Here is a 144,179-nt window from a genome sequence, read left to right on the forward strand (position 1 = left end):
CACCTGGGTAGATAGGTCGGCCACTTTCAATTGTAAGGGTGATGTAGTGTCTTCCAGATCAGATATCCGATGCTCAGTTTCACTCACTCTTTCCCGGATTTTTTGTAGATCCTGTCTTAAGAGAGAGACGTCCGCCTGGACTTGCCCAATCCTGTCTGTGACCCTTTGCTCAGACGCAAAAATGGCCTGTAGTATTTGCTGGGTAGACTGAACCCGCTCAGTGGGGTCAGGGGCAGCGACCTCAGCCGCAGGCGGGGATGGGTCAGTGTCACCCTGCTTTGCCGAATGAGTTGCCTGTTGCGACCTAGCGAATTTCTCCAGTTTTGCAGCGGCGGCGGCGGCGCTCGCCGCGCTCTGACCTCCTTTCACCATTGCAGCACTGGACGCGAAGTCAGGACTCCAAGGATATTACAGCAAAAAAGTCTCTGAGCAGTATCAGGTCAGCACAGGTGCTGGAGCCGCTCGGATCGGGCAGATATGATAAATAATAATGTAGCAAAGTAGAGCAGGCCTATGAGCACACCGCAAAATAGGTTGTATGCAGAGAATAGGAGACTAGCTGATTCAGCCCAAGAGCAAAACTATGTGGTTATTGCAGGTTTGCAGGGAGCATATAAGGACTGTGCTGTTTCCTTCCTTATTATTGCTCTCTATTCCCCTTCTTCTTCTGTATAATCAGGAACTCCTCAGTGGATGTAGGGGGAGCAATAATTTTGTATTTTATATATATTTTCTTTTTCCCTTCCTCCCCCTTCCGTTTTATTGAGGCACCACACTTTTGGTTATTTATTAAGCCCAGGAGGGAGATATAGAGGAAGCTCCAGCCACAGCTCACTTTACTGTATTCCACCACCAGATGGCGCTGAGAGACCAGTTTTACATGTGCAGACTAGAGAAAAGAAAAGAGGATGGCGGCTTCGCGGGCTTTCCTCCCTGCACTCACCCGCCCGCCGGGTCCTCTGGTAGTCACCGCTACTCCCGGCCGTCAGTCAGGAACTCCTCAGTCTCCGATCCCCAGCTGGGGGATCACTGCAGGGCCGCCGTCAGGAGCGCTGTCGCGTGTCCCACGCGTCTTCTCTCCAGCTCCGGCACGCAGAGAGGCAGGGAGCCGGGCCAGCACACTGGAGGGGTCTGACACAAGGAGCCGCTTCACGCTCCCGGCCAGCGCGGATGACAGCAGGGGCAGCACACCTTCCTATGCCCGCAGGTAGGTCCCAGGAGTCACGGGTTAGGGGAAAAAGGATGTTTTAGCAGGATTATTATGGAGAGCTAGAGTTGCACACTGCTACTCCATTCCGATCCAAGCCACGCCCCCACGGTGATAATGTTTTACCGTCACCTCCTTCCTAGCCTTTATTAAAGTAGGGATTACCTCTTCCGGAATCCCCTTTTTCGCTAGGATTCCGCGTTCAACCGCCATGCCGTCAAACGTAACCGCTGTAAGTCTTGAAATACACAGGGCCCCTGCTGCAACAGGTCTTCCCTCAGAGGAAGAGGCCAGGGATCTCCTGTGAGCATCTCTTGTAGATCCGAGTACCAGGCCCTTCGAGGCCAGTCTGGGACAACGAGTATCGTTCGTACTCTTCTTCGTCTTATGATCCTCAACACTTTTGTGATGAGAGGAAGAGGAGGAAACACGTAGACCGATTTGAACACCCACGGTGTTACCAAAGCGTCCACTGCTATTGCCTGAGGGTCCCGAGACCTGGCGCAGTACCTCTGAAGTTTTTTTTTTTTTTTTTGAGGCGTGACGCCATCATGTCTATTTGAGGAGTTCCCCAAAGACGTGTAACGTCTGCAAAGACTTCTTGATGAAGTCCCCACTCTCCTGGATGGAGATCGTGTCTGCTGAGGAAGTCTGCTTCCCAGTTGTCCACTCCCGGAATGAAGACAGCTGACAGAGCGCTTACATGATTTTCCGCCCAGCGAAGGATCCTTGTGGCTTCCGCCATCGCGACTCTGCTTTTTGTCCCGCCTTGGCGGTTCACATGAGCCACTGCTGTGACATTGTCTGATTGAATCAGAACCGGTAGGTTTCGAAGAAAACTCTCCGCTTGTCGAAGGCCGTTGTAAATGGCCCTGATTTCCAACACATTGATGTGTAGACAGGACTCCTGGTCTGACCAAAGACCCTGAAAATGTTTTCCCTGTGTGACCGCTCCCCATTCTCGGAGGCTCGCGTCCGTGGTAACCAGGATCCAATCCTGAATTCCGAACCTGCGACCCTCCAGGAGGTGAGCACTTTGCAACCACCACAGGAGGGACACTCTGGTCCCTGGGGACAGAGTTATTTTCCGATGTAAGTGCAGATGGGACCCGGACCACTTGTCCAGAAGGTCCCATTGAAAAAGTCCTTGCATGGAACCTGCCGAAGGGAATGGCCTCGTAGGCCGCCACCATTTTCCCCAGAACTCGAGTACATTGGTGAACTGACATCCTTTTCGGTTTTAGCAGGTCTCTGACCATGTTCTGTATGTCTTGAGCTTTCTCTATTGGGAGGAAGACCTTCATTTGTTCCGTATCCAGTATCATACCTAGGAACGGTAGTCGAGTTGTCGGAATCAACTGTGACTTCGGTAGATTTAGAATCCAACCGTGTTGCTGGAGCACTCTCAACGAGAGCGCCACACTGTTCAGCAATTTCTCCCTTGATCTCGCTTTTATCAGGAGATCGTCCAAGTATGGGATAATTGTGACTCCATGCTTGCGCAGGACCACCATCATTTCCGCCATTATCTTGGTGAAAATCCTCGGGGCCGTGGAGAGTCCAAACGGCAACGTCTGAAATTGGTAATGACAATCCTGTACAGCGAATCTCAGGTATTCCTGATAGGGGGCATATATGGGGACACGAAGGTACGCATCCTTTATGTCCAGAGACACCATAAACTCCCCCCCCCCCCTCCATGTTGGCTATTATCGCTCTGAGAGATTCCATTTTGAAGTTGAATCTTCTTATGTACAGGTTTAGGGATTTCAGATTCAAAATAGGTCTGACCGAACCGTACGGTTTTGGGACCACAAATAGGGTTGAATAGTAACCTCTTCCCTGCTGGTGCAGGGGAACCTTGATTATCACTTGCTGTATACACAGCGTTTGAATTGCAGCTAACACTACATCCCTTTCCGATGTGGAAGCTGGTAGGGCCGATTTGAAAAATCGGCGCGGGGGCACCTCCTCGAATTCCAATTTGTAACCCTGGGAAACTATTTCCAACACCCAGGGATTCAGGTCCGAACTGACCCAGGCCTGACTGAAAAGTCGAAGACGTGCCCCCACCGGTGCGGACTCCCTCAGGGGAGCCCCAGCGTCATGCTGTGGGTTTTGGAGCAGCCGGGAAGGACTTTGGTTCCTGGGCACCTGCCGAAGCAGGTGCTCTCTTGCCTCTGCCCTTACCTCTGGCGAGGAAAGAGGATCCCCGACCTCTTTTGGACTTGTGCGACCAAAAGGACTGCATCTGATAGGGTGTTTCTTTCTTTTGCTGTTGGGGTATATAAGGTAAAAAATTTGATTTACCTGCTGTGGCTGTGGAAACCAGGTCCGTCAGCCCATCCCCAAACAATACATCACCCTTGTAGGGTAGTATTTCCATATGTTTCTTGGAATCCGCATCACCCGTCCATTGGCGAGTCCATAAGGATCTTCTCGCTGAGACAGACATGGCATTGGCCCTAGAAGCTAGCAATCCAATGTCCCTTTGAGCATCCCTCATAAATAAGACTGCGTCTTTAATATGGGCTAGAGTTAGGAATATAGTATCCTTATCCATATTATCAAATTGATCTGTCAGCTCATCTGTCCAAGCTGCAATTGCGCTACACACCCATGCCGACGCAATTGACGGTCTTAGCACAGCACCCGTATGAGAATAAATACACTTTAAGGTAGTTTCTTGCCTGCAATCTGCAGGGTCCTTAAGGGCTGCTGTGTAAGGAGACGGTAGCGCCACTTTCTTGGACAAGCGCGTCAGGGCTTTGTCCACAGTGGGGGGTGCTTCCCAAATCTCCCTGTCCTGCTTAGGGAAGGGGTATGCCATATAAATTCTTTTGGGGATCTGCGGTCTCTTATCCGGAGTCTCCCAAGCTTTTCCAAAGAATTCATTTAATTCATGAGATATGGGAAAGTTAATAATCTGTTTCTTTTCCTTAAACATGTGTACCCTTGTGTCGGGGACAGAGGTTTCATCCACAATATGCAACACATCCCTTATTGCCACAATCATACACTGAATGGTTTTAGTCACCCTAGGGTGCAATTTTACTTCGTCATAGTCGACACTAGAATCAGAATCTGTGTCGGTAGTAGTGTCTTGTGTTAAGGGACGCTTTTGAGACCCCGACGGGCCCTGTGAGTCGGTCCAATCTGAGGATTGACCCCCTGATGTCCCCCCTAAATCAGCCTTATCAAGCTTTTTATGTAAAGATGCCACACTTGCATTCAACATATGCCACATGTCCATCCAATCTGGAGTTGGCACAACCGACGGGGACACACCACTCATTTGCTCCACCTCCTCCTTGGAAAATCCTTCCGCTTCAGACATGTCGACACCACGTACCGACACCCCACACACACAGGGATTAACCTATAAGGGGACAAAACCCCAACCAGGCCCTTAGGAGAGACAGAGAGAGAGTATGCCAGCACACACCCAGCGCTTAAGAACACTGGAAAAATATAACCAGATAGCGCTTTTATATATATATAAAATGACCAGATTCCCACTCTCTGCGCTCAAAATGCCCCCCTCCTCTTTTTTCCAGCCTGAATGTTCAGCAGGGGAGAGACCAGGGAGCCAGCGTTTTCCTCATGCAGCTTCTGTGGAGAAAATGGCGCTGGTAAGTGCTGGGGATCAAGCTCCGCCCACCCGACGGCGGGCTTCGGTCCCGGTGATTTTTTTATAGAAAATGGCGGGGGATCGTAAATTACTGCCCAGCAGCCTAATCTACCTTGTCAGTGCCCAAATGTGAGGTTTATTGCTGCCCAGGGCGCCCCCCCCCCCTGCACCCTTCAGTGCTGCTCTGTGTTTGTGAATGGGAGCAATGGCGCGCAGCAGTATGAAGATCTGATGCCTTCTGCCGCCTATGATGTCTTCTGCCTTCTCATACTCATCCGGCTTCTATCTTCGGCATCTGTGAGGACGGCGGCGCGGCTCCGGGACGAACCCCAGGTGAGACCTGTGTTCCGACTCCCTCTGGAGCTAATGGTGTCCAGTAGCCTTAGAAACAGAGCCCAACTTGACAAGCCAGCTCTGCTTCTCTCTCCTCGGTCCCACGATGCAGGGAGCCTGTTGCCAACAGGACTCCCTGAAAATAAAAAACCTAACAAAATTCTTTTTCCACAGAAAACTCTGGAGAGCTCTCTGCAGTGTACCCATTCTCCTCTGGTCACAAGATCTAACTGAGGTCTGGAGGAGGGGCATAGAGGGAGGAGCCAGTGCACACCCATAGTCAAAGTTCTTTTTAGGTGCCCTATCTCCTGCGGAGCCAGTCTATACCCCCATGGTCCTTACGGAGTCCCCAGCATCCTCTAGGACGTAAGAGAAAAGTAAATATTTACTTCAGACAATACCTTTAATACAAGAAATTAATTTATTGATATTTTGATTTATTTAAACCCCTCTGAGGTGTTGCACTGGGGGTTTAGAGTTGTTTTGTACTTTTCCTATAGGATCCAGGAGGAACCCTCTATACTGTACCTTTCAGCAGCACACCTATAGGTAAGAAGAACACTTAAGGGGGGTACACACATCTCAGCAAGTGTACTGGCCTTTAGGAGTAGTCTATAAACCTTCTCTAGTTCAAGCTGATGCACAGTACACTGGACCTTGAAGTGGATGGCCTACAGCAGCAGAAGACCGCACCGGGTTCCACTCACGCCACCTGTGAACATGAATCTAAGGCTACAGTGGGCACGGTGTGACTAAAGCAGGTAAGTTGAAGGTTAGAAAAGTTGCTTGGTCTGACGAAGTTTGTGCTGTGACATGGAGATGGTATGGCCAGAATTCTGCGTAAACAACTTGACCCCATGGCTATATCCTGCTAGGTTACGGAGTCAATGCCATCTTAATGTATAGGCACACTTGGCAGTTGCCCAGGGCCCCACAATTCTAGGGGCCTTCAAGCAGGAGCGGGTGGTGATCACACAGAGCGGCAAGGCACCAGCCTGTAGCCAGACAGTGAATGGTTGTCAGGATGTTGATTGGAGGATGGAGCTATCCACCAGAGTGCAGTATTCACTATATGTATCCTAGCCTGCAGCTGGGCAGTAAATTGCTGTCACTGTCCGATGCTGCCGAGCACTGTGGCACATTACAGATCTATAATATGCTTTACAGATGCCTCTCTCCCTTTTTACCGTATGTACCCAAGCCCTGGGGGCGGGGCTCTCCGGATCAGAACAGGTATAAGTGTCGCTGCTGCTGTAACAGAAGTCACGGAACGTACATATGTAAACTAATGTTTATTTTTCTGTAATTTAACAGTGGAACAATTAACATCATGTACTAAATAAAAGACTACATAAAGTGAAACATGTGCAAATAAATAACATCTCTCAATATAATATTGTAGGACAAACATCTTGATCGGATACGTGTAAACAGTATACATGAATAGCAAGTGAACAAGTGCAAAGTATTGATGGAATTTGGACTCCAAGCAGCATAGCTAGATAGTATTGTAATTACAGGCGTCATACAGATTGTGTTTCATGTGTAAACAGCAAAACCTTATTAACATTGTCAACATACAGGACCGGAAGGGGCAGTGACAATACCAGGTGCCGGTCACCACTGAGCAGCGGGGGCAGCTAATTTGTGGGCTGAAGAACTAACGTTCACGAGAATGCAGCCTACCAATTTACTATGCCAGGGGTGTCGCTACGGTACGAGGCACCTTGTACCTCATGCGTCAGAGACGTGATTGGCTCAAAGTGAACTGATAATCTGCATTATTTTGAATATTTGTTCCGGAATGTCCTGAATAAAAGACGACATCTGACCACCTACCCCGACCGCCATACAGTCAGCTCTGGTCCAGCTTATTTATACTGATGGCTGCATACAGTACACAGTATATATGTAAGGATTATTCAAGACCTGATGCCAGCACAATAATATTAGAATATTAGATAGAATTGCCATCGAATCAGTTACTGTATCATACAGTGAAAAGTACAGCACTGCGGTATATGGCGATCATTTTATTTCTCTATGCAGTTGCCCGCCTTCTAATAACTTCATTTATCAGCTTGTGCACGCCCTCATGCAACAATTACTAATACTCGTCTCCTCTTTAGCGCTTCTGCTTTTCAGCACAGTCTTTATATCATCAGGCAGAACGGTTTAGTAATCAGGAGGTACATTGCTTGGGAAGGAACATATAGTCTGATCAAGAGTATCACAGTAGACTGCAGTCACATTTTTGCAATGTTCTTTTCGATCATGTTGTGTTAATGAAAAGTCATGATATGTAACAAGGCATTGGCAACCAGTGGGGAACTATAGGTCCCAGCAAGCCCTGTCAGGCCCCAGCAGAGTGCTGTTGAACCACAGGCTGCCTAACACTCGCTTCCCCTGTTCGGTGACATTACCTGGATTAATAATATAATTTGTAGAATTTAAATTGTTAAAATGCAGAATTTTGGTTGACTTCAAACAAAGGTTCTAATCCTCACCAGCTCTGACCTGCAGCTTCCGGCCTGAGGTTCAAGTTTGAATCATTTAAATTACTATTACCTACTTATATATTGACTTATAGTATTATATTTTTGATACGTCATGTTTGGAAAGAATGTACATGTATAATGTACAACTAAAATAAAATAAATAATTTATGTTTGTAACACACAGCAGCTCGGACCCAAGAGCCGCAGGGGTAATAGCCCCGGACCGAAAACACTTCACAAAATAGAAATAAATAGATAAATAAGCAGCACAATAATAATAATAATAATAATAATAACAATAATAGATAACACACGTCACAATCTTGAAACATTAGTTACACAACGTAACACAATTAGTCACCCAAATGATACACATGCGGATGTGTTAATTTCCTATTGTTTGATATTTATGATATAATGATGTCATAGTCACATGCCTCTATTAAAAAAAAATAATGACCGTTAAAGGATCCGAGCCACATGCTCGCAGTTTGCGACAGTTCCATGGAGGACAGTGATCGCAACCATCCTGTATGGCCCCCCTCTGGATCCGCCGCTGCCCAAAGTGGAAGCAGCCGTATTGTGGATGCACCCGTTATATTCATGAAAGTGAGTGCAGCCTATCCATTCACCAAGAACACGTAACGTCACAAAAGGGTCTCACACCCCAGGGACGTTCCTAGCGAATGGATAGACGGCAATTTGGTTTAGAACACAAAATGAGTGTTTAGGTGATATATACACTTTAAAACACAGCGATAGGGCTCATTTACTAACACAGTATTTTGGTGAAACGTGCACTGATCCACCAAGTGAAACGTGCACTGATCCACCACTGTCAGACGCTCTCGGTCATTGGCTCACAAGCCCTACACAAATAGAACTTGTTCTGGTTCAGTGCAAATCTCACACCAACGTGCTACATTATTAAATGAGCCGTATGAGCAGGATTAGACCACCTGTCGCTTGCTGGCAACGGATCCTGGTGGCTGCAATTAAACACATTTTTGTATTTTATTTTCTTGCAAGTACTTTGACCGGGGGAACTTATGCAGGCCATACATCCACTCCATGATTCCCTGATCCGCTGATCAGTGGCCATCGATGATTGGCGATCTGTCGGGGAATCAGGGAAATTTTGCATGTTAAAAATCCTTGATTCGACGATCCCAATAATTTTTAGGTTGGAATCAGCAAATCAGGGAAAGCCAACATAATGGATTTCCCATTTCCCCAATCTTTGCAGAACAGGGAACAGGGGCAATACTTTGCTGATGCATGGGCCTCATTAGATTCTACAGGAGGAAAACTGTTCTAGAGCCATATTCTCAGCCCCAGGATAGTAAAGCATGGTAAAGAGGCTTGTGTCCACTGGCAGGATCAACCAGCTGCCGACTTAAAGCAGCCACGGCCTAAACCTAAGCTACAGCTACTGTTTATACAGCCAGAACTTATAATACTCTTTTCCAGCAACAAAGTACTTAGTAGCGTAAAGTACTATACCTCGCACTGTAAGCGGACAGTATTATTCCCGTGCATATTATAACGAGGAAGAGATAACATATTCTATTCCTCAGCAGAGGTTTCGATAACAATCCTCAATAAAGAGCTAACCCATGACAAACCAGGATTATCTAACAACGAAGAAACATTTTGCATAATATTACTCTGAAGACTCTCTATTTCTGGTACCCGATCCCTGTTATAGCTATGTTGGCGGCATTATGGTGACGGGAGAACGCCGACCCGAATGTAATGTGGTTACAGTGTCAGCATTAGAACTTTAAACATGATAAACAATATTAGTTAAAATGCCAACATAGCTACAATGATTTAAATGGGATGTAGTTATGCAACATAACCCACCGCTACATCCCGCCCACCTCTAAATCCCGCCCACTAGCAGGGACTATTTCTACTCTTGAGTGTCCATAGAGTGGGAATAGAGCCTGTCACCACCGACACCACCGAGCCCGCAAAAGGCTTGTTGCGCTCGACCCCCCCCCCCATTCCGCCTCTGGGATCCTGCATTCTGTATGCTGACCGCTGGGATCCCAAGCGGCGGTAATGCGCACCCAGCACGATTTAAATCACATTGGCACTGCCGTGACATTTTGACTGTGGAAAGCATTAATGTGGATATATTGTATGTATCCCCATGGGCAGAATCCTAAGACAGCACCTATCCAATGCACAGAGCGAATGTTCTCCTTCTCATATCACCAACACCCAGTAAACATCCAGACTGCAACTGATTCTGTTTTGATTCCCCTCAATGCTCTTCACATCCCCTACTATAAATCGCCTAGAGTCACAGATACGGAAGCTCAGATAACATGGAAAAAAAATCAATGTCACATGAAAAGATTTAGCATGATGCAAACAACCCCGATATCAATATTACCACAACATAAAGACACACAAATCCAATAAATACTATATATAAGTTACTGACGTTCACAAGGGACAGAACCACCCCAGATATGAAGATCAGGCCATAAAATGACAGTAAAAATAGCATTTGTTTCAGTAATGGATGATAGCGTGTTCTTTGGTATAATATGCTAATGTGACGTCTGTCCTAGATATCAGGATCAGGCCTGAGGATTTCTCCATTGCAGGACTCAGGGGAGGAAACGGTGGAGATATATGTGAGCGAGGCTGCAACATGCGCTTGTGTAGTCTATAAAATGCATGGAAGCGGCCGTCTTTGGTGCAGAGCCTCCACCTATACACAACGGTCAGCCTGCTTCTTACAAGTCCCATCGCCGGCTGTAACACAAACACCTGACATCGAGGACCGGGACTTCACAAAACACCCCGAAGATTTATTTACTAATGATCTCAAAAGGGTTAAAAAGGAACTATATGTTTAAGGTTATAAGGTAACTACGGACATAATTCAATGTAATATACTCATAGGGTCACTATAGGGACTTGTGGAAATTTTAGAACACGGCAGACCCTACTTCTCGTCTCTTGCTAAAATTGCTGGGAAATTGCGTCTAAAGCAGCGCACGTTTACATGCACTTGTATCCATCTTACTAGTGCACGTGTGTGAAAGGGCTCTAAAGCAAAGCTTATGTGCACGCTCAAAGATCAGGTACATTGGCTACAGGATTATAACCATTAATATAAACTAGACTCTTGGAAAGATCATCATCTGCAGAATTTCTCCCAGCAATCCAAATGTTGGAATCTGCATGGGTGCGTTGTGAACAGGGGCCTGCCAGGCACCTCTAGGACATTAGGTCACCCCAAACCCCTTCCTTACTCAATGGCAACTTGTTGGTGCAGCTTCCACTCAGCGCTGCTCTGCTGACAACAGCTCCCAACACTCTACCAACTACCTAGCTGTCTCCCTTCCTTCCCCTCCCCTCCCCTCCAAGCATTGGGACCATTGGAGGTATGGTGGACGAATGCACTTATTATCAGGCTAGAGTTGTTTCCACTCACCAGAAAAGCAGATAGTCATTCAGAGCATTTCTCTTCTATGAAGCTTCAGCTAATTTCCCGCTGGCCACAAACGCCCCATATAGCTGAATTAAAAATCGCCAGACCAGTAAATCTGCTTGTGTGACAATACCAACGCAAAACCCATTGATCACAACCGAGAAGCATCTTTAAAAATAAATGCTGGATGGAAAGAAAACGAAGCACAAAAACCTTGTGGGAAACCATCGTCACTATTCCGTTATCTATGAAGCAGCAACAATTAATGCAGTGTTGTACAATAACTAAAAGTCAGAGGTCAAAATCAAGCCCCATAACAAATGGGGCAAACAGCGTATGCTTTACACAACAGACACTGACCCTCTCTCTATACTCCTCATTGTATATCTGACCTGATAGTTCTAGACCCCAATTCATGTATCAACTATCCATTAGTAAAAGCCACAGATATACGCCTAGGAGAGATAGATATGTATACACCATAGGGTAATGGTTAACACTGGAGAGCATTACTGTACTCCGGCAGGTACACACTCACTGAAAACACAAAAGGAGCCTAAAGGTTTTCTCCAGGAGTAGCAACGCTGATAATGAACACGCCACAGACAGCGGCAGCCACATACAACAATGATAATCTTCACCAACTGTATTATAATACATATATATATATATATATATATATATAAAAACTAAGTGTAATTTTCTGTGCCTTTATTACGTTTGTCTACCAATCAATAAATATATTAACTCTGTGGGTGGTATTCAATTCTTTCCGCCCCCCTTCCACACCCGTTCTGTTTCTGCTGACGGGCGTGGTATCATCATTTCAGCTCGCTACCCTATACGCAGCTAAACCAGATTACTATAGGGCGCGATATGCGCAATAACGGGGATCACTTTAGAAAGGAGATTGGGCATAAGATATCATTTCAATACCGCCCTATACTGTATATCTATATATCGTCTTGTCCAACACACCTACCTTCTCTTGCCTGATTTGTCATGCTGCCACTGCATGTAACGGATACACATGTAAAATACGCATGTCACAATGAATAAGGCGTTATAAATAAGATTCTCTGAGGATTATAAATAGATTATGGGTATTTCCATACGTCACCATTTTGGGCCATTGTGTGCCTTAATTAGATTGAAATCTCCGACTACTTTAAGGTTACGAAGATTTACCTTTTTATCATAATAAATAAGGAGGAATAAAAGGGTCCTGTGTATAGGCACAAAGCATTGAGTGGCCGGATTTGGGGGTCTCGATAAATATCACTTTCCTGCTCCACTGGGTGAGAGCTCTGTCGGGAGACTCTCACTGTCCTGTCACCTTACACCATATGTCAGATCTCAGAGTCAGACTCCAATGCACCATGTACACCTGCTGTGCAGACTCCCTTCTTACCGAATGCTTAACCTGGTGCCAACACATGAATGATCGCCCAATGAAATCCTCACAGCTCAGAAGCCTGGAAGAGGAAAACAAAACAGAGGGCACCTAAGTGACTGGACGAGCGATGGGGGCGCTCTGAACCCCGAAGCCGGGCTAATCTCCCGTTATAAATCCACATGCATGTCCTTGTAAGACTTGTCTACCGTCCACTCCTTCTGCAATTCACCGTCGTCTTTGGCGTACCGAGCCATTTCCTGCAGGAACCAAAGCTGGCGCGTCTTGTTGGGATCCACATTAATCCAATTGTTTGCAATCCATTTAGTGCCCTCTGTCACTAGGCAGCCTCCATGTAACGCAAACTCGTCCAGATCTCCCACCCAGCCTGAGGGAATAGAGGGAAGAGAAAGACTTGTTTATAAAAGGGAATATTACTGGAATACTGCTGAACAGCATCCAGAGGATATATTATATATTCTCAATATAAAAGGTCAAACACAAAATGTAGATTTCTATGTATGAAAAACGGAGACGGACTTTCACACACAGCAGACACCACTTCCCACAACTTCAGGGCACTGTCTTGAGCAGCTCAGACAGAGGCAAAATGCTAAAATTGCAAAGCACAGCATGCCAGTTAGCTTATAGCAACATCTCCTGTATATGAATCTTCCAACCCACATAGAGCAGCACTGCAGTAAGTCGGCAAGTGGGCACCCGCAATTTAGGGAAAACATTTTACAGTAACGGTGTATCAGAGCATGAGTACAATACACAACGGCAAACTATCATGTATGTAGAAAATGTTAATATCACAACACAATCTGGGTAGGACAGATAATAGGGGCAAGGGGAGGGGAACTTCATGAAGCTAGCAGAAACACACAGTGGGGAGTCATGGGTGGTAATCAGTTCTGTACTCCGTAATCCTGCACCCAGAGTCGTTAAAGTGGAGGAGAAAATGGGCACTGGTGACATGGAGGGTGCTATGGAACAACAAGAGGAAGGAGGGCCCTGCCTGTAACATCTTATATGCAATGCATAGTTAACAAACTCCCATAAAAACAAATGTCTTTTTAAATGTAACATGGTTTTCAGGGGTTAACTAGCACAGACAAACAGCCTTACTAAAAAAGGGTCTGTCGTTACCCTCTGTAAACCTTAGTATATTACTGGTTTAAGGGCCTAATTCAGACCTGATCGCAAAAGCAAAATCTTTCTCTAATGGGCAAAACCATGTGCACTGCAGGGGAGGCAGATGTAACATGTGCAGAGAGAGTTAGATTTGGGTGTGTTATATTGTTTCTGTGCAGTGTAAATACTGGCTGCTTTATTTTTACACTGCAATTTAGATTTCAGTTTGAACACACCCCACCCAAATCTCTCTCTGCACATGTTATATCTGCCACACCTGCACTGCACATGGTTTTGCCCATTAGAGAAAAATATTGCTGTTGCGATCAGGTCTGGATTAGGCCCCAAGATTTGATAACCAGTCTATTCCAGGTATACTACTTATACTATACAAACTGTACTAATGCATATCTTATAATATACACCAATGTCAAATGCTTGGCATTTAAATCTAAAACCAAAGTCCTTGGTGTTTTATGTCGTCCTGTGTGAAAGACGCTCTTTCTCCAATAGGACTCAAGGCACTTAACAGACAGAATGAACATAATATAGTACAGGAAATAGGATTTTAATACCTACCGGTAAATCCTTTTCTCTTAGTCCGTAGAGGATGCTGGGGTCACTTCAAGAACCATGGGGTATAGACGGAATCCGCAGGAGACATGGGCACTTTAAGACTTTCAAAGGGTGTGACCTGGCTCCTCCCTCTATGCCCCTCCTCCAGATTCCAGTTTAAGGAAACTGTGCCCAGGGAGACGGACATTTCGAGGAAAAGGATTTATTGTTAAACCACGGTGAGTATCTTACCAGCTCACACCTCAAGCATGCCGCAGAACGTGGCATTCAATAGAACACAAGCCAACGGCATGAAGAATTTTCAGCACTATGCTGACAAAAACCGTTACACAACCTGTGTGTAACCACAACTAATAACTGCAGATACAGTACGCACTGGGACGGGCGCCCAGCATCCTCTACGGACTAAGAGAAAAGGATTTACTGGTAGGTATTTAAATCCTATTTTCTCATACGTCCTAGAGGATGCTGGGGTCACTTCAAGAACCATGGGGTTTATACCAAAGCTCTAGAACGGGCGGGAGAGTGCGGATGACTGCAGCACCGATTGAACAAACTTAAGGTCTTCATCGGTCAAGGTGTCAAACTTGTAGAAATGTGTTTGACCCCGACCAAGTAGCTGCTCGGCAAAGTTGCAATACCGAGACCCCCCGGACAGCCGCCCAGGATGAGCCCACCTTTCTAGTAGAATGGGCTTTCACAGATACCGGTAACGGCAATCCAGCCGTGGAATGAGCGTGCTGAATGGTGTTCCAGATCCAGCATGCAATGATCCGCTTGGAAGCAGGACACCCAACCTTGTTGGGAGCATGCAGGACAAACAGAGCCTCTGTTTTCCTAACCTGAGCCGTTCTGGCGACATAAATCTTCAAAGCTCTGACTACATCCAGAGATTTTGACTGAGCGAAGGCGTCGGTAGCCACAGGCACCACAATAGGTTGGTTGATGTGGAAGAGGAAACCACCTTCGGTAGAAATTGCTGACGTGTCCTCAATTCAGCTCTATCTTCCTGGAAGAACAAATAAGGGCTCTTGTGAGACAAGGCCGCTAACGCAGACACCTGCCTCTCAGATGCCAAGGCCAATAGGATGACCTCTTTCCAAGTGAGGAATTTCAACTCCACCTTCCGGAAAGGTTCAAACCAATGTGATTGAAGGAACTGCAACACCACATTACGATCCCAAGGTGCCCCTGGAGGCACAAATGGTTTCAGAAAGAAAATTGCCAATGCTGAAAACTGGGCCATAAAGGAGTTCAACTGCAGTCTGCATTTCCCCCAGCCTGTAGGAAACGGAGAAAACGCCCTAACTGAAACACTTCCGTTGAAACTTTCTTGGATTCACACCAAGACACATATTTTCTCCAAAAACGGTGGTAATGTTTAGACGTTACTCCTTTCCTGGCCTGAATAAGAGTGGGGATGACTTCCTTGGGAATACCCTTTCGGGGTAGGATTCGGCGCTCAACAGTCATGCCGTCAATTGTAGCCGCGGCAAGTCTAGGTACACGCACGGTACCTACCGTAGTAGGTCCTCGCGAAGAGGAAAAGGCCCAGGATCTTTTAATGAGCAACTCCTGAAGATCTGGGCACCAAGCCCTCCTTGGCCAGTCTGGGGCAGGGAAAATTGCCCGAACCCTTGTTCTTCTTATTATCCCGAGAACATTTGGGATCAGTGGAAGTGGAAGGAATACACTGACCGGGATAGCCACTGGGTCACCAGAGCATCTACTGCTATTGCCGAGGGTCTCTTGACCTGGAACAATTTTTCTGAAGCTTCTCGTTGAGACGAGAAGTAATCCTGTCTACTGGAGGAACTCCCCAAAAACTTGTCACCTCTGTGAAGACTTCTTGGTGGAGGTCCCACTCTCCCGGACGGAGATCGTGTCTGCTGAGGAAGCATGCTTCCCAGTTGTCCACCGGAATGAAATTTGCCGATAGAGCCCTTACATATTTTTCTGCCCAGAGGAGGATCTTCGTCACCTCTGCCATTTCCGCTCTGCTTTTTGTTCTGCCTTGCTGTTACCTTATCCAACTGGATCTGCACGGGGTGATCTTGAAGAAGATGTACCGCCTGTTGAAGGCCGTTGTAAATGGCTCTCAATTCCAGCATATTCATGTGAAGGCAGGCTTCCCGACTTTAGCATTTTCTTGGAAGCTTTTCCCTTGAGTGACATCTCCCCAGCCTCGGAGACTTGCATCCGTGGTTACCGGGACCCAGTCCTGAATCCCGAACCTGCGTCCCTCTAGTAAGTGCGAGGTGTGGAGCCACCACAGGAGCGAAATCCTAGCTTTCGACAACAGGATTATCTTCCAGTGCATGTGTAGGTGGGAACCGGACCCCTCGTCCAACAGGACCCACTAGAAAACCTTGGCAAGGAATCTGCCAACTGAATGGCCTTGTAGGCCGCAACCATCTTTTCTAATGTATTGATGGATTGACACTCCAGCTGGTCTCGGAATTTGTATGACCAGACTCTGGATCTCCAGAGCCTTTTCCACTGGAAGAAAAAACTCTGTAGTATCTAGTATTATTCCCAAAACCGTCAACCGCGTCGATGGGCCATCAGTGATTCTGGCAAGTTCGGGAGCCAACCCTGTTGTTGAAGAACCATTAGGGAGAGTGCAACGGTTTGCACCAACTGGTTTCTTGATCTCGCCGTTATCAGGAGACCATCCCAGTACGGGATAAATGTGACTCCTTACTAGAGAAGGAGAACCATCATTACCGCCATCACCCTGGTAAAATTGGTAATGACCATCCTGAATAGCAAACCTCAGCTAAATCTAATGCGGAGGAAAATGTAAATTAGACCTCCTTTATTCTTTTTTCAGATTGGATCTCACTGCCCTGAAAGATTCCATCTTGGATTTGAATTTCTTTAAAAAGAAATTAAGGGATGTCAGATTTAGGATTGGTCTGACCTAGCCGTCTGGCTTCGGGACCACACGAAGAGGCTTGAATAACAGCCTCCTCCCTATTGTAACAGGGTACACCAGGACCATGACCTGATCCTGACACCTCTTGTGTTGCGTCGCATACTACCTCCCCTCCAGAGGAGAATCGGTAATAATGAAGAATTGGTGAGGGAAAAACGCCTGGAAACTGCAGTATGCACCCTTGGGACACTATTCGTAAAACCCACGGGTCCAAGTCCGTTCCAGGACCGACTGAAACGTTTTAGAAGTGGCCCCACCGGTGTGGGCTCCCGCAAGAGAGTCCCAGCGTCATGCGGTGGATCTGGCAGAAACAGAGGATTTCTGCTCCTGTGACCTTGAAGAGGCTGCTGACCTCTTCCCTTTTCTCCTTCCTCTACCTGCAAAGAAAAAAGGGAATCCGTATCTATTAGGACGACATGACTGCATCCGACAATTATGCGTCATCATCCATTGTGAGGGAACATAGGCCCAGATGGTAGACTTACCAGCGGCATCTGCCAAGATCAAATTAACTAGGCCGTCACCACACCAGGCTTCACCTTCATCGGGAAGAGACTCCATATCTTCTCGGAGTCAGCCTCAGCATTCCATTGGTGAATCCACAACGCCCTCCTAGCCGAGACCGCCATGGAATCGGCCCGCGAACCCAAGAGTCCTCTATCCCTTGCAGTCACACGAAAGCATGCAGCAGTGTCCTTGATATGACCCAACGTAAGGAGTATCCCATCTCTCCCAAGGGTATCTATAACGGATGACCAGGCAACCGACCATTTTTGAATACTACTACTTCCCCATGCGCATGTAACGGCAGGTCTAACTGACGTATGCGTGGACACATAACTAGAACATAACGTAGCTTCCTACATATGATCCGCTGGCTTTGTGACAGGGGGCCCCGTGCAGATAGATAGAATAAAGTGACACCCACTTTATTCTATCCGCGGCGGGAAAAGAATAAACAATCGGAATACTCTTGAGGATTTGAAATCATCTCGTCAGGGCTGACCCAGACCTTCACAAACAGAGCGTTCAGCACATAAGAATGAAGAATGTTACTTCAGCAGTATTATATATATATATATATATATATAGATATAGATATAGATATAGATATAGAGAGAGAGAGAGAGAGAGAGAGAGAGAGAGAGAGAGAGAGAGAGAGCGCGCGCAATATATTCGGCACTCCAGATTAAATTGTAAATCACGCCTGATGCCTTCTTAAAGCAATGTCACTCGCAAACCATATCCTATATCAAAGAAGCGGCACTCCCAGGACTTCATGAATCAAAATCAGGACATCACTCTGTAATAAGCAACGTTTCTGTATTTATTTCAACCGTCTTCAGGCTCATACAAATACAAAAAGAATCATCTTACCTTTATCTTACAACGCCATGTGCAAACAGGTCCCAGGGTGTTACCTACACACAACATCCTCTGACATCATAACCAATGGACCAGAAACGTGAAAACCCTTAACCCTTCACCAACACTATTTCTACTTGGAGAAAAGGAGATCATGTCACATTTACAATATATATCAACTGTCAAGACACACTATTACTTTTCATTATAAACCAAGAAAACCTCATGTATCAATATAACTAAATAATTATAGCAGCCTAAGTAAATCATTTGAAACATAGTCAGTGCATCAGATGAAATCTTAAAGAAAACTGGCAAAGGATAAACATTCGTTAAGCCCATATGGTGCGATGGTATTTAAATCATAAATCCATCTTGTCTCGCACTGAAGTAGATGCTTATTTCTATCGCCCCCTCTTTTATTATCTAGGATACGGTCTATCATCTTACAGCGCAGACTCGATAAACTATGCCCACAGGTTTTGAAGTGTTTTGCAACGGGTTGCTCAACTTTTTTACCTTCAAGTGCTGCTTTTATTGCACTGCGATGTTGTGCCATACGCTCACGCAAAGTACAAATGGTCTTGCTATATACAAGTAACTGCAAGGGCACTTAATATAGTGTATCACGTATCTAGATGTACACGTTAAGCAGTGATTAATTTGATAGGTTTGCCCGTGTGAGGATGGCAAAAAGTATCCCCCGTCTCCAAATAAATACATGTGGAAAATATATCTATGAACAAAACATCCATAGATATTTCTGTGTCTATTACACCGATTTATTCAACCTTACTATATATATATATATATATATATATATATATATATATATATATATATATATATATATATATATATATGTATATATGTATGTGTGTATGTGTGTATGTGTGTATGTGTGTATGTATGTATGTATGTATGTATATATATATAGCACAGATTGGTGGGCGGCACTCCAAGGATTTGTAAAAGAAGCAGCTACACAAGCTAAATAACTTCAACGTTTCAGACGCCTTTTATTTTATTAAAGGCGCAAATAAAAGGCGTCTGAAACGTTGAAGTTATTTAGCTTGTGTAGCTGCTTTTTTTACAAATCCTTGGAGTGCCGCCCACCAATCTGTGCTGTCTGCTGGGCCTTGTAGTGCCACGGGAGGGCACCCAGGTATCTATATACATTTTAGTTGGAGTGCCGGTCATACGCATATATATATATATATATATATATATATATATATATATATATATATATATATATTACAAAACAAAAAATCAACCCTAATATCTTGCGCTATACCTCTAGTCTCAAACCAACAAGAAATACCCTCTGTCAGATAAGGTATTAAAAGTAGATTACAAATAGAAATGGATTCTCGTGGGAGCCAATATGCCTTTTGTATGACAATAATTAAAAGTTTTTATTGTACAGAAACAAACGATATTTATCCTAAGCGTTCGTTATTGACACAACCTTCTAAAAATTCATATAAAACAATATTACAATCTTATACATAAATTACAGTTGGATGTGAGGATTTTACAGCCAGGTGATCACAGTCAGAACTCGAAATGGATGTATCTCCAACCAGATGTTTGTGATAAGGACTTTGTTAACCAGACGTTCTGACTGTGATCACCTGGCTGTAAAATCCTCACATCCAACTGTAATTTATGTATAAGATTGTAATATTGTTTTATATGAATTTTTAGAAGGTTGTGTCAATAACGAACGCTTAGGATAAATATCGTTTGTTTCTGTACAATAAAAACTTTTAATTATTGTCATACAAAAGGCATATTGGCTCCCACGAGAATCCATTTCTATTTGTAATATATATATATATATATATATATATATATATATATATATACACGGCATTTCCTAGCATGCAGTGGCACTCAGAGACATGTCTCTGAGTGCCACTGCATGCTAGGAAATGCCGTATGTGTAACAGTTTCCAGAAGGCACCGGGGCTCCATTTACAGGGAAGGGTGAGTGCCTATCCGATGTTGAATATATATATATATATATATATATATATATATATATATATATATATATATATACACACATACATACACACACACACACACACACACACACACATACATATACATACATAGCCCTCTCAGATATGCATCACATTAACGTGCAATTCTCTTACCCAGTCATATATTGGTGGTGCCGACAGGGCCGCCCGCCCACGTCTGTGTCCCTAATATAGTTTTCACTTGGGAAAGACATTCATCCACCTACATGTTGACACACATGTACCAAGTGCCATCAGGAATCGGCGGTGCCAACAATGTCACTCCCACAGCCGTTTGTGGGAAGCACTCCGCCTCAGACATGCCGACACACGTGTACCAAACATGTCAGAGAGACAGAGATAGTTTGCCAGCTCATAACCCAGCGCTTAATCAACAGTTCTGAACACTATAGAATGCCCCAAACCTGCAGCGCTTTTATATTCAACATATGTTGCACCATTTTTACTGTGCTCCCCCCCCCCCCATTTTGCACCCTGATACTTCAGCAGTGTGAGGAAGGACCAGCGTCTCTGTGAGAGAAAATGGCGCTGGCTGCGTGAGCTGTGAGGGCTAAGCCCCGCCCCCGTAATGGCGCGCTTCAGTCCCGCTATTTTTGTTATAATATATATTTATACTGGCGGGGGTTAGGGCAGTGCCCCAGCACCTATGTACCGCACAGCGATCGCATGCTGCGCGCCATGCTCCCACACACAGAGGCACTACAGGGTGCAGGGCGCGGGGGCGCCCTGGGCAGCATATATACCTCAATATTAGACTGGCAACAGGAGACATAGGTACTGAAGTCTTCTTTGCTTCTTCTACTCACCTGTCTTCTGACTTCTGGCTCTGCAAGGGGGGTGACGGCCGGCTCTGGGAATGAGCCCCTAGGCGTACCTAGTGATCAAACCCTCAGGAGCTAATGGTGTCCTGTAGCCAAAGAAGTAGAGCCTTGAAACTCACAGAAGTAGGTCTGACTTCTCTCCCCTAAGTCCCACGAAGCAGGGAGACTGAAAATAAAAAACCTAACATAAGTCTTTTCAGAGAAACTCAGTAGAGCTCCCCTGTAGTGCATCCAGTCTGCCTGGGCACAGATTCTAAACTGGAGTCTGGAGGAGGGGCATAGAGGGAGGAGCCAGGTCACACCCTTTGAAAGTCTTAAAGTGCCCATGTCTCCTGCGGATCCAGTCTATACCCCATGGTTCTTGAAGTGACCCCAACATCCTCTAAAACGTATGAGAAACAATAAAGTACAGAAAAGCTTTTCAGAAAATACAGAGCATGGAGATACTAAAGGGACATTACGGAAACGCTGAGCAAACAGTCTTCAGTCCGTTTTGAAGGATTGTAGAGAGGGGGATTGTAGAGAGGGGGCCTCTCGCACCGTGGGGGGGAAGCGAGTTCCACTGAGTCGGAGGCGCATGGCTAAAAGCTCCACCCCCAGATGGATTCCGGAAGATTCTAGGTACCGCTTCAACTACAGATTGCGGTAATTGAGTCGGGCAGTATGGAACCAGAAGCGGTCTCAGGGACCTTGGTCAAGTAGGTGAAATGATAGCTCGGTTAGCGGAGACATTATGTCAGTCTATGTATATAATTAATTTATTCACTTTCAAATGGCATTAGACGTTAAAGACGTTATACACCACTATATAACCCCTGCTAGATGGGTACAACCACTACTATACAGCCCACGGTCGGCCTCCACTCCTCCGTGGTCCTAATCATTATCCGCACTGCAGGGTCGGCTGGCTCCCAGCACAGACAGCCAGACAGCACGGTCAGTGCTAGTAGTGATGTTCAGAATGCAGCTTATTCAATAAACGCAGCTCTTACTCGTACTATCAATTCAGGAGCCGCATTCACAACTCATCTCCTGTCCTGCTACGTACACAGCTAGGACGCGTTTGAGCCAACAGTCCCCACCCCCCTCTTATGGCGGTCTGAGCTACAGGACCCTGAGCAGTGGAGACCTCCCGCAGTAATCGGTGCACAGGGTAGGGGGCTGTATCAGACTGGCAGGAGCTGCACAAGGGTAGAAAACTCCCTTAGGGAAAGACGATACTATATTTCATAGACTGGGTGAATGATGGGAATTAGGACTAGTGTTACAAGACAAGCGAGGCCATAAAAAAAACAAACGCGTTGGGTATATATGACCCTGGCCGCCAGAATGCCAGCAGGGGGGCAAGCGGAACATAAGCCCCTTGCGGGCTCGCTACACTCGGGTGGGAATAGCCCTTGATCCCCTGCCGGCATTCTGTCGGCCGGGATCCCGACCGCCAGGATAAGACTACATCCCAAGGAAACAGATATTGGTGGTCATTCCGAGTTGATCGCTAGTTGCATTTGTTCGTAGCGCAGCGATCAGGCTAAAAATCGGCAATTCGGCGCAATGCGCACGCGCGACGTACGAGCACAACGAATGATGCAGTTTTGCACAAGGTCTAGCGATGCATTTCAGTCGCACTGATGGCCACAGAGTGATTGACAGGAAGAGGGCGTTTCTGGGTGGCAACTGACCGTTTTCAGGGAGTGTTCAAAAAAACGCAGGCGTGCCAGGGAAAACGCAGGCGAACGCTGGGCGAGTGTGTGATGTCAAATCCGGAACTGAATAGTCTGAAGTGATCGCAAGCGCAGAGTAGGTTTTGAGCTACTCTGAAACTACACAAAAAAACTTTGTAGCCGCTCTGCGATACAACCGTTCGCACTTCTGCTAAGCCAAAATACACTCCCAGTGGGCGGCGGCATAGCATTTGCACGGCTGCTAAAAACTGCTAGCGAGCGATCAACTCGGAATGACCCTTGCGGGCTCGCTACGCTCGGGTGGGAATAGACCTTCCCGAGGAAACAGATATTGTATTCAAAGTAAGTCTTCTGTTGTCACTTAAGAGGTTGTACACCTAAGTACACCGAGCAGATACCGCCACCGACCAGCTGTGCAGCTTCGCTAGACTCTTGAGACCCAAGCAAACGTAACATCTTGTGCTCCTGTGACTGATGGATGTAACATAACTCCTGTATACCTTTGCCATCAGACAGGTAATTGTACCAGAAGACAGCCGTTCCTTGCCGTGGCTTAATTCTCAAGTTCCCCTTGTCACAATGCTTCCTGGTGTCTCTCAGATCAATGTCATTCTGGATTAAGGACTGAAAAAGAGGCACACAAACCACGAAGAAAGAAAAGGACAGCTTCATTATACATAATCTTATATACAAAACATAACAACATTTTATTGTACAGTGAGAACATTTTAACTAAGCAGAAGTGATCGCTACCAAGGAGTGTAGAGGTTATAAAGGTTTTTCTGCGGTAACCAGATGATAGATCGACAATGATGGATGACATGTTTTTTTTGTTGTTGTTATTTTGTCACCAAATTTAGGATCTGCTTTATTTACTATCCACGTGAACATCTATTGGGAATAGTACCATAACCAAAGAGTGCCCGCGAGTAATGGTGATCAGATAACTGGAAAGATACACCATCCTTGGCAATAAGATCGGTGTTCATCCTTCAGAATCTGGGAAGAATAAGCTCTGTAATTGCTTGTAAATGTCTGTTCTTTACAGGCTATTCTGTATATCAGGCTGGCGACACGTATACAAATCTCGTCTGGAAGTTTGGTAGATTGACAGACACTGCACATTGGTACTAATTCAGACCTGATCGCAGCAGGAAATTCGTTCTCTCATGGGCAAAACCAGGTGCACTGCAGGGGGGGGGGGCGGCAGGAATTTCATGCGCAGAGAGAGTTAGATTTGGGTGGGTTATATTGTTTCTATGCAGGGTGAATTCTGTCTGATTTATTTTTACGCTGCAATTTAGATTTCAGTTTGAATACACCCCACCAAAATCTAACTCTCTCTGCACATGTTACATCTGCTCCACCTGCAGTGCACATGGGCCCTCATTCCGAGTTGTTCGCTCGCTAGCCGCTTTTAGCAGCTTTGCACACGCTAAGCCGCCGCCCTCTGGGAGTGAATCTTAGCAGAATTGCGAACGAAGTATTCGCAATATTGCGAAAAGATTTTTCTTAGCAGTTTCTGAGTAGCTCCAGACTTACTCTGCCAGTGCGATCAGTTCAGTGCTTGTCGTTCCTGGTTTGACGTCACAAACACACCCAGCGTTCGGCCAGACACTCCTCCGTTTCTCCAGCCACTCCCGCGTTTTTCCCAGAAACGGCAGCGTTTTTTCACACACTCCCATAAACTGGTCAGTTTCCGCCCTGAAACACCCACTTCCTGTCAATCACATTACGATCACCAGAACGAAGAAAAAACCTCGTAATGCAGTGAATAAAATACCTAACTGCATAGCAAATTTACTTGGCGCAGCTGCAGTGCGAACATTGCGCATGCGCAGTTAGCGGAAAATCGCACCGATGCGAAGGAAAAGAACGAGCGAACAACTCGGAATGAGGGCCATGGTGTTGCCCATTAGAGAACACTTTTGCTGCTGCGATCAGGTCTGAATTAGGCTCATTGTTTGGTCCCTCAATCTGTCTGAACACTGGGATCTGATTTGGCAGGTTTGGAAAGCAGCTCAGCCAAGGACTCCGATTGGTGCAAATCTGTAGTCACAGCAGACTAGGAAATGTACAACCTGTATTTTGCAATCTGGTTGGCCAACCCATCATCTGCACAACCAGATCTCTGCAATTCAGACATAACCTTGCTAGACCATACAGGGTTTGCACCACAATCTAGTAAATGTGTAACAATGTGAAGTCTGCTAACATTGCTTGTGGACAGGAACAGTTGATGCACAGGACTCACCATCTCCTCATACGTGCGGTTGTCAGCGATTGGAAACGTGGTCTCTCCACCCTCAGTAACATTGTTCAGGTAAAACAGGACAGTGACGTACCTGGAATGCAAACCAGTCGCATGGACACAGAAGCCTGGTCAGTAATCAGATCTCACATTTTACAGGCGCACAGCGTTATTACCTGCACATTCTAGATCGCACAGTTTAAATAACAGAAAGGCTGTTCCCTTTTATTACGAGAGATCTACTGATACGGTTGTGATGAATCCTTCACAAGTTATCAGCACGTTTGTGAACACTTGTCATTCTACAGCCTGCATTCGACATTCAGACCCTGACAACATACTGACTTCATACTGGTGTCAATGTCTCTGCAGATTTAGGCCCTAATTCAGACCTGTTCGTAGATGTGTGAAAAAAACGCACATCTACGATCAAAATCTTTGACGTGCAGGAGGACGCAGCCTAACAGCAAAGGCAGACGGCTACCTGCCATGATTTTGGTTGCAGCGGCTGCGTGTAACATCACGTAGCCGCCACAACCCGCCCTAGCAACAGTCTGGACACGCCTCCGTTGTCCGGACCGCGCCCCCCACCCCCAATGCTGCCGACACGCCCCCAACCGCCTCTGCCTGTCAATCAGACAGAGGAAATTGAACAAGTGAGATGCCGTCGCATCTCACTGTGTGCACACGCGCAGTGCGGCTTCTGCGCGTACGAACACTTCACCGGCTTTCAGCCGCGACCGCTGCAGCGTCCGGGTCTGAATTAGGCCCTTAGTTATCTACCAATCGCTTTCTGCGGACAGCAACAGTGACTTCTGGAGGTTCAACTATATCATCTTCAAAACATAACCTTGCTATGTGATATCCTGCATCTGCCATGTTGTGTTATTATCACTGTATAGATTGTGACGTTACAGCTGCCCACATCCTCACTGTCTGGTACTGGAACCAGTACTTACTTCGTGGCAACTAGAACGCAAATACTTTGCGTACGACCACCCTGTTTACTTTACTTTGTTCTGTGCCAGGAACAATGACAAATGGTCAGGGATAAGGTGTAAAACCGGAACAGTTTATAAAGAGGTAAAAACACGGAGAACAATGATAAGACTTTAACAAGGATGAAATAAAAAACGAACACCTTAAAGAGGAACCGTACAGAAAATGATTCGCACCTGAGGAGCGTGAGGCTCGTTCACATCTGTAGCACGGAAACACGGCACCCGGGGCCAAACCAAAATCTGGAGCCTCCTCAGCCGACTTTGGTGTCAATAATAATTAAAATGTCAGAAAGTAAAGCGGGTAAATGCACAGAGCAGGGGTGCTCACAGCTGTATCGGTTTGATATACCGCCGCACGGGATGCCAAAGGTCAGTATACCGACATCGGCATCCCGAGCGGTGGAATGCCGGCAGGGGGGGCGAGTGCAGTGAAGCGCTGCGGGCTCAGTGGCGAGCTATACCCACCATGGGTTCTATTCTCCCTCTATGGGTGTCGTGGACACCCATAGAGGGGAAATCACCTAGCTCGCTGGTATACCGGCGGCGGTATGGTGCCCCAGTCGGGATCCCTGCGTCAGTATTGTGACAGCCAGGATCCCGATGAGCGTTATGCTGTCCGCATACCCTCACAGCAAGTGCCCCCCATAGTGCTAGCACAGAAAGCTTTATTCCCGGACTGCTTACACGCTTTCCCGCACTCTTTACTGCTAGTACGCCAGTTGTAACAGCATGTCCAATGCACAGGCAGCTCAGCTCAGACTTTAATTACAAGTATAAAGTGACTTTGTCCTCAATATATACTATTCCAGTTTTTATTTGCAGGATTATACCCGTATGGACTTTTAAATAGTATGCCCTATATACTTCTGGCATATGGTGATTCACATATACATCAGCATATAAAGGTTTCTAGGATTTTAATTAATATGTGACTTTTTATTGTATTTCATTACAGTGCTTTATTGTATTTAACAAATAAGCATACAGATGTGTCCTCGTACATCTTTGCTGCAGTCACATCAAACAGCCCCTCTTGGCACGCCAGGTCCTGGGAGACCCCTCTTGCGTTGGGCATCTATGTTGCCGAAAATGCTTCTGAGACGACTGTGCTGATTAATGTGATATATGACACTTGTACATCGGTGTGCGACTGAGTCTCTGACTCTGTACACCAAGTGCTACAATGTAGCAACCGCAGCTTTTTTCCAGTACAAGTTCTGTTTCTGCTCCGTATACAGACTCAAGGGTCTATTCACGAAGCAGTGAAAAGTGTGGAGAAGTGAGCCAGTGGAGAAGTTGCCCATGGCAACCAGTCAGCATTGAAGTAACATTTATAATTTGCATACTATATAATTGTACGGAGCAGTTGATTGGTTGCCATGGGCAACTTCACCACACGCTCACTTCTCCACTCTTATCACTGCTTCATGAATAGACCCCTCAGTCACACACAATATACAAGTGTCATATATCACATTAATCAGCACAGTCTCCCCGTGTACCTTAGCGGCATTGCGTTGTGACGAAGACGCATTTTCGGCAAAATAAAAAAAGACTCCCAAAGCTAGCAGAGTTGCATTGCGAGGCATATTGAGGTTAGATGTATGAGGACGCATCTGTTATTTAACGCATTAATGTCACTGCACCTTGATCTACACATTCACATACATAATAAACCTAAATATACTGCGCCAGGAATCTTGGACTTGTAAATTAGATAGTGGAATTGTGACCCGAACAAGAAAAGCACAAAGTATTAAATGTTGCATGTTACGGACATAAGGGGTCATTCCGAGTTGTTCGCTCGCTAGCAGATTTTAGCAGCATTGCACACGCTAGGACGCCGCCCTCTGGGAGTGTATCTTAGCTTAGCAGAATTGCGAACGAAAGATTAGCAGAATTGCGAATAGAAAATTCTTAGCAGTTTCTGAGTAGCTCCAGACTTACTCCTACACTGCGATCAGCTCAGGCCGTTTCGTTCCTGGTTTGACGTCACAAACACGCCCTGCGTTCGGCCAGCCACTCCCCCGTTTCTCCAGACACTCCCGCGTTTTATATTGGCACGCCTGCGTTTTTTTCGCACACTCCCAGAAAACGGTCAGTTTCCGCCCAGAAACACCCATTTCCTGTCAATCACACTCCGATCACTTTAACGATGAAAATTCTTTGTTCGGGCGTGAGTAAATCTACTAAGTTTTGTGCTAAAATACTTAGCGCATGCGCACTGCGTACCATGCGCATTTTTGTCTTAATCGCTCCATTGCGAAAATCGGCAACGAGCGAACAACTCGGAATGACCCCCATAGTTATCAACCTACTGTAGGGACAGCCATGTTACCACAGTAGTAGTGGCCCCTGGTGGTGGCACAGGGTCATTAAACCAGATAAAAATGTCAGAGCCTATGCTCTCAACTGATGTTATAATGGTGATGCCCACAACTGTCCTCAATGCCCCTCATGCGGGTACAGGGTCATTGCACCAGATGACTAGTGCCCATAATGAATACTGTCACACACAATGAACCCTGTCACAGTGCCATCCTATTACACAGGAGCTGACGATCTTTTTTACCAATACACGTGCAATGTTATCTGCAGCTTATACGTGTAGTAACTTTTTTTTTTATATATAGGAATTTATGGGATCATTATTACAGTTTTCGTGGGTACTACAGTGAAAGACTTGTCCTTTGCCTAATATCACCCTTTTATAACGATACTTAGCAGCGGTAAATATGTTGGGACGCCATAGACCACCATATTATATGGCAACTGCTAGAGGTGGCTACAGATCTCTAGAATTACCAATATACTAATCAATGCTCCGCTTATACAGACTCAAGTAACAGAGGATCTTCTCCTTACCGACAGGAGGTTTCAAAAGCAGCCGTTTCATTGGTTGTAAGCTTGGTGTGGGCACAGGCTGTCTCGGGAAACACTGGGCCACTGTCCATGTGGGCATGGTAATGCCCCCCAGTGTTGTACCTCACCACCTGTAGAGGCTCGCTGTTCTCCACCACATCTGGGGGCAGATGGGTCAACTTGATGACTCTGGGGAAGGAGGATATTTATTACACTTGGCTCATTTTATTTATTTATTACTAATTATTTATATAGCGCACACATATTCCGCAGTGCTTTACTTTACATTTGCCCATTCACATCAGTCCCTGCCCCAGTGGAGCTTTCTAATGGTAGCCATACATCAGGAAGATATCGTTCCAACCAGCCAACTAGTTGGCTGGTTGGAACGATAATCTGGCAGTGTGTGGGAGGAAACGATTATCAGCCGTTGGCTCCCACACGCTAAAAAACATCCAGAAACGGTCTGTCCAACTAGTTGGGAAAATCAAACTTGTTTGATTTTCCCAACTAATCGTTCATGTGTAGGGGGGAACATTCCTCCCAACTGAACGATAAGTAGGAGGACACAGGCTGACAGTGTCCACCTACTTCTGTCACCATCTTTGTGCCCATGACTGCCGGGGCTGTCCCTGTCACCACAGGACCCCTGTTGGTGGTAGCGGTGGTAATACGGGATCCCTGTCGGCGGCAGTAATGCAGAACCACTATCGGCGGTGGTAATGTGGGACTCCTGCGACAGCGGCGGTAATGCGGGACCCTGCGGCAGTGGTGGTAATTCGGGAACCTTGGTGGCGGTAACGCAGGAGCCAGGAGAATATGATTTGTGACCCCCAGCAGTGGTGGCGCAGCGGGAGGAGAACCAGGGGCAGCGTCGGCAGTACTCCCCTGCTGCCCGGCTGCTCCTGTGACATCGGGACCCCATCAGTGGCGGCGCAGTGGGAGAACCAGGGGCAGCAGCAGCAGTACTCCCCTGCTGCTCCTGTGACATAGGGACCCCATCAGTGGCGGCGCAGTGGGAGAACCAGGGGCAGCAGCAGCAGTACTCCCCTGCTGCTCCTGTGACATAGGGACCCCATCAGTGGCGGCGCAGTGGGAGAACCAGGGGCAGCGTCGGCAGTACTCCCCTGCTGCTCCTGTGACATCGGGACCCCATCAGTGGCGGCGCAGTGGGAGAACCAGGGGCAGCAGCGGTAGTACTCCCCTGCTGCCCGGCTGCTCCTGTGACATCGGGACCCCATCAGTGGCGGCGCAGCGGGAGAACCAGGGGCAGCGTCGGCAGTACTCCTCTGCTGCCCGGCTGCTCCTGTGACATCGGGACCCCATTAGTGGCGGCGCAGTGGGAGAACCAGGGGCAGCAGCGGCAGTACTCCCCTGCTGCCTGGCTGCCCCTGTTAACTGGGTCAGAAGGTAACAAGTTTCCTTTAATGGGAATAAATTAACAAATGTTTGCTTCATCTTCCTCTGGATTTGCAAAAAAAATACTATTTATGAATATCTGATTATGATTTTTTTATTTTCAAAATTACTAGTTGTATACAGATTGTTCCCAGGACTTGGTGGCACAAACTGATATCATGGAGCTGGTACAATCTGGCGAGTGTTGAATGGGTTGGTGGCACAATTGGCAAATGGTGGTCTCTATTACCATAAGGGGCTCAGATACATGGTGGTGGCTGACTCACCTTTACATCTTCCTTATGTGGCACAAGTGGGGCGAGGGAAGGCACAAACATATAAACGGGTACAGTGTGGGAAAAGGGGCACAGGCTGGGCTGATGTATCTGAGGCACACGCTGATACATTATTGTGGAGGCACAAGAACATAATATTTGATAGGCTAGATTTAATGTGATCATTGGCAATAGCTTATATAATAGTGATGGCCACAGACTGATGAATGTGTTGGTCACAAGCTGTTATATCATATTGAGCATATACTGGTTTATTGTGAAGAGTGTGGGCTGCTGTAAAATGTGGGCAGAGTGAAGCACAGGACTTGACAGGCATAATAGGGTAGAGATTTATTATTATTTACCAGTTATTTATATAGGACACACATATTCCACAGCGCTTTACAGAGAATATTTGGCCATTCACATCAGTCCCTGCCCCAGTGGAGCTTACAATCTATATTCCCTGCCACATGTACACGCGCACACATTCACGCTAGGGTTTTTTTTGTTGTTGTTGGGATCCAGTTAACCTACCAGTATATTTTTGGATTGTGGGAGGAAACCGGAGTACCCGGAGGAAACCCATGCAAGTACGGGGAGAATATACAAACTCCACACAGTTAGGACCATAGTGGGAATTGAACCCATGACCTCAGTGCTGTGAGGCAGTAATGCTAACCATTACACCATCCGTACTGCCCTAAAGAGATAGCAGCATGCATTTTGCTTTTTAGTATAAATATTTAGTCAAGGTGGCACCAGTTACTACAGGACCGTTCCTCACGAGGCAAGGTGGCATCAGTTACTACAGGACCGTTCCTCATGAGGCAAGGTGGCACCAGTTACTACAGGACCGTTCTTCACGAGGCAAAGTGGCACCAGTTACTACAGGACCGTTCTTCACGAGGCAAGGTGGCACCAGTTACTACAGGACCATTCCTCACGAGGCAAGGTGGCACCAGTTACTACAGCACCGTTCCTTTGTGTTAATTAATTTGCCCTCATTGCATGTGGCAAGAGCTGCATACATGGCTGCGGATACTTTCCTCGCTTGAATAATACTGTATGTATGCGCTAAATAGAACAGCCATGTTTAATAGCTGCCTAGATTTTCAATTACATTGTGTAGTCTGGACATATCTGTTACATTGTATTCACAGGCAAAGGAAACTACGAAACAAATTACTACTTTTTAACAAAGCCTATTGAATCAGAGTTAAATATCTGCTCTAAAGAACTATGGGGCCGATTTAGCATCAGTCGATATTGTGCTGAAATCGCTATGAAGCAATTTCAGCACATGTGCGCATGCACGTACACCGTTGCAGTGATGTGGTGTCAACATCGCGTTTGTGGGTGTCGATGCACCGTTTGGGGGGCGCATGCCGGACAAATATTTATGCAAAACATGCAGGAGTAGGCAGACACTGTCCGCCTACGTCAGTGACATCACAAGTTGGACAGAAGTAGTCATGATGGCTGGTCTGATAAAAAGTTGGTTAGATGTGTGGAGCAGTGGTAAAAAGTTGGTTTGATGTGTGGAATACTGTTTTAGTTGGACAGACAAGTTGGACGGTTGGAAGTTTGGCGTGTTGGAGGAAAGTTGGTCTGAAGTTGGTCTAATGTATGGCTAGCATAACAATGGGGCAGATGTATTAACCTGGAGAAGGCATAAGGAAGTGATAAACCAGTGATATGTGCAAGGTGATAAAGGCACCAGCCAATCAGATCCTAACTGTTAATTTACATATTGGAGCTGATTGGCTGGTGCCTTAATCACCTTAATTAACCTGCCTTCTCCAGGTTAATACATCTGCCCCTATATACCCTACCACATGTACACGCGCACACATTCACGCTAGGGTTAATTTAGTTGGGATCCAATTAACCTACCAGTATATTTTTGTATTGTGGGAGGAAACCGGAGTACCCGGAGGAAACCCACGCAAGTACGGGGAGAATATACAAACTCCACACAGTTAGGGCCATGGTGGGAATCGAACCCATGACCTCAGTGCTGTGAGGCGGTAATGCTAACCATTACACCATCCGTGCTGCTCATTTTGTTAATACCCAACATAAAATACATGTGCAAAACAAATGTAAACACGTAACACTTAATTTTGGGGCAGCAGATGAGAAATGTCTAATGTCAAAAACTTGATAAGAATAAAAGATTTACCCAGTAAATAAAGGAAAAAGCAGTTTCTCAGCCGTAGCAAAGGGAGAGGGGTCACTATAAATCACTTTAAGCACTGAAAGAATGGTGCAAGCACACTGCATTATATTAATCAGGCCGGACTAAGTGAAAATAAACAAAGGGGCCGCAGTGTTTGCCGATCTGAATGAAGTTTGCTAATAATTACAGACAGCCTTGATACTCGTTTCCTCTGTGTCACCCAATTAACACTATATTAGACACTGTAAATAAGCACGGTGTGGAGGGGCTTAGTGAGATAAGGCTTTTCCCAGCAGGTCACAATAATACCATTTTATTACAATCAGCTATCACACAGTCATGAAAGGTCATTTCGAAAAGTGCAAAGGCTCAGAGCCCATTTCAGTGAATGAATGCAACTAATTCTTATTATTAGCCGCTATTTATGTAGTACTGATATATTACGCGCAGTGTTTAATCGCTTGACATCAGTCCATGACCTATGGAGCTCACAGTCTGTGGGGGTCATTCAGATCTGATCGCGGCTGTGCATTTTCACACAGCGGGCGATCAGGTCCAAACTGCGCATGCGTATGTACCGAAATGCGCAGGCGCGTCGGACAGCAACAGAGGGCATCGATGGTCAGCGACGGGATGGTCCGAAAAATCCATTCGCAAGGTGATTGAGAGGAAGAAGCCGTTTGTGGGTGGTAGTGGACTGTTTACTGGGAGTGTTCGGGAAAACGCAGGCGGGCCCAGGTGTTTTCAGGGAGGGTGTCTGACGTCAGCCTGATGCGATCGCACTGTAGGAGTAAGTCCTGGGCTGCGCAGAGACTGCACAAAGTGGATTTTAGCAGCTCAGCGTACACAAAGGATCGCACACTTGCACGGCAAACTTACACTCCCCCTGTAGGTGGCGACTGTCTGATTGCAGGACAGCAAAAAACACAGCCCAGCGATCAGACCTGAATGACCCCCCTAAAATCAGGCCTGGCCAACCTGTGGCTCTCCAGCTGTTGTGAAACTACAAGTCCCAGCATGCCCTGCCGCAGCTTTGCTACTAAGGAATGCTAAAACTGTGATGGGGCATGCTGGGATATGTAGTTTTATAACAGCTGGAGAGCCATAGGCTGGCCAGGCCTAGTCCAAATGATCTACTACACAAACAATAAGGCCAATTGCATAATAAGATAGTTACCCTAACGGCCTGGTTTTAGAGGGTGTGGGAATGAGCAACTGGGGAACCTACAGAAACACAGGGAGAACATATCAACCATACACAGATAGGGCTATTCTACGACCACACCAGGACCATCAGCAATCATTCAAACCTTGTTTTAGCATAAGGACGGCATAAGTAGGTGCATTCATGATGTCAGACTTTGCACCCCTGTTGACGCTAACATTTTAGCCTGAAAGTGTCACCTATAAAACCTGGTGCACTCGTGTAATAATACCCCTGCAAACTGGGGTGTGACGGGTGTAACTGGGAGAGAGCAGGGTGTGAGTTTGGAACAATCTATGTTGCCTCCTTTTTAAACCCAAATTGAAATCGATTGGCTGCCTACCCGGCAGCTCCCATGTCTGGTGGCTTCTGCTGCTTCTAATCGGGTCTGTCATGGGCTCCAGCTTTCCACCTGGAGATTACTGTGCGAGTCGGTTTATACAGGAGCCTGTTTGGTGTAAATCTGGTGCTCCGGAGACAGTGCAGAGGTTCTATTTCTCAGGAGTGGAGGAGAAACTTCCCTATCCAGTATTATATACAGTCTTATCCTCACACCAGGAGGCAGCAGAGTTTCATTTACACTTTCCAGATGGGTTGGGTTCAATGTGCCGGTGGTCAGAATACCGACCGCGGCATCCCGATGTTCGGAATCCCAACAGGGGAGGCAAATATACTTACCTTATCCCCCATGGCCCCCTAACCCTAAACCACGCTTAGCCGCAGCCTAAATCTAACCCTCCCTCCCCACAGCCTAACCCTCACCCTCCCAGGGGAGTGCCTAACCATAACCCCCCTCCCCGCTGCCTAAACCTAAACCCCCCTTTCCTGCTGCCTAACTCCACCCCTCCCCCACCCCACCCTGCAGCCTAACCCTAACCCTCCCTGAGTAGGGCCTAACCCCCCCCCCCCCCCCCACTGCAGCCTAACCCTCCCTAGGGAGTGCCTAAACCTAACCCCCCTCCACGCAGCCTAAACCTAACCCCCCCCTCCCCCTGCAGTCTAACCCTAACCCCCTCTCCTCGCACGGCTTACCTCTCCAGCAGATTGGGGTCTTCTTGTTCGGCATTCCGGTCTCACGATCGTGAACCTATTCGGGATGCCGGTGTCGGCATTCAGAATAGTGTCAAGATTCCGGCGTCGGATTTCTGACTGCCGGGATCCTGACCGGATCCCTTTCCAGATATCAGTTTTATGGAAAACCTACAGAATGTAACAGTGTAATACAGCAAACAGCAGCCACCAAATGGGTTTCACACCACCCAATATTAATAAACAATCTGCCATCCTGAAAGGAGATTAAACTCTTAATTTAATGATACCAGATAAACTGAAATTACTATTCATACGATCACCTAATTATGGGGGTCATTCCGAGTTGATCGCTAGCTGCCGTTGTTCGCAGCGTAGCGATCAGGCAAAAAAATGGCTTTTCTGCGCATGCGTATGGGCCGCCGTGCGCATGCGCGAAGTACTTTTACACAAAACTATGCAGTTTCACACAAGGTCTAGCGACGCTTTTCAGTCGCACTGCTGATCGGTGAGTGATTGACAGTAAGTGGGTGTTTCTGGGTGGAAACTGACAGTTTTCCGGGAGTGTGCTAAAGAACGCAGGCGTGTCAGCAGATAACGCAGGCGTGCCTGGGGAAACGGGGGAGTGGCTGGCCGAACGCAGGGCGTGTTTGTGACGTCAAAACAGGAACTAAACTGTCTGCAGTGATCGCAAGGTAGGAGTAGGTCTGGAGATACTCTGAAACTGCATGAAAATATTTTCTAGCAGAACTGCTAACCTTTCGGTCGCACTTCTGCTAAGCTAAGATACACTCCCAGAGGGCGGCGGCTTAGCGTTTGCACTGCTGCTAAAAACAGCTAGCGAACGATCAACTCGGAATGAGGGCCTATGTGCCCAGGTAGCCAGTGGTGTAAGTTCGTCACAGTCGCCCGGAGGCAAGATAAATATTGGTGCCCCCCTATTTCCTATATTAAAATAAATGTATGTATGTATGTATGTATGTATGTATGTATGTATGTATGTATGTATGTATGTATGTACGTACGTACGTACGTACGTGTATGGAGTGTTCTGAAAAAAAATTATATACTGTATTTATACATTTAATTGTCTTTTATTTTAAATCACACATTTCTTAGCAGTCATACCCAGGATTTGAAGCCATGACCCGTTACACTAACAGCAGACACTTTACTGATGGAGTTATTTGTTCCTGTAGAGGAAGCATGATAATTCTAACTATATGAAGTTACGTGTAATTGTCATAGAAGTATCTTCATATACTGTAGTTAAAATTCTCATATTTCCTTAACAGGAGCAAATAGCTCTATCAGTAAGGTGTCTGCTTCCAGTGTAATAGGCTGTGGTTTCTAATCCTGGGTATGACACTTGTAAAAATAAGAATTTACCTACCGATAATTCTATTTCTCATAGTCCGTAGTGGATGCTGGGGACTCCGTAAGGACCATAGGGAATAGCGGCTCCGCAGGAGACTGGGCACAAAAGTAAAAGCTTTAGGACTACCTGGTGTGCACTGGCTCCTCCCCCTATGACCCTCCTCCAAGCCTCAGTTAGGATACTGTGCCCGGACGAGCGTACACAATAAGGAAGGATATTGAATCCCGGGTAAGACTCATACCAGCCACACCAATCACACCGTACAACCTGTGATCTGAACCCAGTTAACAGCATGATAACAGAGGAGCCTCTGAAAAGATGGCTCACAACAATAATAACCCGATTTTTGTAACAATAACTATGTACAAGTATTGCAGACAATCCGCACTTGGGATGGGCGCCCAGCATCCACTACGGACTATGAGAAATAGAATTATCGGTAAGTAAATTCTTATTTTCTCTAACGTCCTAAGTGGATGCTGGGGACTCCGTAAGGACCATGGGGATTATACCAAAGCTCCCAAACGGGCGGGAGAGTGCGGATGACTCTGCAGCACCGAATGAGAGAACTCAAGGTCCTCCTCAGCCAGGGTATCAAATTTGTAGAATTTAGCAAACGTGTTTGCCCCTGACCAAGTAGCTGCTCGGCAAAGTTGTAAAGCCGAGACCCCTCGGGCAGCCGCCCAAGATGAGCCCACCTTCCTTGTGGAATGGGCATTTACAGATTTTGGCTGTGGCAGGCCTGCCACAGAATGTGCAAGCTGAATTGTACTACAAATCCAGCGAGCAATAGTCTGCTTAGAAGCAGGAGCACCCAGCTTGTTGGGTGCATACAGGATAAATAGCGAGTCAGATTTTCTGACTCCAGCCGTCCTGGAAACATATATTTTCAGGGCCCTGACTACGTCCAGCAACTTGGAGTCCTCCAAGTCCCTAGTAGCCGCAGGCACCACAATAGGCTGGTTCAAGTGAAATGCTGAAACCACCTTAGGGAGAAATTGAGGACGAGTCCTCAATTCTGCCCTGTCCGTATGAAAAATTAGGTAAGGGCTTTTATAGGATAAAGCCGCCAATTCTGAGACACGCCTGGCTGAAGCCAGGGCTAACAGCATTACCACCTTCCATGTGAGATATTTTAAGTCCACAGTGGAAAGTGGTTCAAACCAATGTGATTTTAGGAATCCCAAAACTACATTTAGATCCCAAGGTGCCACTGGAGGCACAAAAGGAGGTTGTATATGCAGTACCCCCTTGACAAACGTCTGTACTTCAGGAACTGAAGCCAGTTCTTTTTGGAAGAAAATCGACAGGGCCGAAATCTGAACCTTAATGGACCCTAATTTTAGGCCCATAGACAGTCCTGTTTGTAGGAAATGCAGGAAACGACCCAGTTGAAATTCCTCTGTAGGGGCCTTCCTGGCCTCGCACCACGCAACATATTTACGCCAAATACGGTGATAATGTTGTACGGTTACATCCTTCCTGGCTTTGATCAGGGTAGGGATGACTTCATCCGGAATGCCTTTTTCCTTCAGGATCCGGCGTTCAACCGCCATGCCGTCAAACGCAGCCGCGGTAAGTCTTGGAAGAGACAGGGTCCCTGCTGGAGCAGGTCCTTTCTTAGAGGTAGAGGCCACGGGTCCTCTGTGAGCATCTCTTGAAGTTCCGGGTACCAAGTCCTTCTTGGCCAATCCGGAGCCACGAGTATAGTCCTTACTCCTCTCCTTCTTATGATCCTCAGTACCTTGGGTATGAGAGGCAGAGGAGGGAACACATACACTGACTGGTACACCCATGGTGTTACCAGAGCGTCCACAGCTATTGCCTGAGGGTCCCTTGACCTGGCGCAATATCTGTCTAGTTTTTTGTTGAGGCGGGACGCCATCATGTCCACCTTTGGTTTTTCCCAACGGTTCACAATCATGTGGAAGACTTCTGGGTGAAGTCCCCACTCCCCCGGGTGGAGGTCGTGTCTGCTGAGGAAGTCTGCTTCCCAGTTGTCCACACCCGGAATGAACACTGCTGACAGTGCTATCACATGATTTTCTGCCCAGCGAAGAATCCTTGCAACTTCTGTCATTGCCCTCCTGCTTCTTGTGCCGCCCTGTCTGTTTACGTGGGCGACTGCCGTGATATTGTCCGACTGGATCAGCACCGGCTGACCTTGAAGCAGAGGTCTTGCTAGGCTCAGAGCATTGTAGATGGCTCTTAGCTCCAGGATATTTATGTGAAGTGATGTCTCCAGGCTTGACCACAAGCCCTGGAAATTTCTTCCCTGTGTGACTGCTCCCCAGCCTCTCAGGCTGGCATCCGTGGTCACCAGGACCCAGTCCTGAATGCCGAATCTGCGGCCCTCTAGAAGATGAGCACTCTGCAACCACCACAGGAGAGACACCCTTGTCCTTGGAGACAGGGTTATCCGCTGATGCATCTGAAGATGCGATCCGGACCATTTGTCCAGCAGATCCCACTGAAAAGTTCTTGCGTGGAATCTGCCGAATGGAATCGCTTCGTAAGAAGCCACCATTTTTCCCAGGACCCTTGTGCATTGATGCACTGACACTTGGCCTGGTTTTAGGAGGTTCCTGACTAGCTCGGATAACTCCCTGGCTTTCTCCTCCGGGAGAAACACCTTTTTCTGGACTGTGTCCAGAATCATCCCTAGGAACAGCAGACGTGTCGTCGGAATCAGCTGCGATTTTGGAATATTTAGAATCCACCCGTGCTGTCGTAGCACTACTTGAGATAGTGCTACTCCGACCTCTAACTGTTCCCTGGACCTTGCCCTTATCAGGAGATCGTCCAAGTAAGGGATAATTAAGACGCCTTTTCTTCGAAGAAGAATCATCATTTCGGCCATTACCTTGGTAAAGACCCGGGGTGCCGTGGACAATCCAAACGGCAGCGTCTGAAACTGATAGTGACAGTTCTGTACCACAAACCTGAGGTACCCTTGGTGAGAAGGGCAAATTGGGACATGGAGGTAAGCATCCTTGATGTCCAGAGACACCATATAGTCCCCTTCTTCCAGGTTCGCTATCACTGCTCTGAGTGACTCCATCTTGAATTTCAACCTTTGTATGTAAGTGTTCAAGGATTTCAGATTTAAAATAGGTCTCACCGAGCCGTCCGGCTTCGGTACCACAAACAGCGTGGAATAATACCCCTTTCCCTGTTGTAGGAGGGGTACCTTGATTATCACCTGCTGGGAATACAGCTTGTGAATGGCTTCCAATACCGCCTCCCTGTCGGAGGGAGACGTTGGTAAAGCAGACTTCAGGAACCGGCGAGGGGGAGACGTCTCGAATTCCAATTTGTACCCCTGAGATACTACCTGCAGGATCCAGGGGTCCACTTGCGAGTGAGCCCACTGCGCGCTGAAATTCTTGAGACGACCCCCCACCGTACCTGAGTCCGCTTGTAAGGCCCCAGCGTCATGCTGAGGACTTGGCAGAAGCGGGGGAGGGCTTCTGTTCCTGGGAAGAGGCTGCCTGCTGCAGTCTTTTTCCCCTTCCTCTGCCCCGGGGCAGATATGAGTGGCCTTTTGCCCGCTTGCCCTTATGGGGACGAAAGGATTGAGCCTAAAAAGACGGTGTCTTTTTCTGCTGAGAGGTGACCTGGGGTAAAAAGGTGGATTTCCCAGCCGTTGCCGTGGCCACCAGGTCCGATAGACCGACCCCAAATAACTCCTCCCCTTTATACGGCAATACTTCCATATGCAGTTTGGAATCCGCATCACCTGACCACTGTCGCGTCCATAACCCTCTTCTGGCAGAAATGGACAGCGCACTTACTCTTGATGCCAGAGTGCAAATATCCCTCTGTGCATCTTGCATATATAGAAATGCATCCTTTAAATGCTCTATAGTCAATAATATACTGTCCCTGTCCAGGGTATCAATATTTTTAGTCAGGGAATCCGACCAAGCCACCCCAGCACTGCACATACAGGCTGAGGCGATTGCTGGTCTCAGTATAACACCAGTATGTGTGTATATACTTTTTAGGATATTTTCCAGCTTCCTATCAGCTGGCTCCTTGAGGGCGGCCGTATCCGGAGACGGTAACGCCACTTGTTTTGATAAGCGTGTGAGCGCCTTATCTACCCTAGGGGGTGTTTCCCAACGCGCCCTAACCTCTGGCGGGAAAGGGTATAATGCCAATAATTTTTTAGAAATTAGCAGTTTTTTATCGGGGGAAACCCACGCTTCATCACACACCTCATTTAATTCATCTGATTCAGGAAAAACTACGGGTAGTTTTTTCACACCCCACATAATACCCTTTTTTGTGGTACTTGTAGTATCAGAAATGTTCAAAACCTCCTTCATTGCCGTGATCATGTAACGTGTGGCCCTACTGGAAAATACGTTTGTTTCCTCACCGTCGACACTGGAGTCAGTGTCCGTGTCTGGGTCTGTGTCGACCATCTGAGGTAACGGGCGCTTTAGAGCCCCTGACGGTGTTTGAAACGCCTGGACAGGTATTAGCTGTTTTTCCGGCTGTCTCATGTCGTCAACAGTCTTTTGTAAAGTGCTGACGCTATCACGTAATTCCTTCCATACGACCATCCAGTCAGGTGTCGACTCCCTAGGGGGTGACATCACTATTACAGGCAATTGCTCCGCCTCCATACCATTTTCCTCCTCATACATGTCGACAACGTACCGACACACAGCACACACACAGGGAATGCTCTGATAGAGGACAAGACCCCACTAGCCCTTTGGGGAGACAGAGGGAGAGTTTGCCAGCACACACCAGAGCGCTATATATATACAGGGATAACCTTATATAAGTGTTTTTCCCTTATATAGCTGCTGTATTATTAATCTGCCAAATTTAGTGCCCCCCCTCTCTTGTTTTACCCTGTTTCTGTAGTGCAGGACTGCAGGGGAGAGCCAGGGAGCTTCCCTCCAACGGAGCTGTGAGGGAAAATGGCGCTTGTGTGCTGAGGAGATAGGCTCCGCCCCCTTCTCGGCGGCCTTTCTCCCTTTTTAAGGAAAAACTGTCAGGGGTTAAATGCATCCATATAGCCCAGGAGCTATATGTGATGTATTTTTAGCCATCTAAGGTGTTTTTATTGCGTCTCAGGGCGCCCCCCCCCAGCGCCCTGCACCCTCAGTGACCGGAGTGTGAAGTGTGCTGAGAGCAATGGCGCACAGCTGCGGTGCTGTGCGCTACCTTATTGAAGACAGGACGTCTTCTGCCGCCGATTTTCCGGACCTCTTCAGTCTTCTGGCTCTGTAAGGGGGCCGGCGGCGCGGCTCTGGGACCCATCCATGGCTGGGCCTGTGATCGTCCCTCTGGAGCTAATGTCCAGTAGCCTAAGAAGCCCAATCCACTCTGCACGCAGGTGAGTTCGCTTCTTCTCCCCTTAGTCCCTCGGTGCAGTGAGCCTGTTGCCAGCAGGTCTCACTGAAAATAAAAAACCTAAAACTAAACTTTTCACTAAGCAGCTCAGGAGAGCCACCTAGTGTGCACCCTTCTCGTTCGGGCACAAAAATCTAACTGAGGCTTGGAGGAGGGTCATAGGGGGAGGAGCCAGTGCACACCAGGTAGTCCTAAAGCTTTTACTTTTGTGCCCAGTCTCCTGCGGAGCCGCTATTCCCTATGGTCCTTACGGAGTCCCCAGCATCCACTTAAGACGTTAGAGAAATGAGTATATTCCGTATAATAAAGAGGGTGTGATTTGTAAGGTGCAGGGAGCAGTGAGGAAGTCGGCAACTGAAAAGACAGCAACAGCTATCAATTAACTTAATTCAGTGGTGTCACAGAATGGGAGGAGAGGTGCCCCCCTTCAGAGCAGGAGCCCGGCGGCAGATGACTCCGTTGCCTCCCAGAGTTCTGCCTCTGCAGGTAGCGCAGTGTATTGGCTGAGAGACCTACACAATGGGATTTCTGACTGTGGGAATAATTAGACTGAAAACACACAAATATAAATCACTAACGTCCGCTCTGCAATCACACTGCGTAGGACAAGCGTTTCCTGTTAGGCACCATATAACCTGTAGTCATTATAGCACTATCTATATAGGACTGTGTCCTTGCAAGAAACATACAGGGAGAATGGAAGGTTAACGTAAAAAGGACACTTTATAACCCTGAAAAAGAACACAGAAGAGGACTATACAAAGCAATCAGTCTTTACATTTTAAGACAAAACACAGGAGTAACCCCAAGGGTCATTTTGTGTGGGGATACATTTGGTACCATTAAAATGGAGTAATCACATTAAACAAATGGCTAAACGAGAATACGATGGGGTAGGACAGATTGTATGGCACCAAACGATGGTAAAATATGAACAGAGTTTAGTCATACGTTCAGAGTTAGGATTCTCGCTCCACTGTCTGTTCCGTGTTATCATAGGTGAATATTCTGTCTATGAAACATAGAATTTGACAGTAGATAAGAACTATGTGACCCATCCAGTCTGACCTTTTCGGGTTAAGTTATTAGGGCTGTGTTGGCTATTAGGAAGTAGAAAAATCTAGTTTGCTTGAGTCCCATAAAGGTGGAAGAAACCGTGAAGGTTTTCCTGCCGTAATAATAGGATTTTAAATTACCTACCGGTAAATCCTTTTCTCGTAGTACGTAGAGGATGCTGGGGTCCATATTAGTACCATGGGGTACAGACGGGTCCACTAGGAGCCACTGGCACTTTAATAGTTTGAGAGTGTGGGCTGGTTCCTCTCTCTATGCCCCTCCTACCCGACTCAGTCTAGAAACTGTGCCCGAGGAGACGGACAACTTCGAGAGAAGGATTTAACACAGATAGTGGCGAGATTCACACCAGCAAACACAAACAAGGCAAACCGAGCTAACTAGCTTGAAAACTCGGCAACAGCTGAATAACATTACTGAACCAAGTAATAACGCAGTACTTAACTAAGAACAAAGCAGTACCGACCAAGTAACCACTGCAGGATAACAAAGCGCTGGGTGGGCGCCCAGCATCCTCTACGGACTACGAGAAAAGGATTTACCGGCAGGTAATTAAAATCCTTTTTTCTCTTACGTCCTAGAGGGGTCCATATTAGTACTATGGGGATGTACCAAAGCTCCTAGAACGGGAGGGAGGAGTGAGGCTTCTGCAGGACTGATTGACCAAATTTTTGGTCCTCAGAGGCCAAGATATCGAACCTGTCGAACTTAGCAAACGTGTTCGACCCAGACCAAGTAGACGCTCGGCAAAGCTGTAAAGCTGAGACACCCCGGGCAGCCGCCCAGGAAGAACCCACTTTACGAGTAGAGTGGGCCTTAACAGATCTTGGACATGGTAATCCTGCAGTAGAATACGCATGCTGGATAGTGAACCTGATCCAGCGAGAGATCGTCTGCTTAGAAGCAGGAAACCCAATTTTCTTGGGATCATACAGGAAAAACAGAGAGTCCGATTTTCTGTGAAGAGAAGTCCTCTTCACATAGATCTTCAGGGCAAAACCCCTTTCAAAAAAGTCTGAACCTCAGGGAGGGCAGACAATTGTTTCTGGAAGAAAATGGATAAGGCCGAAATCTGGAACTTTACGGATCCCAGCCTCAGGCCCATATCCACACCTGCTTGCAGGAAGAGGAGAAACCGTCCCAGTTGAAACTCCACCGTAGGAAACTTCTTGGATTCACACCAAGATACATACTTTTTCCAAATACGATGGTAATGTTTAGACTTTACTCCTTTCCTAGCCTGTATCAGGGTAGGAATGACTTTGTTCGGAATGCCCTTCCGAGATAATATCTGGCGTTCAACCTCCACGCCGTCAAACGTAGCCGCGGTAAGTCTTGATAAACGAACAGCCCCTGTTGTAACAGGTCCTCCCGAAGAGGAAGATGCTTCGGATCTTCCAGCAGTAGATCCAGAAGATCCACGTACAAAGCCCTTCTAGGCCAGTCCGGAGCAATGAGGATTGCCTGAACTCTTGTTATCCTTACGAGCTTTAGAATCCTTGGGATGAGTGGAAGTGGAGGAAACACGTACACCGACTAGAACACCCATGGAGACACCAGAGCATCCACCGCCACTGCCTGTGGGTCTCTCGACCTGGAACAATACCTCCGAAGCTTCTTGTTGAGGCGGGAGCCCATCATGTCTATTTGAGGAGCCCCCCAAAGATTTGTCACCTCCGTGAACACCTCTAGATGGAGGCCCCACTCTCCTGGATGGAGATCGTGCCTGCTGAGGAAGTCCGCTTCCCAGTTGTCAACTCCCGGAATGAAAATTGCTGACAGCGCCAACGCAAGTTTTTCTGCCCAGAGGATGATTCTTGTTATCTCTGACATTGCAGCTCTGCTCTTCGTTCCGCCCTGTCGGTTTATGTAGGCCACCGTCATTACATTGACCGACTGCACATGAATGGCTCGATCTCGCAGAAGATGTGCCGCTTGGAGAAGACCATTGTACACGGCTCTTAGTTCCAAAATGTTCATGGGAAGACCGGATTCCAGACTTGAACACCTTCCTTGGAAGGTTTCCCCTTGAGTGACTGCGCCCCATCCCCGGAGGCTTGCATCCGTGGTTAGAAGGACTCAGTCCTGAATCCCGAACCTGCGGCCCTCCAGAAGGTGAGACATCTGCAGCCACCAGAGGAGTGAAATCCTTGCTTTCGGCGACAGACGAATCCTCAGGTGCATATGCAGATGAGACCCCGACCACTTGTCCAGGAGATCCAGTTGGAAGGATCGAGCATGAAATCTTCCGTACTGTAGAGCCTTGTAGGAGGCAACCATCTTCCCCAGAAGGCGAATGCATGGATGAACCGATACCTGGGCTGGCTTCAGGACATCCCGGACCATTGTTTGAATCACCAACACTTTCTCCACTGGTAGAAACACCCTCTGCACTTCCGTGTCGAGGATCATCCCCAGGAGAGACAATCTCCTTGTCGGCTCCAAATGTGACTTTGGAAGGTTCAGGATACAACCATGGTCCCTGAGCAGACGATCGTGAGAGCAATAGACTGCAACAACTTTTCCCTGGTCGATGCCTTTATCAGCAGATCGTCCAGATATGGAATTATGTTCACCCCCTGTCTGCGGAGAACCATCATCTCTGCCATCACCTTGGTGAACACCCTCTGTGCCGTGGAGAGGCTGAATGGCAGTGCCTGGAACTGATAGTGACAGTCCACAGTGCAAATCTGAGATAAGCCTGGTGTGGCGGCCAAATCGGAATGTGGAGGTACGCATCCTTGATATCCAGGGATACCAGAAACTCTCCCTCCTCCAGACCTGAGATCACTGCTCTGAGACTCCATTTTGAATTTGAACTCCCTCAGATAATGGTTTAACGATTTCAAGTTCAAAATCGGTCTGACCGAATCATCCGGTTTCAGTACCACAAAAAGGCTTGAATAATAATCCCTGGTTTGCATATGAGGCTGAACTGGGAAAATGACCTGTGACTTTTCCAATTTTTGGATGGCTTCCTGTAGGATAGCCCTGTCTGCCAGCTTTGCTGGCAAGGCTGATTTGAAGAATCGGTGAGGCGGAAGTTCTTGAAACTCCAGTCTGTACCCCTGGGACACAATATCCAGTACCCAGGGATCCAGGCCAGACGACACCCAGACGTGGCTGAAATGTCTGAGCCTCGCACCCACCAGGCCATCTTCCAGGCTTCGCGGTCCACTGTCATGCTGAGGATTTTGAGGAACCAGAAGCAGGTTTCTGGTCCTGGGAGCCTGCGTGAGCAGGCTTTTTGGATTTTTCACAACCACCTCTAAAGAAGGTGGTAGGAGGCTTGGACTTTTTAGTCTTAGCGGTCCGAAAGGACTGCAATGCAGATGAAAAGGGTTTCTTCGTAGAAGGCGCAGCTGAGGGAAGAAAAGGTGACTTACCCGCGGTTGCCGTGGAAATCCACGCATCCAATGCTTCCCCAAATAGAGCCTGACCTGTGTAGGGTAGGTTCTCCACACTTCTCCTGGATTCCGTGTCTGCAGACCATTGGCGTAGCCAAAGACCCCTGCGAGCTGAGACAGACATGGAAGAAATCCTTGCAGTCAGCGTACCCATGTCCTTAATGGATTCCACCATGAACCCCACAGAATCCTGTATGTTACGTAAAAATAATTTAATGTCACTTCTATCCAATTGTATCCAAATCCTCTAGTAATGTGCCTGACCACTTTACTAGATCTTTAGAAATCCATGCACCGGCAATAGTGGGCCTCAACGCCACCCCTGAAGCAGTGTATATGGATTTGAGCATAGTGTCAATCTTACGATCAGCCGGTTCTTTTAACGCGGTAGATCCAGGGACAGGTAACACCACCTTTTTTGACAGTCTGGAAACAGATGCGTCAGCTATGGGTGGGTTTTCCCATTTTTTCCTATCCTCCTCAGGGAAGGGAAAAGCAACCAGAACCCTTTTTGGGATCTGGAATTTTTTCTCTGAGTTTTCCCAGGATTTTTCAAATAGAGCGTTTAATTCTTTAGACGCAGGGCTTTTTTATTGTCAGTGAAGTAAGCCTCCTCAACCTGCTCAGGTGGTGTATCAGTAATGTTTAACACATCTCTAATGGCCTCAATCATGAGCTGCACCCCCTTTGCAAGGGATGCTGTCCCCATCACCGTCTGCTGTATCAGAGTCGGCATCCGTGTCATCTTGCATAATCTGGGCAAGTGCACGTTTCTGTGGGAACATGCTAGGGGATTTTGAAGGAATAGAAACAGAACCTGACCAAACTGATAGAGATTTCTTTAACACCTGAGTTTCAGTCTCAGTATGAGCTACCCTAGTAGAGATCTGAGAGATCATTCCCTTAATAGAGGTCAACCACTCCGGCTCAGTAATAGGGATCTGAGACAAGACATTACAATCCTGTGTACACAGAACGGATTCCTCCTGAGAGGAATTGTCCTCTGCAGCATAAGACACAGAGTCCCTAGACATAGCAAGGGGGGTCATTCCGAGTTGTTCGCTCGCAAGCTGCCGCCCTCTGGGAGTGAATCTTAGCTTCTTAAAATTGCGAACGAAAGGTTCTCAAAATTGCGATTACACACCTCTTAGCAGTTTCTGAGTAGCTTCAAACTTACTCGGCATCTGCGATCAGTTCAGTGCTTGTCGTTCCTGGTTTGACGTCACAAACACACCCAGCGTTCGCCCAGACACTCCCCCGTTTCTCCAGCCACTCCCGCGTTTTTCCCGGAAACGGTAGCGTTTTTTCGCACACTCCCATAAAACGGCCTGTTTCCGCCCAGAAACACCCACTTCCTGTCAATCACATTACGATCACCAGAACGAAGAAAAAACCTTGTAATGCCGTGAGTAAAATTCCTAACTGCATAGCAAATTTACTTGGCGCAGTTGCACTGCGGACATTGCGCATTAGCGACTAATCGCTCCGTTGCGAGAAAAAAATACAGGGCGAACAACTCGGAATGACCCCCAATGTGAGAATACAGACACCCACACACACAGGAAAATGTAAGACACAGTCGTCGTCCCCCAAGTATGCCACAGAGAAACACAGAGCTTGGAGCCAGCACACACACAGCGCTTCCCTAGGTAGATGCAGTACAACTACGTAGCGCTGACTGTGTACTTTAATAGACTACACAGTAAATCCACAGTCCCCCCGCCCATCCTTCTACAACCCCCTGGTACCGCACAGGATAGCTGGAGTTGCGTGAAGGGACAGCTCTCCCTGTCAGCGTCTCTCTGCAGGCAGGAAAATGGCGCTGAACGCTGCTGGGTCCGCTCTGAGGAGAAGCTCCGCCCCATGAACATGGCGCTGCTTCCCGCACTTTGCTTCTTTATACTGGCCTGAGAAATGTTGCTGGCAGCATTACCGAGGTCCAGTGTAGGGTATAGGCGCTGGCTCAGGGCGCCCCTCACAGTGCCGCACTATGTACCGCTGAGCCTCCGGAGCGCAGTTACTACTGCGCTCCCACCCTGTTGCCGCCATCTTCACACTGGCTCCCCGCTTGCTGATGGAGCCGGTGACTCACTCGCCACCGGAATGTTCTGGCTCTGTTATGGGGTGGCGGCATGCTGCGGGCGTGAGCGGTCGCCCGGGGGCGGCTAACGATCATCACCCTCAGGAGCTCAGTGTCCTGTCAGCGGAGATAGCGGCTCAAACCCCTCAGGGCAGACACTACTCCCCCCCTAAGCCCCACAAAGCAGGGAGGCTGTTGCCAGCAGCCTCCCTGTGCCTAACTCTAAGAACAACAATAAAACTAGAAAAACTCCTATGGAGCTCCCCTAGCTGTGACCGGCTCCTCCGGGCACATTTTCTAAACTGAGTCTGGTAGGAGGGGCATAGAGGGAGGAGCCAGCCCACACTATTAAACTCTTAAAGTGCCAGTGGCCCCTAGTGGACCCGTCTATACCTCATGGTACTAGTATGGACCTCAGCATCCTCTAGGACGTAAGAGAAAACTGGAAATCATTTTCATTGCCTTTTGTTAGGTTTTCAGGTTTTTGTGTTCCCAGGGATAATTCCAGGGCTGGTTCAGTGGTGGGATTAGCGTGCAAGAAACTTGTAATGTGGCTTCTACACGTGAGGGGAGAACCTCATCTCCTCCCAGTTTCCTATCCCCTGGCGTCTCTTTGCCACCATCAACTCCCTTATCTGCCCGATGCAACCTTAACTCCCCCACACACACGCACTCTTTGCCCTTGACTTTGCCACCAATTTCATATCCAAAATGTACTCCATACATCAGGTCATCACATCCCAATAGACCTTCAGCAACCTGCCCCCTTCTTTCCCTGACCACCCCTCCCCCATATCCCTCTTACCATCTCTCATGTCTTTTTCCCCTGTATCTGGAGAGGAAGTCATGGCCCTCATCCGGTCCTCCACCCCCTCCATCTCCCCACTTGACCCTATACCTTCTGCTACCTCTCTCCTTCTGCCTGTCCCCATCTTGCCCACCTCAGTCTCTCAATCTCATTAGACACTGCCCCATCTGCCTTCAAACATGCCCTTAGCTCACTTATTCATAAAAAATCTACCTTTGATCCTAACAATCTCTCCAACTACTGCCCCATCTCTCTCCTCCCTTTTGCTTCCAAACTCCTACAACCGCCTTACTGCCTTTCTTTCCTCCCACTCCATGCTTGACCCACTTCAGTATGGCTTCCGTCCTCTCCATGCCACTGAAAGTGCACTCATGAAAGTCTGCAATGACCTCCATGCTGCCAAATCTAAGGGCCACTACTCTTTGCTTATTCTCCTTGACCTCTCTTCTGCTTTTGACACTAAGGACCACCCTCTTATCCTGCAAATCCTCCACTACCTTGGTCTGCGTGATACTGCCCTCTCCTGGCTGTCCTCCTACCTCTATGACTGTTCCTTCTCTGTCTCCTCATATGACTCCACCCTCCCCACCCCCTTTCCACTAGCAGTAGGAGTCCCCCAAGGCTCTGTTCTTGAATCTCTCCTTTTCTCTCTCTATACAGCCTCTCTAGGAGAACTCATTAGCTCTTTTGACTTACATTATCATCTCTATGCTGATGATACTCAAATCTACCTTTCCTCCCCTGACCTCTCCCCTGCTCTCCTCACTCATATCTATAGCTGCCTCTCTGCTATATCTTCCTGGATGTCCCAGCGCTTTCTTAACCTTAACATGTCTAAGACTGAGCAGATCATCTTCCCTCCCTCCCGCATAACCTCACCTCCTACAATCTCATTATTTGTTAATGGCACTACTATCTCCTCTAGCCCCCAAGTGCGCTGTCTTGAAGTCATCCTTGACTCCTCCCTCTCCTTCAAACCACACATTCAGCACCTCTCACAGTCCTGCCGCTGCCATCTCAAAAATATTTCCGGGATCAGAACCTCTCTCACCCTGGATGCTACCAAGACCCTCTATATTGTGACTGTAACAAGATTCTACTGTAACAGATAGAATATATTAAGAGAACATGTTTTTTGTTTTATTAATTCTACTTTACATTTTTTATGTAGGTTAGAGATTGACCAAGACTAAAAAAAAACCCCCCAGAAACAAAAATATATATATATATATATGAAAACACATTCTCCATATGAATATATTAATTTGCACATGTAAATGTATCACAATGTATTGGTACTGTGCTGCTGATATGATTTCTAGTTATTTTACCGATTACTTGGAACATTTGTAATTCCATCACACATTCCGGGAATCAGCAAATGCCGTATATGTGTCCATTAGCTGTAGATCACAGAGAAACTAGGGGCACATCTCTCCTGCTTGCTGGTAGGTCCTTCCCACTGGAACTGTATACAGCTGCCTGCGGGACTTCTGCGCTGGCCATCACTATATCACTGTCTGGTAATCAGGATAACTCTCACACTGCATACCCAGTGTGACCTAGGTACAGGGGTGAACAACCAGCTGCTTTACAAATGTTTCATCACTCCAAAACAGAGCAGGTTCTCCCAGGATTTTACTGACCGGTCTACATTACTGGCACAATTATCTGGCAGGCCACCCACTACCATAAGACGCTGCTGTGCAAACCACTGGGGTATGATGATATTTATACTGACAACTGTGGTAGAAGTTTACACCCTCCAATAAACAGGTAGCGACCGCAGCTACGGAACACATTATAGGCCTGTCTTTGCCCAAAGCTACCGGTAGGCAATCCTGTAATTAAGACAACTGTGTGGTGGACAGACCTGGCATTGGAATGAACCTTTGGCTTCTAGACTGACTGATAACAGACAGAGGGGTATATTCAATTGAGGTCGGATCCATTCCGACATGCATTTGTCGGAATGGATCCGACAAGTGTTATTCAATGCCCATCTCAGTTAGACTTTAAAAAAGTCGAATTGAGATGAAGGACCGGAGACGGGGGAGAGCCGCGGGCAGATGGGGGACAGCAGCGCTGCAGGAGGATGTGGCACAGCCGCCAGACCTCACGGCAGCGTCCACCCGGCTCCAGCAAGCGGGACCTCACTTGCTGGAGCCGGGTGGACGCTGCTGTGAGCGGCGGCTATGACACATCCTCCTGCAGCGCTGTGCTGTAGCGCGGCTGTCCCCCGTCCGCCGCCGGCTCTCCGCCCTCTCCCCCTCTCAGGTCCCACATCTCAGTCCGACTTTTTTTTTTTAAGTCGAACTGAGATGGTCAGAAACGGGGCCAAAACCTGTCGAGTTTGGCACCGTTTCCCTCAGAAATATGCGAATCGGCAGCTATGCCGCCAATTCACGTACTACTCGGCAAGTCCAATTTCCAGACTTGTCGAATAAAAATGCCGGGGACTGAAAAGGTCGGAACCCCTTCCGACCTGAAAAGACTCGGGGTCACTGGTCAACCTATTAGGAAGACTCCTCTGGCTAAGAGAGCAAACAGAACTCTATTGGACACCTACCTTTGACGTATAGAGCGCAGAACCTGGTGAGCGCCCTCTCCCTGGTACAGCCAGGTGTGCTGACTGTTCCTCACCAAATCGTTCATGGTGATTTCTTGGTTGCCCAGGTATTTGTGAAAGTCCCTGAGGTTTAGCTTCTTGAATTCATCCAAACTGAGAACACCTAGAAAACAAGCAGCGGATAGAGCGATGATAGCATTCACCTCCACCAGGTCACTAGCTAACATTCAGAGGCAGCGGCGGAAGCTCCTGTACTGACACAGCGGCATTTGATATTTCAGGATCTGCTTTAGCTATGAAGCAGCGTCTGGCTGGAGACAGTATCACATATCTGGTATATGAGCTCAAATGGGATTAATGCCACACAACACTGAAGTATGCAAATACAGCACTGTGCAAAAATACAGAGTCATTTATAAAATACAATTAGCATCTCTGAAAACAACCTCTATAATCTGCTGCAGTACCCAGAATACAGAAAAGAAATATGTCGGGTTTTTTATAGGCAAGTTTGACTCGTATCCATTTCTCTTCTGTTGCCCCTTTGTGTATGACAGGTTTTGAAGGGAGATGTGGTGGGCAGTAACCGCCTGTAGCCATTCAGACCATAAGATGCTTACAGTAGCACAGAGTATTACAGGACATGAGAGCACAGGTCTTACGGCGGATAAGAAGCTGAATATTTGTGTGATTATGTTAGTGAGGACAGGTTTATGTGTCAGGGGCAGTGGCATAATGGGAGGTGGGGAATGGAGGTGGCAGGAAGTGACAGGCTGAGTGTTATATAGTGGGAGGAGCAGGGTCTCCCAGCAGCACAGAGTATATCAGGGGATGAGTGATGTGTCAGTGAGGACAGAGCTGCATGTGACAGGGACAGTGACATGATGTGAGGAGGGGAATGGAGGCAGCAGGAAGCCACAGACTGAGAGTTATATAGTGGGAGGAGCAGGGTGCTCCAGCAGCACAGAGTATATCAGGGGATGAGTGATGTGTCAGTGAGGACGGGGCTGCATGTGACAGGGGCAGTGACATGATGTGAGGAGGGGAATGGAGGCAGCAGGAAGCCACAGACTGAGAGTTATATAGTGGGAGGAGCAGGGTGCTCCAGCAGCACAGAGTATATCAGGGGATGAGTGATGTGTCAGTGAGGACGGGGCTGCATGTGACAGGGGCAGTGACATGATGCGAGGAGGCGAATGGAGGCAGCAGGAAACCACAGACTGAGAGTTAATAAGATTTTACTTACCGATAAATCTATTTCTCGTAGTCTGTAGTGGATGCTGGGACTCCGTAAGGACCATGGGGAATAGCGGCTCCGCAGGAGACAGGGCACAAGAATAAAAGCTTTAGGATCAGGTGGTGTGCACTGGCTCCTCCCCCTATGACCCTCCTCCAAGCCTCAGTTAGGATACTGTGCCCGGACGAGCGTACATAATCAGGAAGGATATTGAATCCCGGGTAAGACTCATACCAGCCACACCAATCACACCGTACAACTTGTGATCTAAACCCAGTTAACAGTATGATAACAACGAAGGAGCCTCTGAAAAGATGGCTCACAACAACAATAACCCGATTTAGTTAACAATAACTATGTACAAGTATTGCAGACAATCCGCACTTGGGATGGGCGCCCAGCATCCACTACGGACTACGAGAAATAGATTTATCGGTAAGTAAAATCTTATTTTCTCTGACGTCCTAGTGGATGCTGGGACTCCGTAAGGACCATGGGGATTATACCAAAGCTCCCAAACGGGCGGGAGAGTGCGGATGACTCTGCAGCACCGAATGAGAGAACTCCAGGTCCTCCTCAGCCAGGGTATCAAATTTGTAGAATTTAGCAAACGTGTTTGCCCCTGACCAAGTAGCTGCTCGGCAAAGTTGTAAAGCCGAGACCCCTCGGGCAGCCGCCCAAGATGAGCCCACTTTCCTTGTGGAATGGGCTTTTACAGATTTTGGCTGTGGCAGGCCTGCCACAGAATGTGCAAGCTGAATTGTACTACAAATCCAACGAGCAATAGTCTGCTTAGAAGCAGGAGCACCCAGCTTGTTGGGTGCATACAGGATAAACAGCGAGTCAGACTTTCTGACTCCAGCCGTCCTGGAAACATATATTTTCAGGGCCCTGACAACGTCAAGTAACTTGGAGTCCTCCAAGTCCCTAGTAGCCGCAGGCACCACAATAGGTTGGTTCATGTGAAAAGCAGAAACCACCTTAGGGAGAAATTGAGGACGAGTCCTCAATTCTGCCCTGTCAGAATGAAAAATTAAGTAAGGGCTTTTATATGATAAAGCCGCCAATTCTGACACACGCCTGGCTGAAGCCAGGGCTAACAGCATCGTCACCTTCCATGTGAGATATTTTAAGTCCACAGTGGTGAGTGGTTCAAACCAATGTGACTTAAGGAACCTCAAAACAACATTGAGATCCCAAGGTGCCACTGGAGGCACAAAAGGAGGTTGTATATGCAGTACCCCTTTTACAAATGTCTGAACTTCAGGTACTGAAGCCAGTTCTTTCTGGAAGAAAATCGACAGGGCCGAAATTTGAACCTTAATGGACCCTAATTTTAGGCCCATAGACAGTCCTGTTTGCAGGAAATGGAGGAAACGACCCAGTTGAAATTCCTCTGTAGGGGCCTTCTTGGCCTCACACCACGCAACATATTTTCGCCAAATGCGGTGATAATGTTTTGCGGTTACATCCTTCCTGGCTTTGACCAGGGTAGGGATGACTTCATCTGGAATGCCTTTTTCCTTCAGGATCCGGCGTTCAACCGCCATGCCGTCAAACGCAGCCGCGGTAAGTCTTGGAACAGACAAGGCCCCTGCTGGAGCAGGTCCTTTCTTAGAGGTAGCGGCCACGGGTCTTCCGTGAGCATCTCTTGAAGTTCCGGGTACCAAGTCCTTCTTGGCCAATCCGGAACCACGAGTATCGTTCTTACTCCTCTCCTTCTTATGATTCTCAGTACTTTTGGTATGAGAGGCAGAGGAGGGAACACATACACTGACTGGTACACCCACGGTGTCACCAGAGCGTCCACCGCTATTGCCTGAGGGTCCCTTGACCTGGCGCAATATCTGTCTAGTTTTTTGTTTAGACGTGACGCCATCATGTCCACCTTTGGTTTTTCCCAACGGTTTACAATCAGGTGGAAGACTTCTGGGTGAAGTCCCCACTCTCCCGGGTGAAGGTCGTGTCTGCTGAGGAAGTCTGCTTCCCAGTTGTCCACTCCCGGAATGAACACTGCTGACAGAGCTATCACATGATTTTCCGCCCAGCGAAGAATCCTTGCAGCTTCTGCCATTGCCCTCCTGCTTCTCGTGCCGCCCTGTCGGTTTACGTGGGCGACTGACGTGATGTTGTCCGATTGGATCAATACCGCCTGACCCTGAAGCAGGGGTTTCGCTTGACTTAGGGCATTGTAAATGGCCCTTAGTTCCAGAATGTTTATATGAAGAGATGTTTCCATGCTTGACCACAAGCCCTGGAAATTTTTTCCCTGTGTGACTGCCCCCCAGCCTCTCAGGCTGGCGTCCGTGGTCACCAGGACCCAATCCTGAATGCCAAATCTGCGGCCCTCTAGTAGATGAGCACTCTGCAGCCACCACAGAAGAGACACCCTTGTCCTTGTCGACAGGGTTATCCACTGATGCATCTGAAGATGCGATCCGGACCATTTGTCCAGTAGATCCCACTGAAACGTTCTTGCATGGAATCTTCCGAATGGAATTGCTTCGTAAGAAGCCACCATTTTTCCCAGGACCCTCGTGCACTGATGCACTGACACCTGGCCTGGTTTTAGGAGGTTCCTGACTAGCTCGGATAACTCCCTGGCCTTCTCCTCCGGGAGAAACACCTTTTTCTGGACTGTGTCCAGAATCATTCCTAGGAACAGTAGACGTGTCGTTGGAATCAGCTGCGATTTTGGAATATTTAGGATCCACCCGTGCTGACGTAACACCACCTGAGGTAGTGCTACTCCGACTTCTAACTGTTCCCTGGACCTTGCCCTTATCAGGAGATCGTCCAAGTAAGGGATAATTAAGATGCCTTTTCTTCGAAGAAGAATCATCATTTCGGCCATTACCTTGGTAAAGACCCGAGGTGCCGTGGACAACCCAAACGGCAGCGTCTGAAACTGATAATGACAGTTTTGTACTACAAACCTGAGGTACCCTTGGTGAGACGGGTAGATTTGGACGTGGAGATAAGCATCCTTGATGTCCAGAGACACCATATAGTCCCCTTCTTCCAGGTTTGCTATCACCGCTCTGAGTGATTCCATCTTGAATTTGAACCTCTTTATGTAAGTGTTCAGGGATTTCAGATTTAAAATTGGTCTCACCGAGCCGTCCGGCTTCGGTACCACAAACAGCGTGGAATAATACCCCTTTCCCTGTTGTAGGAGGGGTACCTTGATTATCACCTGCTGGGAATACAGCTTGTGAATGGCTTCCAAAACTGCCTCCCTGTCGGAGGGAGACTTTGGTAGAGCAGACTTCAGGAACCGGCGAGGGGGAAACGCCTCGAATTCCAGTTTGTACCCCTGCGATACCACCTGTAGAATCCAGGGGTCCACTTGCGAGTGAGCCCACTGCGCGTTGAAATTCTTGAGACGGGCCCCCACCATGTCTGAGTCTTTTTCTGCTGATGTGAAGTGACCTGGGGTAAAAAGGTGGATTTTCCAGCCGTTGCCGTGGCCACCAGGTCCGATAGACCAGCCCCAAATAACTCCTCCCCTTTATACGGCAATACTTCCATATGTCGTTTGGAATCCGCATCTCCTGACCACTGTCGCATCCATAACGCTCTTCTGGCAGAAATGGACATAGCACTTACTCTTGATGCCAGGGTGCAAATATCCCTCTGTGCATCACGCATATATAGTAATGCATCCTTCAAATGCTCTATAGTTAACAGTACATTGTCCCTATCCAGGGTATCAATATTTTCAGTCAGGGAATCCGACCACGCGACGCCAGCACTGCACATCCAGGCTGAAGCGATTGCTGGTCGCAGTATAACACCAGTATGTGTGTATATACTTTTAAGAATATTTTCCAGCCTTCTATCTGCTGGTTCTTTGAGGGTGGCCGTATCAGGAGACGGTAACGCTACTTGTTTTGATAAACGTGTGGGCGCCTTATCTACCCTAGGGGGTGTTTCCCAACGTGTCCTAACCTCTAACGGGAAAGGATATAGTGCCAATAATTTTTTAGAAATTAGCAGTTTTTTTGTCGGGGGAAACCCACGCTTTATCACACACCTCATTTAACTCATCTGACAAAGGGAAAACTATTGGTAGTTTTTTCACACCCCACATAATACCCTTCTTTGTGGTACTTGTAGTGTCAGAAATGTTCAATGCTTCCTTCATTGCCGTGATCATGTAACGTGTGGCCCTACTGGACATTACGTTTGTCTCCTCACCGTCGACACTAGACTCAGTATCTGTGTCTGGGTCTGTGTCGACCCACTGAGGTAACGGGCGTTTTAGGGCCCCTGACGGTGTCTGAGACGCCTGGACAGGCACTAATTGATTTGCCGGCTGTCTCATGTCATCAACCGTTCTTTGCAAAGTGCTGACATTATCACTTAATTCTTTAAATACGATCATCCAGTCAGGTGTCGACTCCCTAGGAGGTGACATCACTAACCCAGGCAATTGCTCCGCCTCCACATCATTTTCCTCCTCATACATGTCGACACACACGTACCGACACACAGCACACACACCGGGAATGCTCTGATAGAGGACAGGACCCCACAAGCCCTTTGGAGAGACAGAGGGAGAGTCTGCCAGCACACACCAAGCGCTATATATATATACAGGGATAACCTTATATAAGTGTTATTCCCTTATAGCTGCTGTATAGTTTTTAGCTGCCAATAGTGCCCCCCCTTCTCTTTTTTACCCTGATTCAGTAGCAAGTCTGCAGGGGAGAGTCAGGGAGCCGTCCTTCCAGCGGAGCTGTGAGGGAAAATGGCGCTTGTGTGCTGAGGAGATAGGCTCCGCCCCTTCACGACGTCCTTATCTCCCGCTTTTTCTGTAAAAAATGGCAGGGGTTAAAATACATCCATATAGCCCAAGAGCTATATGTGATGTATTCTTTTGCCAACCTAAGGTATTATCTGTTATATTGCGTCTCAGGGCGCTCCCCCCCCAGCGCCCTGCACCCTCAGTGACCGGAGTGTGAAGTGTGCTGAGAGCAATGGCGCACAGCTGCGGTGCTGTGCGCTACCTTAGTCTGAAGACAGGATCGTCTTCTGCCGCCGATTTCACCGGACCTCTTCGCTCTTCTGGCTCTGTAAGGGGGCCGGCGGCGCGGCTCCGGGACCCATCCAGGCTGAACCTGTGATCGTCCCTCTGGAGCTAATGTCCAGTAGCCTAAGAAACCCGATCCACTCTGCACGCAGGTGAGTCCGTTTCTTCTCCCCTTAGTCCCACGATGCAGTGAGCCTGTTGCCAGCAGGACTCACTGAAAATAAAAAAACCTAAAATATACTTTTATTCTAAGCAGCTCAGGAGAGCCACCTAGCCTGCACCCTTCTCGTTCGGGCACAAAAATCTAACTGAGGCTTGGAGGAGGGTCATAGGGGGAGGAGCCAGTGCACACCACCTGATCCTAAAGCTTTTATTCTTGTGCCCTGTCTCCTGCGGAGCCGCTATTCCCCATGGTCCTTACGGAGTCCCAGCATCCACTAGGACGTCAGAGAAATATAGTGAAGGAGCAGGGTCCCCAGCAGCACAGAGTATATCAGGAGATGAGTGATGTGTCAGTGAGGACAGGGTTGCATGTGACAGGGGCAGTGACATGATATGAGGGGGGGAATGGAGGCAGCAGGAAGCCACAGACTGAGAGTTATATAGTGGAAGGATCAGGGTCTCTCAGCAGCACAGAGTATATCAGGAGATGAGTGATGTGTTAGTGATGACAGGGTTGCATGTGACAGGGGCAGTGACATGATGTGAGGAGGGGAATGGAGGCAGCAGGAAGCCACAGACTAAGAGTTACAGTACATAGTAAGAGGAGCAGGGTCTCCCAGCAGCACAGAGTGTATCAGGAGTTGAATGATGTGTTAGTGACGTCAGGGCTGCATGTGAGGTTGGATACAGCAGTGACAAAAATACCTCATTATGAAATTATGTACAGACTTCCCACTTGTGGATTTTATGACTTTGATGAGAAAATCATTCTGATAACAGACAAGATTACCCTTTTGTCTGAGATTCCAATATAGAAATAATAAGAATTTACTTACCGATAATTCTATTTCTCGTAGTCCGTAGTGGATGCTGGGGACTCCGTAAGGACCATGGGGAATAGCGGCTCCGCAGGAGACTGGGCACAAAAGTAAAGCTTTAGAACCACCTGGTGTGCACTGGCTCCTCCCCCTATGACCCTCCTCCAAGCCTCAGTTAGGATACTGTGCCCGGACGAGCGTACACAATAAGGAAGGATTTTGAATCCCGGGTAAGACTCATACCAGCCACACCAATCACACCGTACAACTTATGATCTAAACCCAGTTAACAGCATGATAACAGAGGAGCCTCTAGAAAAGATGGCTCACTACAGCAATAACCCGATTTTTTTTTTTGGTAACAATAACTATGTACCAGTATTTCAGACAATCCGCACTTGGGATGGGCGCCCAGCATCCACTACGGACTACGAGAAATAGAATTATCGGTAAGTAAATTCTTATTTTCTCTAAAGTCCCTAGTAGCCGCAGGCACCACAATAGGTTGGTTCAGGTGAAACGCTGAAACCACCTTAGGGAGAAACTGAGGACAAGTCCTCAATTCCGCCCTGTCCGAATGGAAAATCAGATAAGGGCTTTTACAGGATAAAGCCGCCAATTCTGACACGCGCCTGGCCCAGGCCAGGGCCAACAGCATGACCACTTTCCATGTGAGATATTTTAACTCCACAGATTTAAGTGGTTCAAACCAAATGTGACTTTTGGAACCCAAAAACTACATTGAGATCTCAAGGTGCCACTGGAGGCACAAAAGGAGGCTGTATATGCAGTACCCCTTTTACAACGTCTGAACTTCAGGGACTGAAGCTAGATCTTTTTTGGAAGAAAATTGACAGGGCCGAAATTTGAACCTTAATGGACCCCAATTTCAGGCCCATAGACACTCCTGTTTGCAGGAAATGTAGGAATCGACCCAGTTGAATTTCCTCCGTCGGGCCTTACTGGCCTCGCACCACGCAACATATTTTCGCCAAATGCGGTGATAATGTTTTGGGGTTACATCCTTCCTGGCTTTGATCAGGATAGGGATGACTTCATCCGGAATGCCTTTTTTCCTTCAGGATCCGGCGTTCAACCGCCCTGCCGTCAAACGCAGCCGCGGTAAGTCTTGGAACAGACAGGGTCCTTGCTGGAGCAGGTCCCTTCTTAGAGGTAGAGGCCACGGATCCTCCGTGAGCATCTCTTGAAGTTCCGGTTACCAAGTCCTTCTTGGCCAATCCGGAGCCACGAATATAGTGCTTACTCCTCTCCATCTTATCAATCTCAGTACCTTGGGTATGAGAGGCAGATGAGGGAACACATACACTGGACTGGTACACCCACGGTGTTACCAGAGCGTCTACAGCTATTGCCTGAGGGTTCCTTGACCTGGCGCAATACCTGTCGAGTTTTTCCCAACGGTTTATAATCATGTGGAAGACTTCTGGGTGAAGTCCCCACTCTCCCGGGTGGAGGTCGTTGTCCACTCCCGGAATTGCTGACAGTGCTATCACATGATTTTCCGCCCAGCGAAGAATCCTTGCAGCTTCTGCCATTGCCCTCCTGCTTCTTGTGCCACCCTGTCTGTTTACGTGGGTGACTTCCGTGATGTTGTCCGACTGGATCAACACCGGCTGACCTTGAAGCAGAGGTCTTGCTAAGCTTAGAGCATTGTAAATGGCCCTTAGCTTCAGGATATTTATGTGAAGTGATGTCTCCAGGCTTGACCATAAGCCCTGGAAATTCCTTCCCTGTGTGACTGCTCCCCAGCCTCGCAGGCTGGCATCAGTGGTCACCAGGACCCAGTCCTGAATGCCGAATCTGCGGCCCTCTAGAAGATGAGCACTCTGCAACCAACACAGGAGGGACACCCTTGTTCTTGGTGACAGGGTTATCCGCTGATTCATCTGAAGATGCGACCCGGACCATTTGTCCAGCAGGTCCCACTGGAAAGTTCTTGCGTGGAATCTGCCGAATGGGATTGCTTCGTAGGAAGCCACCATTTTACCCAGAACCCTTGTGCATTGATGCACTGAGACTTGGCTCGGTTTTAGGAGGTTCCTGACTAGCTCGGATAACTCCCTGGCTTTCTTCTCCGGGAGAAACACCTTTTTCTGGACTGTGTCCAGGATCATCCCTAGGAACAGAAGACGAGTCGTCGGAACCAGCTGCGATTTTGGAATATTGAGAATCCAATCGTGCTGCTGCAACACTTACCTGAGATAGTGCTACACCGACCTCCAACTGTTCCCTGGATCTTACCCTTATCAGGGAATCGTCCAAGTAAGGGATAACTAAAATTCCCTTCCTTCGAAGGAATATCATCATTTCGGCCATTACCTTGGTAAAGACCCGGGGTGCCGTGGACCATCCATACGGCAGCGTCTGAACTGATAGTGACAGTTCTGTACCATAAACCTGAGGTACCCTTGGTGAGAAGGGTAAATTTGGACATGAAGGTAAGCATCCTCGATGTCCCGAGACATCATGTAGTCCCCTTCTTCCAGGTTCGCAATCACTGCTCTGAGTGACTCAATCTTGAATTTGAACCTCTGTATGTAAGTGTTCAAAGATTTTAGATTTAGAATCGGTCTCACCGAGCCGTCCGGCTTCGGTACCACAACAGTGTGGAATAATACCCCGTTCCCTGTTGCAGGAGGGGTACCTTGATTATCACCTGCTGGGAATACAGCTTGTGAATGGCTTCCAAAACTGTCTCCCTGTCAGAAGGAGACATCGGTAAAGCCGACTTTAGGAAACGGCGAGGGGGAGACGTCTCGAATTCCAATTTGTACCCCTGAGATATCACCTGAAGGATCCAGGGGTCTACTTGCGAGTGAGCCCACTGCGCGCTGAAATTCATTGAGACGGGCCCCCCACCGTGCCTGATTCTGCTTGTAAAGCCCCAGCGTCATACTGAGGGCTTGGCAGAGGCGGGAGAGGGTTTCTGTTCCTGGGAACTGGCTGGTTTCTGCAGCCTTTTTCCTCTCCCTCTGTCACGGGGCAGAAATAAGGAACCTTTTGCCCGCTTGTCCACGAAAAGACTGCGCCTGATAATACGGCGTCTTCTCATGTTGAGAGGCGACCTGGGGTACAAACGTGGATTTCCCAGCTGTTGCCGTGGCCACCAGGTCTGAAAGACCGACCCCAAATAACTCCTCCCTTTAATAAGGCAATACTTCCAAATGCCGTTTGGAATACGCATCACCTGACCACTGACGTGTCCATAACCTTCTACTGGTAGAAATGGACAACGCACTTAGACTTGATGCCAGTCGGCAAATATTCCGCTGTGCATCACGCATATATAGAAATGCATCTTTTAAATGCTCTATAGGCAAAAATATACTGTCCCTATCTAGGGTATCAATATTTTTAGTCAGGGAATCCGACCACGCCAACCCAGCACTGCCCATCCAGGCTGAGGCGATTGCTGGTCGCAGTATAACACCAGTATGTGTGTAAATACATTTTAGGATACCCTCCTGCTTTCTATCAGCAGGATCCTTAAGGGCGGCCATCTCAGGAGAGGGTAGAGCCCTTACAAGCGTGTGAGCGCTTTATCCACCCTAGGGGGTGTTTCCCAACGCACCCTAACCTCTGGCGGGAAAGGATATAATGCCAATAACATTTTAGAAATTATCAGTTGTTATCAGGGGAAAACCACGCATCATCACACACCTCATTTAATTTCTCAGATTCAGGAAAACTACAGGTAGTTTTTCCTCACCGAACATAATACCCCTTTTTGGTGGTACTCGTATTATCAGAAATGTGTAAAACATTTTTCATTGCCTCAATCATGTAACGTGTGGCCCTACTGGAAGTCACATTTGTCTCTTCACCGTCGACACTGGAGTCAGTATCCGTGTCGGCGTCTATATCTGCCATCTGAGGTAACGGGCGCTTTAGAGCCCCTGACGGCCTATGAGACGTCTGGACAGGCCAAAGCTGAGTAGCCGGCTGTCTCATGTCAACCACTGTCTTTTATACAGAGCTGACACTGTCACGTAATTCCTTCCAACAGTTCATCCACTCAGGTGTCGACCCCCTAGGGGGTGACATCACTATTACAGGCAATCTGCTCCGTCTCCACATTTCTCCTCATACATGTCGACACAAACGTACCGACATACAGCACACACACAGGGAATGCTCTGATAGAGGACAGGACCCCACTAGCCCTTTGGGGAGACAGAGGGAGAGTTTGCCAGCACACACCAGAGCGCTATATATATATATATATATACAGGGATAACCTTATATAAGTGTTTTTCCCCCTATAGCTGCTGTATCTTTAATACTGCGCGTAATTAGTGCCCCCCCTCTCTTTTTTAACCCTTTCTGTAGTGTAGTGACTGCAGGGGAGAGACAGGGAGCTTCCCTCCAACGGAGCTGTGAGGGAAAATGGCGCCAGTGTGCTGAGGAGATAGGCTCCGCCCCCTTATCGGCGGCCTTATCTCCCGTTTTTCTATGTATTCTGGCAGGGGTTAAATGCATCCATATAGCCCAGGAGCTATATGTGACGCATTTTTTGCCATCCAAGGTGTTTTTTATTGCGTCTCAGGGCGCCCCCCCCCCCCAGCGCCCTGCACCCTCAGTGACCGGAGTGTGAAGTGTGCTGAGAGCAATGGCGCACAGCTGCAGTGCTGTGCGCTACCTTGTTGAAGACAGGACGTCTGCTGCCGCCGATTTTCCGGACCTCTTCTGCCTTCTGGCTCTGTAAGGGGGCCGGCGGCGCGGCTCTGGGACCCATCCAGGCTGGGCCTGTGATCGTCCCTCTGGAGCTAATGTCCAGTAGCCTAAGAAGCCCAATCCACTCTGCACGCAGGTGAGTTCGCTTCTTCCCTTAGTCCCTCGATGCAGTGAGCCTGTTGCCAGCAGGTCTCACTGAAAATAAAAAACCTAAAACTAAACTTTTCACTAAGCAGCTCAGGAGAGCGTGCACCCCTGAGTGTGCACCCTTCTAGAACCACCTTCTAGAACCCTTCTCGTTTGGGCACAAAATCTTAACTGAGGCTTGGAGGAGGGTCATAGGGGGAGGAGCCAGTGCACACCAGGTGGTTCTAAAGCTTTACTTTTGTGCCCAGTCTCCTGCGGAGCCGCTATTCCCCATGGTCCTTACGGAGTCCCCAGCATCCACTTAGGACGTTAGAGAAACAGTATTGCATGAAGATAAATGTATCCGATATATCCTGTACATAAATCTACCAAGTAAAATCAGGGTTTCTGCTAGAGTATAAATGTAAGGCTTCATATACAGAAGGGATCGGTATGGGATGCTGTCAGTATACCGACATCGGCATCCTGTACGCCAGAATGCCGGCAGGGGGGAGAGCGCAACGAAGCCCCTTGCGGGCTCGGTGGTGAGCTTCACTTGCTATAGGTTCTATTCTCCATCTATGGGTGTTGTGGACACCCACAGAGGGGGAATCACCTACTTCGCTGGCGGCGGTATATTACCCGTCGGGATCCCGGTGTCGATATTGAGACAGCCGGGATCCCAACAGGCAGTATTTTCACCGCATACCATACAGAAAGCGTGGAACCACACAACATGCTGATAATAATATGTGCCTGTATAGTGATAATAATTCAGAGCTCTTTACCATACAGTCTACTTCCCCACACATCTATTGCTGTCACCCTCACCATTTCCATCCGGGTCAGCTTTTACAGCAGTGTACATCTCCCGAATATTCTCCGGTGTCATCCACCTGCCGTTCCCAAGCCGGGAATGGGTTAACACCTGTAAATGAGCAAATAATGTAAAATAAAATGATATAAAAATAAAAAATGAGAAAGGAGGTTGCCCTTCACCCTATGGGCCTAATTCAGGGTTCATCGCAAAAGCAAAGTCTTTCTCTAATGGGCAAAACCATGTGCACTGCAGGTGGGGCAGATGTAACGTGCAGAGAGAGTTAGATTTGGCTGGGTTATATTGTTTCTGTGCAGGGTAAATACTGGCTGCTTTATTTTTACACTGCAATTTAGATTTCAGTGCTAACACACCCCACCCAAATCTAACTCTCTCTGCACATGTTACATCTGCCACACCTGCAGTGCAGTATGGTTCTGCCCATTACAAAAAGTTTTGCTGTTGCGATCAACCCTGAATTAGGCCTTTTGTTCTGAATATCTGGGTGAAAATGCAGATTTATGCTTCAAACAATGCATTCTACAAAGACTGGCGTTGCAAAGTTGCAGGCTAATCATTACTGCTCTAACGGGGTGATTCAGACCTGATCAATTTAGCTACGATCACTTTCCCAGACATGCGGGGGGGACGTCCAGCACAGCAAGTCCGCCAGCATGTCTGGCGCTGCCCTGCCGCACAGGTACAAAAACATTGCACGGTGGCGATGCTTTTGTACCTGAAGATTAGCTCTCTCCAAGCGCAGCTCCTGCGCGCTGGCAGGGAGCTACCCGTCGTTCTGCGGGTCACATCGGCTGTGTGTAACGTCACGCAGCCGCTGCGGCCCACCCCAGCACACGGTCCGGGCACGCCTGCGTTGCCCGGACCGCGCCCCCAAAACAGCGGCCCAACGCCGCCAGCCAGCCCCGCGGACGCCTCTGCCTGTCAATCAGGAAGAGGCGATCGCTGGGCCGAGATGCCGATCGCATCTCTGGCACGCGTTGGCGCACTGCGGTACCTGTGCATGCGCAGTTCAGACCTGAATGCCCGCTGTGCGACAAAGCACAGCAGCGATCAGCTCTGAATTAGCCCGAGACCAATATATATTTTCATAAGTGGCTTTGATAAACGGCGATCCGTGATACAACAATAGATATTACGGCCACAGACTGTGTAGCGGGCAGTTTTTTTGCGTCTTGTGTTCTACCCACCTCTACTCACCTCTTTTACCTGCAGTTGTCCGTCTTGATTGTGGTCCAGCAGGTTAAAGATGTCAGCCTTACTGATCTCTAGGTTCTCCATGGCTTCCTTGTAGCCGTCGATGGGCAAAATCTGACTGGCCTGTAGTCCTTTTAGCTGGGCCAAGTGGATGAGGAGCTTGCACTCTTCTCCTGTCAGAAAGTTAGGAATCTCTAGAGGGAAAGACCCGAGAAGGTGACAGTCAACCAGCAGATGTTAATAATAAACTGAAATGAGATGGACAAATCTTTCTTAACCCATGTAACTAAAGATATAGGGGTACATTTACTAAGGTGGCAGTTTTTTTTAGAACTGATGTTGCTCATAGCAACCAGATTCTACTTAACATTTATCTAGCTGCTTCTAGAAGATATTATAATCTGAGTTGTTGCTATAGGCAATATCACTAGTTCTTGAAAAAAACTTTTTAAACTTCTCCATGAACAACACTAGTAATTCCAGCACATAGAACAGTATGCAAATGTTTATTGTTGCTAGAGGTAACAGTACGCAGATAAAAAGACAAGGCACACAGGAGGTCATTCCGAGTTGATCGCTCGCTAGCTGTTTTTAGCAGCCGTGCAAACGCTAAGCCGCCTCCCACTGGGAGTGTATCTTAGCAGAAGTGCGAACGAAAGGATCGCAGAGCGGCTACAAAAACAAAATTGTGTCGTTTTAGAGTAGCTCCAGATCTACTCAGTGCTTGCGATCACTTCAGAGTGTTTAGTTCCGGATTTGACGTCACAAACACGCCCTGTGTTCTCCCAGCCACGCCTGCATTTTTCCTGGCACGCCTGCGTTTTTTCGAACACTCCCTGAAAACGTTTAGTTGACACCCAGAAACACCCACTTCATGTCAATTACTTTGCGGCGGCCATTGCGACTGAAAAGCCTCGCTAGACCTTGTTTAAAAATACATTGGCCGTTGTGAAAGTACGTCGCGCGTGCGCATTGCGCCGCATACGCATAAGTGCTGTTTTTTGGAATCATTGCTGCGCAGCGAACAATTTCAGCTAGCGATCAACTCGGAATGACCACCACAGAGCGTTACCTTTTAATGGAAACATTATCTTCACAAATGTCTAAAGTTACAGTAAAAACGACAACAACCTATAAAAGTACGAGAGCTAAAGTAACCACTAAATTTGCATCTAAGATATCTAAAAATAAAAATGTGCCGATTTGGTAAGTACTATTACTTCCATAACACAGTTTTTGTGACTTTTGTCAAAGTTTCAAACTTTTTTAAATGTGCAGACGGAGCTTTTTGTTTTCTTTTCCCTAAAACGAGCTGCTACACCAAGGCCGTTCAGATTAATCCCCAGGTAAATACGTCGAACTGTAAATGGATGTTAAGCAGGACACATTGTTTTAAAAGGAAAACATTTAAGGAAAACAGTGTCAAGTCATTGATTTGCTTGAGAATTCCAGAGGCCAGATAAACAGGGCTTACTTATCCCCCGTCAGTAAATGATTACTTCAGCCTCACTAAAAAAAAAGTCATACGTAGAATCTGACGTCATAGTTAATGACCACAAGTCGGAGAAAGGGGGAGGGGCTGGGTTGACAAATGGCTTCCAGCGGAGATCCAATCATAAGTACGATAATGGGCCAAGATAATACTATGTACAACCTCCTCGCCTGCCCTCATTACAACACCTGCTGGTTTAAGCAGGCCCCCTGCAAGACTAAACAATCAGGCCTATTGGCAAACACCAACTGAGGTATTGTCTTGTCCAGTGGTGCTGGACCTTAATGAGAAAGGATTAGCAGGAAAGTGGCTCTAGCACTATAAAAAACCCATTAGCCAAACCTAAGAGAATCTCAGTTGTGCTTAGGAGGAAGAGACAATGAGTGCCCAGCAACCCCAACGCCTGGGACCCCGGAGATCTGTGTGGCTGCTACTCTTCTTGGTGTCTTTCTTGACTTGTGGTTCTCGAGCAATGTACGTGGACTTTGTGAGCAGTTCCTCTAGATGCATGGCCATTCCAAGGCATATGCCTCTCTGCCATGGCATTGGATATTCTGAGATGAGAATCCCCAACTTGCTGGGGCATGAGACGATGGCAGAGGTGATCCAGCAGTCCTCCAGTTGGCTGCCTCTGCTTGCGCGAGAGTGCCACCCGGATGCCAGGATATTCCTGTGCTCGTTGTTCGCACCGATTTGCTTGGAAGGGTAAGCTACCCTAAACATATTCCCCTGCTAACACATATGGGGGAGACTTATCAAAGCTTGGAGAGAGAGATAAAGTAACAACCAATCAACTCCTAACTGCCATATTACAGGCTGTTTGAAAATGGACAGCTGGGAGCTGATTGGTTGGTACCTTATCTCTCTCCGTTTTCTCTCTCTCTCTCCAAGTTTTGCTAAATCTTCCCTTGAAAGTCTTTTTGTTTTCTGTTGCCTGAAAGCTATTGGCTACTGCTTCTAAAGCTGGAACTGGATAAATTGGTCATTAATACCGAACTGTAACCTCAGGGGAGACATCATTATATATAGTACAAGGAAATATCACCCTTACGTGCGTCATTTCCACAGCAATTACCAGCCATGTTTTCCCATTAGTGGGTTTATTGTACGGATGTCTCTTTGAATTACACATGGCTGACCGTCACGTGCGTCACTCGGTGTCTTTGGTCAGCACGTAGTCTCCTGTCCTTTGTTTTATTGAAATATAGAAGTTGACAACAGAATTAGGGCAACCTACCTACTCACCGTCACATCCCAGCAGTAGCTGGTTACAGATTATTACAGCCAGTACCTGCAGACACGCCTGGACACAGACGGACGGACACGGACACACACACACACACACACACACACACACACACACACACACGTGTCTTTAAACTGCTTAGCAGAAAATAATGTACACAGTTGTAAGCAGACTGGTAACAAGTCTCTTAGAGGAAAAGAACAGTACACCTTCAGTAGGGAGAAAATGCTGCTATGGTAGGACATGACAAGGATTTAAATCCTTTATTTCTTCCCGGAATCCACTACCAGAACAATTTATTTAAATCCATTTTAATATCCCAGCATGTTTTATTTCAGCTGGCTCACTACAGCGTTATACCACCGTGACCGGACCTTAGGGGAAGAAGACGGGGTACTTTGTGGATTATAATGGAGGGTCACGCTCAGGTGGTTAGTTAGGACTGACAAGGAGATTTTCATAGTAAATAAATGCTCATTTCTTTAGTGACAGGATCATAAAGCCGTGTCGCAGCCTGTGTGAGGCGGTGAGGAACAGCTGCGCCCCTATCATGGCGTGCTACGGTTACCCGTGGCCGGAGATACTGAAATGTGACCACTTCCCTATGGATCACGGGATGTGCATCTCACGGATTACTAACGGCACAAGCGCCAATCGCAGAAGTAAGTAACTGAGTTACCCGACATATAGAGATGGATGTATGTATGTATGTATGGATGGATGTATGGATGGATGGATGTATGTATGTATGTATGTATGTATGGATGTATGTATGCATGTGTCATCTGTGCTACTATTTTGAACCAGGTGTGGTATGTTCGATAGACAAGACTTAGGTCGACCACTATTGGTCGACAGTAAGTAGGTCGCCATGGTTTCTAGGTTGACATGTACTAGGTCGACATGAAAAAAGGACAACATGGTTTGTTTGTTTTTTGAGGTGGGGGCATCGTTTACTTCGTAGAGTGACCGGGAACCCCAATTAGTGCACCGTGTCCCCTCGCATGGCTCGCTTTGCTCGCCATGCTTCAGGCAAGGAACCTCGCTCAGCTAGCGCTGTGCTCAGCACAGGTTACTGTTCCCAATTGTAGTCCACGTGGATCGTAAAGTATGAAAAAGTTTAAAAAAATGGGGGGGAAAAAAAAAGTGAAAACCTCATGTCAACCTTTTGTCATATCGACCTACTTACTGTCGACCAATAGTGGTCGACCTAGAGACCGGATCCCTTTTGAACCAAGCACCTGTTTTGGAGAGAGAGAGAGAGAGAGAGAGAGAGAGAGAGAGAGAGAGAGAGAGAGAGAGAGAGAGAGAGAATATATATATATATATATATATATATATATATATATATATATATATATATATATATATATATATATATATATAGCCAGAATACTACAGCTCCTGTCCTTTGTTACAGCAGTGCCCCGAGCCAGCTGCAGGGACTGTGAACTGGACGAGGCCAGCTCTGCCAAGGAGATCCTGGATACTTTCTGCGCTAATGATTTCAGTAAGTACTCGGCCTGGCACACCTCGCCACTCACAGCTGTCTACGGGAAGAATTACCACTTATCGGGCTTATGTAACGTTAAAGGGGAAGGGCGGCTTATTGGGGAGTAAATACAGAATTGTGTAACTAAAGACGGAATCATCTGAAAGCAATATAGATATTTAGAACATTTGGACATTTTGGTGGTGATTGTCAGAGGGGGGAGATGTATCAAGCCTTACAATGTATGGAGAAGTTGCACATTGTGACCAATCTAGCTAGCATTTAGCAAGTACACTCGATAAAATGATAGGAAGTAGCTGATTGGTTGCTAGGGGCAACTTCTTGTCCACTCTTTAGAACAGGGGTGGGGAACCTTTTTTCTACCAAGGGCCATTTGAATATTTATAAAATCCTTCGGGGGCCATACAAAAATTCTCAACTTAAAACATTACCCTGCCCCCCAGTAGGTCTGCCCCTTAGAGGTACTGTGTGCGCGCACAAAAAAAATGGGACGTGATCCATATATGCTCCACAATTGCCCCCACAGTGCCAGATCCACAAATGCCCCCACAGTGCCAGATCCACAAATGCCCCCACAGTGCCAGGTATACAAAAGCCCCCACAGTGCCAGATCCACAAATGCCTCCACAGTACCCCCCCCCCCCCCCCACACACACTGTGCTGCTCACCGCTGCTCCATCCGGCGGCGTGTCCCGGGTGTTAGGACAGCGTGGCTATGTCGGGCGGCGGTGGCGTGTAAGACCTCAAACCAGCCACAGGTTCGTGAGCCAATCAGAGCTCACGGACCGGCAGCGGCGGCTCCTGATTGGCTCACGAACTGGCGGTTGGTTTGAGATCTTACCTGCCGCCGGACATAGTAGCTGCGCTCTTCTCCATGCCCTGACAGCGGAGACACGCCGCCGGACTGAGCGGCGGCGTGTCTCACTGACCCAAGCGGGTGGGCCGGAAAAAACAAACGGCTTTGCGGATCTTATACGGCCCGCGGGCCGGAGGTTCCCCACCCCTGCTTTAGAAGGTTCCATTGCTCTCCATTAGAGAATCTATCAGGAACACAATGTAGTCGGGCCCATGGGGCATGAGACCAGCTTGCAGGGTGCAATCTTTTTGTAGCCCTGCCCTTAGCCATGAAAAGCACGTTCTTAATGTATTTTTAAATGATATGCACACCCTTAGAATGCAGCAGCAAACCTCCCCCTACCAGCTAGCAGAGTGTCCGTGTGTTCCCTGAGATGCCAGCTCCACTACCTCCTCTGTAACAGGTCACGCTGCAGGTCGCAGAGGGTGTTTCCTCCCAACATGGCAGATTGATCAGTTACAGAGGTACCAGGTATGTATCTCGGATGTCAGACCTAGCTAGTTGGGGAAGGGCCTGTGTAATTCATTATTTAAAATAGGTGGACAGTTCCCGTAACAGCACTGCCGGTAATTAGTCATTTTCTCATCCAGTCTCAGGTGCAATGTAGGACATTTATAGAGACTAGCATTAGGGAAAAGGGACACTGAGGCGGGATTTCAATAGTTTTTTTTGGGTGCCTGACAGAGGAATTCAATTGTTCTGCCAAATCGGGTGCGAGTGCCAGTGATTTCTGCTCTCACCCTTCTGAGGTGGCGAGCAGAAATCCACAAACGTAGTGTGCCCAGCACTTTAGACGAGAATTTGGACATGACATACACATAAAGAACTACTGTAACAATTGAATAACGCCCCGTCTAAAGTGATGAGAGATCGGGTGCAAGAGTGGGTGAAAGAAAATAACTGAATTGCCACCTAAATAGGGATGGCCATCAATGGTTAATAGCCATCGATGGAGATGGCTCTCCACTATCGATGGTAGAGAAGGTGGCAATTTTCTTCTTCTTGAAGGGACCGGGGAGTGGAGTTTAGCTGTGCTACTGGTGCCGCTCAGACCAACCCCCTTCTATATTTGGCCCGCTAAGCCCTATTCAGTCCTGCAATGGACCAATGGGGACCCCCTTTGCTGGCCATCTCTAACATCAACAAATTCTTAAAATCAGAACCGTCCCTGACCAATATGGTGCCCTAGGCAAGATTTTAGCTGGTGCCCCAAGTTCACATGAATATGCCCCAAATTTAAGCCCCCATATCCTCACTGGTGGCTGTACCGACGTGGTCATGATGCAGGGAGAGGCCCCGTGGTCTGCTGGCAGCTCCTACATCCTTCTCATTACTGGCACATTGTAGTGGAGGCACACGCAAAGGCACCGCCAGCAAACGTGACCTCTCCCAGCAGTGGCAAGACTATCGGTGCTTTTTTTGGCATTGTAACTGCAGCGAAAATGCTGAGAGATCAGGTCTGCCATTGAGCTTGGCGCTGACCTGGAGCTATGGCGCCCTAAGCATTTGCCTATATGGCCTATGCCTAGGGACGACTCCGCTTAAAATTCTGCACCTACAAAAACCCTTCGTTATTAGCGCGACTCTAGGGTTCTTCACGTTTCCTTATTAAGCTTTTACCTTAAACAGAAAGGAGCAAAGGATAGCATTTACATTCCGCTACTGTTAGTATACACAGTACAGTACTGCTGACTGTGAGAGAGGTCAGTATTAACACATATAAGGTATACACAGTTATATACACATCTCAGTAACACATAAAATGAGGCTGAGGCATCCTGTGGAGCCAGGCAGTCAATGTGCCTAAATAGGCCACAGCTGGAACCTATCTTTTAGGAGCCATTTTTATAGATGTCATCAGCTTCTGGCTTTTAGCTTGTTTCTCTAAGCCTGGGCTATGATAAGTTGTTAAAGGCCTGTTCTACTTCAATAACAAACCAGGGGTCATCCGTCATTCTATAAATAATCACCAAAGACCAGGATATCTGGGTCACTTTCTTTTAGATTAGCTCTGAGTATTTGCCTGGCATGTCCCAGTAATGATTGAAAGCAAATAAAGACACACAACACAATGAGTGTCCGATGCTCTTTTTTTTTTAAAACACCAAGTACCCCCCAGCATTCTAAATAATGAAACACTCCGGGTAAGGCTGTTTCTCGTCACATCTGAGTGTGGCAAGCTGACAGCAGAACCACTTTGGTGCGACAAGGGGAACGGCACACTCCTGCAAACCATGATACCCGACTAATTATTATTTTTAGGATTTTTTTTAATACAAGCATCAAACAGCATTTAAAAATCTTTAAGAACTCATTAAACACTCAAAATGATTATATGTATGCAAGGACTGAATTTGTTGCATCTTGCTTTTCCGGGGGGGGGGGGTAATGGCCCTCATTCAGAGTTGATCGCTCGCTAGCTACTTTTAGCAGCCGTGCAAACACATAGCCGCCGCCCACGGGGGAGTGTATTTCCACATTGCAAGTGTGCGGATGCGTGTGCAGCCGAGCGGGATGAAAAAGTTTTTTGCAGTTTCTGAGTATCTCTGGACTTGCTCAGCCCTTGCGATCACTTCAGTCTTTTTGGTCCCGGAACAGACGTCAGACACCCGCCCTGCAAACGCTTGGACACGCCTGCGTTTTTCCAAACACTCCCTGAAAACGATCAGTTGCCACCCACAAACGCCCTCTTCCTGTTGTGAATCTCCTTGCGATCGGCTGTGCGAATGGATTCTTCGTTAAATCCATCGCTCAGCAGCGATCCGCTTTGTAGAAGTACGACGTGCCTGTGCATTGCGGTTCATACGCATGCGCAGTAGTTACCTGGACGCTGCGCTGCGAAAAGCGGCAGCGAGCAATCAACTTGGAATGACCCCTAATGTCAATTTATTTAATGGAGGAGGGATTGTTCACAAACTTTCAATAGCCATATTTTGACGCAAAATACTTTAAAAAACAAACCTGTACTTAACATTTTGATGCTATCATGTTTGAGAGACGCTTTTGGTCACAAGTTACAGCACATTTTTCATCATGAATTGCGCAGTGGGTGGCACCGTTTTATCACAGAATACAGGTGATTTTATTATAAGTGGGTGATCTTATGTTACATCTCGCTCACACTATTAAACATACCAATAATCAACATTGTAAGATCATAACTTACGTTGTACCAAGCATAACAAAAACTAAGTAAGTATGTAAGAGCCTGTGGATTAAACGTAGCTCCCTTGGAAATTGTTTTTGATAAAACAATTGCACTACCCTGGTCTCTGACATGTTTAGATCCTTCGTTAACAGGCACTTAGCCATTCTGGTTTCTTTCACATTACTTGACGCATCTACAATCTGAAGAGCAGGTGAACTGATCTCAAAACATTTCGGAGATGTTTAAAATGAACTTTTTTTTAAAAGTGTTTGCTTAAATTAGCTCCATAAAAGGTATGGCGAGCTGGGGATTCACTTGCGTGGGACAGACGCGAGAAGCAAAAGCATGAAAATAGCTAGGAGAAATATTTATCATATAATAGATAGACGTTTCAAGTAGCTTGACAAAGGGCATATAGCTGCCCGAAACGTTACTGCATTATATATTCTGTTTGCCTATATGAGCACTTTTGATGTTCAGAATCAGATCCTGGAGTAATGTTTGCTTCACGTGAACCGATACACATATCACACACACAGATTACATACATATATATATATATATATATATATATATATATATATATATATATATATATATATATATATATATATAAAATGTTTTTATAGATCAGTGCGCTTATTCACCATTCGGAATTCCCCTCTAAGGGTCAGTAAATAACAGTCTTACAAGAATGTCTTAGAACGTCACAGTCCTCAGTGGACTCATCAAGACCCTACTAGGTCTAATGGGCACACTCCAAAATTCCTGGCGGCAGCTCAGTTCTTCAGAAAATGACGTTGGGTATATTCAGTCATGGAATTTCTACGAGAGTAGGGGAGAAGAACAAGCGCCTTATGGTGCAGTAATTTAGTCAATAATGTATTGCAGACACGAAAAATGGAAAATTCCGTACCGGATATAAGCTTGTGTCAGGGCCTATCAATTTCTTGTCCAATAGATGCTCTCCACCTATATATCAGGAGACATAGATCATCGCCGTATAGTGTAGTATCTTAGTACATCCACTGGGGATCCCTCCCCTATAAATCATGCGTACCACAAAAAAGCTTTAACCATACGTATCGGATAAGCCTCTATCCAATTGAACCAAGCCGGTCCCGTATAAAGCAGTCAGTCGGTCTCAACGCGTTTCACCCTTCAGGCTTCCTCCTGAGGAAGCCTGAAGAGCGAAATGCATTGAGACTGACTGCCTGACCTACCTACCTGTCTACATACCTACTACCTGTATCATTAAGCTAAGCCTTTTTTATGTTTATTTTTATTTATGTATATTAAAATTACTTTTATCTTCTGATACAAGGTAGACTGATAGTGCTTTATACGGGACCGGCTTGGTTCAATTATATATACACACACATACGTCCATACATATGTACACACACACAGTGGTGGACAAAACTGCAGACACTTTTTGAAATTTGCATGTTTTTCAACTTTGGATGCTTAAAAAAACTGTTTCACTTCACGCAGTGCAATGATTCATATTTCAAATGAAAGGAAATTTAATGCAGAATTCAACACACATATATAGATTGTGTTTCCTGATAGCGTAAACAAAACTTCCGTACTCCTGATGTTGTCACATTCCCACCAACTTCTCTTGCAATTGCTGCATACGTAAGACCACAATCCTGGATTTCTTCCTGGGTGACCAGTCACCACTTTGCCTGGACGACATTGTAGTATTTATTTTTTACACTGTCAATAGCACTAAACAATACACACAAACATCCAACCAACCAACCAACCGTAATTGCCTTCTTTGTCTGACTGAAAGTAGCGTAACTTCCCTTGTAATGCAAATATTTTACCTCTGTTAATCGTGTTGAATTCAGCATTAAATTTCCTTACATTTGATATATGAATCAATGCACTGCATGAAGTGTAACAGTTTTTATAAGCATTCGAAGTTGAAAAACATAAAAATTTCAAAAAGTGTCCACCATATTGGCCACGTGTGTGTATATGTATGTATATATATATATATATATATATATATATATATATATATATATATATATATATTTATTATATATGTATTTATTCTCGCCTGGAGGAAAAAAAAACCAATAACTAACCAGTTTTCATAAAAATACATGGATTGGGGAACTCGCATAAAAAAAAAAAAATGGGCCGCAATTGAATTGCGAGATTCCACCATTGGCCAATAAATTGTGGTGAAGTCCAGTTTATTTCGCAGGAGACTTTACCACATTAAACTGAATTCCCCCCCACATTCTGTTCTACAAGAAAGTTACAAGCCACAGAAACAAGTTTAGCATATAAACAGAGAAGTCTGGAACAGGCTGTTTATCTAGGTCAGGCTTTTCCAATCTGTAATTCTCCAGATTCTGTAGAACTACAAGTGCAAGCATGCCCACTGCTAGCTAGCATGGTCCTTGTAGAGCCACGGATCACCTAATCCTGAATGACAGCCATGGAAGCCTACAGGACACGCCAGTTGCACGAGTGGATACCGTACTGACCATATAATGGGTTAGTGCTGGCTGGCCTTAGGACTGTACATAAAGGCAGTACAAGGAATACAGTAGTAACTGTGCTTTTATTTTATTTCTGTAGTTGCCAAGGTTCGGATCACAAAGAAAAACACGACGTCATCTTCCGTTTCGGACTTTGACATGGATTCCAAGGTGGATGTCTTAAAACACGGCCCGCTGCCCAAGCTGGACATCTTCCCCCGGCTTCAGCAGTGGCTGGACTTGGACGCCACGTGTGTGCAGAACATCATGCGTGGCACCCGCACTGGCACTTACGTCATTAGCGGAGACGTGCGAGAAGACAAGATGGTGGTGAATAATGCCTATGCCTGGCAGAAAAGGAACAAGAACCTGCACTTTGCTGTGAAGAAATGGAAGCATTACAGATGCAGATCATAGATTCCCCCAGATCTCCGGTCTATGGAACAGAAAGAACCATCTAAGCCTGCATTAGGGCCTCTAGGAAGACTGTATATAGTACTGTATATATGGGGGATGACTTACTGTAATAGGATAGCAAGCCATATATGACTGTTAGAAAATCTTGAGAACTGTCCACTACTCAGGTTGGCCTATAGAGGGCGCAGTTAGCACAGCCGGACAGTGACCACATGTACTGTAGGATCCGATGCCATCATTATCCAGTTAGATTTACCAACAGCCCAGGAACAGAATATCAGCCGGATATATTATTGACATGTTGCAATTTGCGGCAAAGTAGTCTTAAAACCACCTAATTGGCTAGTAAAATGCGTGCCACATTGGAAATGTCATTGTCCGGTCACACAACGTATTTTCAGTTTTACAACACTGGATACATTTGCAATTACACTACGCACACACCCAACTTATGAATGATCGCTTCATGCATACAACGGTTACTAGATCTGAGAGGCGAGGTGGGTGTGGCCGCCTCTACATGCGCCGTTGTGCTAACCTGCGCTAATATTCGGCTTTCTGTGGTTAAAACAAATCTATTATCAAACCTATTGCTTGCCAAACTATATTGTACCAAAGAATTATATTTAAGGCACGTTACAAAAAAAAAACTAAAAAATGCATTATTTTAATATTTTATTTTGCATCGTCTCCACTTATTTACTTTTTGCTAATTAGTGTCTTATACAATAACGACCTACATTGACAGGAAAAGCCAAGGTGCGCAAAATACTATGCTCGGAGACGTATAAAGAACCGACCAATCAGCTCCTAGAAGTCATGTTACACAGTGGTAAACGCAGGATTTTTATGGGAGGGGAGGAGGGGGTTCCCATGTGTGCTCGTACGTATATTATACACACACACATTGATACATATACAGATGTAGACAGGCTCATCCATCCTGTGATGTGTACGCGTCACAGCATGAGGGCGCGACTAGTGTGCCCGCGGACGGTCGGATGGCGTGCAGCGACTAGCCGCAACCTGGTGTATAATGCAGCTTGTCGCTATGCATCGCTGCAACAATGAACGTGAATACATCTGTATACACAGATGCACACATACAGTACATGTCACACATACATGCAAACATACACACATTATAGTATTATATATATATATATATATATATATATATATATATATATATATATATATATATATATATATACTAAGACAAATAGCAGCGTCACTCCGGGACTTTGAAAAAATTTTTTTTGTGTATTAAATGAATCACTATTCCAACGTTTCGGGGTCCGTAACCCCTTTGTCAAGGTGTGAATGAGTGCAAGTGACAAACCTCTTACCTTTAAAGCTGTGCTCCACCACGTGTCAGGCAGATTCCTCCCCGCGCTGCTCATCCGCTCCGGGACCTGAGGGTTTCCGGCGCTGGGCTGGTGACGCCACGTCCGCGCCGTCTCACCGCTTCCGGTCTCCCGTTGCTATGGCATTGCGTCTGGCTCCTGGCTCGGTTACCTAGGCGACCCTGCCGTTTACCATTGCGCTACTGCGCCGGGGCCTACAAGGTGCAAAATAGTGACAATAGTGACTGTTACTTAGTTACATGCCTACATGGTACTGGCAATAGGAATGACCCTCAAGGAAATAAAACATTCGTCATAGTATACCTTTACATCTAAGCTATGTCATGATGGGCTGTGGGATTAACTGTGTCGACTATATCCACCACCTCTAGTACGAATGTTATTATGGAATTAAATTAATTATACTGAATCATGGGAGGTTGTTAGTTGCCCTGTCACCCTTTACTCCTAATCACCCGTGAATCTATACAATGTAGTTGAGTCAAATAACGAGACGGAGATTGTCCATGACTTCTCTTGGTTCCTCATTTCCCCAGCGTGTTCCAGAGGATTTGATCATTGAGGCCCTTCGGTCTGATTGTCTCTAGTTTAAAGATCCATCTTGCCTCCAGCTTCAGCAACTTGCCATGTCTATCTCCCCCTCTTATACTACTGGGCACGTGATCGATCACCATCTGTTTTAATGAGCTGAGAGGGTGTTGTTTATCTACAAAGTGCTGAGCGCCAGGTTGCTCCGATTTCCCACTCTTAATTGCCGCTGTAATGGCAGAGCGATGTAGTGCCATTCGTTGGCGTAGATCTCTGATGGTTTTGCCCACGTAGCCTAGTCCACATGGGCACATGATAAGATATATGATGTGTGTGGTAGTACAGGTCACCACCTGGCTGATTTTAAAGTCCCGATTTTTGCTAGGGTGTTTGAACGTGTTTCCTACCATCATGTACTTGCATGTGGTACATCCCAAGCATTTGTAACATCCCGGTGCTTTACTCAGGAAATTCCTTGGTGCTTCAGTACCGAAGCCAGTGATGTCAGCATGCACCACGTTATCTTTGATGCTTTTTCCCTTAGTGAAGCAACACATGGGCCTTTTAGATTTGAAGCAACTAAGTTTATCGTCACTTGCCACTATGGGCCATACGAATGGCACTACATCGCTCTGCCATTACAGCGGCAATTAAGAGTGGGAAATCGGAGCAACCTGTCGCTCAGCACTTTGTAGATAAACAACACCCTCTCAGCTCATTAAAACAGATGGTGATCGATCACGTGCCCAGTAGTATAAGAGGGGGAGATAGACATGGCAAGTTGCTGAAGCTGGAGGCAAGATGGATCTTTAAACTAGAGACAATCAGACCGAAGGGCCTCAATGATCAAATCCTCTGGAACACGCTGGGGAAATGAGGAACCAAGAGAAGTCATGGACAATCTCCGTCTCGTTATTTGACTCAACTACATTGTATAGATTCACGGGTGATTAGGAGTAAAGGGTGACAGGGCAACTAACAACCTCCCATGATTCAGTATAATTAATTTAATTCCATAATAACATTCGTACTAGAGGTGGTGGATATAGTCGACACAGTTAATCCCACAGCCCATCATGACATAGCTTAGATGTAAAGGTATACTATGACGAATGTTTTATTTCCTTGAGGGTCATTCCTATTGCCAGTACCATGTAGGCATGTAACTAAGTAACAGTCACTATTGTCACTATTTTGCACCTTGTAGGCCCCGGCGCAGTAGCGCAATGGTAAACGGCAGGGTCGCCTAGGTAACCGAGCCAGGAGCCAGACGCAATGCCATAGCAACGGGAGACCGGAAGCGGTGAGACGGCGCGGACGTGGCGTCACCAGCCCAGCGCCGGAAACCCTCAGGTCCCGGAGCGGATGAGCAGCGCGGGGAGGAATCTGCCTGACACGTGGTGGAGCACAGCTTTAAAGGTAAGAGGTTTGTCACTTGCACTCATTCACACCTTGACAAAGGGGTTACGGACCCCGAAACGTTGGAATAGTGATTCATTAAATACACAAAAAAAATGTTTTTTCAAAGTCCTGGAGTGACGCTGCTATTTGTCTTAGTGTTACCTGATTTGGAGCGGAGGGCACCCAGGCAATTGCCGCCAAGGACCAGGAGTGCCGGGCACCAAAAACCATTATATATATATATATATATATATATATATATATATATATATATATACACACACACACACACACACACACACACATACGCATGCATACATACACACACGTATATGTCACGCACTAAACACATACACACACTTACTTTGCAGCAGCTGCAGCCTGGGTCATAGATGTATGTAGGACAGGGCACCCGGTCAATAGGCCCCTCCCCCTAGCGGTGCCCCATTGACAATTCTAAAGGAATTGCATAACATTGGCTCTGCCCCCTTCCCATCAACCCGCGCCGTTTTGCCACGACGGGTGGGGTTTAAAAAATGTTAAGCTCATTCTGGTGTCAGTCGGGAGGGGGGGGGGGGGGGGGGGGTTGTGTTTCGGGGTACTCCCCATCCCCCCCCACATGCGCCACTGCTACAGGCAGTGTTTAAAAAATGACAGTTAGGAGCGGATTGGTTGGTACTTTGTCTCTCTCCGAGCTTTGATACATCTTGCCCTAAATCACACGCTTGCCATGGAAGCTGTATTCTGGGAAACCAATTTTTCTTAATATCCAAATAAATATTTAACTACTACAGCTGCAGTGTTCCTTCTTGCACAGTGACTGTAAGGACATGAATAGGATCTGCAATGGTGCAATGACCACATATGGAGGCAGAGTGACTTTAGTAAAGGGCTGTATCACTCTTGCAGTGCCCTGGGGTTGTCTGGCTGGGTGGCTTTGGGGTGTCCTGCCCCCTGGACCTGAACCCCTGCAGTTAGTGTTCGGGACTTACCCAAGGAGAGGCTACCTGGGCGCGGTGGGTTAGCTCATAGCCCTGGCCAGGATTATGCCAAATGCCTCTGGTTATTACAGGTTGAGCTAGTTTGAGACAGTGCACCTGCACCTTTTTCCCTCTGTAAAGGGCTGTTCTGGAAAGCACAAGATTAAGGCTGATCTGGTTTCTAAATGTGATTATACAGCGTCTGGTTTTCTGCCCAATTATATCAGTCCACCCTTGCGACGTCCCACTTTAATAAAAGTGCAGAGGCTGACTGAGGCATTAAGACGATTAACTTCCCTAACGCAGGCATTCTAAAAATGAAAAGCCGCTGGTACGGCGAGCAAATCTCTTACCAAACAGAAGAGGCTTTAGGCTGAGAGTCTTCATATCGTGCATTTTATTGTGAACCAGCTCTACCTTCTGTCTGTGCCCGACCTGAAAGAAGGAAATAGGAGTATACAGTACATGGGTGTGGTACATTGTATACAGTGTGAACGCCGGGATCCCGGCAGGCGGTATATTGACCGCATACAGAACACATACCAGCATTTAAGTGCACAGTTGTATTACGGACTGACATGCGGATTCAGAAACAATCTTTGGATATGGCAGGCTCTTATCGCACTCCTTTTCACGCCTACTGTTTATTTCTGAAATGGTCCGTTCAGCTCTGTGCCACCCTTGTAATAAAGCAACTTTGGTGGGATATACAGACTGATGCTGTTATAAGTATGACAAAAATATATCTAAAAATAAGAACTAGCTGTAGCGCTCCAGTTTTGTCGTATGGTAAAATGAACCAATGTGGTCCTAAGGGCACTGTGACAGATTGTACTGTGGAGTCATAGAAGGTTAAGCCACATTCCGCCTCCGTGCAGAAACCGGAGATTAAGGCAAGATCAGAGTAAGGGTGTAAATTGTGTGCAAGTCAGACTAACACACTTAACAATTCAGCATGTGATGACTTAACGAGGAGAGTTTCAGCTCAGAACACACGGATCTGTCAGGCTGCAGGAAAGTCACATTTTTACCACTTGTTCAGAACGACTAAAAAAGGTAAAAAGAAAACATGAACTTTAATTATTAATTTAAAAAGTGGGGCCATGGCACACTATGCAGGCTGCTGTGATCACTGGAGAATGAGCCCATAACTCGGGTATATTACTCAGACTATGCTGGAACCTGGTGCATCACGGTATGACAAACCACTAATGAGAGAATGCACCACGGAAACCGTTCATACATAATTAGTTGCAGGGTAAAAAGGTGCACAACAGATCCAAACACACAGATTGTGACGTACAGGAAAAAACATAGGGAAATAATGTAAATAATCCTGTCCATAAGCAAAACAAACAAAAAAGGTTATAAAATATATAAAATACATAAAATAGAAAAGGGGGCAGGGTCACCTCAGTCTGGCCCCGCCCCCTCTGTCCATTGCCTCCACCCCCCTTGGTATTGGGGCTAATTCAGACTTGATCGTAGCCGCGCGCTACGGTCAGCCACCCTGACATGCGGGGGGATGCCCAGCACAGGGCTAGTCCGCCCCGCATGTCTGGCCCTCCCCCCGCTGCACAGGTACAAAAGCATTGCACGGCGGCGATGCTTTTGTACCTGAAGAGTAGCTCCCTACCAGCGCAGCTCCTGCGCAGTGGCAGGGAGCTACCCGACGCTCTCCGGGTCGCAGCGGCTGCGTGTGACGTCACACGCAGCCGCTGCGGCCTCGCCTGCGTTCCCCCGGACTGCGCCCCAAAAATGGAGACTCAACGCCGCCGGCACACCCCATCCTGCCCAGCGAACGCCACTGCCAGTCAATCAGGCAGAGGCGACCGCTGGGCAGAGATGCCGATCGCACAACAGCTATCAGGTCTGAATTAACCCCTATGTGCCTCTAGTGGTGAGTGAGAGCTGGGTATATGGATCAAACTGCTTCCAATAGTAAGGGGTATAAGAGTATGTTGCAGAATCTGCCTTTAGTGGTAAGGGGTAACTGGGTATTCGGTGGAGCTTGCCTCCAGTAGTCCATGATATCTGGGTATTAAGCTGAGCCTGCCTCCAGTAGTCAGTGGTATGGGTATGTGGATTAGCCTGTCTCCAGTAGTAAGGGGGTACCAGGGTATTTGTGGGAAAATGCCACCACTAGTAAGGGGTATCTGGGTATTTGGAGGATCTTGCCTCCAGTAGTCAGTGGCACCCAGGTTTGTGGATGAGTTGGCCCTTAGTGGTAAGTGGAATCTGGGGATGTGAAGGAGCCTGCCTTTGGTGGTAAGGTGTACCAGGGTTATGTTATGAAAGTAGCTACTGCCGCAGTGGTAAGGGGTACCTGGAGAATACGTGTCTAATGGTAAGATGTACTGGAGTATGTAGATAAACCTGTCTCTACGGCTGAGTGGTATCCGGGTTAGTGGAAGAACCTGCCTCCAGGGGAAAGGGGCCCCTGGGTATGTTGAGGAGCCTGTCTACAGCAGTAAGTGGCACTGAGTACATGTAGGAGCCTGTCAACAGGTACCTGGGTATGTGTAGGAGCCTGCTTCCAGTGGTAAGGGCACCTAGGTATGTGGATAAGCATCTAGTGGTAAGTAGCAGCTGGGCAGATGGTAAGGGGTACTGTTAACTGTGATGACAAGGATATGGGTATGTGGATGAGCCTGCATCTATAAATGCGTTTGAGGCTGATCCACATACCCATAGAGACATGCTCATGTCCATCTCCAGTAGTATGAAATATATGGGTATGTGGAGCATCTAGTGGTAAAGGGTACCTGGGTATGTTTATGTGCCAGCCTCTAGAGGAGAGGGGTACTTTAGTATATGGATGAGCTGTAGCAGTAAGGGGCACCTGAGTATGTGTAGGAGCCTGCCTCCAGTGGTGAGGGATACCAGGGAATGTGTAGGAGCCTGTCTTTAGTGGTAAGTGGCCTCTAGGTATGTCAAAGAGCATGAAGTGGTAAGGGACACCTGGATATGTGGATGCGCCTGTGTCTAGTATATGGATATGTGGATGAGCCTGCATCTAATGGTAAGGGGTAACTAGGTATGTTGATGGCCCGGTGGGCCAGTCAGACCCTGCATGTGGATGAGGGGTATGTGGAGAAACCTGCCTACGGTGGTAAGGTGAGTTATGATGTAGAGCCTGCTGCTCCCAGTACTAAGGCTACAAGGTATATGAACGTGCCTACTGCCTCAGTGGTAAGGTGTACCTGGTTTATGATGTAGAGCCTGCTGCTCCCAATACTAAGGCTACAAGGTATATGAACGTGCCTACTGCCTCAGTGGTAAGGTGTACCTGGTTTATTATGTAGAGCCTGCTGCTCCCAATACTAAGGCTACAAGGTATATGAACGTGCCTACTGCCTCAGTGGTAAGGTGTACCTGGTTTATGATGTAGAGCCTGCTGCTCCCAATACTAAGGCTACAAGGTATATGAACGTGCCTACTGCCTCAGTGGTAAGGTGTACCTGGCTTATGATGTAGAGCCTGCTGCTCCCAATACTAAGGCTACAAGGTATATGAACGTGCCTACTGCCTCAGTGGTAAGGTGTACCTGGGTTATGAGGCAGACTGAGCCTGCTACCCCCCGTGCTAAGGCTACAAGGTATATGGATGTGCCTACTGCTTTAGTGGTAAGGTGTACCTGAGCTATAGCATAGTAGTAAAGGCTACTGGGGTAATGGATGTGTCTCATACCTCAACGGTAAGTGACACCTGGGTACGTTGCTGAGCTTGCTGCCTCAATGTTAAGGGACACCTGGGTACATTGTAGGGGATCCGGTCTGAAGATCGACAGTATCTAGGTTGACAATGTTTAGGTCGACCACTATAGGTCGACAGTCACTAGGTCGACATGGATGGAAGGTCGACAGGGTTTCTAGGTCGACATGTGCTAGGTCGACAGGTCTAAAGGTCGACATGAGTTTTTCACATTTTTTTTCTTTTTTTGAATTTTTTCATACTTAACGATCCACGTGGACTACGATTGGAACGGGTGTGGTATTGAAAGTCGACAGTAACTAGGTCGACAATGTCTAGGTCGACCACTATTGGTCGACAGTAACTAGGTCGACAGGGTGTCTAGGTCGACAAGGTCTTTAGGTCGACATGTTCTAGGTCGACAGGTCAAAAGGTCGACAGGAGTTTTTAATGTTATTTTGGTGTCGTTTTCTTCGTAGAGTGACCGGGAACCCCAATTAGTGCACCGCGTCCCCTCGCTTCGCTCGCCATGCTTCGGGCATGGTGCCTTCGCTCCGCTACCGCTTCGCTCGGCACAGATTACCGTTCCAACTGTAGTCCACGTGGATCGTTAAGTATGAAAAGGTTCAAAAAAAGAAAAAATTGTGAAAAACTCATGTCGACCTTTTGACCTGTCGACCTAGAACATGTCGACCTAAAGACCCTGTCGACCTAGACACCCTGTCGACCTAGTTACTGTCGACCAATAGTGGTCGACCTAGACATTGTCGACCTAGTTACTGTCGACTTTCAGTCCGGATCCCGATTGGAACGGTAAAGTGTGCCGAGCGAAGCGGTAGCTGAGCGAAGGCACCATGCCCGAAGCATGGCGAGCGAAGCGAGGGGACGCGGTGCACTAATTTGGGATCCTGGTCACTCTACGAAGAAAACGACACAAAAACAAAAAACCTCATGTCGACCTTTAGACCTGTCGACCTAGCACATGTCGACCTTCCATCCATGTCGACCTAGTGACTGTCGACCTATAGTGGTCGACCTAAACATTGTCGACCTAGATACTGTCGATTTGATGAACCACACCCACATTGTAGAGCCAGCTGCCTCAATGGTAAGGGACACCTGGGTACTTTGCTGAGCCTGCTGCCTCAGTGGTAAGGGACACCTGGGTACTTTGCTGAGCCTGCTGCCTCAGTGGTAAGAGATACATGGGTACGTTACTGAGCCTGATGCCTCAATGGTAAGGGTCACCTGGGTACGTTGCTGAGCCTGCTGCCTCAGTGGCAGGCCCGCGCTACCCGCTCAGCGAAGGGATGCAAGGCAGGGAGGCGCTCTCCCTGCTCTGCATCCCTGGCCTGCTGCGCCGCCTGTCTGTCTCGCCTGTCACAGGCAGCGGCGCCGGCAGCTTGTAGCCTCCTCATCTCCCTCCCCTGTGACAACGGCAGTGTCACTGTTCAGCCAAAAACGGAGGCGGGGCTACATGGGACCTCAGGGGGCGGGGCTACATGGGACCTCAGGGGGCGGGGCTACACGGGACCTCAGGGGTCGGGGCTACACGGGACCAGACTGCTACATATTCATCCTGCCTGCCAGCCAGCTAGACAGTAAATGGATGGAAACAGTGCGGCGGAGGGAATGGGGCTGCAAGTGCCTGGGGTAACACAGACTCTGGGATTTCATTGATAGTGCAGACATATGGAAGTCTCGCTATACTCCCCCGTGTTCTGTCACTGTGTCACCCCCCTTCTGTGTTCTGTCACTGTGTCATTCCCCCCTCTGTGTTCTGTCACCGTGTCACCCCTCCCTGTGTTCTGTCACTGTGTCACCACCCCCCTCCTCGTGTTATGTCATTGTGCCACATCCAGTGCCGGCGCTAGCCGCTCAGCAACGTCTACAAAGCAGGGAGGCACTGGGTTCAACATGCGCTCTCCCCGCTCTGCTACTGTACCTTGCTGATGCGCTGAGCTGCTACGGGGTTGTTTTCTGGGATTTGGGTTCGCCTGCTTGAGGCAGGTAAAACAAAATCCCTGATAAACCATGTCTCGGATGCAGTTTGCCGTAGCTAGTCGCAAGCGTGATGCGACTGTGCGTGGGTAGGATCAGAGCGGGCACATCTGTATTTGTAGGAGGGCGCAAAACTTCGAGTTGTTAGGAGGGCACCGAACACCCTAGCACCGGCCCTGCCAAGTGGTATTGGACACCTGGGTACGTTGCTGAGCCTGCTGCCTCAGTGGTCAGGGACACCTGGGTATGTTGTTGCCTCAGTGGTAAGGGACACCTGGGTACGTTGCTGAGCCTGCTGCCTCAGTGGTCAGGGAAACCTGGGTACGTTGCTGAGCCTGCCTATACAGTGATCCTCCCTCCTCTGTGTCTGCAGCATGGAGGAATCCCTGTGTGTCACATGGGCATTGTCATACCAGCTGTTGTAGAACCACAAGTCCAAGCATGCCCTGGCTATATGGCCCACAGCAGGTGCATGCTAAGTGCTGGGCACGAGGACCTTGGTGTCCTACAGTCCCCATCATATTTCTCTTACATCCACACAGTGATGGGGAACCTTTGGCACGCCAGCTGTTGTTGAAGTACACATCCCAGCATGCCCTGCTACAGTTTTGCTATTTGGCCATGCTAAAACTGTAGCAGGGCATGCTGGGATTTGTAGTTCCACAACAGCTGGGCTGCCAAATATTCCCCATCACTGCATCATTTACATGGTGCATATTTATTCATAAAACGTAGGGAATGACAGTAGGGAGCATAGAGTCATACACTAGTGCGATTTTGCCCGATTCCGATGTTCCGTACATGGGCATGTTACTGAGCCTGCTGCCTCAGTGGTAAGGGACACCTGGGTATGTTGCTGCCTCAGTGGCAAGGGACACCTGGGTATGTTGCTGCCTCAGTGGCAAGGGACACCTGGGTATGTTGCTGCCTCAGTGGCAAGGGACACCTGGGTATGTTGCTACCTCAGTGGTAAGGGACACCTGGGTATGTTGCTGCCTCAGTGGTAAGGGACACTTGGGTATGTTGCTGCCTCAGTGGTAAGGGACACCTGGGTACATTGCTGAGCCTGCTGCCTTAGTGGTAAGGGACACCTGGGTATGTTGCGGCCTCAGTGGTAAGGGACACCTGGGTATGTTGCTGCCTCAGTGGTAAGGGACACCTGGGTATGTTGCTGCCTCAGTGGTAAGGGACACCTGGGTATGTTGCTGCCTCAGTGGTACCGGTGTATGTGAGGATGAGGGGCATTGGGGTAGGGGGAGGAGCATGCCTGTGCTGGGAAGGGGTAAGCGTAGAAGCACTTGCCTTGATGCCCTCCAGCCGGGGCAGGTAGGTGTAGGGTCCGGCGCTGTCATCGTGCCTGAGCCTCGGCCGGTGCTGCAGGGCCGGTGCAGGGGCCGGGCCGGCGGGGGTGTCCGCCTCGGGCTGGCCGCCGTTGGTGTAGTAGACGTAGAGCAGCAGCGCGATGACATTCAGGATGTAGACATGCACGAACACCATCACCACCACGAAGTACGAGCGGGAGCACACGCTGTTCCCTTTCTGTATACCGGCCAGCCGGTCCCGCACTGGCGGGGGCTCCTCCTGGTGCGGCGGGGTGTCCCTCCCGGTCAACGAGCCTGCGCTCCCCCGGGCCTCCATCCCATCCCCGGCCTGACAGGAGACGGTTACCCGGGAGACGGCTGCTACCTGCGGCTGCCGGCGGCACCTGGGGGCGGGGGCATGACGTCACGGGGGGCAGGGGGACCGGGCGCAGGCAGCTGGGCGGTTACTAGGAAACCGGGGCTGCTGCAGCCTCTGAGCATGCTGCTTATATATTACTGTACAGCGATGCTACCTCCCTCCTCTGTGTCTGCAGCATGGAGGAATCCCTATGTGTCACATGGGCATTGTCATGCCAGCTGTTGTAGAACCACAAGTCCAAGCATGCCCTGGTTATATGGCCCACAGCAGGTGCATAGCCACAAGCTGCCTACCTCAGGTGCATGCAAAGTGCTGGGCGCGAGGACCTTGGTGTCCTACAGTCCCCATCATATTTCTCTTACATCCACACAGTGAAGGGGAACAGCATGCCCTGCTACAGTTTTGCTATTTGGCCATGCTAAAACTGTAGCAGGGCATGCTGGGATTTGTAGTTCTACAACAGCTGGAGTGCCAAATGTTCCCCATCACTGCATCATTTACATGGTGCATATTTATTCATAAAGCGCAGGGAATGCCAGTAGGCATAGCCAGATTAAGGGGGGGTCGCAGGGGATACGGTACCCCGGGCCCCTCTCTGTCAGGGGGCCCGCCGCCCAGAGCAGTGTTATCACAGCTCTCTTGATTCCAGTCCCAGTGTGTAAGTAGTACAGAGGCTGCTGCTATTCTTGCATGTGACAAGATAGATCATACAGCAGATTTTATTTTTCTATGTGTATTTTAAGGTTGTTTTAGTTGTCTGTGTTCCACTACAAGAAAACATTATAAAATAGATCTCTCAATTAGGTGGAGCTATAAACAGTACCCAGGCATTATTAAACTATTAGTTTAAATGTAATATACTCCTCCCTACGTGACCCTTTCCAGGAGGGATAAAATGCTCTCTACCTGGACTTCCCTTTTAATTTATGATTGCAATCACCTGTGTTGAAATTCCTTTATTAAAAAACAGTTCAACACCAATCATATATTAAGAGGGAAGTCCAGGTAGAGAGCATTTTGTCCCACCTAGAATGGGAAATTTTGGGAGGTATGCACAATCGACTATACAACCCTCCCTTTACCCGGGCCCCCTGACTTAAGTGCCCTGGGCCCCCGCAAACCTTTAACCGGCCCTGACAGTAGGGAGCATAGAGTCATACACTAGTGCGATTTTGCCCGATTCCGATGTTCCGGGACGGTAAATCGGATGAAAACTGGCAAATCACATGTGTTTAACTCCAATCTGATCCGATGCGCGTTCCCGTAAACATTGAATCGGAGCCCCTAGATTGGAAGTACTGCACTATAGATATATCGTACGGGCAGCCTTGGCTGGGGTCACATACGATACATTGTATGCAAAAGGACCGCATATGATGTATCATATGAGATCCTTCCACCGGGCTGTTCAAGGGTGATCGTATGTGACTTCTAGCCTCCAAGAAGCAGCATAAGTGTATGGCCAGCTTAGCTGCATATGAACAGTACTGTGCAGATTTATTTTTTTTCGTTGCGGTGCGATCAGTTTTGACCTGATCGCACCGCAACGAAAAAAACCTAGCGTGCGATCAGGTCGGACTGACCCCCATAGACGCATAAAATGGAATGCAAAATATAAGAGATTATATGGAGCAAATTATATGAACTAGAAATGGCCTTTGCTTTGATATCATAACTGCCCCAGGGGGTAAATTTACTAAAGCTTCTAAAACAGAGAATTGGTGATGTTGCCCATAGCAACCAATCATATGCTGTCTATAATTTTCTAAAAGGCAACTTCCACTACCACCAGCACAATTTTTGGCAAGTGGAAGGGGCCAATATTGTTTTAAAACAGGCTGATCATCCAATTATTGGTGAAGCTGGCCAATGATTGTATAGTGTGTTCCTTACGGTATCCGGTCTCTAGGTCGACCACTATTGGTTGACAGTAATTAGGTCGACATGTTCTAGATCAACAGGTCGACATGAGTTTTTCACATTTGTTCTTTTTTTGAACTTTTTCATACTTTACGATCCACGTGGACTATGATTGGGAATGGTAACCTGTGCCGAGCGCAGCACCTTGCCCGAAAGCGAGCCATGCAAGGGGACGCGGTGAACTAATTGGGGTTCCCGGTCACTGTACAGCGAAAACGACACCAAAAAAGATTAAAAAAGTAATGTCGACCTTTTGACCTGTCGACCTAGACCCTGTCGACCTAGAATCCTGGTCGACCTAGTTACTGTCGACCTTCAATACCACACCCTTTCCTTACAACTCAATGGTAATTTAAATGAATACATTTGATCAATGAAAGTGACACCCATCTATAATGAGATATCAGCAGGCCTTTATTACATACTATAACAAACAGGACATTCAAGCAGGAAGGATGCTGGGGGTTGCAAGTGGGGGGCCTCCTGTTGCCCATCACTGCTTTATACTATCAGTTTTCCTCCTGAGCAAGCAGCTCCTGACACTGCTCAGGAAAAGGTAAGTATGGAAGGTGAATTAGGTAGAGTAATATTATGCCACAGTATCAAGACAGCTCGTGGAAATTGTCCCAGGAGAGACCTACATGAGAGACCTACACGTTCTCTCTAAATATAACTGCAATCTTGGAATTATCAAAACAAAGTTGAGAGCCAACATGTCTAAGGACCAGACACATTCCCTCCGAGATAACAGCCACGAGAGCTGGTCTTTGTCAAATCTCACACCGCTTTTTTGTAATACGTGCACACTCTGTTTATACACAGGGTGGCCGTAATAAAACTTCCCCTACTCAGAGTCCTCTCTAGCCTGACTGAACACCCAGAATATCGTATGCACATCAAGGTACACCATAACTTCTTAGTAGGGTGCTAAAACTGGCCATGCTCAAACTGTTGCAGGGCATGCTGGGATGTGTAGTTCAACAACAGCTGGAGGGCCGAAGGTTCCCCATCCCTGGTTTAGTGCATCTGACCCTTATACACTTATCACATATTATAATGTTTAAAACGGTCACACACCCAGATGAAGGGGTAGTGCCTGAGCAACATTTTTCTTCTCTACGAGTGATCGTTTAACCTAAAGTAGACAGAGGTGTAGCAAGGTGTCATGGTGCCTGGAGCAAGGTATGTTTCGGCGCCCCCCTCCCCTGTACTGAATTGGGGGCATGGCCACCTGGGCCGGTTCTAGACCTTGTGGCACTCAGAGAGTTTCCTTTGCCCCCCACACCCGTAGGCGAAACATAGTGCGCAGCAACAAAAAAAAAGGAGGGTGGCTTCATAGGGAAGGGGCATGGCTACAGTTATGCCGCCTGTAGTTATGGACCCAGTAGCTGAGCCCGGAGTAGTTGTGCCCCCTGTAGCTGTGCCAGCTGTAGATTTGCCCCCGTAGATTTGCTCCCAGTAGTTGTGCCCCTGTAGCTGAGCCCCCTGTAGATTTGCCCCCAGTAGTTGTGCCCCCGTAGATTTGGCCCCAGTAGTTGAGCCCCCTGTAGATTTGCCGACAGTAGCTGTGCCCCCTGTAGCTGTACCCTCAGTAGTTTTGCCCCCAGTAGCTGTGCCCCCTGTAGATTTGCCCCCAGTAGTTGTGCCCCCTGGTTTGTGCCGCTTACACACACAAAAGAAAAAAACAATACTCACCTGCCCAGCTCCTGCTGCTCCGTCTCCGCAGTCCTGTGCAGTCTGGCTATGGCGCGTCTCCACCCATCTGACATCAGACGCCCGTGCATCACGTAGCACGGAGGGGTGGGAGGGAGGGAGAGAGCTGACGCTGCTCCGGCTCGCAGCTGTCAGTGACTGACAGCTGTGAGCTCCGTGCGGTGCGGCCAGGCGGAGGTTCCGGCGGAGTCGAGCTGCGGCACCCTGTACTGTCTTGGGCGCCTGGAGCTCGAGCTCCACCGGAACCGCCCTCCCTACGCCCCTGAAAGTAGGTGTCTGGACATCCCTCAGCCTAGGCTGTTCCTAGTGGGAATAGTCCCTGTTGGTCGCCATGCTGACCGGTGGGCTATTCAGTGTTCGGGATCCCGGCAGGTTACAAAACCACATCCCGACTCTGGGCCTGATTCATGTTTGTAAGTAAAGCAAAAAAAGCAAGCAGATGGACAAATCCATGCTGCACTGCAGGTAGGGGCAGACGTAACATGTGCAGAGAGAGTAGATTTGGGTAAGTTATATTGTTTCTGTTTTGATGGACTGTGTTCAAACTGATATTTATTGCAGTGTAAAAATAAAGCTGTGTAACATTTTATGGGATACATGCAGTAGCAGCCAGTATTTATCCTGCACAGAAACAAAATAATTGTGTTAGCTCCCCTTGCATGGCAACATGGGTTGCACCTGGGCATCACCCTTGGAGGGGGTGACATAAAAATGCCGGCTCCTCTGCAGTGACAGGAGCTGGGTGCTGCAGTGTGACAGTCTCCTGCAGCACCCGGCTCCCGTCATAGAGGAGCAGCCAGGGTTGCCTGGCCCACAGAGGTACAGGGGAAACCACCCCCTCCTCCTCTAGGGATCAGGTTCCAGACTATGCTGTTACTAATCTAGTACATTATCATGCATGCACTACTGTTTACTATTTACTGCAGTGGCGGATTTAGGGGGGGGGGCACCAAGGCACGTGCCCCCCCTGTCATTTTTAGTGCAGACTGACATGCGGACGAGCGTCCGCATGTCAGTCTGCGGTCTCGTTTCCTCCCCTGCTGTTAGGAGGGACACGGAGGGCACAGTGCGCGCCTCTCCTGTGTCCCTCCTGGGTCTCCGGCGGCCGCTGGTCTCATAAAGGAAGTGCCGTTCGTGAGCACTTCCTTTATTACAGTGACCCGCGGCCGCCGGAGACACAGGAGGGACACAGGGAGGCGTGCACTGTGCCCTCCGTGTCCCTCCTAACAGCAGGGGAGCGGGGGGAGCAGCGGCGGCGGCGGAGGAAGGGGGGGGGGACGCACTGGGGGGGAATATCTGGCACTGGGGGCATATTTGGCAGGGAGGGGGGGAGAATATCTGGCACTGGGGACATATATGGCACTGGGGAGGGAATATCTGGCACTGGGGGCATATTTGGCATGGAGGGGGGGGGGGAGAATATCTGGCACTGGGGACATATATGGCACTGGGGGGAATATCTGGCACTGGGGGCATATATGGCACTGGGGGGGGGGGGAATATCTGGCACTGGGGGCATATGTGGCACTGGGGGCATATGTGGCACTGGGGGGGGAATATCTGGCACTGGGGCATATGTGGCACTGGGGGCATATATAGCACTGGGGGGGGCGATATCTGGCACTGGGGGCATATGTGGCACTGTCGGGGAATATCTGGCACTGGGGGTATATGTGTACCTGGCACATGGGAGGGGGCTATATTTGACACTGGGGGCATGTGAGTACCTGGCACCGTGGGGGAATATCTGGCACTGGGGACATATGTGGCACTGGGAGCACAGCCCTAGCAACAAGGACTACCTCCTAGCAACGAGCATGACACCCAGTGCATGAAACCCCTGGCAACGAGCATGACACCCAGTGCATGAAACCCCTGGCAACGAGCATGACACCCAGTGCATGAAACCCCTGGCAACGAGCATGACACCCTGAGCATGAAAACCCCTGGCACCGTGCATGGAACCAAGAGCATGTAACCCCTGGCAACGAGCATGACACCCAGTGCATGAAACCCCTGACAACGAGCAGGTATTTGAAAAGTAATTAGAAGCCTTACTGTAGGACTTAATGTGTAATGGGCATTACGGTGTGTGGCATAATGTATCACGGACATTGCGGTGTGTGTCATAATGTGTCACAGGCATTACGGTGTATGGTATACTATATCGCTGGCATTGTGATATGTGGTATAATGTCTCAGGGTCATTGCAGTGTGTGGCATAATGTATCACGGACATTGCGGTGTGTGTCATAATGTGTCAGGCATTACGGTGTGTGGTATACTATATCACGGGCATTGTGGTATGTGGTATAATGTCTCAGGGTCATTGCAGTGTGGCATAATATATAACGGGCATTGCGGTGTGTGGCATAGGGTATAACGGGCATTGCGGTATGTGTCACAGGCATTACGGTGTATGGTATACTATATCACGGGCATTGTGGTATAATGTCTCAAGGTCATTGCAGTGTGTGGCATAATGTGTCACAGACATTGTATGTGCTATAATGTATCAGGGGCAGTGCAGTGTGTAGCATAATGTATAACGGGCATTGCGATTCCTGTCATAATGTGTCACAGGCATTACGGTGTGTGGCATAATGTGTCTGGGGCATTACAGTGTGTGCATATTGTGTCATGTGCATTATTGTGTGTGGAATAATGTCTAAGGGCCATTGCAGTATGTGGAATAATGTATACTGGGCATTACTATAAGGAGGAAAAATGACAAATAATGTAAGGGGCATGAATCAGGATTATTTTTCTTTCCTGTGGTGGCCAACGTCTGGGCGTGCAGGTTGCAAAACTGGGGTATAAGGTAGTCTTTTCCTGCAATACCACGCCCATTCCAACGAAGCCACGCCCATTCCAATGAAGCCACGCCCCTTATGGTGCACCCCTGTAATTTTTTTCTGGATCCGCCCCTGATTTACTGTATATATTTATCTAGGGGACCAACACTTGCAAAATGGTTAGGCAAACCAATGTTGTGGCTGGGCACACCCCCTCTAGAGACTGGCCACACCCCCTAAACATGGGCCCCTATCACAACATTTTCCCGGTGGACCCTACATGCCCCAGTCCGACACTGGGAGCAGCCAACAGTGCAGGCAGGCTGTCTCTGGAGATGCTGGGTACGGCTCTGGAGTGATGTCATTAGGATCCCAAATGAGACCACACCCCTTATATAAGGCCACTCCCCCTTTTGGCACATGGGAGGATCCAGAGCGTGCACCAGGTGTCATCAGACCCAGTGATTTCTCTGGTTCCAGACACAAAGTTACGTGCTTTTCTGCTTTACTTATAAACATGAATCAAACTTTGCTTACAGTTCATAAGGGGCCTGGTTTGGAATATATTTCTGTAAAAGTCACTGACTTGCATCAACCGTACTGAACTGAAAGCGTTGCCACAGTCACCGGTGTAATGGTATTCTGGGATGTGTAGTTCCACAGCATCTGGAGGGCTGCATGTTGAATATTTCTGGTGTAGTGGTTAGCATTACTGCCATACAGTACTGGGGTCTTGGGTTCCATTCCTATCACAGCCCAGTGTGGCATTTGTATATTCTACCAATGCTTGCACGGTTTCCTCCTACAATCCTCATGTAGCGTAACTGGCTCACAACAAAAATTACATTTATTGCCTGCATGTGGTAGGGAATATAGATTGTAAACTCCTCTGGTTCAGGGACGGATGTGAATGGCCAAATATTCTCTGTACAACACTGCAGAATATGTATGCACTATATACATTTTAAATACCATGCATTGCAAATTACTTTGTATGACTGTGCATGAACTGACCAGACACGGAAATGTAAACATTGAAAAAATAAGAATTTACTCACCGGTAATTCTATTTCTCGTAGTCCGTAGTGGATGCTGGGAACTCCGTAAGGACCATGGGGAATAGACGGGCTCCGCAGGAGACTGGGCACTCTAAAAGAAAGATTAGGTACTATCTGGTGTGCACTGGCTCCTCCCTCTATGCCCCTCCTCCAGACCTCAGTTAAGGAAACTGTGCCCGGAAGAGCTGACACAACAAGGAAAGGATTTGGAATCCAGGGTAAGACTCATACCAGCCACACCAATCACACCGTACAACTCGTGATGACTATACCCAGTTAACAGTATGAACAACAACTGAGCCTCAGTAACAGATGGCTCATAACAATAACCCTTTATTTAAGCAATAACTATATACATGTATTGCAGAGAGTCCGCACTTGGGACGGGCGCCCAGCATCCACTACGGACTACGAGAAATAGAATTACCGGTGAGTCAATTCTTATTTTCTCTGACGTCCTAGTGGATGCTGGGAACTCCGTAAGGACCATAGGGATTATACCAAAGCTCCTAAACGGGCGGGAGAGTGCGGATGACTCTGCAGCACCGAATGAGCAAAGGCAAGGTCCTCCTCAGCCAGGGTATCAAACTTGTAGAACTTAGCAAATGTGTTTGAACCCGACCAAGTAGCAGCTCGGCAAAGCTGTAAAGCCGAGACCCCTCGGGCAGCCGCCCAAGACGAGCACACCTTCCTTGTGGAATGGGCTTTCACTGATTTAGGATGCGGCAATCCTGCCGCAGAATGAGCTTGCTGAATCGTGTTACAGATCCAGCGCGCAATAGTTTGCTTTGAAGCAGGAGCACCCAGCTTGTTGGGTGCATGCAGGATAAACAGCGAGTCAGTTTTCCTGACTCCAGCCGTCCTGGCTACATAGATTTTCAAAGCCCTGACTACATCTAGTAACTTGGAGTCCTCCAAGTCCCGAGTAGCCGCAGGCACCACAATAGGTTGGTTAAAATGAAACGCTGATACCACCTTAGGGAGAAATTGGGGACGAGTCCTCAATTCTGCCCTGTCCATATGGAAGATCAGATAAGGGCTTTTACAAGACAAAGCCGCCAATTCTGACACACGCCTAGCCGAAGCTAAGGCCAATAGCATGACCACTTTCCACGTGAGATATTTTAGTTCCACGGTCTAAAGTGGCTCAAACCAGTGGGATTTCTGGAAACCCAACAAAACGTTAAGATCCCAAGGTGCCACTGGAGGCACAAAAGGGGGCTGAATATGCAGCACTCCCTTAACAAACGTCTGAACTTCAGGCAGTGAAGCCAGTTCTTTTTGAAAGAAAATAGATAGGGCCGAAATCTGGACCTTTATGGATCTAATTTTAGGCCCATAGTCGCTCCTGACTGTAGGAAGTGCAGGAATCGACCCAGCTGGAATTCCTCTGTAGGGGCCTTCCTGGCCTCACACCAAGCAACATATTTTCGCCATATACGGTGATAATGTTGTGCTGTCACGTCTTTCCTAGCCTTTATCAGCGTAGGAATCACTTCATCTGGAATGCCCTTTTCCGTTAGGATCCGGCGGTCAACCGCCATGCCGTCAAACGCAGCCGCGGTAAGTCTTGGAACAGACAGGGCCCCTGCTGTAACAGGTCCTGTCTGAGAGGCAGAGGCCATGGGTCCTCTGAGATCATTTCTTGTAGTTCTGGGTACCAAGTTCTTCTTGGCCAATCCGGAACGATGAGTATAGTTCTTACTCCTCTCTTTCTTACTATCCTCAGTACCTTGGGTATGAGAGGAAGAGGAGGGAACACATAAACCGACTGGTACACCCACGGTGTCACTAGTGCGTCCACAGCTATCGCCTGAGGGTCTCTTGACCTGGCGCAATATTTTTTTAGCTTTTTGTTGAGGCGGGACGCCATCATGTGCACCTGTGGCCGTTCCCAACGGTTTACAATCTGCGTGAAGACTTCTGGATGAAGTCCCCACTCTCCCGGGTGGAGGTCGTGCCTGCTGAGGAAGTCTGCTTCCCAGTTGTCCACTCCCGGAATGAACACTGCTGACAGTGCTAGTACGTGATTTTCCGCCCATCGGAAAATCCTTGTGGCTTCTGCCATCGCCATCCTGCTTCTTGTGCCGCCCTGGCGGTTTACATGGGCGACCGCCGTGATGTTGTCCGATTGAATCAGCACTGGCTGGTTTTGAAGCAGGGGCTCGGCTTGACTCAGGGCGTTGTAAATGGCCCTTAGTTCCAGGATATTTATGTGTAGTGAAGTCTCCTGACTTGACCACTGTCCTTGGAAGTTCCTTCCCTGAGTGACTGCCCCCCATCCTCGGAGGCTTGCATCCGTGTTCACCAGGACCCAGTCCTGTATGCCGAATCTGCGGCCCTCGAGAAGATGAGCACTCTGCAGCCACCACAGCAGAGACACCCTGGCCCTTGGGGACAGGGTGATCAACCGATGCATCTGAAGATGCGATCCGGACCATTTGTCTAACAGATCCCACTGAAAGATCCTTGCATGGAACCTGCCGAAGGGAATTGCTTCGTAAGAAGCCACCATCTTTCCCAGGACTCGCGTGCAGTGATGCACCGACACCTGTTTTGGTTTCAGGAGGTCCCTGACCAGAGATGACAATTCCTGGGCCTTCTCCACCGGGAGAAACACCTTCTTCTGTTCTGTGTCCAGAATCATGCCCAGGAAGAGCAGACGCGTCGCAGGAATCAGCTGCGACTTTGGGATATTCAGAATCCAGCCGTGCTGTTGCAACACTTCCCGAGAAAGTGCTACGCTGACTAACAACTGCTCCCTGGACCTCGCCTTTATAAGGAGATCGTCCAAGTACGGGATAATTATAACTCCCTTCTTTCGAAGGAGTATCATCATTTCGGCCATTACCTTGGTAAATACTCTCGGTGCCGTGGACAGACCAAACGGCAACGTCTGGAATTGGTAATGACAATCCTGTACCACAAACCTGAGGTACTCCTGGTGAGGTGGGTAAACGGGGACATGCAAGTAAGCATCTTTGATGTCCAGCGACACCATAAAATCCCCCTCTTCCAGGCTTGCAATAATCGCCTGAGCGATTCCATTTTGAACTTGAACTTCCTTATATAAGTGTTCAAGGATTTTAAATTCAGAATGGGTCACACCGAACCATCTGGTTTCGGTACCACAAACATTGTGGAATAGTAACCCCGTCCCTGTTGAAGGAGGGGAACCTTGATTATCACCTGCTGGAGGTACAGCTTGTGAATTGCTGCCAGTACTACCTCCCTTTCCCTGGGAGCAGCTGGCAAGGCTGATTTGAGGTAACGGCGAGGGGGAGTCGCCTCGAACTCCAGCTTGTATCCCTGAGATACAATTTGTACAGCCCAGAGATCCACTTGTGAGCGAACCCACTGGTTGCTGAAGTTTAGGAGACGCGCCCTCACCGCACCCGGCTCCGCCTGTGGAGCCCCAGCGTCATGCGGTGGACTTAGAGGAAGCGGGGGAGGATTTTTGTTCCTGGGAACTGGCTGCCTGGTGCAGCTTCTTTCCTCTACCCCTGCCTCTGGGCAGAAAGGATGCGCCTCTGATCCGCTTGCCTTTCTGAGGCCGAAAGGACTGTACATGATAATACGGTGCTTTCTTAGGCTGTGAGGGAACCTGAGGTAAAAAGTTGACTTCCTGGCTGTTGCCGTGGATACGAGGTCCGAGAGACCGTCCCCAAACAATTCCTCACCCTTATGAGGCAAAACCTCCATGTCTTTTAGAATCAGCATCACCTGTCCACTGTCGAGTCCATAATACTCTCCTGGCAGAAATGGACATTGCATTAATTCTAGATGCCAGCAGGCAAATGTCCCTCTGTGCATCCCGCATATATAAGACGACGTCTTTTATATGTTCTATGGTTAGCAAAATAGTATCCCTGTCGAGGGAATCAATGTTGTCTGACAGGGTATCAGACCATGCGGCTGCAGCACTACACATCCATGCTGAAGCAATAGCAGGTCTCAGTATAGTACCTGAGTGTGTATACACAGACTTCAGGATAGCTTCCTGCTTTCTATCCGCAGGCTCCTTTAAGGCGGCCGTATCCTGAGACGGCAGTGCCACCTTTTTTTATAAGCGTGTGAGCGCCTTGTCCACCCTAGGGGATGTTTCCCAACGTAACCTATCCGTTGGCGGGAAAGGGTACGCCATCAGTAACCTCTTAGAAATCACTAGTTTCTTATCGGGGGAAATCCACGCTTCCTCACACAATTCATTTAATTCATCAGATGGGGGAAAAGTCACTGGCTGCTTTTTCTCCCCAAACATAATACCCTTCTTGGTAGTAACCGGGTTAATATCAGAAAATAAGAATTTACTTACCGATAATTCTATTTCTCATAGTCCGTAGTGGATGCTGGGGACTCCGTAAGGACCATGGGGAATAGCGGCTCCGCAGGAGACTGGGCACAAAGTAAAAGCTTTAGGACTAGCTGGTGTGCACTGGCTCCTCCCCCTATGACCCTCCTCCAAGCCTCAGTTAGGATACTGTGCCCGGACGAGCGTACACAATAAGGAAGGATTTTGAATCCCGGGTAAGACTCATACCAGCCACACCAATCACACCGTATAACCTGTGATCTGAACCCAGTTAACAGCATGATAACAGAGGAGCCTCTGAAAGATGGCTCACAACAATAATAACCCGATTTTTGTAACAATAACTATGTACAAGTATTGCAGACAATCCGCACTTGGGATGGGCGCCCAGCATCCACTACGGACTATGAGAAATAGAATTATCGGTAAGTAAATTCTTATTTTCTCTAACGTCCTAAGTGGATGCTGGGGACTCCGTAAGGACCATGGGGATTATACCAAAGCTCCCAAACGGGCGGGAGAGTGCGGATGACTCTGCAGCACCAAATGAGAGAACTCCAGGTCCTCCTCAGCCAGGATATCAATTTTGTAGAATTTTACAAACGTATTTGCCCCTGACCAAGTAGCTGCTCGGCAAAGTTGTAAAGCCGAGACTCCTCGGGCAGCCGCCCAAGATGAGCCCACCTTCCTTGTGGAGTGGGCATTTACAGATTTTTGGCTGTGGCAGGCCTGCCACAAAATGTGCAAGCTGAATTGTACTACAACTCCAACGAGCAATAGTCTGCTTAGAAGCAGGAGCACCCAGCTTGTTGGGTGCATACAGGATAAACAGCGAGTCAGATTTTCTGACTCCAGCCTTCCTGGAAACATATATTTTCAGGGCCCTGGCTACGTCCAGCAACTTGGAATCCTCCAAGTCCCTAGTAGCCGCAGGCACCACAAATAGGTTGGTTCAGGTGAAACGCTGAAACCACCTTGGGGAGAAACTGAGGACGAGTCCTCAATTCCGCCCTGTCCGAATGGAAAATCAGATAAGGGCTTTTTCAGGATAAAGCCGCCAATACTGACACGCGCCTGGCCCAGGCCAGGGCCAACAGCATGACCACTTTTCATGTGAGATATTTTAACTCCACAGATTTAAGTGGTTCCAACCAATGTGACTTTTGGAACCCAAAACTACATTGAGATCCCAAAGTGCCACTGGAGGCACAAAAGGAGGCTGTATATGCAGTACCCCTTTTACAACGTCTGAACTTCAGGGACTGAAGCTAGTTCATTTTGGAAGAAAATTGACAGGGCCGAAATTTGAACCTTAATGGACCCCAATTTCAGGCCCATAGACACTCCTGTTTGCAGGAAATGTAGGAATCGACCCAGTTGAATTTCCTCCGTCGGGCCTTACTGGCCTCGCACCACGCAACATATTTTCGCCAATTGCGGTGATAATGTTTTTGCGGTTACATCCTTCCTGGCTTTGATCAGGATAGGGATGACTTCATCCGGAATGCCTTTTTTCCTTCAGGATCCGGCGTTCAACCGCCATGCCGTCAAACGCAGCCGCGGTAAGTCTTGGAACAGACAGGGTCCTTGCTGGAGCAGGTCCCTTCTTAGAGGTAGAGGCCACGGATCCTCCGTGAGCATCTCTTGAAGTTCCGGTTACCAAGTCCTTCTTGGCCAATCCGGAACCACGAATATAGTGCTTACTCCTCTCCATCTTATCAATCTCAGTACCTTGGGTATGAGAGGCAGAGGAGGGAACACATACCCTGACTGGTACACCCACGGTGTTACCAGAGCGTCTACAGCTTATTGCCTGAGGGTCCCTGGACCTGGCGCAATACCTGTCGAGTTTTTAATCATGTGGAAGACTTCTGGGTGAAGTCCCCACTCTCCCGGGTGGAGGTCGTGCTGAGGAAGTCTGCTTCCCAGTTGTCCACTCCCGGAATGAATACTGCTGACAGTGCTATCACATGATTTTCCGCCCAGCGAAGAATCCTTGCAGCTTCTGCCATTGCCCTCCTGCTTCTTGTGCCACCCTGTCTGTTTACGTGGGTGACTGCCGTGATGTTGTCCGACTGGATCAACACCGGCTGACCTTGAAGCAGAGGTCTTGCTAAGCTTAGAGCATTGTAAATGTCCCTTAGCTTCAGGATATTTATGTGAAGTGATGTCTCCAGGCTTGACCATAAGCCCTGGATATTCCTTCCCTGTGTGACTGCTCCCCAGCCTCGCAGGCTGGCATTCGTGGTCACCAGGACCCAGTCCTGAATGCCTAATCTGCGGCCCTCTAGAAGATGAGCACTCTGCAACCACCACAGGAGGGACACCCTTGTCCTTGGTGACAGGGTTATCCGCTGATGCATCTGAAGATGCGACCCGGACCATTTGTCCAGCAGGTCCCACTGGAAAGTTCTTGCGTGGAATCTGCCGAATGGGATTGCTTCGTAGGAAGCCACCATTTTACCCAGAACCCTTGTGCATTGATGCACTGAGACTTGGCTCGGTTTTAGGAGGTTCCTGACTAGCTCGGATAACTCCCTAGCTTTCTCCTCCGGGAGAAACACCTTTTTCTGGACTGTGTCCAGGATCATCCCTAGGAACAGAAGACACGTCGTCGGAACCAGGTGCGATTTTGGAATATTGAGAATCCAATCGTGCTGCCGCAACACTACCTGAGATAGTGCTACACCGACCTCCAACTGTTCCCTGGATCTTACCCTTATCAGGGAATTGTCCAAGTAAGGGATAACTAAAATTCCCTTCCTTCGAAGGAATATCATCATTTCGGCCATTACCTTGGTAAAGACCCGGGGTGCCGTGGACCATCCATACGGCAGCGTCTGAACTGATAGTGACAGTTCTGTACCATAAACCTGAGGTACCCTTGGTGAGAAGGGTAAATTTTTACATGAAGGTAAGCATCCTTGATGTCCCGAGACATCATGTAGTCCCCTTCTTCCAGGTTCGCAATCACTGCTCTGAGTGACTCAATCTTGAATTTGAACCTCTGTATGTAAGTGTTCAAAGATTTTAGATTTAGAATCGGTCTCACCGAGCCGTCCGGCTTCGGTACCACAACAGTGTGGAATAATACCCCGTTCCCTGTTGCAGGAGGGGTATCTTGATTATCACCTACTGGGAATACAGCTTGTGAATGGCTTCCAAAACTGTCTCCCTGTCAGAAGGAGACATCGGTAAAGCCGACTTTAGGAAACGGCGAGGGGGAGACGTCTCGAATTCTAATTTGTACCCCTGAGATATCACCTGAAGGATCCAGGGGTCTACTTGCGAGTGAGCCCACTGCGCGCTGAAATTCATTGAGACGGGCCCCCTACCGTGCCTGATTCTGCTTGTAAAGCCCCAGCGTATACTGAGGGCTTGGCAGAGGCGGGAGAGGGTTTCTGTTCCTGGGAACTGGCTGATTTCTGCAGCCTTTTTCCTCTCCCTCTGTCACGGGGCAGAAATGAGGAACCTTTTGCCCGCTTGTCCACGAAAAGACTGCGCCTGATAATACGGCGTCTTCTCATGTTGAGAGGCGACCTGGGGTACAAACGTGGAATTCCCAGCTGTTGCCGTGGCCACCAGGTCTGAAAGACCGACCCCAAATAACTCCTTAATAAAGCAATACTTCCAAATGCCGTTTGGAATACGCATCACCTGACCACTGACGTGTCCATAACCCTCTACTGGTAGAAATGGACAACGCACTTAGACTTGATGCCAGTCGGCAAATATTCCGCTGTGCATCACGCATATATAGAAATGCATCTTTTAAATGCTCTGTAGGCAAAAATATACTGTCCCTATCTAGGGTATCAATATTTTCAGTCAGGGAATCCGACCACGCCAACCCAGCACTGCACATCCAGGCTGAGGCGATTGCTGGTCGCAGTATAACACCAGTATGTGTGTAAATACCTTTTAGGATACCCTCCTGCTTTCTATCAGCAGGATCCTTAAGGGCGGCCATCTCAGGCGAAGGTAGAGCCCTTACAAGCGTGTGAGCGCTTTATCCACCCTAGGGGGTGTTTCCCAACGCACTCTAACCTCTGGCGGGAAAGGATATACTGCCAATAACATTTTAGAAATTATCAGTTGTTATCGGGGGAAACCCACGCATCATCACACACCTCATTTAATTTCTCAGATTCAGGAAAACTACAGGTAGTTTTTCCTCACCGAACATAATACCCCTTTTTGGTGGTACTCGTATTATCAGAAATGTGTAAAACATTTTTCATTGCCTCAATCATGTAACGTGTGGCCCTACTGGAAGTCACATTCGTCTCTTCACCGTCGACACTGGAGTCAGTATCCGTGTCGGCGTCTATATCTGCCATCTGAGGTAACGGGCGCTTTAGAGCCCCTGACGGCCTATGAGACGTCTGGACAGGCACAAGCTGAGTAGCCGGCTGTCTCATGTCAACCACTGTCTTTTATACAGAGCTGACACTGTCACGTAATTCCTTCCAACAGTTCATCCACTCAGGTGTCGACCTCCTATGGGGTGACATCACTATTACAGGCAATCTGCTCCGTCTCCACATCATTTTCCTCCTCATACATGTCGACACAAAAGTACCGACATACAGCACACACACAGGGAATGCTCTGATAGAGGACAGGACCCCACTAGCCCTTTGGGGAGACAGAGGGAGAGTTTGCCAGCACACACCAGAGCGCTATATATATACAGGGATAACCTTATATAAGTGTTTTTCCCCTTATAGCTGCTGTATAGTTAATACTGCGCCTAATTAGTGCCCCCCTCTCTTTTTTAACCCTTTCTGTAGTGTAGTGACTGCAGGGGAGAGCCAGGGAGCTTCCCTCCAACGGAGCTGTGAGGGAAAATGGCGCTTGTGTGCTGAGGAGATAGGCTCCGCCCCCTTCACGGCGGCCTTTTCTCCCGCTTTTTTTAGGAAAACTGGCAGGGGTTAAATGCATCCATATAGCCCAGGAGCTATATGTGATGCATTTCTTTAGCCATATAAGGTTTAAAACGTGTTTTATTGCGTCTCAGGGCGCTCCCCCCCAGCGCCCTGCACCCTCAGTGACCGGAGTGTGAAGTGTGCTGAGAGCAATGGCGCACAGCTGCGGTGCTGTGCGCTACCTTATTTGAAGACAGGAACGTCTTCTGCCGCCGATTTTTCCGGACCTCTTCGCTCTTCTGGCTCTGTAAGGGGGCCGGCGGCGCGGCTCCGGGACCCATCCAGGCTGAACCTGTGATCGTCCCTCTGGAGCTAATGTCCAGTAGCCTAAGAAGCCCAATCCACTCTGCACGCAGGTGAGTTCGCTTCTTCTCCCCTTAGTCCTTCGATGCAGTGAGCCTGTTGCCAGCAGGTCTCACTGAAAATAAAAAAATAAGAATTTACTTACCGATAATTCTATTTCTCGGAGTCCGTAGTGGATGCTGGGGTTCCTGAAAGGACCATGGGGAATAGCGGCTCCGCAGGAGACAGGGCACAAAAAGTAAAGCTTTTCCAGATCAGGTGGTGTGCACTGGCTCCTCCCCCTATGACCCTCCTCCAGACTCCAGTTAGGTACTGTGCCCGGACGAGCGTACACAATAAGGGAGGATTTTGAATCCCGGGTAAGACTCATACCAGCCACACCAATCACACCGTACAACTTGTGATCTAAACCCAGTTAACAGTATGATAACAAAAGGAGCCTCTGAAAGACGGCTTCCTACAACAATAACCCGATTTTTGTAACAATAACTATGTACAAGTATTGCAGAATAATCCGCACTTGGGATGGGCGCCCAGCATCCACTACGGACTCCGAGAAATAGAATTATCGGTAAGTAAATTCTTATTTTCTCTATCGTCCTAGTGGATGCTGGGGTTCCTGAAAGGACCATGGGGATTATACCAAAGCTCCCAAACGGGCGGGAGAGTGCGGATGACTCTGCAGCACCGAATGAGAGAACTCCAGGTCCTCTTTTGCCAGGGTATCAAATTTGTAAAATTTTACAAACGTGTTCTCCCCCGACCACGTAGCTGCTCGGCAGAGTTGTAATGCCGAGACCCCTCGGGCAGCCGCCCAAGATGAGCCCACCTTCCTTGTGGAATGGGCATTTACATATTTTTTGCTGTGGCAAGCCTGCCACAGAATGTGCAAGCTGAATTGTACTACAAATCCAACGAGCAATAGTCTGCTTAGAAGCAGGAGCACCCAGCTTGTTGGGTGCATACAGGATAAACAGCAAGTCAGATTTCCTGACTCCAGCCGACCTGGAAACTATATTTTCAGGGCCCTGACAACATCCAGCAACTTGGAGTCCTCCAAGTCCCCAGTAGCCGCAGGCACCACAATAAGCTGGTTCAGGTGAAACGCTGACACCACCTTAGGGAGAAACTGGGGACGAGTCCACAGCTTTGCTCTGTCCGAATGGACAATCAGATATGGCTTTGTGAGATAAAGCCGCCAATTCTGACACTCGCCTGGCCGAGGCCAGGACCAACAGCATGGTCACTTTCCATGTGAGATATATCAAATCCACAGATTTTAGTTGTTTAAAACAATGTGATTTTAGGAATCCCAAACTACGTTGAGATCGCCCAGTGCCACTGGAGACATCAAAAAGGGGTTGTATATGCAGTACTCCCTTAACAACTTCTGGACTTCAGGAACTGAAGCCAATTTCTTTCTGGAAGAAAATCGACCGGTCGAAATTTGAACCTTAATGGACCCCAATTTGAGACCCATATACACTCCTGCTTGCAGGAAATGTAGGAATTAACCTAGTTGAAATTCTTCCGTGGAGCCTTCCTGGCCTCACACCATGGAACATATTTTCACCTAAGCGGTGATAATGTTGTGCGGTCACCTCCTTCCTGGCTCTGACCAGGGTAGGGATGACCTCTTCCAGAATGCCTTTTTCCCTTAGGATCCGGCGTTCACCCGCCCTGGCGTCAACGCAGCTGCGGTAAGTCATGGAACAGACATGATTCTTGCTGAATCAAGATCCTTTCTAGTATCTCTTGAAGTTCCGGGTACCAAGTTCTTCTTGGCCCAAACCGGAACCACGAGTATAGTTCTTACTCCTCTCCTTCCTATCATTCTCCATACACTGGGTATGAAAGGCAGAGGAGGGAACACATACACCGACTGGTACACCCACGGTGTTACCAGAGCGTCCCAGCTATTGCCTGAGGGTCTCTAGACCTGGCGCTTCATGTGGGACGCCATCATAACCACCTTTGGTCTTTCCCAACGGTTTACAAACATGTGGAAACTTCCAGATGAAGTTCCCACTTTTCCGGGTGGAATTCATTTATGCTGAGGAAATCTTCCTAGTTGTCCACTCCCGGAATGAACACTGCTGACAGTGTTATCACATGATCTTTCGCCCAGCGAAGAATCCTTGCTGTCATTGTCCTCCTGCTTCTTGTGCCGCCCCGTCTGTTTACGTGGGCGACTGCCATGATGATGTCCTACTGGATCAGCACCGGTTGACTTTGAAGCAGAGGTCTTCCTAGGCTCAGAGCATCGTAAATTGCCCTTAGCTCCAGTATATTCATGTGGAGAGAAATCTCCAGACTTGACCACACTTCCTTGGAAATTTCTTCCTTGTGTGACTGTTTCCCAGCCTCTCAGGCTGGCATCCGTGGTCACCAGAACACAGTCCTGAATGCTGAATGTGCTGCCCTCTAGAAGATGAGCACTCTGCAGCCCCCACAGAAGAGACACCCTTGTCCTTGGAGACAGGGTTATCCGCTGATGCATCTGAAGATGCGATCCGGACCATTCGTCCAGCAAATCCCCCTGAAAAGTTTTTGCGTGAGATCTGCCGAATGGAATCGCTTCGTAAGAAGCCACCATTTTTCCCAGGACTCCTGTGCATTGATGCACTGATACTTGGCCTGGATTTAGGAGGTTTCTGACTAGGTCGGATAACTCCCTGGCTTTCCCCTCCAGGAGAAATACCTCTTTCTGGACTATGCCCAGAATCATTCCTAGGAACAGCAGACGTATCATCGGAAAACAGCTGCGATTTTTGGAATATTTAGAATCCACTCGTGCTGTCGTAGAACTACTTTAGATAGTTCTTTTCCGACCTCCAACTGTTCTCTGGAAACTTGTCCCTTTCAGGATATCGTCCAAGTAAGGGATAATTTAGATGCCTTTCTTCTTTTAAGAATCATCTTTTCGGCCATTACCTTGGTAAAGGCCCGGGGTGCCGTGGATAATTCAACGGCAGCGTCTGAAACTGATATTGACAGTTCTGTATCACGAACCAGAGGTACCCTTGTTGAGAAGGGCAAATTTGGACATGGAGGTAATCCTTGATGTCCAGGGACACCATATAGTCCCCTTTTTTCCGGTTCTCTATCACTGCTCTGAGTGACTCCATCTTGATTTGAACCTTTTTATGTAAGTGTTCAAAGATTTCAGATTTAGATTATGTCTCACCAAGCCGTCTGGCTTCAGTACCACAATATAGTGTGGAGGACTAATACCCTTTTCCTTGTTGTAGGAGGGGTACTTTGATTATCACCTGCTGGAAATACAGCTTGTGAATTTTTTCCCAATACTGCCTCCTTGTCGGAGGGAGCCGTTGGTAAAGCAGGCTTCAGGAACCTGCGAGGAAAAAATGTCTCGACTCTCCAATCTGTACCCCTGGGATAATACTTGTATGATCTAGGGGTCAACTTGCGAGTGATCCCACTGCGCGCTGAGACTCTTGAGACTACCCCCCCACTGGTGGAGGGCTTCTTTTCCTGGGAAGGGGCTGCCTGCTGCAGTCTACTTCCCTTTCCTCTATGTCTGGGCAGATATGACTGGCCTTTTGCCCGCTTGCCCACATGGGAACGGAAGGATTGAGGCTGAAAAGACAGTGTCTTTTTCTGCTGAGATGTAACTTGGGGTAAAAAGGTTGGATTTCCCAGCTGTGGCCGTGGCCCCCAGGTCCGACGGACCGACCCCAAATAACTCCTTCCCTTAATACGGCAATACTTCCATGTGCCGTATGGGATCTGTATCACCTGACCACTGTCGTGTCCATGACATCTTCTGGGAGATATGGACAACGCACTTATCTTGATGCCAGAGTGCAAATATCCCTCTGTGCATCTCGCATACATATATATAGAATGCATCCTATTAAATGCTCTATATCAATAAAATATTTTTAGTCAGGGAATTCGACCAAGCCAACCCAGCACTGCATCTCCAGGCTGATGGCGATCGCTGGTCGCAGTATAGCCACCGTCTGTGTGTATATACTTTTTAGGATATTTTTCCAGCTGCCTATCAGCTGGCTCCTTGAGGGCGGCCGTATTTGGAGACGGTAACGCCACTTGATAAGCGTGTGAGCGCCTTATCCACCCTAAGGGGTGTTTCCCAACGCGCCCTAACTTCTGGCGGGAAAGGGTATAACGCCAATATTTGCTATCGGGGTAAACCCACGCATCGTCACACACTTCATTTTATTTTATCTGATTCAGGAAAAACTACAGGTAGTTTTTTCACTTCCACATAATACCCTTTTTTGTGGTACTTGTAGTATCAGAAATATGTAACAGCTCCTTCATTGCCCTTAACGTGTGGCCCTAATGAGGAATACGTTTGTTTATTCACCGTCGACACTGGATTCAGTGTCCGTGTCTGTGTCGACCGACTGAGGTAAATGGGCGTTTTTTATAAAAAAACCCTGACGGTGTTTCTGAGACGCCTGGACCGTTACTAATTGTTTGTCGGCCGTCTCATGTCGTCAACCGACCTTGCAGCGTGTTGACATTCTCACGTAATTCCCTAAATAAGCCATCCATTCCGGTGTCGACTCCCTAGAGAGTGACATCACCATTACAGGCAATTTCTCCGCCTCCTCCAGCATCGTCCTCATACATGTCGACACACACGTACCGACACACAGCACACACACCTGGAATGCTCTGACAGAGGACAGGACCCCACTAGCCCTTTGGAGAGACAGAGGGAGAGTTTGCCAGCACACACCAAAAAACGCTATAATTACATAGGGACAACCTTATATAAGTGTTTCTCCCTAATAGCATCTTTATATATATATTTATATCGCCAATTTGTGCCCCCCCCTCTCTGTTTAAACCCTGTTTCTGTAGTGCAGTGCAGGGGAGAGCCTGGGAGCCTTCTCTCCAGCCTTTCTGTGAGAGAAAAAATGGCGCTGTGTGCTGAGGAGATAGGCCCCGCCCCTTTTACGGCGGGCTCGTCTCCCGCTCTTTAGTGAAGTTTGGCAGGGGTTAAATATCTCCATATAGCCTCTGGGGGCTATATGTGAGGTATTTTTAGCCAGTATATAGGTTTACATTTGCCTCCCAGGGCGCCCCCCCCCAGCGCCCTGCACCCTCAGTGACAGCGTGTGAAGTGTGCTGAGAGGAAAATGGCGCACAGCTGCAGTGCTGTGCGCTACCTTTAGAAGACTGTCAGTCTTCAGCCGCCGATTCTGGACCTCTTCTAACTTCAGCATCTGCAAGGGGGCCGGCGGCGCGGCTCCGGTGACCATCCAGGCTGTACCTGTGATCGTCCCTCTGGAGCTAATGTCCAGTAGCCAAGAAGCCAATCCATCCTGCACGCAGGTGAGTTCACTTCTTCTCCCCTCAGTCCCTCGTTGCAGTGATCCTGTTGCCAGCAGGACTCACTGTAAAATAAAAAACCTAAGCTAAACTTTCTCTAAGCAGCTCTTTAGGAGAGCCACCTAGATTGCACCCTTCTCGGCCGGGCACAAAAATCTAACTGGAGTCTGGAGGAGGGTCATAGGGGGAGGAGCCAGTGCACACCACCTGATCTGGAAAAGCTTTACTTTTTGTGCCCTGTCTCCTGCGGAGCCGCTATTCCCCATGGTCCTTTCAGGAACCCCAGCATCCACTAGGACGATAGAGAAAACCTATTTAAACTTTTACTCTAAGCAGCTCAGGAGAGCCACCTAGATTGCACCCTTCTCGTTCGGGCACAAAATCTTAACTGAGGCTTGGAGGAGGGTCATAGGCGGAGGAGCCAGTGCACACCAGCTAGTCCTAAAGCTTTTACTTTGTGCCCAGTCTCCTGCGGAGCCGCTATTCCCCATGGTCCTTACGGAGTCCCCAGCATCCACTTAGGACGTTAGAGAAATGTGCAATACATTTTTCATTGCAGTAATCATGCATCAGATGGCTTTAGTAGTCTGTGCATTTGTCTCATCCTCATCTACACTGGAGTCAGACTCCGTGTCGACATCTGTGTCTACCATCTGAGCTAGCGGGCGTTTATGAGCCCCCGATGGTCTCTGAGACGCCTGGGCAGGCGCGGGCTGAGATCCCGGCTGTCCCAAGGCTGCTGCGTCATCGAACCTTTTATGTAAGGAGTTGACACTGTCTGTTAAGACCTTCCACATATCCATCCAATCCGGTGTCGGCCCCGTCGGGGGCGACACCACACTTATATGCCCTTGCTCTGCCTCCACGTAACCCTCCTCCTCAAACATGTCGACACAGCCGTACCGACACACTGCACACACACAGGGAATGCTCTGACTGAGGACAGGACCCCACAAAGTCCTTTGGGGAGACAGAGAGAGAGTATGCCAGCACACACCACAGCGCTATATAACACAGGGATTTACACTATAATGAGTGATTTTTCCCAATAGCTGCTTAATATATATTATTTGCGCCTAAATTTATGTGCCCCCCCTCTCTTTTTACCCTTCTTGTATCAGGAATACTGCAGGGGAGAGCCTGGGGAGCTGCTTCCAGCGGAACTGTGAAGGAAAAATGGCGCTGGTGTGCTGAGGAAGAAGGCCCCGCCCCGTCAGCGGCGGGCTTCTCCCTGCAGTTTCTGACTGAAAAATGGCGGGGGTTTTACACATATACAGTCACAGACTGTATTATGTGTATTTTTATGCCAAAAGGTATTTTATTGCTGCCCAGGGCGCCCCCCCCCCCCCCAGCGCCCTGCACCCTACAGTGACCGGAGTGTGTGGTGTGCAGTGGGAGCAATGGCGCACAGCTGCAGTGCTGTGCGCTACCTTAATGAAGACCGGAGTCTTCTGCCGCCGATTTCATCTCCTTCTCTTCTGTCTTCTGGCTCTGCAAGGGGGACGGCGGCGCGGCTCCGGGAACGGACGATCGAGGTCAGGCCCTGTGTTCGAACCCTCTGGAGCTAATGGTGTCCAGTAGCCTAAGAAGCACAAGCTAGCTGCACGCAGGTAGGTTTGCTTCTCTCCCCTCAGTCCCTCGTAGCAGTGAGTCTGTTGCCAGCAGATCTAGCAAGCTCAGGAGAGCCCACTAGGAGCACCCAGCTCTGGCCGGGCACAGATTCTAACTGAGGTCTGGAGGAGGGGCATAGAGGGAGGAGCCAGTGCACACCAGATAGTACCTAATCTTTCTTTTAGAGTGCCCAGTCTCCTGCGGAGTTCGTCTATTCCCCATGGTCCTTACGGAGTTCCCAGCATCCACTAGGACGTCAGAGAAATATGAGTTGGTTATGTGTCTGCTTATTCCAGGGGTATTTAGCAGAATCGATTGCCCCATATTTGTGAAGTGTGTCGGCCCCTTTTGTGTGATAAAAGGTGGTTAGAAGACCACATTAACTTCAATGTTTTAATAGAGAAATGTTTGCAAACATGGGTTCAGTATCATATCCCGGTGGTCGTGATGTGACCAACACTGAAGATCCCAACCTTGGAGTGGGTATTTTAACCCCCCCACGGGCCTAACCTGATCCCCAATACTTACATTCTGGATGTCAGTGTTTCGACGCATTTCTCCTGAGTGGTGTCAGGATTTCCGGCGTCGGTCACAAGACCACCAGCATCCCATCAAACACAAACCAAACAACTTTAAATGTGAATATCAGCATAAAATATACTGCAATATCAGTGACCTCTGGCTTTGGAAGCAGAATTGCACAAAGCTGCACTGAAATAAACTTCTACCAACATGTCATTTGCCGGATACGGTAACCGACTTCACCGTTGTGGATATGGTAACAGACTACTTTAATGCTACCAGTACCAATTAACGGACTCATCTAGATATATTAACATCTCCAGCTCAGGTCATATTTTACAGATATATTTGTGTGTTGTGCTTTAAATTGTTTATAATACTGTTACTATAATTAAACCTTATTTGTACTCATATTGTTAAATTAGTTATTTGAGAATACCATTATACAGATGGAGCCCTGCTCATCTATCCCTATAATAGGATTAAGTGAGCCAGGGCTGTCGGACTTAATCCCCTGCTGTAATGACTTAATCCCCTGCTGTATTGTTCTCTCTGTATTGTATTGCAACTGAGAACAATAGATGAAAAATTTATGCTGATAAACCTTGGTGCACCTAGGCGCAACAGAGAAGGCTATGATGACTTTTAACCATGTTTTATGCAGTTCCCGACATGGGCAGCATACCGGCGAGGTAGGTGATTTCCCCTCTATGGGTGTCCACGACACCTACAGAGGGAGAATAGAACCTGTGGTGAGCGTAGCTCGCCACTGAGCCCGCAAGGAGCTTTTTTTGCGCTCACCCCCCTACCGGCATTCCACCGCTCAGGATACCGATGTCGGGAACGTGACAGTCAGCATCCGGGGCGGCAGTAAATCATACCGATCCAGTTTACTTTATAGTGTCAACATAATTACTTATTAATGTAGAGTTGTCCACAACATGATGTAACACGGAGGTAGTGGCTAGCATTATTATTATTTCTCTAACGTCCTAGTGGATGCTGGGGACTCCGAAAGGACCATGGGGAATAGCGGCTCCGCAGGAGACTGGGCACAAAAGTAAAAAGCTTTAGGACTACCTGGTGTGCACTGGCTCCTCCCCCTATGACCCTCCTCCAAGCCTCAGTTAGATTTTTGTGCCCGAACGAGAAGGGTGCATGCTAGGTGGCTCTCCTGAGCTGCTTAGAGTAAAAGTTTAAATAGGTTTTTTTATTTTCAGTGAGTACTGCTGGCAACAGGCTCACTGCATCGTGGGACTAAGGGGAGAAGAAGCGAACTCACCTGCGTGCAGAGTGGATTGGGCTTCTTGGCTACTGGACATTAGCTCCAGAGGGACGATCACAGGTTCAGCCTGGATGGGTCCCGGAGCCGCGCCGCCAGCCCCCTTACAGAGCCAGAAGAGCGAAGAGGTCCGGAAAAATCGGCAGCAGAAGACGTTCCTGTCTTCAAATAAGGTAGCGCACAGCACCGCAGCTGTGCGCCATTGCTCTCAGCACACTTCACACTCCGGTCACTGAGGGTGCAGGGCGCTGGGGGGGAGCGCCCTGAGACGCAATAAAACACGGTTTAAACCTTATATGGCTAAAGAAATGCATCACATATAGCTCCTGGGCTATATGGATGCATTTAACCCCTGCCAGTTTTCCTAAAAAAAGCGTGAGAAAAGGCCGCCGTGAAGGGGGCGGAGCCTATCTCCTCAGCACACAAGCGCCATTTTCCCTCACAGCTCCGCTGGAAGGACGGCTCCCTGACTCTCCCCTGCAGTCCTGCACTACAGAAACAGGGTAAAACAAGAGAGGGGGGGGGCACTATTTGGCAGTTAATATAAATACAGCAGCTATAAAAGGGAGAAACACTTATATAAGGTTATCCCTATACAGATATAGCGCTCTGGTGTGTGCTGGCAAACTCTCCCTCTGTCTCCCCAAAGGGCTCGTGGGGTCCTGTCCTCTATCAGAGCATTCCCTGTGTGTGTGCTGGGTGTCGGTACGATTGTGTCGACATGTATGAGGAGGAAAATGATGTGGAAGCGGAGCAATTGCCTGTTTTAGTGATGTCATCCCCTAGGGAGTCGACACCTGACTGGATGGTCGTATTTAAGGAATTACGTGACAATGTCAGCACTTTGCAAAAAAACTGTTGACGACATGAGACAGCCGGCGAATCAGTTAGTGCCTGTCCAGGCGTCTCAAACACCGTCAGGGGCTCTAAAGCGCCCGTTACCTCAGATGGTCGACACAGACCCAGACACGGATACTGACTCCAGTGTCGACGGTGAGGAGACAAACGTAATGTCCAGTAGGGCCACACGTTACATGATCACGGCAATGAAGGAGGCGTTGAACATTTCTGACACTACAAGTACCACAAAAAAGGGTATTATGTGGGGTGTGAAAAAACTACCCGTAGTTTTTCCTGAATCAGATGAATTGAATGAGGTGTGTGATAAAGCGTGGGTTTCCCCCGATAAAAAACTGCTGATTTCTAATAAATTATTGGCACTATACCCTTTCCCGCCAGAGGTTAGGGCGCGTTGGGAAACACCCCCTAGGGTAGATAAGGCGCTCACACGCTTATCAAAACAAGTGGCGTTACCGTCTCCTGATACGGCCGCCCTCAAGGAACCAGCTGATAGAAGGCTGGAAAATATCCTAAAAGGTATATACACACATACTGGTGTTATACTGCGACCAGCAATCGCCTCAGCCTGGATGTGCAGCGCTGGAGTGGCTTGGTCGGATTCCCTGACTGAAAATATTGATACCCTGGATAGGGACAGTATATTATTAACTATAGAGCATTTAAAGGATGCATTACTATATATGCGAGATGCACAGAGGGATATTTGCACCCTGGCATCAAGAGTAAGTGCGATGTCCATTTCTGCCAGAAGAGGGTTATGGACGCGACAGTGGTCAGGTGATGCGGATTCCAAACGACATATGGAAGTATTGCCGTATAAAGGGGAGGAGTTATTTGGGGTCGGTCTATCGGACCTGGTGGCCACGGCAACGGCTGGAAAATCCACCTTTTTACCCCAGGTCACCTCTCAGCAGAAAAAGACACCGTCTTTTCAAACTCAGTCCTTTCGTCCCCATAAGGGCAAGCGGGCAAAAGGCCACTCATTTCTGCCCCGGGGCAGAGGAAGGGGAAAAAGACTGCACCAGGCAGCCTCTTCCCAGGAGCAGAAGCCCTCCCCCGCTTCTGCCAAGTCTTCAGCATGACGCTGGGGCTTTACAAGCGGACTCAGGCACGGTGGGGGCCCGTCTCAAAAATTTCAACGCGCAGTGGGCTCACTCGCAAGTGGACCCCTGGATCCTGCAGGTAGTATCACAGGGGTACAAATTGGAATTCGAGACGTCTCCCCCTCGCCGGTTCCTGAAGTCTGCTCTACCAACATCTCCCTCCGACAGGGAGGCAGTATTGGAAGCTATTCACAAGCTGTATTCCCAGCAGGTGATAATCAAGGTACCCCTCCTACAACAGGGAAAGGGGTATTATTCCACGCTGTTTGTGGTACCGAAGCCGGACGGCTCGGTGAGACCAATTTTAAATCTAAAATCCTTGAACACTTACATAAAAAGGTTCAAATTCAAGATGGAGTCACTCAGAGCAGTGATAGCGAACCTGGAAGAAGGGGACTATATGGTATCTCTGGACATCAAAGATGCTTATCTCCATGTCCCAATCTACCCTTCTCACCAAGGATACCTCAGGTTTGTGGTACAAAACGGTCATTATCAGTTTCAGACGCTGCCATTTGGATTGTCCACGGCACCCCGGGTCTTTACCAAGGTAATGGCCGAAATGATGATTCTTCTTCGAAGAAAAGGCGTCTTAATTATCCCTTACTTGGACGATCTCCTGATAAGGGCAAGGTCCAGGGAACAGTTAGAGGTCGAAGTAGCACTATCTCAGGTAGTGCTACGTCAGCACGGGTGGATTCTAAATATTCCAAAATCGCAGCTGATTCCAACAACACGTCTACTGTTCCTAGGGATGATTCTGGACACAGTCCAGAAAAAATAAGAATTTACTTACCGATAATTCTATTTCTCATAGTCCGTAGTGGATGCTGGGGACTCCGTAAGGACCATGGGGAATAGCGGCTCCGCAGGAGACTGGGCACATCTAAAGAAAGCTTTAGGACTAACTGGTGTGCACTGGCTCCTCCCCCTATGACCCTCCTCCAAGCCTCAGTTAGGATACTGTGCCCGGACGAGCGTACACAATAAGGAAGGATTTTGAATCCCGGGTAAGACTCATACCAGCCACACCAATCACACCGTATAACCTGTGATCTGAACCCAGTTAACAGCATGATAACAGAGGAGCCTCTGAAAGATGGCTCACAACAATAATAACCCGATTTTTGTAACAATGACTATGTACAAGTATTGCAGACAATCCGCACTTGGGATGGGCGCCCAGCATCCACTACGGACTATGAGAAATAGAATTATCGGTAAGTAAATTCTTATTTTCTCCAACGTCCTAAGTGGATGCTGGGGACTCCGTAAGGACCATGGGGATTATACCAAAGCTCCCAAACGGGCGGGAGAGTGCGGATGACTCTGCAGCACCAAATGAGAGAACTCCAGGTCCTCCTCAGCCAGGATATTAATTTTGTAGAATTTTACAAACGTATTTGCTCCTGACCAAGTAGCTGCTCGGCAAAGTTGTAAAGCCGAGACCCCTCGGGCAGCCGCCCAAGATGAGCCCACCTTCCTTGTGGAGTGGGCATTTACAGATTTTTGGCTGTGGCAGGCCTGCCACAGAATGTGCAAGCTGAATTGTACTACAAATCCAACGAGCAATAGTCTGCTTAGAAGCAGGAGCACCCAGCTTGTTGGGTGCACACAGGATAAACAGCGAGTCAGATTTCCTGACTCCAGCCGTCCTGGAAACATATATTTTCAGGGCACTGACAACGTCTAGCAACTTGGAGGCCTCCAAGTCCCTAGTAGCCGCAGGCACCACCAATAGGTTGGTTCAGGTGAGACGCTGAAACCACCTTGGGGAGAAACTGAGGACGAGTCCTCAATTCCGCCCTGTCCGAATGGAAAATCAGATAAGGGCTTTTTCAGGATAAAGCCGCCAATTCTGACACGCGCCTGGCCCAGGCCAGGGCCAACAGCATGACCACTTTCCATGTGAGATATTTTAACTCCACAGATTTAAGTGGTTCAAACCAATGTGACTTTTGGAACCCAAAACTACATTGAGATCCCAAAGTGCCACTGGAGGCACAAAAGGAGGCTGTATATGCAGTACCCCTTTTACAAACGTCTGAACTTCAGGGACTGAAGCTAGTTCTTTTTGGAAGAAAATTGACAGGGCCGCAAATTTGAACCTTAATGGACCCCAATTTCAGGCCCATAGACACTCCTGTTTACAGGAAATGTAGGAATCGACCCAGTTGAATTTCCTCCGTCGGGCCTTACTGGCCTCGCACCACGCAACATATTTTCGCCAATTGCGATGATAATGTTTTTGCGGTTACATCCTTCCTGGCTTTGATCAGGATAGGGATGACTTCATCCGGAAAGCCTTTTTTCCTTCAGGATCCGGCGTTCAACCGCCATGCCGTCAAACGCAGCCGCGGTAAGTCTTGGAACAGACAGGGTCCTTGCTGGAGCAGGTCCCTTCTTAGAGGTAGAGGCCACGGATCCTCCGTGAGCATCTCTTGAAGTTCCGGTTACCAAGTCCTTCTTGGCCAATCCGGAGCCACGAGTATAGTCTTTACACCTCTCCTTCTTATGATTCTCAGTACCTTGGGTATGAGAGGCAGAGGAGGGAACACATACACTGACTGGTACACCCACGGTGTTACCAGAGCGTCTACAACTATTGCCTGAGGGTCTCTTGACCTGGCGCAATACCTGTCGAGTTTTTTAATCATGTGGACGACTTCTGGGTGAAGTCCCCACTCTCCCGGGTGGAGGTCGTGCTGAGGAAGTCTGCTTCCCAGTTGTCCACTCCCGGAATGAATACTGTTGACAGTGCTATCACATGATTTTCCGCCCAGCGAAGAATCCCTGCAGCTTCTGCCATTGCCCTCCTGCTTCTTGTGCCACCCTGTCTGTTTACGTGGGTGACTGCCATGATGTTGTCCGACTGGATCAACACCGGCTGACCTTGAAGCAGAGGTCTTGCTAAGCTTAGAGCATTGTAAATGGCCCTTAGCTTCAGGATATTTATGTGAAGTGATGTATCCAGGCTTGACCCTAAGCCCTGGATATTCCTTCCCTGTGAGACTGCTCCCCAGCCTCGCAGGCTGGCATCCGTGGTCACCAGGACCCAGTCCTGAATGCCGAATCTGCGGCCCTCTAGAAGATGAGCACTCTGCAATCACCACATGATGGATACCCTTGTCCTTGGTGACAGGGTTATCCGCTGATGCATCTGAAAATGCGACCCGGACCATTTGTCCAGTAGGTTCCACTGGAAAGTTCTTGCGTGGAATCTAACGCATGGGATTGCTTCGTAGGAAGCCACCATTTTTATCCAGAACCCTTGTGCATTGATGCACTGAGACTTGGTTCGGTTTTAGGAGGTTCCTGACTAGCTCGGATAACTCCCTGGCTTTCTCTTCCGGGAGAAACACCTTTTTTTTTTTTTCTGGACTGTGTCCAGGAACATCCCTAGGAAACAGAAGACAAGTCGTCGGAACCAGCTGCGATTTTGGAATATTGAGAATCCAATCGTGCTGCCGCAACACTACCTGAGATAGTGCTACACCGACTTCCAACTGTTCCCTGGATCTTACCCTTATCAGGGAATCGTCCAAGTAAGGGATAACTAAAATTTCCTTCCTTCGAAGGGATATCATTTCGGCCATTACCTTGGTAAAGACCCGGGGTGCCGTGGACCATTCCTACGGCAGCGTCTGAACTGATAGTGACAGTTCTGTACCACAACCTGAGGTACCCTTGGTGAGAAGGGTAAACTTTGACATGAAGGTAAGCATCCTTGATGTCCCAAGACATCATGTAGTCCCCTTCTTCCAGGTTCGCAATCACTGCTCAGAGTGACTCAATCTTGAATTTGAACCTCTGTATGTAAGTGTTCAAAGATTTTAGATTTAGAATCGGTCTCACCGGGCCGTCTGGCTTCGGTACCACAATAGTGTGGAATAATACCCCGTTCCCTGTTGCAGGAGGGGTACCTTGATTATCACCTGCTGGGTGAATGGCTTCCAAAACTGCCTCCCTGTCAGAGGGAGACGTCGGTAAAGCCGACTTTTGGAAACGGCGAGGGGGAGACGTCTCTAATTTCAATATGTACCCTTGAGATATTACCTGAAGGATCCCGGGGTCTACTTGCGAGTGAGCCCACTGCGCACTGAAATTCATGGAGAACGGGCCCCCACCGTGCCTGAGCTTGTAAGGCCCTAGCGTCATACTGAGGGCTTTTGCAGAGGCGGGAAAGGATTTCTGTTCCTGGGAACTGGGTAATCTCTTCAGCCTTTTTCCTCTCCCTCTGTCACGAGCAGAAAAGAGGAACCTTTTGTCCGCTTGCCAACAAAGGACTGCGCCTGATAATACGGCGTCTTATTTTGAGAGGCGACCTGGGGTACAAACGTGGATTTCCCAGTTGTTGCCGTGGCCACCAGGTCTAAAAGACCGACCCCAAATGTCCCCTTTCAAAGGCAATACTTCCAAATGCCGTATGGAATCCGTATCACCTGACCATTTTACTGGTAGAATTGGACAACGCACTTATACTTGATGCCAGTCGGCAAATATTCCGCTGTGCATCATGCATATATAGAAATGCATCTTTTAAATGCTCTATAGGCAATAATATACTATCCTTATCTAGGATATCAATATTTCCAGTCAGGGAATCCGACCATGCCAACCCAGCACTGCACCTCCAGGCTGAGGCGATTGCTGGTCGCAGTATAACACCAGTATGTGTGTGAATACATTTTTGGATACCCTCCTGCTTTCTATCAGCAGGATCCTTAAGGGCGGCCATCTCATGAGAGGGTAGAGCCCTTGTTCTTACAAGCGTGTGAGCGCCTTATCCCCCCTAGGGGGTGTTTCCCAACGCACCCTAACCTCTGGCGGGAAAGGGTATACAGCCAATACTTTTTAAGAAATTATCAATTGTTATCGGGGGGAAACCCACGCATCATCACACACCTCATTTTATTTCTCAGATTCAGGAAAACTACAGGTAGTTTTTCCCTCACCGAACATAATACCCCTTTTTGGTGGTACTCGTATTATCAGAAATGTATAAAACATTTTCCATTGTCTCAATCATGTAACGTGTGGCCCTACTGGAAATCACGGTTGTCTCTTCACCGTCGACACAGGAGTCAGTATCCGTGTCGGCGTCTGTATCTGCCATCTGAGGTAACGGGCGCTTTAGAGCCCCTGACGGCCTATGAGACGTCTGGACAGGCACAAGCTGAGTAGCCGGCTGTCTCATGTCAACCACTGTTTTTTTTATACAGAGCTGACACTGTCACGTAATTTTCAACAGTACATCCACTCAGGTGTCGACCCCCTAGGTGGTGACATCACTGTTACAGACACTCTGCTCCGTCTCCACATAATTTTTCTCCTCATACATGTCGACACACGTACCGACACACAGCACACACACAGGGAATGCTCTGATAGAGGACAGGACCCCACTAGCCCTTTGGGGAGACAGAGGGAGAGTATGCCAGCACACACCAGAGCGCTATATATATATATATATATATACAGGGATAACCTTATATAAGTGTTTTTCCCCTTATAGCTGCTGTATGTTTTAATACTGCGCCTAATTAGTGCCCCCCTCTCTTTTTTTAACCCTTTCTGTAGTGTAGTGACTGCAGGGAAGAGCCAGGGAGCTTCCCTCCAACTGAGCTGTGAGGGAAAATGGCGCCAGTGTGCTGAGGAGATAGGCTCCGCCCCCTTTTCGGCGGCCTTATCACCCGTTTTTCTGTATATTCTGGCAGGGGTTAAATGCATCCATATAGCCCAGGAGCTATATGTGATGTATTTTTTGCCATGTAAGGTATTTTTATCGTGTTTTATTGCGTCTCAGGGCGCCCCCCCCAGCGCCCTGCACCCTCAGTGACCGGAGTATGAAGTGTGCTGAGAGCAATGGCGCACAGCTGCAGTGCTGTGCGCTACCTTATTGAAAACAGGAACGTCTTCTGCCGCCGATTTTTCCGGACCTCTTCGCTCTTCTGGCTCTGTAAGGGGGCCGGCGGCGCGGCTCCGGGACCCATCCAGGCTGAACCTGTGATCGTCCCTCTGGAGCTAATGTCCAGTAGCCAAGAAGCCCAATCCACTCTGCACGCAGGTGAGTTCGCTTCTTCTCCCCTTAGTCCCTCGATGCAGTGAGCCTGTTGCCAGCAGGTCTCACTGAAAATAACAAACCTAAACTAAAACTTTCACTAAGAAGCTCAGGAGAGCCCCTAGTGTGCACCCTTCTCGTCGGGCACAGAAATCTAACTGAGGCTTGGAGGAGGGTCATAGGGGGAGGAGCCAGTGCACACCAGTTAGTCCTAAAGCTTTCTTTAGATGTGCCCAGTCTCCTGCGGAGCCGCTATTCCCCATGGTCCTTACGGAGTCCCCAGCATCCACTTAGGACGTTAGAGAAAGGTGTTTCTCCCGGAGGAGAAGGCCAGGGAGTTATCCGAGCTAGTCAGGAACCTCCTAAAACCAGGACAAGTGTCAGTGCATCAATGCACAAGGGTCCTGGGAAAGATGGTGGCTTCTTACGAAGCGATTCCATTCGGAAGATTCCACGCAAGAACTTTTCAGTGGGATCTGCTGGACAAGTGGTCCGGATCGCATCTTCAGATGCATCAGCGGATAACCCTATCTCCAAGGACAAGGGTGTCTCTCCTGTGGTGGTTACAGAGTGCTCATCTCCTAGAGGGCCGCAGATTCGGCATTCAGGATTGGGTCCTGGTGACCACGGATGCCAGCCTGAGAGGCTGGGGAGCAGTCACACAGGGAAAAAATTTCCAGGGCTTGTGGTCAAGCATGGAAACGTCACTTCACATAAATATCCTGGAACTAAGGGCCATTTACAATGCCCTAAGTCAGGCAAGACCTCTGCTTCAGGGTCAGCCGGTGTTGATCCAGCCGGACAACATCACGGCAGTCGCCCACGTAAACAGACAGGGCGGCACAAGAAGCAGGAGGGAAATGACGGAAGTTGCAAGGATTCTTCGCTGGGCGGAAAATCATGTGATAGCACTGTCAGCAGTGTTCATTCCGGGAGTGGACAACTGGGAAGCAGACTTCCTCAGCAGACACGATCTTCACCCGGGGGAGTGGGGACTTCACCCAGAAGTCTTCCACATGATTGTGAACCGTTGGGAAAAACCAAAAGGTGGACATGATGGCGTCCCGCCTCAACAAAAAACTGGACAGATATTGCGCCAGGTCAAGGGACCCTCAGGCAATAGCTGTGGATGCTCTGGTAACACCGTGGGTGTACCAGTCAGTATATGTGTTCCCTCCTCTGCCTCTCATACCCAAGGTACTGAGAATCATAAGAAGGAGAGGTGTAAAGACTATACTCGTGGCTCCGGATTGGCCAAGAAGGACTTGGTACCCGGAAATTCAAGAGATGCTCACGGAAGACCCGTGGCCTCTACCTCTAAGAAAGGACCTGCTCCAGCAGGGACCATGTCTGTTCCAAGACTTACCGCGGCTGCGTTGGACGGCATGGCGGTTGAACGCCGGATCCTGAAGGAAAAAGGCATTCCGGATGAAGTTATCCCTACCCTGATCAAAGCCAGGAAGGATGTAACTGTGCAACATTATCACCGTATTTGGCGTAAATATGTTGCGTGGTGTGAGGCCAGGAAGGCCCCTACAGAGGAATTTCAACTGGGTCGATTCCTGCATTTCCTGCAAACAGGACTGTCTATGGGCCTCAAATTAGGGTCCATTAAGGTTCAAATTTCGGCCCTGTCAATATTCTTCCAAAAAGAACTAGCTTCAGTTCCTGAAGTTCAGACGTTTGTCAAGGGGGTACTGCATATACAGCCTCCTTTTGTGCCTCCAGTGGCACCTTGGGATCTCAATGTAGTTTTGGGATTCCTAAAATCACATTGGTTTGAACCACTCACCACTGTGGACTTAAAATATCTCACATGGAAAGTGGTAATGCTGTTAGCCCTGGCTTCAGCCAGGCGTGTCTCAGAATTGGCGGCTTTATCCTATAAAAGCCCTTACCTGATTTTTCATACGGACAGGGCAGAATTGAGGACTCGTCCTCAATTTCTCCCTAAGGTGGTTTCAGCATTTCACTTAAACCAGCCTATTGTGGTGCCTGCGGCTACTAGGGACTTGGAGGATTCCAAGTTGCTGGACGTAGTCAGGGCCCTGAAAATATATGTTTCCAGGACGGCTGGAGTCAGAAAATCTGACTCGCTGTTTATCCTGTATGCACCCAACAAGCTGGGTGCCCCTGCTTCTAAGCAGACGATTGCTCGTTGGATTTGTAGTACAATTCAGCTTGCACATTCTGTGGCAGGCCTGCCACAGCAAAAATCTGTAAAAGCCCATTCCACACGGAAAGTGGGCTCATCTTGGGCGGCTGCCCGAGGGGTCTCGGCTTTACAACTTTGCCGAGCAGCTACTTGGTCAGGAGCAAATACGTTTGCAAAATTCTACAAATTTGATACCCTGGCTGAGGAGGACCTGGAGTTCTCTCATTCGGTGCTGCAGAGTCATCCGCACTCTCCCGCCCGTTTGGGAGCTTTGGTATAATCCCCATGGTCCTTTCGGAGTCCCCAGCATCCACTAGGACGTTAGAGAAAATAAGAATTTACTTACCGATAATTCTATTTCTCATAGTCCGTAGTGGATGCTGGGCGCCCATCCCAAGTGCGGATTGTCTGCAATACTTGTACATAGTTATTGTTACAAAAATCGGGTTATTATTGTTGTGAGCCATCTTTTCAGAGGCTCCTCTGTTATCATGCTGTTAACTGGGTTCAAATCACAAGTTGTACGGTGTGATTGGTGTGGCTGGTATGAGTCTTACCCGGGATTCAAAATCCTTCCTTATTGTGTACGCTCGTCCGGGCACAGTATCCTAACTGAGGCTTGGAGGAGGGTCATAGGGGGAGGAGCCAGTGCACACCAGGTAGTCCTAAAGCTTTTTACTTTTGTGCCCAGTCTCCTGCGGAGCGGCTATTCCCCATGGTCCTTTCGGAGTCCCCAGCATCCACTACGGACTATGAGAAATAGAATTATCGGTAAGTAAATTCTTATTTTAAAGCACTGAGATAATGATTTGTCATGTTACGTCTGTGTGGTGTTTGTATGTTCTCCCTGTGTTAGTTTGGGTTTTCTCAAAAACATACAGGTAGGTTAACTGGCTAAAAAGAATAACCCTAGTGTGTGCAGTACATGTGATAGGGAATATAGGGCTCAATTCAATTCAGCAGATTGAGGAAGGAGCTCCCGGAGTTATTCAATTCAGCCAGCTGTCAACCCCGACTAGAGGATATCTTCACGCAACCCCTCCGGGGGGAGTGCGAGCAGAAATCCAACAAAACTTGTGCCACAGCGCGGACAAAACAGCATCGTGTCGGGCACTTTAGACGGAGAATGCCCTTCTCGCCCCTAAAAACACCCTGTTTAGTGCACAAGTACAGGCATTCTCCGACTTAACATGACACTGAATTGAATAGCAACGGGAGCTCCCTCCCGGCACTATTCACTCCACGCAGAATTGAATCAAGCCCATAGATTGTAAGCTCCACTGGGGCAGGTACTGATGTGACTGAAACAGCCTCCAAAGTGCTGTGGAATGTATGTGCCCTATATAAACAAATCACACACTGGTTTATAATGTTATTTTCCTGGTATGGCTCCATCCCCATGTCTTATATAGGTAAGCAGAACTGTTTATTTCCAACACCCTGTTTCCCTGCATTGGATGGAATGGGGTCCAGACAACAGCTCCCTCAGAGCAAGGAATATAGGGGGACATTTACTAAGCAGTACCCATGGCAACTAATCAGCACTGAAGTAACATCTATAATTTGCATACTATAAAATTATACAGAGCTGCTGATTGGTTGATGGGGCAACTTCTCCACTGGCTCACTTCTGCGATCTTATCACTGCTTAGTAAATGTCCCCCTTAGTCACATGGTAACTGGGAAGGCCACACCAAAATAACATTTAAAAAAAATAAAATAGGATTTTAATACCTACCGGTAAATCCTTTTCTCCTAGTCCATAGAGGATGCTGGGGTCCACTTCAGTACCATGGAGTATAGACTGTTCCGCAGGAGCCATGGGCACTTTAATAGGATTTTAATACCTACCGGTAAATCCTTTTCTCCTAGTCCGTAGAGGATGCTGGGGACGCTTCAAGAACCATGGGGTATAGACGGGATCCGCAGGAGACATGGGCACTTTAAGACTTTGAATGGGTGTGAACTGGCTCCTCCCTCTATGCCCCTTCTCCAGACTCCAGTTATTGGAACTGTGCCCAGGAAGACGGACATTTCGAGGAAAAGGATTTATTGTTAAACTAAGGGTGAGATACGTACCAGCTCACACCACCAAACACACCGTACAACCTGGCATTAAACAGAATTCCAGTCAACGGCATGAACAAAATCAGCAACAGGCTGATCATAACCAAAACACAACCTTTGTGTAACACAAGCAATAACTATGAAACAAGTACTGCAGATAGAGTCCGCACTGGGACGGGCGCCCAGCATCCTCTACGGACTAGGAGAAAAGGATTTACCAGTAGGTATTAAAATCCTATTTTCTCATACGTCCTAGAGGATGCTGGGGATGCTTCAAGAACCATGGGGTTTATACCAAAGCTCCAGAACGGGCGGGAGAGTGCGGATGACTCTGCAGCACCGATTGACCAAACATCAGGTCCTCCTCAGCCAGGGTATCAAACTTGTAGAACTTAGCAACAGTGTTTGAACCCGACCAAGTAGCCGCTCGGCAAAGCTGTAACGCCGAGACCCCTCGGGCAGCCGCCCAAGATGAGCCCACCTTTCGCGTAGAATGGGCCTTCACCGATTTCGGTAACGGCAATCCCGCCGTAGAATAAGCATGCTGAATCGTATTACAGATCCAACGTGCAATAGTCTGCTTGGAAGCAGAAGCCCCAATCTTGTTGGGAGCATACAGGACAAAAAGAGCCTCCGTTTTCCTAATCTGAGCCGTTCTGTCGACATAGATTTTCAAAGCTCTGACCGCATTGAGAGACTTCGATTCCGCCAGGGCTTCAGTAGCCACTGGCACCACAATAGGTTGGTTCATGTGAAACGATATAAACACCTAGGGTAGAAATTGCTGACGAGTTCTCAACTCCGCTCTATCTACATGGAAGATCAAATAGGGTCTCTTGTGAGACAAAGCCGCTAATTCCGACACCCACCTTGTGGACGTCAAGGCCAACAGTATGACCCCTTTCCAAGTGAGGAATTTGAGCACAACCTTATGCAAAGGTTCAAACCAATGAGATTGCAGGAACCGCAACACCATGTTAAGATCCCACGGTACTACTGGGGGCACAAAGGGAGGTTGAATGCGCAGCACTCCTTTCACGAAGGTCTGAACTTCTGGAAGGAAGGGAGGCCAATTCTTTCTGAAAGAAAATTGATAAGGCCGAAATTTGTACTTTAATGGAGCCTAACTTTAGGCCAGCATTCACACCTGCTTGCAAAAAATGGAGAAAACGCCCCAGCTGAAATTCTTCCGTAGGAGCCTTCTTGGATTCACACCAAGACACATATTTTCTCCAAATACGGTGGTAATGCCTCACCGTTACTTCTTTTATTGCCCGAAGTAGTGTGGGAATGACTTCACTGGGAATACCCTTTCGGGCTAGGATTTGGCGTTCAACCGCCATGCTGTCAAACGCAGCCACGGTAAGTCTTGATACACGCATGGTCCTTGCTGTAATAGGTCCTCTCGTAGAGGAAGAAGCCAGGGATCTCCTATGAGTAATTCCTGAAGATCCGGATACCAGGCCCTCCTTGGCCAGTCTGGAACAATGAGTATCGCCTGAACCCTTGTTCTTCTTATGATCTTTATCACCTTTGAAATGAGTGGAAGTGGAGGGAACACATAGACCGACTGAAACACCCACGGTGTCACTAGGCCGTCCACCGCTATTGCTTGAGGGTCCCTTGACCTGGAACAATATCTCTGAAGTTTCTTGTTGAGGCGAGACGCCATCATATCTATTTGAGGCATTCCCCAACGACTTGTCACTTCTGCAAACACCTCTTGATGAATGACCCCACTCTCCTGGATGGAGATCGTGTCTGCTGAGGAAGTCTGCTTCCCAGTTGTCCACGCCTGGAATGAAGACTGCTGACAGAGCGCTTGCATGTCTTTCCGCCCAGCGAAGAACTTTTGTGGCCTCCGCCATTGCAGCTCTGCTCTTTGTTCCGCCCTGGCGGTTTATGTACGCCACTGCTGTTATGTTGTCCGACTGAATCAAGACGGGCAGACCGGGAAGATGATGTTCAGCATGCAGAAGGCCGTTGTAAATGGCCCTTAATTCCAGAATGTTTATGTGCAGACAAGCTTCCTGGGTTTTTTTTGTGTAGGCCAATGTATGTGTGGATTTTTTTATTTTTTTTTACTGTGAGGACCAATGTGTGTTTTTTGTTTTTTTACTGTGAGGACCAATGTGTGTTTTTTGTTTTTTTCTGTGGGGACCAATGTGTGTTTTTTGTTTTTTTCTGTGGGGAACTGATGGTGTGTCTTTGGAATTTTAAAATATTGTTCGGTGTGCCGTGAGTAAAAAAAAAAAAAAGTTGAAAATCACTGCTCTAGGAGGTGAGAACTGTGCAGCCACCACAGGAGAGAGATTCTGGTCCTGGAAGATAGGATTATTTTCCGGTGCATGTGCAGGTGAGACCCGGACCACTTGTCCAACAGGTCCCACTGAAACACCCTGGCATGGAACCTGCCAAACTGAATGGCCTCGTAGGCCGCCACCATCTTCCCAACAACCGAGTGCATTGATAAATCAACACTTGCCGGTTTCAGAATCTGTTTGACCATGTTCTGGATTTCCAGTTTTCCACTGGAAGAAAGACACTCTGTAATTCTGTGTCCAGAATCATACCCAAGAATGACAGCCGTGTTGTCGGAACCAACGGAGATTTTGGCAAGTTTAGGAGCCAACCATGTTGTTGCAGGATTGCCAGGGAGAGCGTAAGGTTCTTTATTAATTGCTCCTTGGATCTCGCCTTTATCAGGAGATCGTCCAAGTACGGGATAATTGTGATTTCTTGCTTGCGCAGGAGAACCATCATTTCCGCCATTACTTTGGTGAAAATCCTCGGAGCCGTGGACAGACCAAACGGCAACGTCTGAAATTGGTAATGACAATCCTGAACAACAAACCTCAGGTAAGCCTGATGTGGAGGATATATGGTGACGTGTAAGTAGGCATCCTTTATGTCGGCCGACACCATAAAATCCCCCTCCTCCAGACTGGAGATCACTGCTCGGAGAGATTCCATCTTGAATTTTTATTTTTTTTAGATAGAAATTGAGGGATTTTAGGTTCAGAATTGGTCTGACCGAGCCGTCCGGCTTCGGGACCACGAACAGGCTCGAATAAAAGCCTTCTCCCTGCTGTGACGGGGGTACCGTGACAATGACTTGATTTTGACACAGCTTTTGTATCGCAGCGCATAATACCTCCCTTTCCGGAAGAGAAGCTGGCAAGGCCGATTTGAAAAATCGGTGAGGGGGCACGTCTTGAAACTCCAATTTGTACCCTTGGGTTACTATTTCTAATACCCAAGGATCCAGGGCCGAGCGAACCCAGACCTGACTGAAGAGTTGGAGACGTGCCCCCACCATTGCGGACTCCCGCAGAGGAGCCCCAGCGTCATGAGGTAGATTTGGCAGAAGCCGGGGAGGACTTCTGCTCTTGGGAACCTGCCACAACCAGTGACCTTTTTCCCCTTCCTCTAGTAGCAAGGAAGGAAGACCCTCGTCCTTTTTTGTATTTATTGGGCTGAAAGGACTGCATCTAATAGTGGGGCGTTTTCTTTTGTGGTGCAGGGACATAAGGCAGAAATTATGACTTACCTGCGGTAGCCGTAGATACCAGGTCAGCGAGGCCGTCACCAAACAATACACCACCTTTATACGGCAGAGACTCCATAGCCTTCTTAAGTCAGCATCAGCATTCCATTGATGAATCCACAATGCCCTCCTAGCCGAGACTGCCATGGCATTGGCCCTTGATCCCAAAAGGCCAATATCCCTCGCAGCTTCCTTTAGGTAGGCTGCAGCGTCCCTGATATAACCCAGTGTCAAAATAATGCTATCCCTATCCAGGGAATCTATATCAGATGACAAGTTTTCTGCCCACTTTTCAATAGCTCTACTCACCCATGCCGATGCAACAGCAGGTCTGAGTAGCGTACCCGTAGTGACATAAATGGATTTCAATGTATTTTCCTGCTTACGATCCACAGGATCCTTCAGGGCTGCCGTGTCAGGAGACAGAAGCGCCACCTTTTTGGATCGACGCGACAGCGCTTTGTCTACCGTGGGGGTTGACTCCCACTTTTCCCTGTCCCCAGAAGGAAACGGATATGCCACTGGAATTATTTTGGGAACCTGTACCCTCTTGTCAGGATTAGCCCAAGCCATTTCAGAAAGAGCGTTCAGTTCATGAGAGGGAGGAAACGTTACCTCAGGTTTCTTTCCCTTATACATACAGACCCTGGTATCGAGAACAGCAGGGTCCTCTGTTATATGCAAAACTTCTTTTATTGCCACAATCATGTACTGAATGCGATAGAGCTTTGTCCACATTGGGGGTTGACTCCCACCTTTCCCTGTCCCCAGAGGGGAACGGATATACCACTGCAATTCTCTTGGGAATCTAACTTTTTGTCAGGATTTTCCCAAGCCTTTTCAAAAAGCACGTTCAGTTCATGAGAGGGAGGGAATGTTACCTCAGGTTTCTTTCCTTTAAACATACAGACCCTTGTGTCAGGGACAGCAGGGTCTTCCGTGATTTCTTTATCATCCACTAGGGGTCACTGGAGTACTCTTGGGATATGGACGGGCTTCCGTAGGAACAGCACTGAATATTTAAATTTAGAACACTCCACCCCTCCATATCCCCGAGTACCTCCCAGTGTTTTTTCTGTGCTCAAAGTAGTAACAGCTCTGTGGCTCAGGTCACAATTACTTTGAAGAATTTTATTTTTATTTTTTCTATTTTATACATCCCTTTCCCCCTTCCAAAAGGCAGGGTCAGGGATAGTACAGCTGCTGATAGCAGCAGGGGCGTGTCGGGCCTCTCTGAAAGAGCTCCCTCACAGCCACACACACAGCCTCCTGCACAGGCTGGCCGGCGCTTGTTCAGAAGCCCCGTCGGAGCCTCCTCACAAGCTGCAGGATAAAGGTATGTGAACGGGGCAGTCAGCTCCCGCTGCCGCCCCGAGGTGTGGGGACATTGTTAGCAACCGCCCGCTTAGCCGCCCGCCGCTGCTCTCTCCACTTAGCCGCCCGCCGCTGCTCTCCCGCCGCTGCTATCCCCACTCAGCCACCCTCCCCACATGGCGACGGCCACAAGGTGATCTTCCGCAACAACGGCTCCGGCCGCCGCTGCTCTGCCGCTCACAGGGCGCCGGCCGCCGCAGCTCTCCCGCTCACGGAGCCGGCCGCCGCTACTGCTCCGGGTCCCACCGCTGTTTGACGCGCTGCTCACCCGGGCTCACAGGCGATCCGCTCGGCGATACCCGCTGGGGCCCCACACGCTGCGCTGCCGCTGCTCTGAATCTGAAAGAGCATGCAGCCATTACCACAAGGGTGAGGCGGAGGGGGTAGGCAATAAATAAGGGGGCAATAGAGCGGCATAAGAAATAGTGCAGCACCAGCAGATGCTAGGCTGCAGGGATATTTGCAGGGTTATAATCAGTGGAATTATTAAGCATAGCATGGCAGCCATTTTAACATGCTTCCTGTGTCTTCCTGCTGTGATTCCAGAACGTTCCTGTCCTACATCTCTACTCCACCGGAGGCGCAGGGGTGTTAGTGGGAATTTGGGATCACATTTCATAGTACTGGCCACGTGTACTGCACTTGGCCAGATATATATATATATATATATACACACATACAGAGACACCTTACTGCTATTTTACTGAGTCGTGCAAGTGTCTGGTTTTTGTGTATTGTATTGTCTGTCGCCATAATGAGTAAGGCACCAGCAAAAACTAAAAAGCATAATTGCAAAGTCTGTAACAGTGTATTACCGGATGGATCTACCACATGTACAGTATGTTTTGTGAATTCGGTTCAGAATACCATTTCTGCTCCTGTTTTACAACCAATGTCCTCACCGGACCCTCCGTGGGGTATGTTAGTAAATGTACTAGATAGGTTACAATCAGAATTGACCGCCGCTCGTCAGGAGCGGGAAACGGCAAGATCTGAGTCTAGGGTGAGACCGCCAGAACTACCGGAGGCGTCTCAGCCTTGCGTAAGGTCCAAATCCATTTTGGGTAAACGGGATAAATTTCATATGTCTTATGATTTTCCAGTGTCTGCTATGTTGCATTCTGACGATTCCATGCCAGACCTCACGGAACAAGATGAGGGTGAGGATGGCGAAGTGGAGTCAGATGGCGAGGATTTTAACAGTTCCGGCATTGATGATCTCATCAGAGCGGTGCGTCAGTCTCTGAAGTTTACTGAAACTGAGGAGCCTCTCACAAATGATCAGGTCGTATTTACTAAACGACAAAAAACTCCAATAAGTTTTCCTGTGTCGGAATCTCTTCATCAGATGTTAGTGGAAACACGACAGAATCCAGATAAACGGTTTTCTATACCTCGCAGATTTAAGTCTAGTTACCCGTTTCCAGACTCGGTAACATGTACATGGGAGAATCCACCAATAGTTGATTCTTCAGTGTCAAAGCTTACCAAGAAATTAACCATACCAGTGCCAGCAGCTACCACGCTTAAAGACCCTTCAGATCGCAAGATAGAAACTATGCTAAAATCCATGTATGTAGCAGCAGGTGTGATGCTAAGACCTGGATTGGTTGGCATTTGGGTCACTAAGGCACTCATAATATGGCTTACAGAACTCAAATCTGCTTTACATGACGAAAACCTGATAATTCTTGTAAATCAAATGATTGAGGCTGTAGAGTATCTCTGTACAGCGTCTACTGACGTCTGTCAGCTCACTTCTCGTATTTCATCGTCGCTAGTTACGGCACGAAGAGCACTCTGGCTGCGTGCTTATCATGCGGAGGCAGAGGTCAAACGAGGTATAGAGGCGTTGCCTTACGATGGCAAGAAGTTGTTTGGTCCTGAATTGGACGCATGGATTGCTGAGGCTACGGGAGGTAAGTCTGTTTTCTTACCATTGCCTCCACCGGTATCAAGAAGAAGGTACGCTGGACCTTCGTTCAAATCCTTTAGACCTCAGCCCTTTCGAGGACGTGGCAGAGGATCAGCCACGCCTGCTAGACGTGGTCGCGGACGTGGTTTCCAACAAACCAACACAACTCGCCAGGACGCTAAGGTTACCGACAAGCCAGTGGCATGACGGGCTACCAGCCCATCTCGGTTCTCCGATTGTGGGAGCACGCCTTCAGACGTTCCATTTGGCGTGGTTCCACACATCCGCGGATGGGTGGATCCGCAATTTAGTGTTAAAAGGTTACAAAATAGAGTTCGACTGTCTTCCGCCTCTGCGGTTTTTCAAGACAGGATTGCCTCTGTCGGACGACAAGAGAAGGGTTCTGCAAATTGCCATTCAGTCCCTACTGGATTCGGCAGTTTTGATTCCGGTCCCTGTACACCAACAGGGTCAGGGTTATTATTCAAGTCTGTTTGTGGTACCGAAGCCGGATGGCTCAGTCAGACCAATATTGAACTTAAAGGGTCTCAATCAGTACGTAACTTACTACAGATTCAAGATGGAGTCTCTGCGTTCGGTGATTGCGGGTTTAGAGCCAAAGGAATTTATGATTGCGCTAGACCTTAAGGATGCGTACTTACACATTCCAATTTGGCAACCTCATCAGAAATTCTTACGGTTTGCAATACGCCAGAACCATTACCAGTTTCAGGCACTACCGTTTGGCCTGTCATCAGCGCCTCGGGTATTCACCAAAGTGATGTCTGTGATGATAGCTCATCTCAGATCCCTGGGAGTGACAATAGTTCCATATTTAGACGATCTGCTCATCAAAGCTCCGTCTCAACAGATGCTTCTCCAACATGCGCTGCTAACGTACGATGTACTGGTTCACCACGGTTGGATTGTCAACTTCAAGAAATCACATCTCATTCCGTCTCAACGCCTTCAATTCCTAGGTATGATTCTCGATACGGTCAATCAAAGAATTTACCTACCACGGCAGAAAGTACAAATTCTACGCCATCTAGTACAATTAGTGCTCAAGCCACGCACAGTGTCGGTACACTTGTGCAGTCGCCTCTTAGGCACAATGGTGGCAGCTTTCGAAGCGCTTCAGTTCGGAAGATTTCACTCGCGTCCATTTCAACTGAATGTGCTCGCCCAGTGGTCGGGCTCGCATCTGCAGATTCACCACAGGGTGAGGTTGTCGCCAAGGGCAAGAGTATCTCTGCTCTGGTGGCTCAAGGAACACAATTTAACCGCAGGAAGACGGTTCGGAGGCTGGAATTGGATAATTCTAACTACGGACGCCAGTCTCAGAGGTTGGGGAGAGGTAATTCAAAATTGTCAGCTCCAGGGTCTCTGGGCGGATCACGAAAAATTGCTGTCTATAAATGTCCTGGAACTCCGCGCAATTTACAATGCGCTGCGACAAGCAGTGCACATGCTTCGCTCTCAGCCTGTCCAAGTGCAGTCAGACAATGCGACGGCGGTCGCATACATCAACAAACAAGGAGGAACGAGAAGCCGCATGGCAATGCGGGAAGTAGCTCGAATCCTCAATTGGGCGGAATGCCACCAGGTGATATTGTCGGCCGTGTTCATTCCGGGAGTGGACAACTGGGAAGCGGATTATCTCAGTCGTCGGGATTTTCATCCAGGCGAATGGGCATTAAATCCAGAAGTGTTTCACATGTTGGTTCAGCGATGGGGTTATCCTCAGGTGGACCTGATGGCGTCTCGACACAATCACCAAACGTTCCAGTATGTGTCCAGAACAAGAGATCCAAAAGGCAGTGGCGGTGGACGCTCTCACTGTCGCGTGGCCGTACAGTCTTGTGTATCTGTTTCCACCGTTTCCGTTGCTCCCTCTGGTGCTAAAACGGATCAAAAGAGAGTCGGTCACAGTCATACTAGTGGCGCCTCATTGGCCTCGGAGAGCTTGGTTCTCGGATCTCCGAGGACTACTCGCAGACGATCCTTGGCCGCTCCCACTACGTCCAGACCTGTTACAACAGGGTCCGTTCCTTTACCCCGATTTAGCGCGGCTGCGTTTGACGGGGTGGCTGTTGAGACCGCCCTCTTAAGAAGAGAGGGCATTCCAGATTCGGTTATACCAACCATGTTACGAGCTAGGAAGCCGGTTACGGCAGCTCATTATTACAGAATATGGCGTGCCTATATAGGTTGGTGTGAAGCTCGGAAGTTTCCGACATCTTTCAAGTTATGCCGCCTTTTGTTGTTTCTACAAACAGGGTTAGATGGAGGCCTGCGTTTATCTACACTAAAGGTGCAGATATCTGCTTTGTCAATTTACTTTCAAAGACGATTGGCTCTATTGCCGTCTATACGCACTTTTCTCCAAGGTGTCCTCAGAGTACAGCCTCCATTCATTCCACCTACAGCGCCATGGGACTTGAATCTGGTTTTAGAGTTCTTACAGTCATCATGTTTTGAACCCTTACAGCAAGTGGATATAAAATTTCTCACTTGGAAAACAATTTTTCTTCTAGCCTTAGCTTCGGCAAGGCGTGTTTCGGATTTGGGTGCCTTGTCATGCAAGTCACCGTATTTGGTGTTTCATGATGACAGAGCGGAACTTCGGACGAATCCCGCTTTCTTACCAAAGGTAGTGTCATCTTTTCACATCAATCAACCAATAGTAGTTCCTGTGTTGACAGCACATTCTGGAACTCTGGATGTGGTACGCGCATTACGCGTTTATGTATCCCGAACGTCTTCAGTTGGTAAGACGGATACGTTGTTTGTTCTCTATGATGCTGCCAAGATGGGTTGGCCAGCGTCTAAACAAACCTTATCCAGATGGATAAAACTGACCATACGTCAGGCTTACCTTCATGCTAGGTTACAACCGCCTACGTCAGTAACCGCTCATTCCACACGTTCTGTGGGAACTTCATGGGCAGCTGGTCGGGGAGCTTCTACGACGCAGCTTTGCCGTGCGGCTACATGGTCTTCAGTGCACACGTTTGTGCGCTTTTACAAGTTTGATACGTTTGCGGCATCAGCATCTAGCTTTGGCCGCCTAGTGTTACAAGTGCCAAACAGCTCTCCCGCCCACGGGGGAAGCTTTGGTACGTCCCAAGAGTACTCCAGTGACCCCTAGTGGATGATAAAGAAAATAGGATTTTGGTACTTACCAGGTAAATCCTTTTCTTTGAATCCATAGGGGGCACTGGACGCCCACCCAGAGCAGTTTTACCTAGTTGTGGTGAGTTCTGAGGATCTTATGGTAACACACTTTCACCGACTGGTTCAAATTACAAGTGCTGGTTAGGGTGTCAACTGTTTAGTTGTCAGTAACGTTATGTGTCAACTTCGTTATTGTCCGTTATGTTATATGTAATACTCCAAACCTCTCTATAGTTCCTGTTCGGCTCAGTAAAAAACACTGAGGTACTCGGGGATATGGAGGGGTGGAGTGTTCTAAATTTAAATATTCAGTGCTGTTCCTACGGAAGCCCGTCCACTCCAGTGCCCCCTATGGATTCAAAGAAAAGGATTTACCTGGTAAGTACCAAAATCCTATTATTTAAAACGTCTTTTATCGCCACAATCATATACTGAATGCTCTTAGCCAGTTTAGGATTCAATCTGGCATCACTATAGTCGACACTGGAGTCAAGAGTCCGTGTCGGTATCTGTATCCGCTATCTGGTTAAATGAATGCTTCTGTGACCCCGAGGGGGTCTGTACTTGTGATAATGCATCCTCCATGGATTTTCTCCATGCCTGGTTCTGAGACTCTGATTTATCCAATCTCTTATTCAATAGAGCCACATTTGCATTCAAACCACTCAACACATTTACCCAATCAGCAGTCGGCGGTGCCGACAGGGTGACTCCCACAGTCTTTTCTGTCCCCACTCCAGCCTCCTTGGGAAGAGCACTCAGCCTCAGACATGAAAACACACGTGTACAGACACCCACAACCAGACTGGGGCTATAGGGGACAGACCCACAGCAAAGTCTGTTAGAGAAACACAGAGGGAGTTTTGCCAGCTCACAACCCAGCGCCCAACCCGGTACTGAAACGTTTAAAATAATGCCTCAGACCTGTTAGCGCTATTAACATTAATAAAACAGCACCTAATTACTGTGCCCCCCCCCCCCCGTTACTTGTACAGCAGTGTAGGAGGCCAGAACCAGCGTCTCTGCAGCTGTGAAGAGAAAATGGCGCTGATTAGAGTGGTGAGGGCTAAGCCACGCCCCCTTAATGGCGCACTTCAGCCCCGCTATTTTTCACATATTTATACTGGCGGGGGGCTGGTTTTAGTGCCCAGGCACTGTATACCTCTCTTGCCAATTCATTTAGTGGGGTTTTATGCTGTCCAGGGCGCGCCCGCGCGCGCCCGCGCGCGCCCCCCCCCCCCCGCCCTATAGTGCCGCTGTGTGTGTGGGAGCATGGCATGCAGCGTGGCCGCTACACCGTACCTCAAAGCCGTCACTGAAGTCTTCTGATCTTGTTCTACTCACCCGTCTTCTGACTTCTGGCTCTGCAAGGGGGGTGACAGCGTGGCTCCGGGAACGAGCATCTAGGCGTACCTAGCGATCAGACCCTCTGGAGCTAATTGTGTCCAGTAGCCTAAGAAGCAGAGCCTTGAAACTCACAGAAGTAGGTCTGCTTCTCTCCCCTGTTGCCAGCAGGTCTCCCTGAAAATAAAAAAACCTAACAAAGTATTTTTCTGAGAAACTCTGGAGAGCTCCTCAGTGTGCATCCAGTCTCACTGGGCACAGAATCTAACTGGAGTCTGGAGGAGGGGCATAGAGGGAGGAGCCAGTTCACACCCATGCCCATGTCTCCTGCAGATCCCGTCTATACCCCATGGTTCTTGAAGCGTTCCCCAGCATCCTCTAGGACGTATGAGAAAAGACTTTTCAATGGTGTGAATTGGCTACTCCCTCTATGCCCCTTCTCCAGACCTCAGTATAGGAACTGTGCCCAGGGAGACTGACATTTCGAGGAAAGGATTTACTTTTAATTTAACGGTGAAATTCATACCAGCTCACACCTCAACCGTGCCGCACAAAATGGCATTCAACATAACACATGCCAACAGGCATGAACCATTTGCAGCAACATGCTGAAAACAATTGCAACACAACACTTGTGTAATTACAACAAAATAACTACTACAGGTAAAGTACGCACTGGGTCGGGTGCCCAGCATCCTCTACGGACTAGGAGAAAAGGATTTACCGGTAGGTATTAAAATCCTATTATCTCATACGTCCTAGAGGATGCTGGGGTCCACTTCAGTACCATGGGGTTATACCAAAGCTCCAGTATGGGCGGGAGAGTGCGGATAACCCTGCAGCACCGATTGACCAAACTTGAGGTCCTCATCGGCCAAGGTGTCAAACTTGTAGAACTTTGCAAACGTGTTTGACCCTGACCAAGTAGCTGTTCGGCAAAGTTGTAATGCAGAGAGCCGCCCAGGATGAGCCCACCTTTCTAGTAGAATGGGCATTCACCGACTTTGGTATCGACAATTCTGCCGTGGAATGAGCGTACTGAATCGTCCCTCTGATCCAGCGCGCAATAGTCTGCTTAGAAGCAGGACACCCAATCTTGTTGGGAGCATACAGGACAAACAGAGCCTCTGTTTTCCTTATCCGAGCTGTTCTTGCGACATAAATTTTCAAAGCTCTGACCACATCAAGAGACACTGACTCTGTGAAAGTGTCAGTAGCCACTGGCACCACAATAGGTTGGGATCATATGGAAAGACGAAACCACCTTTGGAAGAAATTATTGGCAAGTTCTCAACTCTGCCCTATCTTCATGGAAGATCAGGTAAGGGCTCTTGTGAGACAAGGCCCCCAACTCAGACACCCGCCTTGCGGATGGCAAGGCCAAAAGCATCACCACTTTCAGGTCTCATGGTGCCACTGGAGGCACAAATGGAGGCTGGATGTGTAGCACCCCTTTCACGAACGTCTGAACTTCTGGTGGCCCATTGTTTTTGAAAGAAAACTGACAAGGCCGAAATCTGGACCTTGATTGAACCCAATCTTAGGCCCGTATCCACACCAGCCTGCAGAAAATGGAGAAAACGTCCCAACTGAAACTCCTCCGTAGGAGCCTTCTTGGATTCACACCAAGACACATATTTTCTCAAATTACAGTGGTAATGTTTAGACGTTACTCCTTTCCTGGCCTGAATAAGAGTGGGGATGACTTCTTTGGGAATACCTTTTCGGGCTAGGATCCGTCGCTCAACAGCCATGCCGTCAAACGTAGCCGCGGTAAGTCTTGATACACACACGGCCCCTGCTGCAGCAGGTCCTCGCGAGGAGGAAGAGGCCGAGGATCTTCTATAAGCAACTCCTGAAGATCTGGATACAAAGTCCTCCTTGGCCAGTCTGGGGCAATGAGGATTGCTCGAACTCTTGTTCTTCTTATGATTTTGAGAACTTTTGGTATCGGTAGAAGTGGAGGGAAGACATATACCGACCGAAACACCCACTGGGTCACCAGTGCATCCACTGCTATTGCTTGAGGGTCTCTCGACCTGGAACAATATCTCTGAAGCTTCTTGTTGAGACGAGATGCCATCATGTCTACTTGAGGAACTCCCCAAAGACTTGTCACCTCTGCGAAGACTTCTTGGTGGAGGCCCCATTCTCTTGGATGGAGATCGTGTCTGCTGAGGAAGTCTGCTTAACAGTTGTCCACTCCCGGAATGAAAATTGCAGACAGAGCTCTTGCATGCCTTTCTGCCCAGAGGAGGATCTTTGTCACCTCTGCCATTGCCGCTCTGCTTTTCGTTCCACCTTGACGGTTTATGTACGCGACTGCTGTTACATTGTCCGACTGGATCTGCACGGGTTGATCTTGAAGTAGATGTACCGCTTGTAGAAGGCCGTTGTAAATGGCTCTCAATTCCAGAACGTTTATGTGAAGGCAGGTTTCCTGACTTGACCATTTTCCTTGGAAGCTTTCCCCCTGTGTGACTGCTCCCCAGCCTCAGAGACTTGCATCCGTGGTTACTAGGACCCAGTCCTGAATCCCAAACCTGCGTCCCTCTAGTAGGTGAGAACTGTGTAGCCACCACACGAGCGAAATCCTGGCTTTGGAGGACAGGATTATCTTCCGGTGCATGTGTAGGTGGGATCGGGATCGCTTGTCCAACAGGTCCCACTGAAATATTCTGGCATGGAATCGGCCAAACTGTATGGCCTCGTAGGCCGCCACCATTTTCCCCAACAACCGAATGCATTGATGTATTGACACACTTGTTGGTTTCAAAATCTGTTTGACCATTCTCTGGATTTCCAGAGCCTTTTCTACTGGCAGAAAATAAGAATTTACTTACCGATAATTCTATTTCTCGTAGTCCGTAGTGGATGCTGGGACTCCGTCAGGACCATGGGGAATAGCGGCTCCGCAGGAGACTGGGCACAAAAGTAAAAGCTTTAGGACTACCTGGTGTGCACTGGCTCCTCCCCCTATGTCCCTCCTCCAAGCCTCAGTTAGGATACTGTGCCCGGACGAGCGTACACAATAAGGAGGGATTTTGAATCCCGGGTAAGACTCATACCAGCCACACCAATCACACCATATAACTTGTGATCTAAACCCAGTTAACAGTATGATAACATGAGGAGCCTCCAGAACAGATGGCTCACTACAACAAAACCCGAATTTTTGGCAACAATAACTATGTACAAGTATTGCAGACAAACCGCACTTGGGATGGGCGCCCAGCATCCACTACGGACTACGAGAAATAGAATTATCGGTAAGTAAATTCTTATTTTCTCTGACGTCCTTGTGGATGCTGGGACTCCGTCAGGACCATGGGGATTATACCAAAGCTCCCAAACGGGCGGGAGAGTGCGGATGACTCTGCAGCACCGAATGAGAGAACTCCAGGTCCTCCTTAGCCAGGGTATCAAATTTGTAGAATTTTACAAATGTGTTTTCCCCTGACCACGTAGCTGCTCGGCAAAGTTGTAAAGCCGAGACCCCTCGGGCAGCCGCCCAAGATGAGCCCACCTTCCTTGTGGAATGGGCATTGACAGATTTTGGCTGTGGCAGGCCTGCCACAGAATGTGCAAGCTGAATTGTACTACAAATCCAACGAGCAATAGTCTGCTTAGAAGCAGGAGCACCCAGCTTGTCGGGTGCATACAATATAAACAGCGAGTCAGATTTCCTGACTCCAGCCGGCCTGGAAACATATATTTTCAGGGCCCTGACTACATCCAGTAACTTGGAATCCTCCAAGTCCCCAGTAGCCGCAGGCACCACAATAGGTTGGTTTAGGTGAAACGCTGAAACCACCTTAGGGAGAAATTGAGGGCGAGTCCTCAATTCCGCCCTATCCGAATGAAATATCAGGTAAGGGCTTTTATAGGATAAAGCCGCCAATTCTGATACGCGCCTGGCTGAAGCCAGGGCCAACAGCATTACCACTTTCCATGTGAGATATTTTAAATCCACTGTGGCAAGTGGTTCGAACCAATGTGATTTTAGGAATCCCAAAACCACATTGAGATCCCAGGGTGCCACTGGAGGCACAAAGGGAGGCTGTATATGCAGTACCCCCTTTACAAAAGTCTGGACTTCAGGAACTGAAGCCAATTCTTTCTGGAAGAAAATCGACAAGGCCGAAATTTGAACCTTAATGGATCCTAATTTTAGGCCCATGGACAGTCCAGTTTGCAGGAAATGCAGGAAACGACCTAGTTGAAATTCCTCTGTCGGGGCCTTCCTGGCCTCGCACCACGCAACATATTTCCTCCAAATACGGTGATAATGTTGTGCAGTTACATCCTTCCTGGCTTTGATCAAGGTAGGGATGACTTCATCTGGAATGCCTTTTTCCTTCAGGATCCGGCGTTCAACCGCCATGCCGTCAAACGCAGCCGCGGTAAGTCTTGGAACAGACAGGGTCCTTGCTGGAGCAGGTCCCTTCTTAGAGGTAGAGGCCACGGATCCTCCGTGAGCATCTCTTGAAGTTCCGGGTACCAAGTCCTTCTTGGCCAATCCGGAGCCACGAGTATAGTTCTTACTCCTCTCCGTCTTATAATCCTCAGTACCTTTGGTATGAGAGGCAGAGGAGGGAACACATACACTGACTGGTACACCCACGGTGTTACCAGAGCGTCCACCGCTATTGCCTGAGGGTCCCTTGACCTGGCGCAATACCTGTCTACTTTTTTGTTGAGGCGGGACGCCATCATGTCCACCTTTGTTTTTTCCCAACGGTTTACAATCACTTGGAAGACTTCTGGATGAAGTCCCCACTCTCCCGGGTGGAGATCGTGTCTGCTGAGAAAATCTGCTTCCCAGTTGTCCACTCCGGGAATGAACACTGCTGACAGTGCTATCACATGATTTTCCGCCCAGCGAAGAATCCTTGCAGCTTCTGCCATCGCTCTCCTGCTTCTTGTGCCGCCCTGTCTGTTTACGTGGGCGACTGCCGTGATGTTGTCCGACTGGATCAACACCGGCTGACCCTGAAGCAGAGGCCTTGCTTGACTTAGGGCATTGTAAATGGCCCTTAGTTCCAGGATATTTATGTGAAATGACGTTTCCATGCTTGACCACAAGCCCTGGAAATTTCTTCCCTGTGTGACTGCTCCCCAGCCTCTCAGGCTGGCATCCGTGGTCACCAGGACCCAGTCCTGAATGCCGAATCTGCGGCCCTCTAGAAGATGAGCACTCTGCAACCACCACAGGAGAGACACCCTTGTCCTCGGAGACAGGGTTATCCGCTGATGCATCTGAAGATGCGATCCGGACCATTTGTCCAGCAGATCCCACTGAAAAGTTCTTGCGTGGAATCTGCCGAATGGAATCGCTTCGTAAGAAGCCACCATTTTTCCCAGGACCCTTGTGCATTGATGCACTGACACTTGGCCTGGTTTTAGGAGGTTCCTGACTAGCTCGGATAACTCCCTGGCTTTCTCCTCCGGGAGAAACACCTTTTTCTGGACTGTGTCCAGAATCATCCCTAGGAACAGCAGACGTGTCGTTGGAATCAGCTGCGATTTTGGAATATTTAGAATCCACCCGTGCTGTCGTAGCACTACTTGAGATAGTGCTACTCCGACCTCTAACTGTTCCCTGGACCTTGCCCTTATCAGGAGATCTTCCAAGTAAGGGATAATTAAGACGCCTTTTCTTCGAAGAAGAATCATCATTTCGGCCATTACCTTGGTAAAGACCCGGGGTGCAGTGGACAATCCAAACGGCAGCGTCTGAAACTGATAATGACAGTCCTGTACCACAAACCTGAGGTACCCTTGGTGAGAAGGGTAAATTGGGACATGGAGGTAAGCATCCTTGATGTCCAGAGACACCATATAGTCCCCTTCTTCCAGGTTCGCTATCACTGCTCTGAGTGACTCCATCTTGAA

At 48.2% G+C, this 144,179-nt stretch overlaps 2 protein-coding genes across 3 annotated transcripts; one reads left to right on the forward strand and one right to left on the reverse strand.

Annotated features, from left to right (window-relative positions):
* Positions 1–6,448: 6,448 nt before the first annotated feature.
* On the reverse strand, positions 6,449–89,097 carry P4HTM (prolyl 4-hydroxylase, transmembrane). 2 transcript variants are annotated; one of them, XM_063941134.1, is made up of 9 exons: positions 88,531–89,095; positions 81,888–81,969; positions 66,086–66,276; positions 64,882–64,978; positions 51,978–52,140; positions 29,204–29,389; positions 25,341–25,431; positions 23,587–23,710; positions 6,449–12,904 (listed from the first exon to the last, which is right to left on the reverse strand). In XM_063941134.1, exons 1-9 carry the CDS (start codon positions 88,864–88,866, stop codon positions 12,687–12,689), a joined length of 1,488 nt encoding a protein of 495 aa, XP_063797204.1. In that variant the 5' UTR covers positions 88,867–89,095; the 3' UTR covers positions 6,449–12,686. The 2 variants fall into 2 exon arrangements, with proteins under 2 accessions (XP_063797204.1, XP_063797205.1); XM_063941135.1 differs by lacking the exon at positions 29,204–29,389 and having other exon boundaries at positions 88,531–89,097.
* LOC134957216 (secreted frizzled-related protein 5-like) lies at positions 68,011–77,258 on the forward strand. The gene is made up of 4 exons (XM_063938919.1): positions 68,011–68,279; positions 69,313–69,482; positions 70,244–70,330; positions 76,942–77,258. The coding sequence occupies exons 1-4, from the start codon at positions 68,047–68,049 to the stop codon at positions 77,256–77,258; spliced, it is 807 nt and encodes a 268-aa protein (XP_063794989.1). The 5' UTR covers positions 68,011–68,046.
* Positions 89,098–144,179: the final 55,082 nt, after the last annotated feature.

Source organism: Pseudophryne corroboree, chromosome 9 (genome assembly GCF_028390025.1).
Source record: "Pseudophryne corroboree isolate aPseCor3 chromosome 9, aPseCor3.hap2, whole genome shotgun sequence".
Lineage (NCBI taxonomy): Eukaryota > Metazoa > Chordata > Amphibia > Anura > Myobatrachidae > Pseudophryne > Pseudophryne corroboree.

Bases quoted from the DNA above. Each gene is read 5' to 3' on its own strand.
- P4HTM (XM_063941134.1), bottom strand. From the start codon at position 88,866: ATGGAGGCCCGGGGGAGCGCAGGCTCGTTGACCGGGAGGGACACCCCG. The intron at 64,979-66,085 runs GTGAGTAGAGGT...GCTCATTTACAG, and splicing joins GACAACTGCAGGTAAAAGAG to GTGTTAACCCATTCCCGGCT. The intron at 52,141-64,881 runs GTGAGGGTGACA...CTTGTTTTCTAG, and splicing joins AGCTGACCCGGATGGAAATG to GTGTTCTCAGTTTGGATGAA.
- LOC134957216 (XM_063938919.1), top strand. From the start codon at position 68,047: ATGTACGTGGACTTTGTGAGCAGTTCCTCTAGATGCATGGCCATTCCA. The intron at 68,280-69,312 runs GTAAGCTACCCT...CTTTAGTGACAG, and splicing joins GCACCGATTTGCTTGGAAGG to GATCATAAAGCCGTGTCGCA. The intron at 69,483-70,243 runs GTAAGTAACTGA...TTGTTACAGCAG, and splicing joins CACAAGCGCCAATCGCAGAA to TGCCCCGAGCCAGCTGCAGG.